This window comes from Bos javanicus, chromosome 25 (assembly GCF_032452875.1).
Source record: "Bos javanicus breed banteng chromosome 25, ARS-OSU_banteng_1.0, whole genome shotgun sequence".
Classification (NCBI taxonomy): Eukaryota; Metazoa; Chordata; class Mammalia; order Artiodactyla; family Bovidae; genus Bos; species Bos javanicus.
In genome coordinates this window covers 16,696,841-16,841,019 of record NC_083892.1, presented here as the reverse complement: position 1 = coordinate 16,841,019, position 144,179 = coordinate 16,696,841, and the positions used below count along the sequence as shown (strand labels likewise).

The window sequence follows — 144,179 nt, the reverse complement described above, 5'->3', positions numbered from 1 at the left end:
AAAGCCCTGTGCCTTCCCACCATTGTGCAAAATCTAACTCTACCACAGCAAGGCCTATGGCCCTGGGACCTTCGGTCCCCAGCCCCACTTGCAGTGGCCATAGGACTTGAGACCCAGGTGCCTCAAGCTGATGTTGGATGTGGAGGAAATCACTGAGAAACAGGAAAGCAAAGTACATAGCCTGGGGTCACACAGCAGAAGCCATCCCCCCTTCCCCCCGCAGCACACCCTGACCTCCCAGCATGCAGTTGGGTCAGACACTGGGGTTCAGTGGCGCCTGATGAGTGACTGCGTTGGAAGCGCTTGTTCAGTGCTGTTTTTGTTTTTTAAATACTTTGTTCTTTTGGAACACAACAGAATTGACTGAATGGTATAGAGATTCCCATGTACCCACTGCCCCCTCATCATCAACATCCCTCACCAGATGGTACATTTGTTACAATTGATGGACTTTGTCAACTTCAAAAATAGTCACAACCTAGAGACTTAGAGTTATGTTTTATTTGGTGGGAATTTTCAGGACTTCAAGCCCCGGAGGCAGCATCTCAAGTGACCCTGAGAGAACCGTTCTGAGGAGGTGTGGGGAGGAGTCAGGTTATGCAGAAGTTGCAGCAAGGGACAGATAGTCTGAACATCAAAAGATTATTGTTAATTAAGGAAAACCAGATATTTTGAAGAATTTAGCACTTTTCTAAGCATGGGAAGATGCAAGCGTCTGGGCTTACTGCATTCATTCCTTTTATATGTATCTCAGCTACTCATTTGAAAAGACCCTAGTGCTGGGAAAGATTGAAGGCATGAGGAGAAGGGGACGACAGAGCATGAGATGGTTGGATGGCTTCACCGACTCGATGGACGTGAGTTTGGATAAACTCCGGGAGTTGGTGATGGACCGGGAGGCCTGGCGTGCTGTGATTCATGGGACCGCAGAGTCAGACATGACTGAGCAACTGAACTGAACAGCTACCTGGGGCCAGCATCTGCGATTTGATGATTCACATCCTTAGTTCCTTGTTCATCAGAGGGAGTGGCTCGGCTTGTGGTGGCAGCTCCATGGCTGCCAGATAGCAGCGATTGTTCTTCCTGGGCTCAGAAATTCACATTTGGAGCACCAGAACCAAGGATGGCTGTGACATCCTTGTTTAACCATATGGCAGGGAATACTCCATTTCATAACTTACACTGACACATCACTATCACCCAAAATCTACATCAGGGTTCACTCTTGGGTTGTACATCCTTTGGATTTGGACAAATGCCTAACGATGTGTACCCACCATTCTATAGCATACAAAGTATGTCCATTGACCTGAAGTTCCTCTGTGGTCCACCTGTTGATCACTCTCCCCTCCCCAACACCTGATCTTTTTACTGTCTCCATATTTTGCCTTTTCCAGAATGTCCTATAGTTGGAATTATACAGTATGTAGCCTTTTCTGATTGACTTTTCCCATGTTATATTAATAATATGCACCTAAGTTTCCTCCCAGATGTTCAAGCTGGTTTTAGAAAAGGCAGAGGAATCAGAGATCAAATTGCCAACATCCGCTGGATCATGGAAAAAGCAAGAGAGTTCCAGAAAAACATCCATTTCTGCTTTATTGACGATGCCAAAGCCTTTGACAGTGTGGATCACAATAAACTGTGGAAAATTCTGAAAGAGATGGGAATACCAGACCACCTGACCTGCCTCTTGAGAAACCTATATGCAGGTCAGGAAGCAACAGTTAGAACTGGACATGGAACAACAGACTGGTTCCAAATAGGAAAAGGAGTACATCAAGGCTGTATATTGTCACCCTGCTTATTGAACTTCTATGCAGAGTACATCATGAGAAACGCTGGGTTGGAAGAAGCACAAGCTGGAATCAAGATTGCTGGGAGAAATATCAATAACCTCAGATATGCAGATGACACCACTCTTATGGCAGAAAGTGAAGAGGAACTAAAAAGCCTCTTGATGAAAGTGAAAGAGGAGAGTGTAAAAGTCGGCTTAAAGCTCAACATTCAGAAAACGAAGATCATGGCATCCAGTCCCATCACTTCATGGGAAATAGATGAGGACACAGTGGAAACAGTGTCAGACTTTATTTTTTTTGGCTCCAAAATCACTGCAGATGGTGATTGCAGCCATGAAATTAAAAGACGCTTACTCCTTGGAAGAAAAGTTATGACCAACGTAGATAGCATATTCAAAAGCAGAGACATTACTTTGCCAACAAAGGTCCATCTAGTCAAGGCTATGGTTTTTCCAGTGGTCATTTATGGATGTGAGAGTTGGACTGTGAAGAAAGCTGAGCACCAAAGAATTGATGCTTTTGAACTGTGGTGTTGGAGAAGACTCTTGAGAGTCCCTTGGACTGCAAGGAGATCAGTCCTGGGTGTTCATTGGGAGGACTGATGCTGAAGCCGAAACTCCAGTACTTTGGCCACCTCATGCGAAGAGTTGACTCATTGGAAAAGACTCTGATGCTGGGAGGGATTGGGGGCAGGAGGAGAAGGGGACGACAGAAGATGAGATGGCTGGATGGTATCATCAACTCGATGGACATGAGTTTGGGTAAACTCTGGGAGTTGGTGATGGACAGGGAGGCCTGGTGTGCTGTGATTCATGGGGCTGCAGAGTTGGACACGGCTGAGCGACTGAACTGAACTGAAGTTTCCTCCAAGTCTTTTCATGACTTGATGGCTCATTTCCTTTTAGTGTGGAAAAATATTTCATCTGGATGTACCACAGCTGATTCACCTACTGCAGGACATCTTTGTTGCCTCAGAATTGATTTTTATTAGTGGTTGTCCAGAGAAGGTAGAATAGAAAAGGTCTTCAAATCTTATAAGTAGACACCAAGGATGTTTTAGAGACACATCAAGTGTAAAGAAGAAACGTCCCACTTTCCGCCTTCATTCAGTCACCCACTACATCCATCTTTAGCCCAAGCCAGACACTACAGTGACCTGGGAAGATTCAAAAATATACCAAGGCCTGGGTCCCACCCACAGAGTCTATAAATCAATTGTTCTGGGGTGGGGTCTGAGCATCAGGATTTTTTAAAGCCCCCCATGCACCAACCAGGTAAGTGCAAAGTAAGCTTGAGAACTACAGGTCCACCTGAGGCAGGAGACAGATGGGCCCCAGGCTGAGCAGCTGGACTTTTTCCCCTGTGGACGGATGCTCCAAAATAGCAGGAGTCAGGGGAAGCTCAGTCCTGCCAAGATAAGAGATAAAAGACTGCATATTCCTTCTTTGAAAAGTCAGGACACCTTCCCGACTAACCAGCTACACATGCACAGAAAGGCTCCTTCAAGGTCAAAAAGGGAGGGGGCACCACCCCAGAGTAAGTGATGTCAACTACCAATAAGCTTCGCTAGAATCCATCTTGGCTAAGAGATGCATGTGCATACAGGGGAGGACCCTGAAGTAAACCAAATACAGACTCAGAACCAAGCAAAGCAAGATGACTGGCCAAAGGAAACCCAGAAGAGATGCCCCATATAAGCGATTCAAACTGCCAGAAGGGCATGACTCTCTCTGAGCCTGTCAATGTGTCTATCCACACATACTCTTTTTCCTTCTAATAAACTTCCCTGTAGCTCAGATGGTAAAGAATCTGCCTGCAATTTGGGAGACCTGGGTTCCATCCTTGGGTTGGGAAAATCCCCTGGAGAAGGGAATGGCAACCCACTTCTGTATTCTTGCCTGGGAATTCCCATGGACAGAGGAGCCTGGCAGGCTGCAGTCCATGGGATTGCAAAGAATTGGACACGACTGAGCGACTAACACTTTCTTCTTTCTTCTCTACTTTCCATCTCTATGTGGAAATTCATTTCTACACAGTTGACAGGCCAGGGCCTTGTCACTGGCCACTGTCCCTGGTGGTCTAGTGGCTAGGATTCAGCCCTCTCACCGAGGCCTAGACTTCAATGTTTGGCTGGAACCAAAACCCCGCTTCAAGCTGCTGCAGGCCAAGACCACCTGAGATCACACCAGACTCTATTGCAGACACACGATGGTTCTGATGGCTCCAGAGTAGAAGCTGAAGGTTGCCTGTTGGAAGATTAAAACAAGTGGGTCTGGTCTGATAGGGCAGCATTGTTTAGTATGTGTAGGGTCTCAGCCAGACACACTCTCTTCATTTGTTTGCTCTTAAACACCATCTCCTACTGCCCATCACAGGCAACTTCACGCATTTAGGTGGCTCGATACCTGGAGATGTTTGGTTTTACCACCAGTGGGACCTGGCTTTGGCCAAAGTAATCAACACATCTCAGTTTGCCCATTGAAAGTTTTAGCTCTGAAAATAACATGTCCCTGGAACACCCTTGGTTCCAGGCAAACAGAACAGTTATTCAACCTACTTTGGTTCTTTTTACAAGAAAGTTAAGACAGGTGAACGGATCCCTCTAAAACACCAGTTCTCAATCTCATTATTAATTGCTCAGTTATGTCCAACTCTGCAACCCCATGGACTGTAGCCTGCTGGCTCTTCTGTCTGTGGGATTCTCCAGGCCAGAATACTGGAGTGGGTAGCCATTCCCTTCTCCAGGGGATCTTCCCAACCCAGGGATCGAACCCAGGTCTCCTGCATTGTAGGCAGATTCTTTACCACCTGAGCTACCAGGGAAGTCATCTTAGCTATATGTTGAAACATCTGAAAGTGAAAGTCGCTCAGTCGTGTCCGACTCTTTGTGACCCCATGGACTATATAGTCTGTGGAATTCTCCAGGCCAGAATACTGGAGTGGGTGGAGTGCTAATAAATATTATTGCCAGGCCTCCAGTATTATACCCTACCATACCCCCAAGTTACTTTTACATCCTTGAAGATTCTGATGTCATTGATACAGAAACAGCTAGGAAACAGGATTTTTAAAAGCTTCCCAGATGATTCAAATGTGAAGCCAGGGGCAAAGAGCCCTCGGCCAGGTAATTGAGAATCAGTCCCTCATAGAGGGACCACTCAGGGAAGTGACGCAGACTGAATTCAGGCTTGACGGAAAGATGTGCCAGGCAGCAGGTGCAATGTGGTTTGATTTCAGTACTTTGGGAACGTCCCTTTGTCTCTCGGAACCTCAGTTTCCTCATCCGTTTGAAGTGAGAACCTGTCTCTCAACCAAGGATGCAAGCAAGGTATTTGGCATGGAACACAGTTAAGACTCATGAATAATAATGAAGGGGGCATTTATTGAGTGATCATTAGGTACTTGGCTCTGTGCCAGATAGTCCTTAGTCTGTGACTCACTCGTCTGAGTCTCGGAAGTAGCTAGTGTTCTCACTTCAGAGCAGTCTGCAGTTGAAGGAAGTAGAAAGCGGCTCCCAGTCTGTTAGATTATTTTCACAGAGAGCCAGGCCAATGAGCAAGTGACCCACATAGGTCGGAAACTGACCCTGGAGATCTAAAAAAGTGCACTGGCGCTGGGTTGTTTTTTTCAAAATGAAAATAGAATTCTTGTTTATTTTTGATCCTAGAAATAATATATGCTCACTGTAAAGAGTTCAAATAACACAGAAGCATGTGAGGAAGATCTTTGAACACTCCCATGAGCCACCAGGAGGGGAGAGAAGGGCTGCCCTCGGGGGCCCTTCCCCCCGCCTTGCCTCTCCCCTTCCACCAAAATAGCAGTTCCCATGACATCATCTCCTGCCTCGAGGTCAAAGTGTCGGAAACAATGGCGGGAAGCGGACTTTCAACTTAGGATTCTGACATCAGCTGAGTTGGAAATGGTTTGGCCTGGAGTTGGGACTTGTCTCTGTTTCCTGAGTGGCTCATCTGGGCTAACTGAACCTCTTTCTTAGGCTTTTGGGAAGTGGGAGGATTGGACGAATTACTAGATGTAAAGCACTTATATTCACGAGTTACTGTCTTCATCACCACCACCAATATGGGAAAGAATTTGACTTTCTGGTGTTGTGAGTGCACTCAGTTGTGCCCGACTCTTTGTGACCTTTTGGGCTGTAGCCCACTGGTCTCCTCTGTCCATGGGGTTTCCCAGGCAAGAATACGGGAGTGGGTTGCCATGCCTTCCTCCAGAAAGTCTTCCAGACCCAAGGATCAATCCTGCGTCTCTTGCGTCTCCTGCACTGGGAAGAGGATTCTTCACCACAGCACTGCCTGGGAAGCCTCTCATTCTTATGGATGATCGCATATCAGGAGAAGAGAAAGCAGGAGAATACCTCAGATTCTAGCAAGAGTGTCTCTGATGTGACTCCTTTTTCACCCAGGGGTATTTTCCCATGTTTACTTATGCTCTTTCTTTAAAAGTGTTAGCAGCTCATTTCAGCTGAAAAGAATGGAGCCGCCTTTGATCTCTTGAGTCAGCTCACAGCTTCTCCCTTCCCAAAGGCAAGAGCCACCTTTGGCTTCCTGCCACCAGGCAGTGGGATCTGCCAGCCCGGGGCCATCTGCCGTCACTCCTGGGTTGGTTGGGGCTGCGGGCAAGGCTGCCAGGCCCCTTGAGGGAGGGCCATTCCAGTTTAGCCCACAGCATGGAGGAGAGAGGGGCTTTTCCTTTCTGTCCTCTTTTCCCCAAGGCTGGCACCTCCAAGGAGGGGACGATAAAAGGGGGGCATTTTGTGGTGCCTTCTGGGGGTAGGGATGGGCTGGCACCCTGCGTAGTGACGCTGCCCTCACCTCCTCACTGCGAAGCCTGCCTCCTGTGAATACCTGCCGCTCTGCCTGAGGACACTTAGCCAGGACCCTTCATCCACACGCAGGACCAGTGGAAGTGCTGGAGAGTTAGAGCGCCTAGCGGCCCTCAGCCACCTGGGATCAGATCCTGGCTTTCTGATTCACAAACGGTGTGATCTTCAGCAAGTTCCTTAACTGTCTGGGGCTCAGTCATCACATGATGTACATTCCCTGTCTGAGTCTCCTTGGACAATGGGCAGGAGTTTCCCTAGAGCACACCCTGAAGTCCAGAGGTGCCGAGTCGTGGAGTGTGGGCAGCTTCAGCGTTAGTGAGGGCGCTCTGAAGTGGTTCACAACTTACACTCCCATCAGTAGTGCGTGTGCTTTCCTGCGCTTCTGGAAATACTTTATACATGGAATTACAATATTCGTAGTCAACTTTTTTCCCCCATTAACCATGTATACTGGAGAGTTTTCCATATCAAACCGTGTAGATGTGCCTCATTTTTTAAAAACCATTTTTATTGAATTATAATAATGAAAAAGTGCACAACATGATGAATTTTCAGAGTTTAAAACACCCGAGTAGTCAGTACGTCAATCCAAAAACAGACTGTTAGCCTCATCCCAGAAGCCCCTTGCCTGCGTCTTCCTTCTCCCAACCCAAATAGGTTTATAATAATATGTTCTCATTTTTTTTTTTTTTTTGGCTCCACCACCCAGCATGCGGGACTTTAGATCTCAGACCAGAGATTAAACTCGTGACCCTGCAATGGAACCATGAAGTCCTAATCACTGAATCACCAGGGAATTCCCCATATGTACTCTTTGTGTGTATGTGTGTTTTTGTTTGTGAGATTTATCCATGCAGTATTTTGGCGATGTCTGAAGATATTTTTGGCTGTCACGGCTTTTGGGGATGGGGGTGATGTTGGCATTTCTGGATGAGGCCCAGGAATGCCCATAAATATCCTAGCACTCACCAGACAGCTCTTCCACCACCACACACATAGAATATTCGGCCGAAAGCGTCAACAGTGCTCATGGTGAGAAAAACCTGTTGTAGGCCAGGCTGAGAACTTTGAATTTTATTCTGATAGTGACTGAAGTTGAGGAAATCCTGAGTTGCTGTGAGTTCATTGTAATTGGACCTTGTCAAACTAGTTCTAAAGTGGCTGTGTCTTCATTCTTTATTAAACACGCATCTTCCTCTTTCATCCCATGGGCAGGTCATTTTACCAGGTCCCACTGATTACCTTTACATTGTTTCCAATCTTTTGGCCAATATACCAATGCCAGAAATGACAACCCTTTGTCACTTTGAGAGAATATCATGTTTGAATGCAAATACCCACTCTTTCTCACACACACATATTTACTTTTTCAGGAGACTCTGTACAATGGGAACACAACTGAACTTTATATTTAAATTAAATTTAAATTTAAATTAGTTTAATTTTAATTTAATTTAAATTAAATTTCCTTCTTCCCATCTAAATATAAATTTCCTTCCTCCCAGCATGTTTGACACTGAACTGACAGAAATGTAAATCATTTTGGCTTCTGCCATGGATTCACATCTTGTGCGTGTGGACCCACGATCTGGAAAGAAAACAGGAAACCCTTGACGGTGTGGGAAACAGGGCAGGCCTCTGCTCCTCCAAGAAGTGGGATCTGAAAAAGCTGAGTGCCAGCCCGGGTGGCCCAGGGGACTCAGAACTGACCCTTCTCTCTGCCTGCAAATAGGATTGACCTACTCTGGGAATCATTTACAAATTGTTTTTCCCATAAATGTTTCATCTGAACTAATTCCACTTCTAAATTAATCTCTAGCTTCTCAGTGCCTTCTATCTTTGTCTAAAATTCAAGTAATAGATAATGCTTTGATTTCAAATGCACTGCCTTAACCTGTAACTTGGAGAAGGCAATGGCACCCCACTCCAGTACTCTTGGACACGACTGAGTGACTTCACTTTCACTTTTCACTTTCATGCATTGGAGAAGGAAATGGCAACCCATTCCAGTGTTCTTGCCTGGAGAATCCCAAGGACAGCGGAACCTGGTGGGCTGCAGTCTATGGGGTCACACAGAGTCGGACACGACTGAAGCGACGTATCAGTATCAGCAACCTGTAACTATATTCAGTTCAGTTCAGTCCCTCAGTCCTGTCCGACTCTTTGCGATCCCATGGACTGCAGCATGCCAAACTTCCATGTCCATCACCAACTCCTGAAGCTTACTCAAACTCATGTCCATCAAGTTGGTGATGCCATCCAATCATCTCATCCTCTGTCACCTCCTTCTCCTCCTGCTCTCAATCTTTCCCAGCATCAGGGTCTTTTCCAATGAGTCAGTTCTTTGAATCAGGTGGCCAAAATATTGGAGTTTCAGCTTCAGCATCAGTCCTTCCAATGAATATTCAGACTGATTTCATTTATAATATGAAATTCATTTTCATAATAACTATATTAAATGTCTTGATTATTTTTACCTACTTTTCAAGCAGCTGGATTAACAATTATTTTGACAGTAAATGTCATAGGACAATAAAGTTAACAGAACAAAAAATTTTTAATGCATATAGCATAAAGGAAGACTAAGCCTAGATTCTGTTCTGTCTGGTTACTGTTAATAGGAATGGAATTTAGCTCTGAATTTTCTGGTAGCCAAAGCAAAAAGGGAAACACACACTTCACACAATTTCTTGTTTTCTTATCAAGGGAATTTTGTAATAAGGAGTTCATGATCTGAGCTATAGTCAGATCTCGGTCTTGTTTTTGCTGACTGTATAGAGCTTCTCCATCTTTGGCTGCAAAGAATATAATCAATCTGATTTTGGTATTGACCATCTGGTGATGTCCATGTGTAGAGTTGTCTCTTGTGTTCTTGGAAGAGGGTGTTTGCTATGACCAGTGAGTTCTCTTGGCAAAACATTGTTAGCCTTTGCCCTGCTTCGTTTTGTACTCCAAGGCTAAACTTGCCTGTTACTCTAGGTATTGACTTCCTACTTGACTTCCTACTTTTGCATTACAGTCCCCTATGATGAAAAGGACATCTTTTTTTTTTTTTTTTGGTGCTAATTCTACAAGGCATTGTAGGCCATCATAGAACTGTTCAACTTCAGCTTCTTTGGCATTAGTGGTTGGGGCATAGACTTGGATTACTGTGATATTGAATGGTTTGCTTTGGAAACAAACAGAGACATTCTGTTGTTTTGAGATTGCACCCAAATACTGCATTTCGACTGTTTTGTTGACTATGAAGTCTACTCCATTTCTTCTAAGGGATTCTTGCCCACAGTAGTAGATATAATGGTCATCTGAGTTAAATTCACCCATTCCAGTCCATTTTAGTTCAGTGATTCCTGAAATGTTGATGTTCACTCTTGCCATCTCCTGTTTACCTTGATTCATGGACCTAACACTCAAAGTTCCTCTGCAGTGTTGTTCTTTACAGCATCGGACTTTACTTCCATCACCAGTCACACCCACAATAGAATGGGAAAGACTAGAGATCTCTTCAGGAGAATTAGAGAAACCAAGGGAGCACTTCATGCAAAGATGGGCACAATGAAGGAAAGAAATGATATAGACCTAACAGAAGCAGAAGATATTAAAAAGAGGTGGCAAGAATACACAGAAGAACTGTACACAAAAGATCTTAATGACCCAGATAACCATGATGGTGTGATCACTCACCTAGAGCCAGACATCCTGGAATGCAAAATCAAGTGGCCCTTAAGCATCACTTCAAACAAAGCTAGTGAAAGTGATGGAATTCCATTTGAGCTATTTCAAATCCTAAAAGATGATGCTGTGAAGGTGCTGCACTCAATATGCCAACAAATTTGGAAAACTGGGCAGTGGTCACAGGACTGGAAAAGGTCAGTTTTCATTCCAATCCCCAAAAAAGGCAATGGCAAAGAATGTTCAAACTACCACACAATTGCACTCATCTTATACGCTAGCAAAGTAATGCTCAAAACCAGCCAGGCTTCCAATGCTCTCCAAGCCAGGCTTCAACAGTACATGAACCAAGAATTTCCAGATGTTCAAGCTGGATTTAGAAAAGGCAGAGGAACCAGAGATCAAATTGCCAACATCCATTGGATCATTGAAAAAGCAAGAGAGTTCTAGAAAAGCATCTACTTCTGTTTTATTGACTATGCCAAAGCCTTGACTGTGTGGATCACAACAAACTGTGGAAAATTCTTCAAGAGATGGGAATAACAGATCACTTGACCTGCATTCTGAGAAATCTGTATGCAGGTCAAGAAGCAACAATTAGAACCAGACATGGAACAACAGACTGGTTCCAATTTGGGAAAGGAGTATGTCAAGGCTGTATACTGTCACCCTGCTTATTTAACTTCTACGCAGAGTACATCATGAAAAATGCCAGGCTGGATGAAGCACAAGCTGCAATCAAGATTGCTGGGAGAAATATCAACCACCTCAAATACACAGATGACATCACCCTTATGGCGAAAAGCAAGAGGAACTAAAGAGCCTCTTGATGAAAGTGAAAGAGGAGAGTGAAAAAACTGGTTTTAAACTCAACATTCAAAAAACTAAGATCACGGCATAGGGTCCCATCACTTCATGGTAAATAGATGGGGAAACAATGGAAAGAGTGACAGACCTTATTTTCTTGGGCTCCAAAATCACTGAAGATGGTGACTGCAGCCATGAAATTAAAAGACACTTGCTCCTTGGGAGAAAAGCGATGACCAACCTAGATAGCACAATAAAAAGCAGAGACATTACTTTGCCGACAAAGGTCCGTCTAGTCAGTTATGGTTTTTCCAGTAGTCATGTATGGATGTGAGAGTTGGACTATAAAGAAAGCTGAGCTCCGAAGAGATGATGCTTTTGAACTGTGGTGTTGGAGAAGACTCTTGAGAGTCCCTTGGACTGCAAGGAGATTAAACAATTCAATCCTAAAGGAATTCAGTCCTGAATACTCATTGTAAGGACTGATGCTGAAGCTGAAACTACAATACTTTGGCTACCTGATGCCAAGAACTGAGTCATTTGAAAAGACTCTGATGCTGGGAAAAGTTGAAGGCAGGAGGAGAAGGGGATGACAGAGGATGAGATGGTTGAATGGCATCACCAACTAGATGCAGGTGAGTTTGAGTAAACTCTGGGATTTGGTGACAGACAGGGAAGCCTGGCATGCTGCAGTCCATGGGGTTGCAAAGAGTCGGTCACGACTGAGCGATTGAACTGAACTGAATCAAAGGAAAATTACACACCTTTAGCTGAGATAATTATTTTTTGATCCTAAGTTCTAAACAGGCTGGATGTGAAAAATTTAAATTTATTCTTTCTGTTTGTGTTTCTATCTTTGCTCTTCTTCCTTCTCCCAATTTGGTGTAGAGGCACCATTTTGCTATCACAAAATGATTGCTGCCAGGTACTGGGCTAGGTGCTTTTCACTGGGAATATGAGCTGTTATTGCCCCTATTTTACAGGTAAAGGAACTGAGTCTACAAGAAACTAAGGAACAACCCTCAACTCGCATTTGGCCAGCCCTGGAGGTAACAGGTCGGCAGGGTGTCCTCTGGAAGGTAAATTACTTGTCCAAAGTCACACAGCTGGGAAGTGTCAGAGCTGGAATTCAAGCAGAATTGAGATGCCTTAAGTATCTTTAGCACATTTTGTGTAATCGTAATGGGACGTAGGTGGAAGTTGATTTGGGTTCAGTTCTGCCTCTTAACAGCATCGTAAGGGACTTCCCTGGTGGTCCAGTTGTTGGGAGTCCATCTCCTGGTTGGGGGACATGGGTTTGATCTCTGGTCGGGCATCTAAGATTCCACATGTTGCAGGGCAGCTGGGCCCTTGCGTGGCAACTGAAATCCGTTGCAACCAAAAATACATAAATTTTAAAAAATAGCCATATGATCTGGGCAATTATTTAACTCCATTGAGCCTCAGTTTCTTCATCTAAAAAATAGGTAAATAATAGCCCCAGCATCAGGAGGTATTGTCCAGATTCCATGAATTTATGCCTGGAGAGGATTTAGTGCTAAATGCGGCAAGGAGGGAGAAGGCAATGGCAACCCACTCCAGTACTCTTGCCTGGAAAATCCCATGGGCGGAGGAGCCTGGTAGGCTGCAGTCCATGGGGTCGTGGAGTCGGACGAGACTGAGCAACTTCAATTTCACTTTCACTTTTCACTTTCATGCATTGGAGAAGGAAATGGCAACCCACTCCAGTGTTCTTGCCTGGACAATCCCAGGGACGGGGGAGCCTGGAGGGCTGCCGTCTATGGGGTCCAATAGAGTTCAGACATGACTGAAGCGACTTAGCAGCAGTAGCGGTAAGGAGGGTGCTCATCATTATCAACTTTTGATACCAAGAGTCTTTGATGATAAAGAAAATGTGGTATAAACATATGATGGACTACTATTTAGCCTTATAAAAAAGAAGGAAAGGTTATCATATATAGCAACATGGATGAAACTTAAGGATATTATGCTGAGTGAAATAAGCCAGACCACAGAAAGTCAAATACAGCATGATCTCATTCATAAGCGGACTTAGACATAGTCAAATTCATTGAAGCAGAGAGTAGAATGGTGGTTGCCAGGGCCTGGGAGGTGGTGGGCCAAGGGCTTCAGTTATGCAAAATAAAGTTCTGGAGATCTGCTGTACAACATAGGGCTGATGACTAACAGTGTTGTATAATATACTTCAAAATCCATTGAGAGGATAGATCTTATGTTAAGCGCTCTTAACCATAAAAGAGAAAAAAACAAAGGGGCAGGAGGAGCTTTTGGAGGTGATGAATACACTTATGGCATTGACAGTGATGATGGTTTCACAGGTATATACTTGTCTCCAAACACACCTCGTTGTATACATTGAACACCTACAACTTTATATATGTGTATAAAGAATCCTTGGTGAGGCAGAAATGGCCAGTTCTGGGCCTGAGATGGGGTCAACCTCTCTTTTCAATTTTATAAGCCTTTCCTTTCCCTGGCCTGCACTCCTCCAGCTATGTAATTGCCCTGGGGACCGAAGTGGAAGCAACCAGGACAAGGACTACGGTTTAATAAACTCCCCTTGAAATGACCAGGAGGCCCCAGCTCTGAGCTGTCTTCAGTGGTTTTCACTGCAAGCCTCGCAGTAATACCTCTGCTTTTATTTGTATTACATTTCCCTGTTGACTAAGCGTTATTGCTACACGCCCTCATCTGCCCTCAACTGCCTCACTTCACTTCTCTGGCAGTTCTGTGAAGGGGCCAGGTTCTCATCCCCATTGCATAGATGAAGTGAAAGAGAGGGTTAAGTGGCTTTTTCAAGGTCACTCAATAGAGTGGATACAGAACCCAGTTATTCTGGTTCCAAGGTCGGGGTTTTCCTCTACCACTTCCTGCTGCAGGCCAGCAGTTAATAAAAACCACTTCTGGAAATAGTTGGGAGCCAGAGCCAGAAAAAAGCACATTTTGAATTGGCCAAGAGGGATTTGAAAAACAACACATGTCAAATCCTTGGCTCTCCTCCTAATGTGGATGCTTGCTCCATATCCCCCGTTTCTGCAGTCTTCATGTGTCTTCATTCTCCTACCCAGAAGCAAGGCGGTAGACTGGTTCATTGGTTCATCCATTCATTCACTCAGTGTTATGACTGAACTGAGTTGAAGTTCCTAACGCCCAGTACATCAGAATGTGTCTGCCATTTGGAGAGAGGACCTTTAAAGAGAGAATGAAGGTGAAGTGAGATCAGATGCGGGGCGGGGGCACCTAATACAATAGGACTGGTGTCCTTACAGGGAAAGAAGATGAGGACACAGACAACACACGGATGGAGAGGGGACCACGCAAGGGCACAGCGGGAAGGTGGCCATCTGCAAGCTAAAGAGAGAGGCCTTAGGAGGAACCTGGTGACACTATGGTCTTGGACTTCCAGAACTTTCAGAACAAAACGTTAGTTGCTTAAGACCCCCAGTCTCTGGGATTTTGTTGTAGAGGCCCCAGCAGAGTAATGCGTTCACATATTCCCTCATCATACTTTCCTACACACCTTGCCCCCTGCAGGTCTCTGCTTAGCTGTCATTCAGCGAGGTTTCCTGACTACCCTCTTTAAAACTGCAGCTCCGCATTCCTTTGCTTCACACTCATCAGTTCCCTTTTCTGCTTCATTGTTCTCTGTGGCACTTACCACTATCTGGAATCCCATGTATTTCCTCATTTCTATTGCCACCACCCACCCCCTACACACTTAGATATAAACATAATGAAGGCAGGGATTCTTTTTATCTGTTTGGTTCACTGCTGCTTTCACAGTGCCTTATTCACAGAGGATGTTCTATAAGCTGCACCCCTTATCCTCCTGGCTTGCCATCCATGGCTTGCAGTACTTTGAGCTGCTCTTCTAGAATTGTATGCACTTGTCTTTAATTTTACCCATTTAGATATTTTTACAAAGGTGGAAGTTCAGCATGGATGAGAAAAGCAGCACATAAAAGCACTTTCTAGGGTGATAGAGATGTTCTGTATCTCAATAGGGGTTGGGGTTACACAGCTGTGTGCCTTTGTCAAAACCCATTAAGGGGTGTACTTAAGATCTGTGCAAACTACCATTTGGAATTTTACCTATACACAAATACTGGATTCTGGGGAATGATAATCTTGCTGAAAAGTCTTTAGGAAGAAGTGAACTGATATCTGCAACTTCCTCTGAAATGTATCGACAGCACTCATGATGGATTAAGAGATGGAAAGTGAGATGGACAGATTCAAGATGAAGCACATGGAATAAAATACTAAAGGCTGAGTTTATGTGATCACTGTAAGATTCTTTAGGCTTCTTGGTATGTTCAGAAATTTTTATTTTAAATTTTGGAGAATAAAAATCATAAGCAAGGCACTCTCTCCTTTTCTGAGGAGAAGGGTACACAGGTTCCTTGAAGTACCATTTTCAGAAAAGTTTTCACCAAGCTCCTGATTTATTTTCCTTTCGTATTTTTAATTATTTCTCTTTTTTCGATTGTGCTGGGTCTTGGTTGCTGCATGGGGCCTTCTCTAGTTTCAGTGTGCAGTCTTCTCATTGCAGTGGCCTCTCTTTTTGCAAAGCATGGACTCCAGGGTGCACGGGCTTAGTTGTTCTGTGACCTGTGGAATTTTCCTGGACCAGGAATCGAGCCTTTGTCCCCTGCACTGGCAGGTGGATTCTAAACCACTGGATCACCAGGGAAGCCCTTCTTTTTCCTTCTTGAGGAAACTGTTGGATCTTTGGTGCCATTGTAAATAGAACTGTGACTCCCAATTCATCCCAATCTCTCCCAATTTATAAAGTGGGTTGCAGGTATTAAATATTTTATTTATTTATTTTTTAAATTAATTTTATTTTATTTTTAAACTTTACATAATTGTATTAGTTTTGCCAAATATCAAAATGAATCCACCACAGGTATACATGTGTTCCCCACATGTATATTAATATTAAATATTAAATATATTAAATATTTTAGAAAGCTTATCATATTTTTAACATCTATAAACTTTTTTCTTTTGGAATTTGGGGACACATACTACCCATTCAATCCACTCACTCACTCATTTACTTATTTATTCACCTATTCTTGTCTCTTTCTTGCCTCTTTCCTTTCTTCCTCCTTCCAGTCTTTCTTTCACTAACTCCTTTAATCACCAGAATACCTCACTGTTATAATTAATATCAGACAATGAAACAAGGAAGAATACTTTTTCATATTAATAATCATGTGTTAGAATCTACAGTTTATGTGCTATCATTTTAAATAATTGGAGAAGGAAATGACAACCCACTCCAGTGTCTTGCCTGGAGAAGCCCATGGACAGAGGAGCCTGGCAGGCTATAGTCCATGGATGGAGTTGCAAAGAGTTGGACACAACTGAACACGCACACACATTTTAATAATAAGGTTTATTTCTACATCTTCATCAATGTTACATCTGGATATCGTTGCTAGATTTAGCAAATAAAAATTCAGGCGAATTTGAATTTCAGATGAACAATGAATACTTTAAAAAATGTATTTATTGCCCCATGCAATATTTGGGGAGTATTTATGCTAAAAATCAGTGTTTTTCTGAAATTAAAGTTTAACTGAGCTTCCTGCATTTTTTTTCTGGCTACCCTACACACAGACTCACCTCGCTTTTATCACCTGTAAAATACAAACCTGGGGAAACATCACTTGTTTTAAAAAATCTTTTGTAATAATTTTATATTTATGGAAAGCTGCAAAGACAGCATAGAAAGTTCCAGTATACCCTTCACCTAGCTCCCCAGTATTAAATTTTCCAAAATCATAGTGCATTTGTCAAAACTGAAAAATTCACATTGGCACAGTGGTTTTCACTAACCTCCAGACTTTATTCAGATTGTACCAAGTTTTCCACGGATGTTCCTTTTCTGTTCCAGGATCCAATCGAGTGCAACACACCATATTTAATAACTCTGGTTTTCTTTTAAAGTTGTATGTTTTTGGAAGTGAGGTTGAGTGTGTTTATCTGCCTTTTCTTATATAAGGGCAACTTTCTATGATTTAAAAAAAATGATTAAGTTTTCACAGGCTGACGAAATGTGTATAGGAGAAGCTCAGCAAAGAGAAGGGTAGGGGACTTCCCTCGTGGTCCCGTGGTTAAGACTCCCCACCCCCAGTGTGTGGGGTCCAGGTTTGATCCCCGGTCAGGAAACTAGATCCAACATGTTACAATTAAAGATCCTGCCTGCCGCAGCTAGGACCTGGCTCAGCCAAACAAATAAATATCGTTTTCTTTAAAGGAAGAACATAATCTAAGGCACAGATTACTTTCTCATACATCTTCATTTGGTTACAATCTGGGCATGCTGGTGGGAGTACATTTCATGAGTGAATCTCTTTACATCTGAGCTTCAATTATATTAACAGTAATAATATTATTTATTGAGCAATTACTATGTGCTCCTTGGAAGAAAAGCTATGACAAACCTAGACAGCATATTGAAAAGCAGAAACATGACTTTACCAACAAAGGTCCGTCTAGTTCAAGCTATGGTTTTTCCAGTAGTCATGTATGGATGTGAGAGTTGGACCATTAAGAAGGCTGAGTGCTGAAGAGTTGATACATTTCAACTGTTGTGTTGGAGAAGACTCTTGAGAGTCCCTTGGACAGCAAGGAGATCAAACCAGTCAACCCTAAAGGAAATCAATCCGAATATTCATTGGAAGGACTGATGCTGAAGCTCAAGCTTCAATACTTTGGCCCCCTGATGCAAAGAACTGACTCCTTGGAAAAGACCTGGATGCTGGGAAAAATGGAAGGCAGGAGGAGAAGGGGACAACGGAGGATGAGATGGTTAGATGCCATCACTGACTCAATGGACATGAGTTTGAGCAAGCTCCAGGAGTTGGTGATGGACAGGGAGGCCTGGCGTGCTGCAGTCCATGGGGTCGCAAAGAGTTGGACGTGACTGAGCAATTGAACTGTGAAGTTATGATTATGATCAAATCATGAGCCCCATGAGGACAGAGACAATCCTTTACCTGTTTTTGGAACCATGACATAGTATGTGGCATATAGTCTGTGCTCTGTACACATTTAGCAAATAAAGGAGGTATATCATTGTTCTCCCCAAGTCCCTCACCACCAGTTTAACTGGTTTAAAAGTTTAGATTTTAAATTAGTCAAGTGAGGCTAAGTTATGTAGGGGTAATAAGTGAATCCCTGAGTCTCAGTAGCTTAAGAAAACGAATGTTTCTTTCTCATTCCTGCTTCGTGTATGAATTTGGGTGGAGGAAGCAGGGGTGTAGCTCTGCTCCATTCTGTCACTCATGGAGGCTCAGGCTGACCGACGTTCAGGCCTCCATCTCTGCATTCTTGGTCCCCAGGCCAGAGAACCAGAGAATGGAAGGTTGCACCCTGCTTCTGGTTGCACCAGAAATGACACTGGTCATTTCTGTTATGTGTTTTGGCTAGAAAGAATTACATTGCCTCTCTTAGCTGCAGAGAGGCTGTGAAATGTTAACTTCCTTTATCTGTCCAAAAAGAGGGAACAAAAAGACAACTTGGTGGATCCGTGGCGTTATGCGCCACGTGTTTAAATTAGTTTCCTTTAAGCGGAGTACTTGTCATATGTGGCTAAACAGTGCCGAGGTGGAGACAAATTATTCCCTTTTATCCACTTGCCTGACTCCCAGCAGAGATTGGCACAATGAAAGGTACATTGTCAGGGCTTGTGGATTGAATAAATACATGAATAAATCAAACGAATGATCATCTAACTTTTCACCTGGCTTTGGAAAGCACACACTCTGAGTCATACTTAATTCCCTCACACCCAGGCTGAACCCTTTAAAAAGATCCTAGCTAGATTTTCAGAAGAAACAATACCCTTTAGACAAACAAATCACAGGAGGTTGCCTGTGGAGCTAAACTCCAGGCTGAGAAAATGTAATAAGAGGGCCTGTCCCTTCAGGGACTAGACAGAAATGAGGGGGAAAGGTCATGTCAATTCATAGTGGGCACCATTCCTTCAGGAATCAGCATCCTACTCCCTGCTGTTCTGACAAGGAAGAGGCATCACTTTTGTGTGACTGTAGGGACTTACTTTGTTTCTGATAAATTAAACTCCAGAGAGTTCCGGGTTGTTGATGAGCGTGTTTTACAACCAACAGGACTGTATTATGGGCAATATGGGGAAATCAGAAACATCTCTGCATTACCATTTGTCAAAGTACCAGGAAGGCCTCCCGGGAAAGCATAAGACCCCTTCGTGTATTGGCCTATTTTTTATTCTCCCGTGTGACTGCACATGGTTTATCACAGTATCATAAGGTCTCAGAAGGGGCCTCAGGATCATTCTAGAATGACCAGCTTAATAGATGAGGAAATTGGAGCCCAGATTGAATTAAGCAACATTTAATATCTGTGGCCAGGCAGGCTGTGCACTGCACAACTCAGTGTTAATGACGCAGGCCCCATGAGTAGCACCTCCTGGAGGTGTATGGTTCCATTGTCCTACATCCTTCCATCGTGAGGAAAAAATGGTCTCCTGTTGCTTTGAATGAAAAATGTGTGTAAATTTCAGGTATCTTTGAACTGACTTGATTTAAAGATGATTAGAATCTCAAATTTTTTAAGAGTCTCATTATTTTTGCTTTCTTTCTGAAAGTCAGGATCCCATTGCAACTAAGAGCTCAGACTCGGGAATCAAGGGAGAAATGTAATTTGATCATTAATTTGTTGTGACCTTGGGCAAATCAGTTTATGAATACTTCTCTAATATTAGGCTATTCATTTGTAATATGGACAAGGTTACCTACAAGTTATCCATCCTTCTACTTTTTTGCCTACTCTGAATTTGTTCCAGGTAGGAGTGGGCTCATCTTGAACTATGGATCAGTAAATCAATCAGGAAATGCTACTTCCTGCTGTCCCAGATTCTTTTGCACCCAAGGGTATCTGGATGATCCTGTTTTGGCCGAGGAGAGGGCAGCGTTCATTTCCAGGGGATTTGATGACACCTGAGCCCCTTTCATTCTTTCATAGACTTGATAGGTCTCGGAGGCTGTGGCCAGCTGGGAGAATCCATCTGCCAAGCTCTGAATCAGAAATCAGAAACGCAAGTTCTCACTCCAGCTGTGCCAGGGGTCCTGTTGTGTGACCCTGGGCTAGCCACTTTTCCTTTGGGGATCTCGGTTTTCTCATGCAAAGTGAAGGGGTTTGGTGCCTAAGAGGTTATTGATTTATTTAAGTCTTCAGAGAACAGGCTTCCCTTGTGGCTCAGCTGGTAAAGAATCCGCCTGCAGTGAAGGAGACCTGGGTTCGATCCCTGGGTTGGAAAGATCCCCTGGAGAAGGGAAAGGCTACCCACTCCAGTATTCTGGCCTGGAGCATTCCATGGACTGTATAGTCCATGGGATCATAAAGAGTCGGACATGACTGAGCAGCTTTCAGTTCACTTCATTTCAGAAAGCAGTCTTCAGACTCCTTGCCTGGCCCTACTACCCATTACCATTTTAGCCCCTCTATGAGGGGAAGATGCTAGCCAGCTCCCCAAGAATCCAAGACTCCCTGGGCCATGTGTCACTAGTGGAAGAGGTCACTGTGGGGCAATGGCTGCAGTTCTGCTCTATCCCCGCTCCCTGAGGCTGAGCCAGTTCCAAGATTTATATTCATGAATGGGGATAGGGGATTAAGAAGCCCATTTATTCTAGAGCTTAAACTGAGTGCTCTAATCTAAATTTTAGAGGAAATTTTTTATTCCTTTTTTAAAAATTGAAGTATATAGTTAATTTACAATGTTATGCTAATTTCTGCTGTACAGCAAAGTGTTATACACATATATACTTTCTTTTAAATTTTCTTTTGCATTATGGTTTATCCCAAGTGATTGGATATAATTCCCTATGCTGCACAGTAGGACCTCGTTGCTTATCCATTCGAAATGTGATAGTTTGCATCTACCAACCCCAGACTCTCAGTCCATCCCTCTCCCTCTCCACTCTCCCCTACCTTGGCCATCACGTGTCTATTCTTCTATGTCTGTGAGTCTGTTTCTCTTTTGTAGGTAGGTTTATTTGTGCCATATTTAAAGGAAATTTTACATTGATGATTATTAGGTCTACGTTCAACTATTAATAAAGAAGTGCTTGTGACTCTCTATAGTAAAGAAGTGCTGGGTTTCCCTGGGGGCTCAAACACTAAAGAATCTGCCTGCAATGTAGGAGACCCAGGTTCAGTCCCTGGATTGGGAAGATCCCCTGGAGAAGGGAATGGCTACCCACTCCAGTATTCTTGCCTGGAGAATTCCACGGACAGAGGGGCCTGTCGGGCTACAGTCCATGGGGTCGCAGTGTCGAACATGACTGAGCGACTAACGCTTTCACAGCAGCTTCCTAAGTAACTTTGAGAGGGACGGGGAGGAGAGGAGGGGTGGTAAAAGGAGATTGACAGGGGGAAGATTTAGGCTTTCCTGGATCCCTGGGCTCTATAGCATATACAAGATGAGCAAAATCTCAACTTACTGTGACCAAGTAGGACCCTATGAGGCCTTCCCAGAATATACCCCCACCCATGTCCACTGCCTGTGTTTTGTCTGTAGGAAAACTTGAGTCAAAGAAAAACTTCAATCAGAGAAGCGAGAAAATGCAGAAAGGAAGGAAAACTGTCAAGCAAGACAAAAAATAATAATACTTTAGCCATTAAACCAAGTCAAGGACCTTTAGGTCTCCCTCAAGAGCTATAGATAATATTCTGAGCCATGTCCTTTGAGCTGTTTCCTAGGTACTGAACCCCCACCAGGTGCAGTAAGTTAACTGTGTTGCCCACAAGCACGTAGACTCCAGACTGGTTGGAACTAGAAGGTTGACAGTGCTGACTCCTGATGACCTCACCACTAACCAATCAGAAGAATGTCCACGAACTGATCACACCCTGCCCCTGGAACACTGTAACACACTCTTCACTACTCCCTCCAGGAGGGGACACACAGTTTTGAGGGCATTAGCCCACTGTGGCCCGCTTTGCCTGGCAAAGCGATAAAGCTGTTCTTTTCTACTTCATCCAAAACTCTGTCTCTGCGTTACTATTCAGCATTGGTAAACAGAGGCCAAGTTTCACAAACACTGCTGAACTTTTAAGAAATATTTCTGAAACACTTATCTTTTGCCATGACCCAGTCAGCTCTGATAATGTGAAGATCCTAAAATCCTTCTAGATTGATTTGAGATCAACCCTGAATCCCAAATAGCTATCTTTCCAATGGTTTGTGGTTTCCATTCCTAAGACCCAAATACCATTGGTGGTTCCCAGGGGACAGCATTATATGCGTGTGTGTGTGTACTGGAGGGAGTTTCGTTTTCCCCATCCTTCAGTTTCCATCCGTCCACCACTCTTTAATATGGGCAGCTGACGTTTTCTTAATCCACTGTGCCATTCAACATCCTTATCGTCAAACCTGCTTTCCACCAGCGTCCTAACTCCTCTCCTTCCATAAAAATCCCGGGGCTACCTCTGCTGAGGAGTCTCCAAAGATTTTCACTTCCAAAAGGAGCGGAATGGGTTCCATTCTGAAAAACTACGTTCCTCAAAAGCAGACATCCAAGTGATATAGCTGAGTCTTGCCTTCCAACACCTTTAGCGGGGGTGGGGTTAGTTCTGCAACCAGGGACCCCAGGGCATTGTCATGCTTTTTAAAGCGGAACAGGCTACTGTTGAGGACACACGTAGATGTTGTAAATCGGCCCTGTGATTCAGATTCTTGTTCTTTTTCCCTGGGCAGGATTTGAAGAAAAAAAAAAAAAAGGAAGTAGCCACCCCAGGTGGCTTAAGAATCCACTTGTAAGACAGGAGATGTGGGTTCAGTCCTTGGGTGGGAAAGATCCCCTGAAGAAGGAAATGGCAACTCACTCCCAGTATTCTTCCCTGAAAAATTCCATGGACAGAGGAGCCTGGCAAGGGGTCACAAAGAGTTGGACATGCCTGAGCATGCACAATCTACTTAATAGAAAGTAGGTGGTCCCAGGATTTAACTGTGCCAAGTTCTGTAACAGGTGTTCAGGAAACAGAAGTGGAAGAGGTGCGGTTTTGTCCTTGCAGGGCTGGTGACCTAGAGATGAAACAGACATAAAAACAAGTAGCTAAAATACTGACTAGCTTTGGCCAGCACCTCTCATAATTTAACATTCACATGAAATACCTGGGTTCTTCCGAAAATGCAGACTCTGAGAAGTAGATTTGGGAAAGAGCCTGAGATCTGCATTTCTCACATGCTCCCAGGTGATGCTACTGCTGCTGCCAATCTAAAGACCACACTTTGATTAGCAAGGGGCCAGGCACTTGAAGTATCATGTCTGGAGCCTAACTCAAATGGATTCAAATCCTGACTCCTCTGCTTACCAGCTGAGTGAGTTTGGGGAAGTTCCTTTAGCTCCCTAAACCTCAGTTTCCTCTTCTGTGTGAAGATGATAATTCCTACTCAGGGTGTCGTGTCAGCATCAAATCATATAATTCAGGTTAAGAGCTCAGCCCAGTACCTGGTGCACAATAAGCACAGAAGGCAAAGAGGAACTAAAGAGCCTCTCGATGAAGGTGAAAGAGGAGAGTGAAAAAGCTGGCTTAAAACTCAGCACTCAAAAACTGGTCATAGCATCCAATTGGTCATGGCATCCAATCCCATCACTTCATGGCAAATAGATGGGGAAAAGTAGAAACAGTGACAGATTTTATTTTCTTGGGCTCCAAAATCACTGCAGACAGTGACTGCAGCCACGAAATTAAAAGACACTTGCTCCTTGGAAGAAAAGCTATGACAAACCTAGACAGCATATGACAAAGCAGAGACATTACTTGGCCAACAAAGGTCCGTTTAGTCAAAGCTATGGTTTTTCCAGCAGTGTATATGGATGTGAGAGTTGGGCCATAAAGAAAGCCGAGCACTGAAGAATTGATATTTTTGTACTGTGGTGCTGGAGAAGACTCTTGAGAGTCCCTTGGACAGCAGGGAGATCAAACTAGTCCGTCCTAAAGGAAATCAGTCCTGAATATTCATTGGAAGGACTGATGCTGGAACTCCAATATTTTGGCCACCTGATGCAAAGAGCTGACTCACTGGAAAACACCCTGATGCTGGGGATGATTGAGGGCTGGAGAAGGGAATGACAGAGGATGAGATGGTTGAATGGCATCATTGACTCAATGGACATGAGTTTGGGCAAACTCTGGGTGATAGTGAAGGACAGGGAAGCCTGGCGTGCTGCAGTCCATGGGGTCGCAAAGAGTCAGACATGACTGAGCGACTGAACAGCAACAATAAAGTGCTCGCTATATCGTAGCTGTTATTGGGAAAGGTGATCAGGAACTCTTTAATTAATTTTCTGTGCATTTTGTAGAATTCTTAATTTTTAAACCATTTTATTGAAATATAGTTGATTTATTATGTTGCATTAATTTCTGCTGTAGCACAAAGTGACTCAGTTATACATATATAATCTTTTTCATTATGGCTTATCACAGAATAGTGAGTGTAGTTCCCTGTGTTATCCAGTAGGACCTTGTCGTTTATCCATTCTATATATAACAGTCTGCATCTGCTAATCCCACACTCCCAATCCACCCCTCTACTACCACTCTTTCCCTTGGCAACCACAAGTCTTGTTTTCTATGTCTGTGGGTCTGTTTCTGTTTCATAGATAAGTTAATCTGTGTCATATTTTGGATTCCACATGTAACATTGTATGGCATTTGTCTTTGTCTGGCTGACTTCACTTAGTACGATAATGTCTAGGTCCATCCATGTTGCTGGAAATAGCACTAGTTCATTCTTTTTGATGGCTGAGTAGTATTCCATCGGATATTTGTACCACGTCTTCTTTATCTGTTCATCTGTTGATGGACATTTAGGTCGTTTCCAGGTCTTGGCTATTGTGAATAGTGCTACTATGAACATAGGGGTGCATGTATCTTTTTAAATTATAGTTTTGACTGGATATATGCCCAGGAATGGGATTGCTAGATCATATGGCAACTCTATTTTCAGTTTTTTGAGGAACCTCCACACTGTTCTCCATAGTGGCTGCACCAGTTTGCATTCCCACCAACAGTATAGGAGGGCTCTGCTCCAGCTCCAGACTTTTTAATGATAACCATTCTGACCAGTGTGAGGTTGTACCTCATTGTAGTTTTGATTTGCATTTCTCTAATCATTAACAATGTTGAGTGTAATTTTCATGTGCCTATTGGCCATTTGTATGTCTTTAAGAACTGTTTTAGAATTCTGAAGTTAGAGCTACTGGCATTCAAGGAAGGCTTCACGGAGACGGGGACATGTGAGCTGTTGGGCAGAATGGGAAGAAGTGTAGGGCAGGGGGATAGCATGAGCAGATGTCTTATACCTGGCAATGTGCTGGGCTCAATTGTTCTTTGGTCAAGATTCAGAGTGACGTGGGATTGGTGGAGGCTCTGCTCTTTCTACTTCCTCTGCTTCTTACTCATTCCTGCTGGGACTGTTGCTCTGGAAGGGACATGAGTAGGGGTCAGCATGGAGCTGCTCTGTCCAAAACACTAGCTGTATGTGGCTGGTCAACATTTGCAATGTGCCTAGTGCCAGATGTTGAAATGACAACATTTTGGATACACTGGGTTAAAGGAACTATATAAGAAAATATGTAACAAGATACATTATTAAAATTAATTCCACTGTTTCCTTTTACCATTTTAGAAAATGTGGCTAGGGACTTCTCTGGTGGTCCAGAGGGAAGAATCTGCCTTCCAGTGCAAGGGACATAGGTTCAGTCTCTGGTTGGGAAACTGAGATCCCACTTGCAACTAAGTCCGAGTGCCACAATGAAAAAGCCTGTGCGCCACGAAGAAGAGCCCACATGCCACAACAAAGACCCAGCACAGCCGAAAAAAGAAAACTAAAAGTAGGAAAGTGGCTAGTAGCAAATATAAAATTAAATGTGTCTTATTTTATATTTTTATTGTTTTGGAGCCTCCATCTGGTCCTGATTGATTGCCTTGTTGAGACTGGGGGAGGGTGAGTGGGGAGGTCCAACTTGGGGTCTAGGATAAGGTATCATCCCAGCTGTGGAAAATTCTGAAAGAGATGGGAATACCAGACCACCTGATCTGCCTCTTGAGAAATTTGTATGCAGGTCAGGAAGCAACAATTAGAACTGGACATGGAACAACAGACTGGTTCCAAATAGGAAAAGGAGTTCGTCAAGGCTGTATATTGTCACCCTGTTTATTTAACGTATGTGCAGAATACATCATGAGAAACGCTGGACTGGAAGAAACACAAGCTGGAATCAAGATTGCTGGGAGAAATATCAATAACCTCAGCTATGCAGATGACACCACCCTTATGGCAAAAAGTGAAGAGGAATTAAAAAGCCTCTTGATGAAAGTGAAAGTGGAGAGTGAAAAAGTTGGCTTAAAGCTCAACATTCAGAAAACGAAGATCATGGCATCCGGTCCCACCACTTCATGGGAAATAGATGGGGAAACAGTGGAAACAGTGTCAGACTTTATTTTTCTGGGCTCCAAAATCACTGCAGATGGTGATTGCAGCCATGAAATTAAAAGACGCTTACTCCTTGGAAGGAAAGTTATGACCAACCTAGATAGCATATTCAAAAGCAGAGACATTACTTTGCCAACAAAGATTCGTCTAGTCAAGGCTACGGTTTTTCCAGTGGTCATGTATGGATGTGAGAGTTGGACTGTGAAGAAGGCTGTGTGCTGAAGGATTGATGCTTTTGAACTGTGGTGTTGGAGAAGACTCTTGAGAGTCCCTTGGACTGCAAGGAGATCCAACCAGTCCATTCTGAAGGAGATCAGCCCTGAGATTTCTTTGGAAGGAATGATGCTAAAGCTGAAACTCCAGTACTTTGGCCACCTCATGTGAAGAGCTGACTCATTGGAAAAGACTCTGATGCTGGGAGGGATTGGGGGCAAGAGGAGAAGGGGACGACAGAGGATGAGATGGTTGGATGGCATCACTGACTTGATGGACGTGAGTCTTAGTGAACTCCAGGAGTTGGTGATGGACAGGGAGGCCTGGCGTGCTGTGATTCATGGGGTTGCAAAGAGTCGGACACGACTGAGCGACTGATCTGATCTGATCATCCCAGCGACTGGGGCAGCTAGGAAAATAGATATGGAACAGAAATGAGGGCTGGATTAGGGGAAGTAAGGAGATCAATTGCCTTTCCACTAGAAGTTCACAATGTTCTGTGTGTCAGTTAGCTACTGCTGCGTAACAAACTACTCCCAAACCTAGTTGCCTAAACAAGACCCATTATTAATGCTGAAACCTGTTATTATTGTTTGTGGGTCAGTTGGGCAGTTCTGTTGATTTACACCTGGCTGGGCTGACTTTGATCTGGTCTTTTTATGGGCCTGGGATTTAGTTGGCCTGCAGATGGGGCTTAGAGGTCCTAATGCAACCAGAATGGAGAACTATTGATTTAGACCCTAAAGTAGTAGTTCTCAGACTTGAACATGCAGCAGAATTCCCTGGAGCGCTTATTAAAATATAGATTGCTGGGTCCCACTCTCAGAGTTTATGATTTAGAAGGTTTGGATTGGGTCCTAATCACTTGCGTGTTTTTTTTTTTTTTTCCTTTTGTTTTTTACAAGTTCTCAGATGCTGCTGCTGCTGGTCTGGGACCACAGGAAGAAAAGAACTATGAGGTAATGATGAAAGAAGATTCCTACCAGACAGAATGGGGAAGTAGAATACCCTGGGAGGAGGAAGGGACAGAGAGAAAGGAAGTGAGGTAAGAGAACAAAGAGTCCTCACTCCTCACTTCCTGGAAGAAGTGGCAAAGGCCAGTGAGTTGTTGAGGTCTCCAGAAAGGCTGTGGGAGATCTGAGAGAAACCAGCTCTACATGACACAGCCTAGGGAGATCATAAGTCTCCAAAGAGAAACCTGCTTTGGTACAGGGAATCGAACTCAAGGTGGCTCTGGAACGGTAGATTGACAAAGATTGAGGAGGACCCGGGGTGAAGGTGAACTTGAGGGTGGCCTCCCAGGGTCTGGACCACTGCAGAAACTCCCTCCATTCCAAAGGTTTACAACATCCTCCCCCACCTCCCAGCCTTGGGGGTACAGAGGTCACTGTGGTTGACAAAGCTTGGAATTGTAAAGATGCAACCACAGGAACAGGATGATGGAAACAGAAGCAGAGCTCTCAGTCATTGGTTCCAGCACAAAATCTAGGAAACAGCACAGTCCAGGCGAGTGTAGATGGGCTACCCCTCAGAGGACAGCAGCAAGAAGAGAGGCTGCTGAGCAAAGCAGGGCTAAGACTAGAGTCAAGCAAGGGAGGCACTTTAGTACCCAAAGTTCAAGGGTAGTTCAAGTGCAGGGTCAGCGCTCACTGTAACACCAGGCCCCACACAAACACAAGGGGGGAGGTGAGACCCCTGCTAAACTGAGGTCCCACAGCTGCAGCATTGCAAGTCAATTATGCGTGGGTGCCTGCTTAGTTAATTTAGTCATGTCCAACTCTTTGGGATGGTATGGACTGTAGCCCGCCAGCCTCCTCTGTCCATGGGTTCTCCAGGCAAGAATACTGGAGTGGGTTGCCATGCCCTCTTCCAGGGGATCTTCCCAACCCAGGGATTGAACCCAAGTCTCTTACCTTCTCCTGCATTGGCAGGCGAGTTCTTTACCACTAGCGCCAGCTGAGAAGCCCACGTCAACGATACTTCAATTTAAAAAATGTTTTGTAATTGCGAAAACACGTTTTGACAAATGAAAATTTGTCTGAGGCAAGAAAGAGTTTGATCCTCAGAAGACTTGGGTAAGGGGTTTGCTGGGAGGCTCAGACATGCCTGAGCAAGGTGGGGCGATAGGGGGGTGCACGCGCCTCTCTGAGAAACTGGCTGAACACCCAGTGTGAGAGCAGGTCTGGATTAAGCAGACCAGCCCTCTCAGGAACTACTTCATTACTCACTCAGTCAGCAGCATTTTCTTTGGAGAGGGAGGGCCCTGCAGTGGCAGGGACGATCTCTGAGTCTTGCTGGATCCAGGGAAAAGCCTAAATTACGGACTGAACATTACTGTTTTTGCCCAGCCTCAAGACTGAAGAAAGTGTCCAGAGTCAGTGACAGAGACCTCAGTGGTTTAATGGATGGGGGATCATACAGGTCTGAAGCAAGGGCCTGGAGTGACACCCCGCTATGCGTGGTGCACAGTGGTTCAGGACGTAGCAGCAGCCTTTGCTATGGGGGCAGCGGAGGGGAGGGAAGTGGTTACCATTATAGAGGGAATTGGAATCAGCTTGGCTCATCAGTTGCCAGGCAAACCAGCAGAGGGGCACACCTCTTTGACTATCATAGTGGAGACAGCTCTCATCTGAAGATCAGAATGATTACAGGCTGGGGTCAGAGCAAGGATGCTGGCATCTTCTAATTAGGCTCCATGGGTAAGAGGGAAAGTCAGTCCTATGAGCGGGGTGTAGGTGAAGCAGGGACTGATGGAGCAGGGGGTGTACGGAGAACAGGAGAGTGGCCATCTTGGGTGGCCTGATCATATACCCCCAGTCAATGGGCATGTAGGCTTATGTGTCAGATATCATCCACTCCGGGACTGTGACGGGGCCTCTGGTCTCTTCAGGGAGGTCTGTGGCTCTGGTGGTCAGGAATGCAAAAGGTGGTCCCCCAGACAGTGAACAGTTGTGGCGCATGGGCTTAATTGCTCTGCTACATGTGGGATCTTCCTGGATCAGGGATCGAACCCGGGCCTCTTGCATTGGCAAGCGGATTCTTTACCACTGAGCCACCAGGGAAGCCTGGAAGTAGTTATTAAACATCACCAAGTGGTGACGGCCCTGCTGATTGGGATTCCATTCAGGTAGCTACTCATTTTCAACCTGAGGCCCACGAAAAATGCTAGGGCCGTTTCCGGGCAAGGATGAAGAAAAACACTGCAAGACACACACTTAGAGGTACTCAACATGCAAAACTCTTTCTCTTGGCAGAACTCTCTAGCCTCAGAGATACTTGGATTTAAACTCACTGGGGAGGTGGGTGTTTGGTTTTGTTTTTATTGTTTTTTTAATATGTTTTCAATACTAGATAACAGTGAGGCTGGGGTAAAGGAGGAGGGGGGTCACAAGTGACTAGGATGAGTGGGACTTGTGGGGTGGGGCAGTACTGGAGTCTTCTAAGCAGGACAAGGAAGAAGACATTTATGTCATAAGGACAGAGTTAGCTTTAATGGCAGTGGCACAGATCCCATGCTCAGAAAGACCCTGTGCTTGCGTTCATGTTCTGCTGGTCATTGTCTTAAAGTTGTTAATATTTTTGGTCAAGGGGCTCCTCATTTTCATTTCGCACTGAGCCCTGAAAAGTATATACATAGCCAGTCCTGCATAACTGTAAAGGTGGAAGGGACTCAGTAGACACTGAGCTGTCTGCTGTGGACCTTGAAAATCTTTGAGATTAAATTATTAAAACAGCAAGTTATTTTGCCAGCAAAGCGACTTTATCTGGGAACAGCAAAGAATTGTGATTGGGGACATGCAATCTTTGATAAAACATAAGCATGTCCAAAGAACAAAATAAGGGGAAAGGGGAACAGGGGGAGTTGGAAGAGGCTGTTCTAAGTAAAATTCACTGGAGGAAAGGTAGGAGTTCTGGCAACCCACTCTAGTATTCTTGCCTGGAGTATCCCATGGACAGAGGAGCCCCATGAGGTTGCAAAGAGTTGGACACGACTAACACTTTCACTTTCAGGAGTTCAGGGCGGTGATGGCTTTTCATTAGCTGAGCCGCAACACTTCTCTGGCTGGGCGGTTGCTGAGCAAGGAGAAATTCTTCCTTGACGTCTCCTGTTGCACAGAGCAAGGTGCCTTCTTTCTGTGGGGCAGGCAATTGACACGGACCAGCAGTGCATGAGAGCGCCCCCTTCTGGTCTCTCGATTTTATTTTATTTGTTTTTTAAATTTTTAATCCGACGATAACAGCTTTACAATGTTTTGCTGGTTTCTGCCCTACGGTATCATGAATCAGTCATAACTAGGGCCGGGCTCCCCGCGTTCTATAGCAGCCTCCCACTGGCTGTCTATTTTGTAGTGTATATACATCAGTGCTACTTTCTCAGTTCGTCCCACCCTATTCTGTTTTTTCATATAAATGCTTTGATGTGGGCTTCTGTTTTCACACTGTCCGTGTGGATCATCCAGAGACCATCTCCTCTGGACCACGGGCTATCCCAGAATCCTCAACACTTGTAAGTCCCTTGAATGGAGAGAGAGGATCTGGACACATATGGGGCTGGCTCTCAGAAAGGAAAATCTAGCTGCCCCGGATCGAGGTGGATCTGAATATAACCAGGAGGGCATTTCCCTGTGAGCAGCAGTTAGATCTGTGCTCTCTGAAGTCCGCACTGGCTTCCCCTGCTCAGAGGACATCTTGTTCTATTACAGTTTTTCAGCACATAGGAGGAATACCACGGCTATCTGGTGTTTCTACCTTCCTACCATCTTTATTTCCTTTGTGGGAACGTCCCTTCACTTTTCCTTGTGTTTCCAGTGGGCTGCCATTCATGGTGAGCTCTCCCCAGGGCAGGCATGGGCACTGGACCCAGGCTGGGCCAGACCTAGGGCTACATCCCCATTGTATCTGCACTTGCTGCCAAAGTCGAAGGTACCTCTGTCCTCTGATTGCATTGAGATGGAAATTGCAGGTCACCGAGACAGACTAATCAGAGTATTTCACTCTTTCTCATCAGTCTCCTGTAATCACAATGGAAGACTTTACTGTGCTGTTCCTGTTCCTATGTGAATCTGGATTCTTCAGTTGCTCGATGGGCACAGATCCCCAGAGCTGGCACAGTTCACCCAGTGACAGGGTCAGTGGACAAAGGTCTGCACACATGGTCAGAAAACCACTTCAAAGGGTCTGAATGTTATGACCTTTTTATTGCCTCAGGGCAGAAACAAGGCCTGATTATTTATTATTTTCATTTATATGACTTAGGACACCAGTGCGGGGATTTTCACTGACTTTTCATAGAAACAGTCATCTAAAAAGTGAGGGAAGTGTAATTCTCAAAGAGAATTTGAGAGGAGTTTCTTTAGAGATTGAACCAAAAAAAAAAAAAATGATTTCAAGGGCTTTTCATTTTATTTTCTTTTTAAAAAGAGCTTTGCCAGGACTTCCCTGGTGGTCCAATGGTTGAGAATCCATCTTTCAATACAGGGCACATGAGTTCCATCCCCACTCGGGGATCGAAGATCCCACATGCCAAGGAGCAGCTAAGACCAAGTGCCATAGCGAAGATGCAGTTCAGCCAAAAAAAAAGCTTTGTGGATGGACATGCCATAAAATCCATTTATTTTTAAGGATAAATTCAGTGATTTCTAGGAATTCACTGAGTCATATAACTACCACCACAATATGCTTTGAGAACATTTCCATCACTGCTGCCCTCGCTCTCCCCCTGTATCTGCATTCATTTTCCATCCCCACCGCCTGCCCCAGGCAGCCTCTAATCACCCTCCTGTCTCTGCAGGCGTGGCCTGTCTGGACATCTCATATAAATGGAGTCAGGCAGTACATGGTCATTTTTGTCTGGCTTCTTTCCCTTAGTAAAATGCTTTTGAGGTGATCCATGTTGTCGTTTGCTCTTTCTTTTTATTGCCATAAGGTTAGCCACTGAATGGCTAACCCTCACTTTACTTCCCCACTCAGCCACTAAGTGGTATTCGGAGTGTTCCCACTTTGGGGCAATTATGAAGAGCGCCGCTCTGAATGTCCACCTAGAAGTCTTCGTGCAGGACAAGGGCTCTGTAGACCATGAGAGCTCTCCTTCCTCACCTCAGAGATGCAAGCTCTTTTTTAGAAGAGAACATACCCAGGCCTCTGGGTGAGCCTTGCTCGACAATGATGGGCAGAGTGTTATGATCCCCTGCTTCTGAGAAGGCAGACTGATGCACGGTGCCTCAGATGTCAGAAGGTCTTAGGCACCGTACAGGAGATTTTGCCATGTTTCCCTCAACAAGGCGGGACCAAAGCCGGGTGGGTCCAATTAGTCCTTTCCTGGATCAACACCCAGTCGTCCCGTCTTGTCAGCAGGGTGGGGTACATTCCCCTGAAACCACAGATAGCACCAAACCCTTTGTATACTGTTTTTCCTATGTATACATATGATAAGTAATTTATGAATTAGGCACAGTAAGAGATTAATAACAGTCATAATGAAACAAAAAAGTTTAACAATACAGTATAATGAGTCATGTGAATGTGGCTACTCTCTCTCAAAATATCTTATTGTACAAATATAATGCCTTTCACACCTTAGTTAAGCATTTATTATACATTGTGGCATAACTTTTTTAGTTTGGGGTACGACAGCAAAACTAGCAGATTTCTGTTTCCTTCTTTACAATTTCATGGAGAGAAGATTCATTCTTACTGTGGATCTTAGCAATCTAGCCATACGATTTTTTTTTTCTTCTCTTGTTAAGTCAAGGACTTTCGCCTTTCCTCTTAAACGAAGCACTTACAGCTGCTCTTTGGTATATCCCAGTCACCAACATCATGAATTGTTTTTTGAGGATTTGTGGTTGTTGTCCACTTGCTAAGTCATGTCCAACTCTTTTCGACTCTGTGGATGGCAGCACTCCAGGCTCCCCTGTCCTTCAAATCTCCTAGAGTTTGCACAAATTCGTTTTGTTTGAATCAATGATGCTATCTAACCATCTCATCTTCTGCCTTCTCTTTTTGCCATCGATCTTTCCCAGCAGCAGGGTCTTTTCTGATGAGTTGGCACTTTGAATCAGATGGCCAAAGTGTTGGAGCTTCACCTTCAGCAACAGTCCTTGCAATGAATAATCAGGGTTGATTTTCTTTAGGATTGACTGATTTGATCTCTCAAAATCAAGGGACTCTCAAGAGTCTTCTCCAGCACCACAGTTTAAAAGCACGAATTCTTCAGCGCTCAGCCTTCTTTATGGTCCGACTCTAACATCCATACATGACTACTGGAAAAACATAGCTCTGACTATACAGATCTTTGTGAGCAATGTGATGTCTCTGCTTTTTAATATGCTGTCTAGGTTTCTCATATCTTTCCTTCCAAGGAGCAAGTGTCCTTGAATTTCATGCCTGCAGTCACTGTCCGCAGTGATTCGGGAGCCCAACCAAAGAAAATCTGTCAATGCTTCCACTTCTATTTGCCATGATGGGACCTGATCAGTTCAGTTCAGTTGCTCAGTAGTGTCTGACTCTTTGCAACACCATGGACTGCACGCCAGGCTTCCCTGTCCATTATCAACTCCTGAAGCTTGCTCAAACTCATGTCCTTAGAGTCAGTGATGCCATCCAACCATCTCATCCTCTGTCATCCTGTTCTCCTCCTGCCTTCAATCTTTCCCAGCTTCAGGGTCTTTTGCAATGAATCAGCTCTTCTCATTAGGTGGCCAAAGAATTGGAGTTTCAGCTTCAGCAACAGTTCTTCCAACATTCAGGGTTGATTTACCTTAGGAGTGACTGATTTGATCTCCTTGATCCAAGGGACTCTCAAAAGTCTCCAGCACCACAATTCAAAAACAACAATTCCTCAGTGTTCAGTTTTCTTTAATGTCCAACTGTCACACCCATATATGACTACTAGAAAAACTATACCTTTGACTAGACAGACTTTTGTCAGGAAAGTAATGTCTTTACTTTGTAATATGCTGTCAAGGTTGGTCATAGGTTTTCTTCCAAGGAGAAAGCATCTTTTAATTTCATGGCTGCAGTCACCATCTGTAGTGATTTTGGAGCCCCCCAAAATAAAGTCTCTCACTGTTTCCATTGTTTCCCCATCTATTTGCCATGAAGTGATGGGACTGGATGCCATGATTTTAGTTTTCTGAATGGTGAATTTAAAGCCAACTTTTTCACTCTCCTTTTTCACTTTCATCAAGAGGCTCTTTAATTCTTCTTTGCGTTCTGCCATCAGGGTGGTGTCATCTGCATATCTGAGGTTATTGATATTTCTCCCAGCAATCTTGATTCCAGCTTGTGCTTCTTCCAGCCCAGCATTTCACATGACGTACTCTGCATAGAAGTTAAATAAGCAGGGTGACAATATACAGCCTTGATCTACTCTTTTCCTGATTTGGAACCAGTCTGTTGTTCCATGTTTGATTCTAACTGTTGCTTCTTGATCTGCATACAGATTTCTCAAGAGGCAGGTTAGGTGGTCTGGTATTCCCATCTCTTTAAGAATTTTCCACAGTTTGTTGTGATCCACACAGTCAATAAAGCAGAAGAAGATACTTTTCTGGAACTCTTGGTTTTTTGATAATCCAATGGATGTTGGCAATTTGATCTCTGGTTCCTCTGCCTTTTTTAAATTCAGCTTGAACATCTGGAAATTCACGGTTCATGTACTGTTGAAGCCTTGCTTGGAGAATTTTGAGCATTACTTTGCTAGCATATGCTGCTGCTGCTGCTGCTAAGTCACTTCAGTCATGTCCAACTCTGTGAGACCCCATAGATGGCAGCCCACCAGGCTCCCCCGTCCCTGGGATTCTCCAGGTAAGAATACTGGAGTGGGTTGCCATTGCCTTCTCCTTGCTAGCATATGAGATGAGTGCAATTGTGTGATAGTTTGAACATTCTTTGGCATTGCCTTTCTTTGGGACTGGAATGAAAACTGACCTTTTCCACTCCTGTGGCCACTGCTGAGTTTTCCAAATTTGCTGGCATATTGAGTGCAGCACTTTCACAGCATCATCTTTCAGGATTTGAAATAGCTCAGCTGGAATTCCATCACCTCCACTAGCTTTGTTCATAGTGATGCTTCCTAAGGCCCACTTCACCCTCCAGGATGTCTGGCTCTAGGTCAGTGATCACACCATCCTGGTAACCTGAGTCATGAAGATCTTTTTTGTATAGTTCTGTGTATTCTTGCCACCTCTTCTTAATCTCTTCTGCCTCTGTTAGGTCATACCATTTCTGTCCTTTATTGTGCCCATCTTTGCATGAAATGTTCCCTTGGTATCTCTAATTTTCTTGAAGAGATCTCTAGTCTTCCCCATTCTGTTGTTTTTCTCTATTTCTTTGCCCTGATCACTGAGAAAGGCTTTCTTATCTCTCCTTGCTATTCTTTGGAATTCTGCATTCAGATGGGTATGTCTTTCCTTTTCTCCTTTGCCTTTAGCTTCTCTTCTTTTCTTAACTATGTGTAAGGCCTCATCAGATAACCATTTGGCCTTTTTTGTATTTCTTTTCCTTGGGGATGGTCTTGATCACTGCCTCCTGTACAATGTCATGAACCTCCATCCATAGTTCTTCAGGCACTCTATCTATCAGATCTAATCCCTTGAATCTATTTCTCACTTCCACTGTATAATTGTAAGGGATTTGATTTAGGTCTAGTGGTTTTCCCTACTTTCTCCAGTTTAAGTCTGAATTTTGCAATAAGGAGCTCATGATCTGAGCCACTGTCAGCTCCCAGTCTTGTTTTTGCTGACTGTATACAGCTTCTCCATCTTCAGCTGCAAAAAATATAATCAATCTGATTTCAGTATTGACCATCTGGTGATGTCCATGTGTAGAGTCATCTCTTGTGTTTTTGGAAGAGGGTGTTTGCTGTGACCAGTGCATTCTCTTGGCAAAATTATTTTAACCTTTGCCCTGCTTCATTCTGTACTCCAAGGCCAAATTTGCCTGTTACTCCAGGTATCTCTTGACTTCCTACTTTTGCATTCCAGTCCCCTATAATGAAAAGAACATTAAAAAAAAATTATATCTACTACTGTGAGCACGAATCCCTTAGAAGAAATGGAGTGGCCCTTATAGTCAACAGAAAGTCCAAAATGCAGTACTTGAATGAAGTCTCAATAACGGCAGAATGATATCTGTTTCTAAGACAAACCATTCAATATCACAGTAATCCAAGTCTATGCCTCAACCAGTAATGCTGAAAAAGCTGAAGCTGAATGGTTCTATGAAGACCTACAGGACCTTCTAGAACTAACTTCCAAAAAACATGGGACTGGATGCCATAATCTTAATTTTTTTAAATATCGAGATTTAAGTCAGCTTTTTCACTCTCCTCTTTCAGTCTCATTAAGAGGCTCTTTAATTCCTTTTCACTTTCTGCCATTAGAGTGATATCATCTGCTATTTGAGATTATTGGTATTTCTCCTAGTAATCTTGATTCCAGCTTGTGATTCATCCAGCCCAGCATTTTGCACGAGGTACTCTGCATATAAGTTAAATAAGTGGGTGACAAAATACAGCCTTGATGTACTTCTTTTCCAATTTGGAGCCAGTCTGTTTTTCCATATCCAGTTCTAACTGTTGCTTCTTGACCTGTATACAGGTTTTTCAGGAGACAGATAATGTGGTCTGGTATTCCCATCTCTTTAAGAATTTTCCAGTTTGTTGTGATCCACACAGTCAAAGGCTTTAGTGCAGTCAATGAAGCAGCAATAGATATTTTTCTGAAATTCTCTTGCTTTTTCTATGATTCAACAGATGTTGGCAATTTGATTTCTGGTTCTGCTCCCTTTTTGAAACCAGTTTGTACATCTAAAAGTTCTTGGTTCACAAACTGCTACAGCCTAGCTTGAAGAATTTTGAGCATGACCTTGGTAGCATGTGAAATGAATGCAATTTTACAGTAGATTGAATATTCTTTGGCATTGCCCTTCTTTGGGATTGGAATGAAAACTGACCTTTTCCAGTCCTACGGCCACTGCTGAGTTTTCCTGATTTGCAGCACTTTCACAGCATTATTTTTTAGGATTTGAAATTGCTCAGCTGGAATTCCATTGCCTCCACTAGCTTTGTTCGTAGTAATGCTTCCTAAGGTCCACTTGGCTTCACACTCCAGGATGTCTGGCTCTAGGTGAGTGATCACACCATCATGGTTATTCAGGTCATTAAGACCTTTTTTGTACAATTCTTCTATATAGTCTTGCCACTTCTTCTTAATATTTTCTGCTTCTGTTAGGTCCTTGCTGTTTCTGTCCTTTATTATGCCCATCTTTGCATGAAATGTTTCCTTGATATCTCCAATTTTCTTGAAGAGCTCTCTAGTCATTCCCATTCTATCATTTTCCTGTATTTATTTGCACTATTCTTTTTAAGACCTTCTCTTCACTCCTTGCTATTCTCTGGAACTGTGCATTCATTTGGGTATCAGTTCAGTTCAGTCAGTCAGTAGTGTCCAACTCTTTGCAACCCCATGGACTGCAGCACGCCAGGTTTCCCTGTCCATCACTAACTCCCAGAGCTTGCTCAAACTAACGCCCATCGAGTCAGTGATGCCATCCAACCATCTCATGACAACCGCTTTGCATTCTTGTATTTCTTTAACTTTGGGATGGTTTTGGTCACTGCCTCCTGTACAATGTTATAAAACCCTATCCATAGTTCTTCAGGCACTCTGTCTACCAGATCTAACCCCTTGAATCTATTCTTCCCCTCCACTATATAATCATAAGAGATTTGACTTAGGTCATACCTGAATGACCTTGTGGTTTTCCCTACTTTCTTCAATTTAAGCCAATATTTTGCAATAAGGAGGTCATGGTCTGAGCTATAGTCAGCTCCAGGTCTTGCATTTTACTGACTATACAGAACTTCTCCATCTTCAGCTGCAAAGACATAATCTGATTTCGGTATTTACCGTGTGGTGATGTCCATGTGTAGAGTCGTCCTGTGTGTTGTTTGAAAATGGTGTTTACTATGACCAGCATGTTCTCTTGACAAAACTCTGTTAGCCTTTGCCCTGCTTCATTTTGTACTCCAAGGCCAACTTCAGCTTCTTTGACATCAGTGGCTGGGGCATAGACTTGGATTACTGGGATGTTGAATGGTTTGCCTTGGGAAGGAACTGAAATGATTCTGTTGTTTTCGAGATTGTACCCAAGTACTACATTTCACATTTCAGATTTTTTTGTGGACAATGAGGGCTACTCCATTTCTTCTAAGGGATTCTTGCCCACAGTAGTAGATATAATGATCATCTGAATTAAATTCGCTCATTCCTATCCATTTTAGTTCACTGATTCCTAAAATGTTGATACTCAACCTTGCCATCTCCTGCTTGACTATATCATGGACCTAAAATTGATTCATGGACCTAAAATTCAAGGTGCCTATGCAATATTGTTCTCTATAGCAACAGGCTTTACTTTCACCACCAGACACATCCATAGCTGAGCTTTTTTTCTACTTTGGCTCAGCTACTTCATTCTTTCTGGAGTTATTAGTAATTGCCTTCCGTTCTTCCCCAGTAGCATACTGGACACCTTCCAACCTGGGGGGCTCATCTTCTGGCGTCATAACTTTTCCTACTGTTCTTGGGGCTCTCCAGGCAAGAATACTGGAGTGGGTGGCCACTTCCTCCTCCAGCGGACCACATTTTGTCAGAACTGTTCACTATGATCTATTTTGGCTGACCCTGCATAGCATGGCTCATAGCTTCACTGAGTTATGCAAGCCTATTCACCACAACAGGGCTTTGGGGACTTGAAGGGTGCTTTGGGGATTATTATTAAGTAAAAGGAGAGTTACTGGAACACAAGCACTGATATACAGCAACAGTCCACCTGATAACTGAGCTGCCTCTAAGTGACCAGTGGGTAGGAGATGCTGGACAAAGGGATGGTTCTTGGCCCAGGAGGACGGAGTGTGACGGCACAAGATTTCATCACGCTTCTCGGAAGAGCGTGCAATTGGAAACAGATGGATTGTTTATTTCTGGAATTTTTCATTTAATATTTTTGAAACACAGTTGACCCCTGTAACTGAAACTGCAGATAAGGGAGGACTACTGTGTACAGATGTCTGGAAAAACCTCCTTCTTCACCGGGTTGCTATAGAGAAAAACTGTAAGGCTTCCCCCACTGTGTGGAGGAAGACAGTCAGCTGAATTCATTCATTCATTCAGCAATATTACTGAGTGCTTTCTACATGCTCGGCACTGCTCTAGGTACTAGGGATATAGGGATACGGGTATGGGAGAAAAAGACAGAAAACAAACAAAAAAACAAACCCTGAGATCAGAAAGCTTACTTCCAGTGGGAGAGACAGGCCATAAAAATATGAAAAATATAAGCTCTATCACATGGTGATATGTATTATGGGGGAATATTAAGTGGTGACGGAGAAGGCAATGGCACCCCGCTCCAGTACTCTTGCCTGGAAAATCCCATGGATGGAGGAGCCTGGTGGGCTGCTGTCCATGGGCTGGATAAGAGTCAGACACGACTGAGCGACTTCACTTTCACTTTTCACTTTCATGCATTGGAGAAGGAAATGGCAACCCACTCCAGTGTTCTTGCCTGGAGAATCCCAGGGATGGGGGAGCCTGGTGGGCTGCCGTCTATGGGGTTGCACAGGGTTGGACACGACTGAAATGACTTAGCAGCAGCATTAAGTGGTGAAAAGAAATAGGGTGTTCTTGGCAGAAGGTGGAGGTTGCTATTATAAAGAGGAAAGTCAGGAAGATTCAACTGAAATGGAGACATCTGAGCCAAACCTGAAGGTATCTAATGCTAACAAATTACCACAGCCTTAAGCTGCTTTCAAACAACATTTATTTTGAATCTCACAGTTTCTATGTGTCAGGGGGCTGAGCATGGCTTAACTGGACCCTCCGCTTCAGGGTCTCTTACAAGTCTTTAATCAAAATGTCTAATGGGGTTGGGGGTCTCACTCAAAAGCTCAGCTGGGGAAGGATCTGCTTCAAAGTTCACATGGTTATTGTCAGAATTTCAGTTCCTCTTGGGAATTGGACTGAGGGTCTTAATTCCTTCCTAATCACCCTTATTTCCTTGTCACGTGGGTCTCTCTGACATAGGTTGTTGTCGTTGTTCAGTTGGTCAATTTTGTTTGACACTTTGTGACCCCATGGACTGCAGCACACCAGGCTTCCCTGTCCTTCACTATCTTCTGAAGTTTGCTCAAATTCATGTCCATTGAGTCAATGAAGCCACACCCAACCATCTCATGCTCTGTTGCCCCCTTCTCCTGCCCTCAGTCTTTGCCAGCATCAGGGTCTTTTCCAATGAGTCAGCTCTTCGTATCAGATGGGCAAATTATTGGAGCTTCAGCGTCAGTCCTCACATGGGAACTTTTGTCATCAAAGCCAGCCAGGAAAAGTGTCCGCTACCAAGGTAGAAATTACTGCTTTATGTAACCTAATCACAGAATTGACATCTCCAGGCCTATGATAGATCCCACTCACACTCAGTGGTTAGGAGATGAGGAGAAGGTGTCAATAGCAGGAGGCAGAGTAACAGTGGACCATCCGAGAAGCTCCCAGTCATAGAGGTGAAAGAGTGAGCCACAGTGGAGCCCAGGTGGAGGAGTGTTACAGGCAGAAGGAATAAATACAAAAGTCCTGGGTGGGAGCTTGCTGGGGTGTTCAAGGAACAGCAAGGAGGCCAGTGTGGCTGAAGTATAGTGAGAAAAGGGTAGGGGAACAGAGATGAGCACAGCGGGTAGATAATGGGGGCCAGGTTACACGGGACCTCTTGACTTTTACTTTAAATGAGAAGGGAGTCACTGGAGGATTTGAAGCAGGGCAATGACATGAGCTGGCATTGTTCTGGATCCTCAATACTCAAAACTTTGGTCCAGGGACTAGTAGCATCGGCATCACTTAAAGCTCATTGCATTGCTGTTGTTCAGTCATTCAGTCGTGTCCAACTCGCACAACCCCGTGGACTGTAGCCCACCAGGCTCCTCTGTCCATGGGATTTCCCAGGCAGGAATACTGGATCAGGTTGCCATTTCCTTCTCCAGGGGATCTTCCCAACCCAGGGATTGAACCTGGGTCTCCCGCATTGGCAGGCGGGGTCCTTAGCACTGAGCCACCAGGGAAGCCCACTAAAGCTCACTAGCGATGCAGAATCTCAGCCCCACCCCAGGCCAACTGCATCAGAAACTGTATTTAACAAGAGCCCCAGGTGAGTGGAATGCATAGTAGTGGTGTCAGAATCACCTGGAGCGGTTGTTGAACTGCAGCTTGCTGGTCCCCCTAACTCCCCGAGTTTCTGATTTAGTAGATGGGGGTGGGATCTGCAATTCTGCACTTGTAGCAAGAGCCCAGATGATGCTGATGCTGCCAGGCCAGGGGTCCTTCTTTAGAACCGCTGGTCTACATGTGCCCAGTGCCAGGGCCCAGGGACAAGTAAGATAAAATCCCTGTCTTGACGTGGCTCACAGCCCCAGGTCTTTCTCCAGCCTCTGGGAGGGAGATGATACATCAGATCCAAAGCTCCTTCCCTGCCATAAATTCCAGGAAGGTAGATTTTATATGCTGCCCCTTGAAATCACATCAGTGATGTAGGCTCATGCTTACCCTGGCGTCCTATTTCATTTCTGTAGTTAAATCCCATCTCTGTGTGTCCTAGTCACAGCAGAGAGAGGGAACAGGTGGTCACTAGCTCCCTGCTAACAACCCTTCATATGTTTGCAGCCCATTATTAAATCGCCCTCAGATTTTCCTTCTTGAAGGCTAAATAATTACCCTTCTCTGAATCATGGGGCGGAGAGGGTTGGGCTGACTATAGCTACCAGCTTCAGTTCGGAGCGTATGTGGTAGAAATTCCTGAACCCATGTGGGGGCTGGAGGTGATACAGGGTGGGGGCTTCAGCGGGGTTTCAAAGGCTAGACCTTCAGACTCCTTCATCTGAGCAAGAGCCTGAGAAGTGATGCCAGCAGGCAGCAGGCAAGATAAGGAGATGTTCAGTGGGATGCAGGGATCAGCTGGAGGTCAAGCATCACTGGTGAGTCAAACATCTTCAGGGCTTATGGGCACCATCAGGCCTCCATGCAACCTCCCACACTGATCCTTTGAAGCCAATGTAACAACGCTCCCGGGGTAGCCTGGCTGATGGTGAACATCTTCAGTGGAAGTGTGTGACCTTCATAAAGATACTGTTCTAGTGTGCAGAGGTCAAGGTCAATCTTTGGACCGCCTGCATCAGCGTACCCTAAGAGGCTTGTGAGGAAATGCACATTCCCCAGACTCCACTGCACCAGAATTTCGGGTGAGGAGTCTAAGAATGGGGAAATTAACAAGAAAGCCACTCCCCTACTCTTCCGTGCAGTCAGGTTTGAGAACAAATGTCCTAGCGTGTGATCCGGCTCCCTCTCTTCCCTTTCTTGGCCATGAACAGAAAAGGACAACGATGGTTCAGGGTAGACGAAACATCTAGTACAGCGACTAGTAATAATAGAGTGACTTGTTTGTGTGGTGTGTATATATTTTGAAAGTAAAAAGTAGCAACAGCATTTCTTGAGACCTTCCTTGGTGGCAGGCACTGTACTAAGGAATGAATAGAAGGTGGCCTGTAGAATCCTCGTCTCCAGGAAACAGTGACTCTTAGCATCCCATTCACAGAGGAGGGAGTGGAGGTGCTCAGAAGGTGTGAAATCACACAGCTGCTAAGTGGCAAGTGGTATGACTTAGACCCAGGTCCACCTGCCCCCAGAAGTGAGGACTTTAACCTCCAAGTTATCCCTTCCTCCTCCCTAACACACTCTTCCCTTCCAACTGTAAAACAGGAAGAGGCACCATGGTTGCAGATGCAAGGAGATCCAACCAGTCCATTCTGAAGGAGATCAGCCCTGGGATTTCTTTGGAAGGAATGATGCTAAAGCTGAAACTCCAGTACTTTGGCCACCTCATGCGAAGAGTTGACTCATTGGAAAAGACTCTGATGCTGGGAGAGATTGGGGGCAGGAGGAGAAGGGGACGACAGAGGATGAGATGGCTGGATGGCATCACTGACTCGATGGACGTGAGTCTCAGTGAACTCCGGGAGTTGGTGATGGACAGGGAGGCCTGGCGTGCTGCGATTCATGGGGTCGCAAAGAGTCGGACACGACTGAGCGACCGATCTGATGTGATCTGATGGGGGAAAGAAGCCACTAGTTTTGAATTATGTGCTAGTGTTTCGTATGCATTTTTCTCATTGGCCTCATCTCATATCTTCCCTGGGAGAGAAGCATTACACCCATTCTGCAGGAGAGGAAAACTAAGGTTCCCCAGGGATTAAATGGCTTGCCTGAGGCCACACAGTTATTTTGTGGGTGAGGTTAGACTCAAAGCTTTCAGACTATACTGTCCCTGATGAGGATAGGGATGAAAGAGGTCTGACTCCTACACAGGGTTCCTCAGAGGGTTACTCCGGGATGTCAGCCCTGGGGCCGCCCTTCCTATTTCCAGACCAGCTGTTTAATTAGCCCAGAGACTTCTTATTTCCACGGTGTTCAGAAACACTGCCCAGGGTTGGCGCTAAATGGCATGTTCTGGAAGCTGTATAATTAAAACTGACTTGGGAGATGATGCTGTCAGCCCGTAGGGCAGAAATAGAAAGTCACCTAACCAGGATGTGTGTTGCCCATATGGATGCCACTGACTGCTTTTGTTCTGGTGCTTTTGATTATAATAGGTATCCTGAGGTCTGTGGTTTGCAGTGCCACCTCTCACTACCTTCTTAGGGATCATAAAGAAAAAATCATTATTATGTGCCTGCCTCTGCCATCCAGAGCTGGGTCTCTGAGGGAAGAAGGTGAGCGGCCAGGTTCCTTTTAGACCCTGTAGTTAGAGATGAGCCCAGGAGTGCCACCAGGAGGTGACTGAAGCCTCGTCTCCTGATCTTCGACTCTGTCCTTCTGTGTTAGGAGGGGCTGAACATGAACCATTGGCATCTCGTGCCCATTGGCATCTCCATCTGATATTCCACTGCATATCATTATGGGTGTTTTTTGTTGTTGTTTTGTCTCCCAGAATCTTTCTTAGAGAACTGCTTCTCCTCCTCTCTGGGTCCTTGTGAGGTCATGCTGGCTCATGATACCCACACATATCCGGTCACCTGGTCCAGGCTGACTCAGACACAGTGCTGGATCCTCCAGACACGGTGCTTGGTCCGGAGGTAAGCACGTGACCTAAGCAGGACCAATTAGAGTTTTTCCCTAAGATTGCGTACAAAGTCTCTCTTCCCTTTGGAGCATAAACTGTCAAAATATAAGCTCAAAGCATGAGTAGCCATTTTTCTGCCATGTGAATCAAACCTACTTCAGGGGGCAAAAAATCCAGAGTTCCGAGAGAAGCTGTGAAGAGGTGAGATATGGAGAGAAAGTGATTTCATTGCAGCCCTAAATCCAGCCGTGACTGGGATTTGCCCTTGGCCTTCCAAGTTAATGAGCCCGTAAGTTCTTTTTAGCTCAAGTTGAATTGAACTGGGTTTCTTTCAGGAACCCTAGACAATACATATCTGAGGTTCAACATATTCAGACACAAAACCTGAATTCCTCTCCTGGCAAACCTGCCCTCCTCCAGCCTCTCCTGCCTTCCACACCCTTATCATTGTCTATTCACTTTCAGGCATTGATACATTGCCATGACCTTGGTTTAGACTCACACTGCTTCTTACCTGGTTTGCTGCATCAGTCTCTCTGCCTTCAGGCACACACACACACACACACTCATGCCAAAATCTTTCTCAACCTCACCATACTGATCTTCTACTGGGTAACTGACAAGGCTACCAGACATCTGGCCCCTCCTACTTGTTAAATCTCATCTGGCACCTCCCTCCCCTCACTTTAGCTAAAAAGCTCCTTGGAGTTGCCCTCTGACCTCTAAGCAACCTCCAGGGCTTCTTAATCCTTTCTCTGCCATGGACATCCTGCCAGTCTTTTGAAGTCTATAGACGCCACCTTGGAATAATGTCTTTTCAACATAGAGGAGGGTATATAGGATTACAGTGAAATTATACTGATATATATTTATCAAAATATTAAAACCAAATTTAAATTTAAATATGGTAATATATGTGCTTCTTCAGGCTTCCCTGGTAGCTCAGCTGGTAAAGAAGCCACCTGCAATGCAGGAGACCCTGGTTCGATCACCTGGAAAAGGGACAGGCTACAGTATTCTTGGGCTTCCCTGGTGGCTCAGATGGTAAAGAGTCTGCGGAGTGTAGGAGACCTGGGTTCGATCCCTGGGTTAGGAAGATCCCCTGGAGAAGGAAATGGCAACCCACTTGAGTATTCTTGCCTGGAAAATCCCATGGAGGGAGGAATCTCGCAGGCTACAGTCCATGGGGTTGCAAAGAATCAGACATGACTGAGCAACTTCACTTCACTTCACCCACTCCAGTATTCTTGGGCTTTCCTGGTGGCTCTGATGGTAAAGAATCTGCCTGCATTGCAGGAGACCTGGGTTCGATCCCGGGTTGGGAAGATTCCCTGGAGGAGGGCATGGCAAACCACTCCAGTTTTCTTGCCTGGAGAATCCCCATGGACAGAGGTGCCTGGTGGGCTACAGTCCATGGGGTCCCAGAGTCAGACACAACTGAGCAATGAAGCACAGCACATGTGCTTCTTCATTAATGCATTAAACAGAAAGATCTAGCGTGGAGGCCCAATAATGGGTGTAATTTTCAAACAGTAAAGAGTGTCAATGAAATGTCAAGTTATTTGCAACAACTGTAATGTGACAGGAATATACATGATTTCTGTTGGTGATAAAGTCCCAGGCAGGGTTTCCCTGGTAGCTTAGCTGGTAAAGAATCCACCTGCAATTCAGGAAACCCCAGTTTGATTCCTGGGTTGTAAAGATCCACTGGAGAAGGGATAGGCTACCCACTCCAGTATTCTTGGGCTTCCCTTATGCTCAGCTGGTAAAGAATCCACCTGCAATGTGGGAGACCTGGGTTTGATCCCTGGGTTGGGAAGATCCCCTGGAGAAGGGAAAGGCTACCCACTCCAGTATTCTGGCCTGGAGAATTCCATGGACAGAGGAGCCTGGCGGGCTACAGTTCATGGGGTCGCAAAGACTCGGACATGATTGAGCGACTAACACTTCACACTTAAGGTCACACCTCAAGAAGCATTCTCTGACTCTCACCACACTAGTTGGGGCCACAAATACTCAGTACCCTGATAGCCCCCTGGACCTCCCTTCATCACACCACAGGTCACATGCAATTCCACACATTTGTCCTGGTCTGGGGCTTCTTTACTGAGATCCGTGAAGGTGCCAGCTGCCTTGTCCAAACAGGCTCAGCCTTGGTCTGAGTCCAGGCTACACCTCAAAGCTGGACTGTGGGTCCTCTCTAGGGCAGGGAGAGGCTAGCAGAGCTGGGGACCCTGAAGTGACTTCTGACAGTCCCCTGCTGAACGACGCAGGACCCATTTCTTTGTTCCTTCTTTCACTGGAAGCAGGATGGTGCAGCCCTAAAGAGTTGGGCCTTTCCAGTCAACCAGATCTGCACTTTTCTCCTGTCTCTGTCACTTTCTCCCTGTTTACTTTGGATGACTCCCTTCTCCTCCAGGAACTTCAACTTCTTCACTTGTAAAATGGGTGATGACAGTGCCCACTTTGCAGGGCTCTGGTGAGGATTATACAAGAACATATGTGAAGGCACATATGTCGGAGGCACCCACATTAGCTAATAATACCATCGATGTATTTATTCAACAAGCATTTATTACGTATCCATTGCCTGCCAGGTGCTTGACATACATCAAAGTGTTTTATTGATGTAATTCCAGGGGTATGTTCTCTTATCCCCATTTCAAGTAATCTTCTTCATTGGCAGAGGGGTGTTTGATATTCTGAGACAGCTTTAAATTTTTACAGATTAAAGTACGAAACTAACCCTAAGGATTTCACCCCCCTCTCCCCAATATCCGGCAAAGGCTAGGTTTAGGGAGTCTAGGCTTGAATTCCAGCTCCTTGATTTGAATTCTAGCTCCTTGATGCTGTATGTACAGCTCCTGGGCAACTTCACTGCTTTGTGACTCCTTTTTTTTTTTTCTTCTCATCTAAAAGAGTGGAACAGTAACAGTACCCACCTCAAGCCTATCAGAGAATTAAAAGATTGAATTTATTGTGAAAGGTTTTAAAAGGTTAAAAGGTTTGAGACTGGCACAGTCTCAAAACGCTTAGCCATTCCTCACAGGAACACCTGGGGAACTCCTCCACTTCCCTTAAGTACCCCGGGGGAGCACCCATGCCAGGAGGAACCCCTCCTCTGTGAAGCCCTCTCCCCACCAAGCATCACTTCCCATCACTGCAAAAGAAACATCGTGGATATGCACCAAGTTTTAGGAGTGCAGACCACGTGGGTTCAAATGCCAGTGCCGTCAGCTGCCACCTGTCCTGCTTTGGTAGTGACTTTCCCTCTGTGCTTCTCAATTTCCCCATCTGTAAACTGGGGAGAGCTGCAGTGCCCCCCTCAGAAAGGTAAGAGGAGTCAAGCACCCTGCTGGGCTTCCTAGGTGGGTTCAGTGGTAAAGAATCCACCTGCCAGTGCAGGAGACACAAGAGACCTGGTTCAACCCCTGGGTCAGGAAGATCCCTTGGAGGAGGGAATGGCAGCCCACTCCAGTATTCTTGCCTGGAAAATCCCATGGACAGAGGACTTGACTGAGCATCCACACACATCAGCACTCTGCCAGACATACAGGAATGAGCAAGGCAGGGGAGGACAAGACGAAATGCTTGAGCGAGATGCCTGCGAAATTATAAGCACTCGACATATGTTACATGCCATGTGCTACAAATGAAATATTATCATACTTAGAAATGTATATGTATGCTAGATATTTACACGAAATATTTACACATATGTTATTACACCTTTTGTTCATAACTTCCGCGTTCATTTCCTCATTTACTCCCACAAAAACAGTCCTGGAAGATAGGCAGGGCGGAAATTTTATGCTGTTTTTATTGATGAAAAGATAGAGTCGCTGGAAGGTTAAATGGTTGGTAAACTGGCAACTGAAGATGTCTGGACATTTTAAAAAGAGAACTTGCAGAGGGCAGTGTTCCACCTCAGATACCGCAGTGGAGAGTCAGCCCCAGCTCTGTGGCTTTGGGGTGGGAGGACCGGTTTGGGGGAAGCCTCCAGGCCCAGGGCGCCCCAGCCACGTGGGCAGGCAGGCTGGCGGGTGGACACGCCCGGGGGCGCACGCTCGCTGGCGCGGAGCTTCCAGCGGGCAGAGACGCGCAGGACGCTGGGCGCGACGCTGGGTGGCGCTGCTGGGCCGCCCGGCGCCAGACCTGTTGCGCCCAGGGCGCAAGTCGAGCAGGTTTAGGGTAAAGGGACGCTCGGGTCTCTCCGCGCGCACCTGCCGCCCTCGCCAGTGCATCTCCCTCGGGGCGCCCAAGGCCCCATCTTAACTTGAGGCTTCCATTCGCTTAGCCTCTGCATTCCTCACCGCAACAGTTCTAGGCGCGTCGGGTGGGGCGGGAATAAAGTTTTTCCAACCCGGTCTAGGAAAGGGCTGGATGGGGAGGACCCTCCCGGCTCCAGACTCTGCGGCGGGCTGGACCGTGCCCTTTCAGCTTCACGGCCGCCCCGGGGGCCCTGCTCTCGGTAGGTGCCAAGCCCCGGTGCCGACCGGATGGGCTGACCCGCGCACCGCCCCCTCCCACCTCCTTGCCCGTCCCGGTCCCCTCCCCCGCCTCTGGCGCGCCCGGGCCCCAGCGTCTCCGGCCCCGCCTGCGCTGGGGTCGCTGCAGTCCCCGCGGCTGCCCCGGGCTCCCTCCCCAGGCGCCCCGGCCTTAATCCCGCCTGGGGAGCGCCTCGGGGGGAGCGCGGGACGGCGAGGGAGGCCGAGGCGGGGGCCCTGGGCGCCGAAGCTCTCCCAACCTGGGAGGCGGCCCCGACTCCCGGAGCCGGAACGCAGGGGAAGGCAAGGACGGGGCGGCCGGCGGAGGGGCGGGCGCCGCTCATCAGCCACGCCAGTCACGTCTGGGGCCACCCGGCTGCCTTTTTCTTCCTTTCCCCCTTTGCTTTCTCCCCTCTCTCCGGTTGGCGAGGGCAAAGTGGCCGTGGCGGCGCCATGCCCGGGCCGGAGTGAGTGCGCGCGGGCGAAAATGGCGTACATCCAGGTAGGGCTGAGGCCGGGGGGCCAGGTCCGCGGTGTGGGGTGGGGGGGTGCCGCGCCCCCTCTGACTGTGAGCGCGCGGAAGGGAGGGCACACGGCTGGGCTGCCACAAACTTGCCTCGAGAAAAGGGGTGCCTGAGCGCAAGGCAACCTGTGCAGCAGCGGGGGTGCGCCCCAGGAGAAGAGGCTGGGGACCCCCCACATCCCGGGATGAAGGGCCCCAAGTGGACTCTGCACGCGCGCCCTCACCTCCTGGGGAAGGATTGGGGGTGGGGCGGACTTTTCTTCCCCCCCTTCCCCCACCCCGTCCCTCGGGCACCCCACCCCAGGGGAGGGGCCGCGGGGAGGGCGGCCCGGGGCGCGCCAGCCGCCCGGCCCGCCAGCTGTCGTTGCCTTGGTGACGGCTCTGGCTAATTGGTCGGCGGAGCGAGCCGGAGGCAGCTGTTCCGGCCGGGAGGGACAAGGACATCGTCTCTCCCGGGCACTGGGTGCTGAGGGGTGGGGGACACCCCGGAGGCGCACTGGTGGTGTTGGGGGGCAGCCGATTACTTTGGGCCATTGCCTTGGGAGTTGTGGACCCCCCTTCCCTTCATCTTGGGGACACCCCGCAAGAATCCTTAGGCTGAAATAATTTCCAGGCTCCTTTTCTTGAGGAGGGCATGCTTGACTAAGAGACCTGTCTCCTCAGTACGAGGGGGGAAGCGGCGACGGGTCAGCGCCAAGGTCATGCGGTCAGACCCGCTGAGCTGCTTGTTCTGGCACTGGGTCCTTTGCCCCTGGCAGTGATACCGACGGGCTCCTACATTCTGCCTGCCCAGAGGCAGACGGGTGCCTCTGGGCTCGCTTCTGCCCTCGCCCACCACTGGAGGGGCTCCTGATACCTCCTCCCACTTTGGCTCACACACGCACCTCCTCCTGTCCTTAGTCTTTTCCACCTGCCGGGGAACTCTGCCCTGCCATCCGCTCATAGCCGCCCCATCCCTCTCCTGCCTTAGATTCGCTCCATTGACTTCCCTTTCATGGAATCCTTAGGTCATCTTTTCAAGTTCAATGAAGGTCACATTTACTGTTCACCTACTGTGGGGATGTTGTTGGGGGGAGTGGCCACTGAACACGTTCAGCAAACACTTGGGTGACATGTAATATGTGTGGGCACCGGGAACACAGCTGAGGAAGCGGCGTGGTCCCTGCCCATCAAGGACCACGCACTGAGACCTGAACCACGTTAGAACGGGCTTCTACGGCTCTTAATGACTGTCTTCTGCACCGAGTAATGAAGTGACTTGCCCAAGGCCACTCAGGGGCTTAGCGGTTGTGGTGAGGCCTAGGAAGTGGGTGGGATGGGGATTGGTGAGGGATTTGTTAAGCATCTGGTATGAGGATGGCCCGGTGATGTTGACTTTTCTTATAGAACAAGGTGTTTAACTTTTTCTGTAAAGGCCTACATAGTAAATATTTGTTTTTCTTCGAGGGCTGAGCGGTCTGTGTCACAACACTTCACCTCTTTATTATGGCACTACACAGAGACACTAGTAAATGAATGAGCATGGCTATGTTTAAATAAAACTTTATTTGTGGACACTGAAACTGAATTTCATATACTTTGTACGAGTCAAGAAGTATTCATCTTTAAAGCTTTTTCAACCAATTAAAAATATACAAACCCTTCTTAGCTGGAGGGTCATAGAAAAACAGGCCGCAGGCTGAATTTGGTCTTTGAGTCATAGCTTGCACCCCCTGTTCTAGAATATCCGGACGTTCCTTCCTCCTTTTTTTTTCTGGCTCGAATCAGTTCTCCTCCATTGGGTCAAACACCTGAGCCTGAGGCCCAAAGACTCAGCACGCTTGGGAGCCTCAGTGCATCTCCCTTTCCTCTTCCTCTTCCTTGGTTTCTCTGCCCCCTAACACTCACCTTGCACCTAGGCAGGACCCCTGAGGTAGCTTTGCCTTTGCTCATCATGCTTTTAGAAATGGTTCTCTTTTGATCACTGTATACCCAGGAAATGCCTTCCTGTGAGCCTGGATCGTTGTGAAAAAGCATCCCTTTAACCCTGCACTTTACCGTGAGCATGTTAAAGTACTTTCTCATGTAAGCCCCATGAGGGCATAGCTGCTTGCTGCTTTCTTCGCCTCACCATTCTGTCGGCCAGGACAGTCCCCAGTGCCTGGCAGGATCCAATTGGACTTGACAAACTGTCTGGTTCTCATAAGCCACAGAAAGCATGCAGGTACTAGGCAGCACAGAGCCTTTTCATAGTGTCCTAGCTTAGCCCTTCCATTAAAGGAAAGAGGTAGCTGAGGCTCAGACTCCCAACTTGCCTGAGTCACATGACTGACCACTGATGAGGCCAGGACGAGTGCCTCTTTTCCCAGTTTTGTATCTCCCCCTGCCCCTTGTGATTGGTGTCCAAGACTTCTTCCCCCCAAACTGTAGTAAATCCCTTGTCACTTCAAGGATTTTGAGTTTTTCACGAGCTATGTACCACCTGTGATGTTATTTACTTAATTTCTTTTCTATAAATGGACTTGTGCTTTATTTTAACTTTAATATGAAAAGGAAACGTCATGTCACTACCATAATAGAAAACCAGGGTCACCTGATAGAAACTGAAGGCAATAGGAAAAATACAATGAGAATAATGCCACATTCTTGAATTCTAACTAGCTAGTCTGTCTGCAAGGCTCTGAGCTGGGGTCTGCTGTCTGTTTAAAAAGGAAGGCAGGGGTGGGATTTGCAACTGTTAGAAAGATGTTACATATAGTGGTACCAAATTAAGACCTTCTTCACCTCACAAAAGAATTGAGAACGATGATTAGCTTTTTCCTTGACTCAAAGTTCTGAGTTCCATGGGAGACTCCTCATAACCTATCTGGTTTACTTGGCTTTTTGGAAAACTGTGAAGACCCTTCCCAGACAGGGGGTGGGGTGAGCCTGTGCTTTGGGAACCGATGAGAAGAGGCTGGGGTGGGGGTGGGACTGAAGATGGAAGGGAGCCCCTCCCTTCTTCCCCGGGGACCAGACTATGGCTTTCTTTTCCGCTCCCTCTATTTGTGGGTGGTCATATGAAGCTCCCCACCATTGGAGCAGAATTGGAAGGTAGGGCCTCTGGGAGGGTGGGGGAGCCAAGTGACATCCATGCTGTGCCTGCCTGCAAGTTAGCTAATCATGTCCTTCTGGGTTGGCTTCATGGCTATTTCTGTATAGGAAGGTTTGCTCCTCTCCTGAAGTGTGGCTGCATTGGATAGCATGACTATCTATCCACCCGCTCTGATTCATAACAGCATACGGTGCAAATCAAATCGAAATGCTAAAGTTTCCCATTTATTCGGTGTTGGTTAGCCAGGAGGCTACCAGCAGCCCTGAAGGTAGCAGCACTTTGTTAGGAGGTCAGCTCCCTTCCCAGGATGGTAAGTGGAAAGAAGCAGGGTTTTTTGTTTTGTTTTGTTTTTTTCTTTTTTTGAGTTGCAGGAATATTGCTAAACTGGTCTTGTCTCTCTCTCTGTGTCATCCCTCGCCCCCTGTGCCCCTTGGCTTCACGTGGATCTCTAAAAGGGCAGTTGGAACCTTTAAACGAGGTGAGTGAATTCAGTGATTTGTTTCGTCTGGCTTGTAATCAAGAAATGCTTGCTTTTCATTTTGGAGCCTTTTGTGGGGCTGTGGGGATGCTGAATATTAAACAACAACCGGATGTTGATAACAGCTCGGTTTCCATGCCATTCTAGGGAAGGGAGATCCCGGTGAAAAGATACTAGTTAATGAGACTAGGTTTCCCTTCCCACCCTCTACTTATTCCATTTGATTATCTCTGTTTACTTTAATGTCATGAAATTACTTAAAAAAAAAACTTGTGCTTTGCTTTCAAGAAGACAAAGTAATAATCGTTGTGTTTTGCGAACATATTGCATAGCCCTCACGATGTTGAATAAACCACCCACATGTCAAGAAAGACGTTCATATACAAAGGAAAATACCTGCAAACGTTTTGCTTGCTATTAATGGCTCGAGCTGGTTGGTGTTTGCCATCTTCGTACCTGCAGTTGGTAAATAGAAATGGAAAACAGTTTGTTCTAAGAGATCAGCCGTGGAGACAGACCTCCTGAATGTCGTTATTTCTCATCAGGGATCGGCTGCTTGTAATTGTAGGTGTTTTTCCTCTTCTTCCTCCTCTTCCCATCTCTCCTCTGCCCACCTCCTGCCATGGGCTCAGGGTTTCCTTTCTAGAATCTCCGACCTGCTGCTCTGCAGATGGACTTGCCGCCACTGCTGTCAGAAGTGCTATGAGTCCAGCTGCTGCCAGTCGAGTGAGGATGAAGTTGAGATTCTGGGACCTTTCCCTGCCCAGACTCCTCCCTGGCTGTAAGTAAAACTGCTCCAAACTTCCTGGAAAGCCACCTTAAGACCTTTCTTTTCTCTGTTTCTGCGAGGGGTCTGGGACAACTAGGGGTATGGAGGGGGGAAAGGCTGCGTTTCCATTGACCTCTTAGTCGCTGATGGTTGTGCTGTGTGCCTCATTGCGTTTGGCAAGCTGGTGAGACCAGCTCGGGGTGGGGCTTTGGTTCAGCTGGTTTTCACAACCGGTCTTCTGAGATACGAACCGTGTAATGCTAAGCATGTGGGCGCTTTTAATCATGTTGAGTGTCGTTCCAAGTGGAAAAAGAGATCTGTGAGCGTCTCTGTTCTTCAAGGGATGTCCAGATCCTAAAGGTTTTTCCATCCAAGTCAGTTTGATGAACCATCCTAGCACCCGGCTAATGCTAAACACTCAGTGTTTGGTGTGGATGACATGAACAAACAGGTGCCTCTTTGCTGATCTGAGCAAGAACTTCAGAAACAGGGAAGCAGAACACACCTCCAGGCTCCATCGTGTCCTCCAACGCTGTTTATGCTCTCTCTGGCATCTTTCGTTTTATTTCCAATTCGTTCTCCTCCCGCGCCTGCATACAACATCTCCATCTGCCAGTCGCTCAGATATTTTGGGAATGCAGTTTTGAAGCTTTTCAGCCACGTGTCTGGGCCACCTCTCTGTGGCTGGGAGAGGAGCGTGGCCAGAGTCTGGGTTGAATCTAGAGGGCCAGGGCTTGGGAATCGTCCAGTGCAGCTTCCCATGATGTAGAGAAGGACGCCCAGGGAGGCAGGAAGATGGTATGAGGGCCCACAGCTGGAGCCTCAGTGGGAATGCTGTGCTGTCTCAGGTAAATCCTTGGGCTAAGATTCCAGAAGCCTCTGGCACCCCATCTTTTCCTTGGGGGTCGTGCCTCAATCCTCTGATTTTTTTTTTTTTTTGAGAAGCAAGTATCAAATATTTTCATAGCAGAATGGCTCTGGGTTACAATCTGTGAGTTCAAATCCTACTTCTCCTAATTTTTTCCAGTTCTGTGACCTCAGGCAAGTTGCTTGATCTCTCTGTGCCTTGATTTCCCATCTGTCAAATGGGGATGATAAAAAAAGTAGTATTTATCTTATAGAGTTGTTGTGATGATTGCATAAATTTGTTTATGGAAAAATACCTTGTTGGCAATCATAAACATAAGTGATTCTTTTTACCCTATTTTGGTCTGGGTTTCCTCATCTGTAAAGTAGGGGAAGTAATAGAACTTATTTTATAGGGTTGCTATTAATAATAGTGACATATGCATGTAACATGCTTAGCACAGTAGTAAGTATTCATCTCTATCATTATTAAGTTATTGAGAGATTCTTTAAATTGATGTAACGACTATGTGAAAGAACCTTCCCTGACTCACAGGTTGTAGACTGAATCCTGCAGTTGTGCACAGAGTTGAGATGTTTGGTGAAACCAGCTCATTAATCAAGGGATTGTTCCCATTTTCTAGTGATGGAGGTTGGCTCAGCCCATCTGGTGTCTTTAAAGCCATGCTCAAAAGAATTCCAGCTCTGTGACGGCACGGCAATTATCTGTCTTTTTTTCATTCCAAAAAATAGTTATTGACCAGCTGATTAACCTGAAGGCAGAAACTGAGTCCTGAAAGTGTCAATTATGCTGTTGAAAAGTTAAGCTCAGTTTTTTTGGTAGTTAGTTCTTGAGGTTGTCCTATGTACCAGGCACCACGGGAGGCACAAGACTAGATGGAGTCCTGTTCCCATGCTCAGGGGATTTAATATCTGGTATAGAAGATAAGGGCTTCCCTGGTAGTTCAGCTGGTAAAGAATCCACCTGCAATGGAGGAGACCCCAGTTTGATTCCTGGGTCGGGAAGATCCGCTGGAGAAGGGATAGGTTACCCACTCCAGTATTCTTCAACTTCCCTTGTGGCTCAGCTGGTAAAGAATACACCTGCAATTTGGAAGACCTGGGTTCGATCCCTGGGTTGGGAAGATCCCCTGGAGAAGGGAACAGCTACCCACTCCAGTATGCTGGCCTGGGGAATTCCACGGACTGTACAGTCCATGGGATTGCAAAGAGTCGGACACAACAGAGTGACTTTCACTTTCTTTCACTTTACTATAGGAGATAAAGCAGGTAAATAAATTAGTTGTGTATTCACATCCTGCACACACATATGACAGTTCTGCATAGAATTTTGTTATGGAAAAGTTCTGGGAAAATGGCTTCAGGCATAACTGGATCCAGGGGCTCAGATGATGTCATGGATGTGCGTGTATGTGCTCTCTCTGTCTTTCTTTCTGTTTCTTCTGTATTGCCCTCATTCTTAAGCCTTCTTTTTTCTTTGCATTATGTTTGACATATGCATGTCATGTTTGACATATGTTTGACATATGCAGCAAAATATCAGGAAAGGCTCTCATTGCTCTGGTTTGGGTCACATGCCAATCACTTGATCCAGTCACTTTTGCTTGGAGGAAAAAGCTCTGGGATAATGTCTGGGTTTCCTGACCTGAAACCAAGGAGAGGGTTATTCTACCTGAAACACATGAACTAAGCTAGTCGAACAGGAGTTGGCAGACTTTTCCTATAAAGGGCCAGAGGGTAAATATTTTAGCCTCATGGACTAGTTTTTATTGCAGCCACTCACTTCCATCCTTGTAGTGCGAAAGCAACCACAGGCAATTCACTAGTGAATGGGCGTGGCTATGCTCCAATAACACTTCTACAAAATCAGGCAGGGGGCCCCAAGTTTGCTGGCCTGGGTAATAAACAATTTGGATGCTGTGACTAGATCCAGCGTACATAAACACCATAGGTGGGACACTGCATCTCGGAACAGTTGGGGGAATCAGACAAAAGGAGCCTGCAAGTTCAGGTTCTGTGGGGTCTCAAATGCCAGATTAAGGAATTTGGATTTTCTTCTGAACCAGAGGAGACCCCTGATAGACACTGAAAATCAGTCTGTTTGCCTCAGATGGTGAGTGTTACAGATGTGTGGCTACTAAGCTGGAGGACGTTGTGTTTTGCTCAGGTCGCTGACCCTTTGTGCAAGCAGGGGGTTCTATCTGGGATAGCACCCTCAGGGAAGACACTTGTTTTGGTTATGCTACAAGCAGAGAAGCGAGCTGGAAACTTCCAGCAGCCAACTCACCACATAGTTTCAGGGGGCGCCCTTCACATGGTGGTCATGATGAGTGAGACCACCTAGACTTGTGCAGTGCACGTCTGAACAGCTGTATATGACCTGTGTGCTTCCCAAGGTGACCCAGGTCTTCCTTCAATCCTGGATAGCACCGAGGACATTTTTGATAATCAACATCATACCAAATGTTAAGAAAAATCTGTAAGGAGGAGGCAGGTTGAATCCTCCAGAAAGAGAATTTACAGCTTGTGCTTTCCCCAGATTTATTTACCAAGCGGGCAGTTGCATGTTATCAAACAGGCAGGGAGCAGAAATGTCAAAGAGTACAGGCTTTGCAGTACATTCCTACTGTGCCATTTGAGCAGGGAACCACAGAATGTGCCTCTCTGTAGGGTGGCATGTGGCAGGTGAGCTGGGTCTTTGCCTGTGTGATCAGAGGGGACACACCATTAATTGTCACGTACGCTTTTGTCGTGTGGGACCTGCAGCTTTCCTGGGCTGGACTGGGCTGATGAGAGTCAGGAAAACCAACTCACCATATGGTACCATCCGACTGGCTCCTTCTATGGCAGTGCCAGAAAGACCCCCACTGAAGAGTGAATTAGGTTATTTCTTTGTCCAAGAAGCATGTGTTGAATACCTACTATGTGCAGGGTTCTTCCAGGCCTCCTAGGGGATGCCCAGCTCGGTAGTGTGGGGCATGTAGTCCAGAGTCTGGTGCTGCTGGATTCCACTGGGGTTCTGCCATTCAGTGGTGCAGATCCATTCTCCTTCCCTCCCGCCACCTGACCAGGGCTCCGTTTCCCTGTCTGTAAAAGGGGTAGGGGTGGTTCATAACAACTAACTCCTGGATTGTTTCAAGCCTGAAATGACGGTTCAGATAGAGCATTTAGCACAGTGCCTGGCACATAGTAGGTGCTCAGTAGCTGCTGCTACCTTTGATCCTAATAAAGCAGATGCCAACATTAAGATTTGTAGCCTGTTATGGGAGGGGCGACAAGTCATGCACTCAGGTGACTGTGACACAAGATAAGTCAGATAAAAGCCACCAGAAATGTGTATTCATTCATTCACTGAAAAAATAAATCAGAGCACCCCACACGTGCCAGGTGCCGTGCTAGGAGGGCAGTGGTGAACGAAAAAGACACTGCCTCTGCCCGCATGGGCCTCTGGCTTAGTGTCAGATGCAAAGGAGAAGCAGGCAGGCCACACTGAAAAAGAGGTATGTGCTGGAGGGGACAAAAAAAAAGGTGCAGGGGTAAGGGGAGACGGGCTGGGAGGAGGCGACTGGACTGGTGGGTCCTCTCTGAGGAGGTGCTGTTGCAGCTGAGAGCTGAATGATAAGGAGGAACGAGACAGGTGATGGGGCAGGACGAGCATTCCAGGTAGAAGGGACAGAGGGCGTGGAGGTTTGGTGGTGGCAGAGCAGGCAGGGGTGGCCCAGTATACCCTGGTACTATGTCTGAGAGGAGGCAGCCAAGGCTTCAGGAAGCAATGGCATTTAAACTGTCCCTTGAAGACTGATGGGAATTCGCAGCTGGAGGCAGTGGCCACCATGAGGTGTAACAGCCGGGAAACAGGCCATGCAGGTGGAGGGCCCCAGGGGCCATCACATGTTTTTGCTGCCTTCCTGGGGAGATGCAGCTGCTTTCCTTTACGGGAGAGAAAGACTGATCTAGTGTGACCCTGTCTCCCTTCCATGCCCCCACCGGCCCCACGTTTCATATGCTATGTTCTCCTATTCTTGACCAGGAGTGGGAGGCACTGGGCATTGCCCCCGTAACATGCCTGCTTGTCCCAGCTGTGACCCTAGTTTTGGAAGAACATCAGATCCATTTCATGTCATGCACAGGATGCCTCTGACCTCCCAGAACTTGAAATTTGCATTTTTCGAGATTGGTTTCTCCGCAGGTTTAAATGTCAACTTGGGGGATGCAGTCTTGGAAGGTACTGGTCTGTGGCTGTGATGGCTGAGGGGCTTGTTATCAACAGCATCAATCTCACGGCCACTTTGCCAGCTCTCTCCCCTCCTCTTACCCCCACTCCCAGCATCCTCACTAGCTATGTGAGTATTGGGGGATCTTAAAGCCACCTCTGCTATAATATTGCTAACATCAGCTAAAATGTATTGAGCACCTACCTGCTGCTGCTGCTGCTGCTAAGTCTCTTCAGTCGTGTCCGACTCTGTGCAACCCCATGGACTGCAGCCTACCAGGCTTCTGTGTCCATGGGATTCTCCAGGCAAGAACACTGGAGTGGGTTGCCATTTCCTTCTCCAATGCATGAAAGTGGAAAGTGAAAGCGAAGTCACTCAGTCAAGCACCTACCTAGAACATACCAAACACTGTTCTAATCATTTTATATATGTTAGCTCGATCTTCAAAGTAACCATGTAAGGCAGGTACTAATATTAGTCCCATTTTACAGACAGGGAGATGGAGGGAGAGAGAGGGACTTGCCTTGAGCCAGCCCTTAAGTACTACTTTGTACCCCAACCCACAAAGAGTGTACTTTCTATTTTTCCAGCATTTCTAATCTTTATTAGGAGAACATTGAGTTGTGGTTGCTGCTATTTACTGGTGTTTCTACGCACCGAACTGTTGTTCTTAAATCATTGATTCTCAGGGCCGTTTTGTAGCACAAAGTCTTAGCTGCTGGATCACCACCAAAGTCCCAAGAACCTTTGAGTGACATTGTTACAGGATGTTTTTTCAAGATGTTATAGACATAGTGACTGTTGAAACTACAAGATAATTCTTACCAAAAATTACTTGCAGAAGTTCTAATGCATTTAAACAGCCACGTGGTTCCTTCCAGACTGAAGACTGAGAGGTCCCATCTTGATGGCATCACCAACTCAATGGACATGAGTTTGAGTGAACTCTGGGAGTTGGTGATGAACAGGGATGCCTGGTGTGCTGCAGTCCATGGAGTCGCAAAGAGTCAGACTTGACTGAGCGACTGAACTGAACTGATCTTGGTTTAGTCAGGTGGTGCCCGTGTGGCAATATCCTGAATAAGTTTACATATCCCTTCCCCCACCCCAGCCTCAGCTTTGAAATTATGCAAATTCTTGGCAGATCGTTCTAATTGAGAAATATTAATTTATTTCACATCACATTTTGTGCAAAAAGCAAGACATTATTAAGAATTAAGGGCTATTGAGAATTTATTTCAAATTTGCATTATTCCAAGTTGCGTAGACTGGGCCTGAGAGCAATTTCATCCTTGGTCTGTCCCCCATGGGACAGAGGTGCCAGTCCCTGGGGATTCTCTGACAGTCACTGAGACCTCTTCCCTCCTACAGGTTGGCCAGCCGGAGCAGTGACAAGGACGGGGACTCTGTGCACACAGCCAGTGACGTCCCGCTGACCCCACGGACCAACTCCCCAGATAGAAGATGCTCATCCTCAGACACATCTAAGTCTACATACAGCCTGACCCGGAGGATTTCAAGTAAGCCTCTCTGCTCTGACTGTTGCGGGTCCTGGTTCAAGTCAGCTGCCCCTTGGGGTCCATGAAGTACAACCCCATTATCTGGGTCCCCAGGATAAAGGGAAAGAGCTGGGATTCCCAGATGCTCAACAGCACCCCCAGGGAGAGACATGAAAGACAGGGTTGCCTCTGGCGAGGGAGTGGAGTGTGGTGTGACAGCCAGGAGACAGGATGACAGAGAGGTAACGACAGTGTGACAAAGGAGGGCATCATACCTGATTTCTGCCAAGTTCAGGCAGAAGCAATCATTTTGACTGATTTTTGTTTACACTGATCACAAGTTTCACTGAATTGGCTCAGTTGATGACATTGTCAGCATATATCATTTTAGACCCCGAAAGCCAAGTGTTAGTTACCATGTTACACAGCAGGGCCTGCAGATTCAAGTGACCTGAGGGGCCAGGTGGATTGTGTCAGTGGCTAAGTGCCAAGGGCTGGAGGGAGATAAATATCACCCTAGTGAGTGACAAATGGCAGTCGACTCTTGGCCTGGCACTAGGGCAGGGTGGGGACTGGGGCCAGTTGGGAAGCCAGTGTCTCATTGAAGGGGAGCAGCTGCTACTCAGCTGTAGCCATGTGGGATTGTATTACCTGACCTTTCTAAAGAGAAACTGGCAGTCTGGGTTTTTATATGAAACTTCCTTACTTTTCAACCCAAACAGAATGTATCTCTGGGTTGAATTTGGCCCTTGGCCCACTCTAGAGTGGCCACTCAGCACACACACACACACACTGTAGCCTGGGTGTAGACCAGAGGGTGTGATTTGGGTGGGGAGGAGAAAGGGGGATAAAGCCTAGAGTCTCCCAGCCTCTTGTCACTAGCCAAGTGTGTCTCCTCTGTCTCATGCAGCTGATGTCTGAAATTCACTTAACAGAGGGAAAAGGCTTAAATTCATGAAACTAATCCACTCAGCTGGAAATGATTGAGATCTCTGATCTTTTCTGAGAGTGGATGGGGAAGAAGAAAAAAGTAAATTTCAAGAGCTTGAAATAGTGAAACAGAACGGGTGTCTGGCTTCTGTAGCCTCCGTCTTTTCATCTGTAGAATAAGAGGGCCTGTCTGCCCTGTGCAGACTGCTGTCCAATACAGTGGCCACCACAGGCATGTAGCTGAATTGAGATGCACTGTATGTGTTACATACCCACTGGATTTTGAAGCCAGTATGAAAAAAGAATTTAGAATGTCTAAAATGTTTTTATATTGGTTACATGTTGAAATGATTATATTTTGGATATATTGGTTTAAATAAAATATAAAAATTAACTTCACCTGCTTCTTTGTACTTTTACATAATTGTGGCTACAAGAAAATTTTAAGTTGCCTTTGTGGGCTTCGATGGACATGAGTTTGAGCACACTTCGAGAGTTGGTGATAGACAGGGAAGCCTGGCGTGCTGCAGGCCATGGGGTCACAAAGAGTCGGACATGACTGAGTGACTGAACTGAAGTGTGGCCTTGTATGTCTGTATCTGGTTCACGTTTTATTTTCTCTTGGATAGCGCTGGTCTAGATGATTCCTAAATCTTGCTTCCAGCTCTATACAGAGATTACTGCATTTAGCACACAGTTATCAGGGTGCAACCATGCACTGGCAAGGGCTCATGGTTTTAGCCAACAGGCAGGTATTTGGGCAATCAACAAGATGCCATGAAAGAACAAATACTATGCCATTTTCCCAACAACATGAGGAATCTCATAGTCAGACTCCTAAGCATCTGCAGAGTAGGACATGGTTACCCGGGGAGCTTGAACCAGGCAGGTGTTGGTTTCACTTATGCCAGATGAGTAAATTCTAGAAATCCACTCCAGCAGAGTGTGTAAAATTAACAGTACTATGTGGAGTACCTAAACATTTGCTAAGAGAGTAGATCTTATGTTCTTAACAAACACACAAAAGTAAGTAAATAAAGAAGGCAGGAGGAAGCTTTTGAAAGTGATGGATAGTTTATGGCATAAACTGTGGTGATGGAGTCACGGGTGCATACTTATCATCAAGGCCATCAAGTTGTGTAGATTGAATATGGACAACTTCTTGTGTGTCAGTCATACCTCAATTAAGTGCTTTAAAAGAGAAAAGAGTGCCGTGAGGTTATTGCTAGAATAGAGAGATGAGCAAAGATAGCAACAATGAACCTGGGAGCGGCGAACTCTTCTGCTTAACGGGGAGGGGAGAGGCACCCCGAAAGTGATGAGCTGTGAATGTGATCCTTGGAGATGTATAATAGTTACCATTCAGTGCCTCGCACCACGTGCACGTTCTGTGCTGAGCCCTCTCCAAGCATTGCTCAGTGAGTTTTCACCACTGTCTTTGATGTGGTTGCTATGATTGGCTCCATGTTACAGACGGGAAAACCGAGTGTGTAAAATGTGCCTGGAGTCACTTGGCTCGTTACTAGGGAGTCACGTGGTTCACGAGGAAGTAGCTGGGTTGGAATTTGACCCAGACACAGGCCCCAGAGCCCACTCTGTGAAAGTGGAGGCAGTATGGGGGAAAGGTTAGAGTCGGACCCTGGGGCCAGAGAGTGGGGCTCGGACCCTGGCTCCTCCTTCTCCTAGTCGTGTGCTAAGTAACTCCTCCTTTGGTAACTCCTCCTTTGGTGAGTTACTTAGAGTTTCTGTTTCCTCATCTGTAAAGTGAAGGTAATAGTCACTGGCTAATATCTTGTGAAGGCTGTGAGTGTGAAAGTGTTAGTCGCTCAGTCATGTCCGACTCTTTGCAAGCCCATGGACTGTAGCCCGCCAGGCTTCTCTGTCCATGGAATTCTCCAGGCAAGAATACTGGAGTGGGTAACCATTCCCTTCTCCATGTATGCAGGGCATTTAGAGCAGTGCCTGGCAATTAGCTGCCGTGGAGATGGGGATGTTTGTGCCGCTGCCCTTCCTCTCATAGAGTAAATAAGAGGATTTCCAGGAGTGGAGAGCACATGGAAAGAGCATTATGAAGCAGAGCAAACAATGTGAGAATCTACGATCTCACATATCGGCCCAGATCCAGTCCAGTACTTGGTGGTGTTAATTGTTATTTCTGCTGGGTGTGTAGGTCTCGAGTCCAGACGGCCCAGTTCCCCACTGATTGATATTAAGCCCATCGAGTTCGGCGTTCTCAGCGCCAAGAAAGAGCCCATCCAGCCCTCGGTGCTCAGACGGACCTATACGCCGGATGATTACTTCAGAAAGTTCGAGCCCCGCCTGTACTCCCTCGATTCCAACAGTGACGACGTGGACTTCCTGACGGACGCGGAGATCCTGTCCAAGTACCAGCTGGGCATGCTGCACTTCAGCACGCAGTACGACCTGCTGCACAACCGCCTGACCGTGCGTGTGATCGAGGCCCGGGACCTGCCGCCCCCCATCTCCCACGACGGCGCGCGCCAGGACATGGCGCACTCCAACCCCTACGTCAAGATCTGCCTGCTGCCGGACCAGAAGAACTCCAAGCAGACCGGAGTCAAACGCAAGACCCAGAAGCCGGTGTTCGAGGAGCGCTACACTTTCGAGATCCCCTTCCTGGAGGCTCAGAGGAGGACCCTGCTCCTGACCGTGCTGGACTTCGATAAGTTCTCACGCCACTGCGTCATCGGCAAGGTGGCTGTGCCTTTGTGCGAGGTCGACCTGGTGAAGGGCGGACACTGGTGGAAGGCGCTGATTCCCAGTTCTCAGGTAAGGGGTGGGTTGGCAGTGTCTCCTGCTGGTAGCTTTGTAAAAAACGATTATTATTATTATTTTTTTAATCTCAGTATTTAAGTTTTGTTTGTTTGGGGAGGTTTGTTTTTTGTTTTTTTGCATTTTTAAAACTTTTGATTTTAAAATAATTTTTTGATTTCCAAGAAGTTGCAAGAACAGTACAGGGAGTCCTGTGTGTTCTTCATCCAGCTTCCTGGATGGTAAATCTCATACGATCTGTGTACACTAGGATACCAAGAAACTGCTGTTGGTAGCTAAACTAGACCTTACGCAATTTTCACCAGTTTTTTTTTTTTTTAATGTTTATTTATTTGTTTGGCTGCATTGGGTGTTAGTTGCGGCACACAAGATCGTGAATCTTTGTTGCATCATGTAGGATCTTTAGTTGTGGCATGTGGAATCTAGTTCCCTGGCCAGGGTCAAACCCAGGTCCCCTGCACTGGGAGTGCAGACTCCTAGCCACTGGACCACCAGGGAAGTCCCTTCACCAGCATCTCCTGTGTGCGTGTGCATGCAAGTGTGTGTGTGTGTAGTTCTATGAAATTATATCATATGTATGGATTCAGGTAACCAGCACTACCCCTGGGAGCTTTTTGTCATTGATGCTGGGTTATTTACTAAGGAGAATTATTGTCCAGAGTACGAAGCTATCTGTCATTTTGACTTTCAGAAATTGATCTGGGAAAAATAAGATGAGGGCTGAAGACCGGGATGATGGATGATTGTTTTTCAGGTGAATTGTCAGATTAGCTTCCTTCCCTCTCCCAGCCCAGTGACACGCAGTGGGCTGCCTGGGGAGCTACCCGTGGACCAAGCCCTCTCCCCAGTGGGCTTTAGGGTCCCTTCCTGGGGCATTCTGTGGGCTGGAGGACAGCAGTGCATTTACTGTGGGTGGAAAGATGTGGGGGGAGTCCAGGGGAAAAAGACCCAGTTGGAGGCTGGTCAAGACCATCCATGACAGACAGTGATCCTTGTAACGCAAATGGGATTACTTTGCATCGAATACACCAAGGTGCTTCTAAAGCTGAGCTCTGCTGGCCAGGGAGTTGATGATCCGGCATCACGTTTGGGATGCACGGGTTAAACATGAAGACTGGAGGGGCTGCTACATTGTATGTGTGTGTATACACATCTTCAAAGCTATCACTCTCTTAGTTTGGATTCCCCAAGAAAAAGAAGACTCTCAGGCAAGGGAGTCATTTAATAGGGAGGTGACACTGGAGGAAATACGAAGAGCAGGTAGGAACGTCATTTAAAAGATGCAGGTATCAGGCCAGCCACCACTGTGGTGCCTGGAGCAGAAACCTGCTAGGGGAGCCAGGAGCCAGTGTTGGACATAGGCCTAAGAGCCTTTCCTCCCAAGAGGCGAGGGAGCTGGGGTGTTAATACACCACCTCCTGTCAGTCACTGAACGAGGGCTGGGGGATGGGGAGGTTCATTTCCTGGTATTTCTGGCTTGTGACATTGGCGGGTACAGAGACCCTTGACATCCACAGATGCAAAATATGTACAAGAGCTGGCAGATCCATGTAGGCAGGAATGATCGTGGCCGGGAGAAGGTAGTTAGTGTCTGCTGTAATCCTAAGTTTGCCTTCCCATCACACAATCAGGATATATGGGATCATGTCATGTATCCTCCTCGATATTTGAGATCGAGGTTTTCAGCTGTCAAGAAAATTATGTGGACAGAGGGAGACCCACCAAACATGATGAATTCCAGATTCCACTCTTTGTGTCAGGGCAGAGCCCTGGAGGGGGAGGGTCTGGACATGCCCACAGGTTGGTTCCTCTAGGTCTTGGCTGAGTGTTATCTTGGCTGAAATGGAAAGTTCTGGGTGCACCTCCCCTGGTGCAGTTCCTGAAAGCTGGGGCCAGGGGCTGGAGGTGGGTGCAGGTCGTTAATTTAGGAGGTGATCCCAGGAAGCAAGAGTATATGCTTTTTGAGTGGGCACGTCAGCTGTCTGTTGGGGTGTCTAGAAGCAGAGCTTGAGATAGAATTTCGAGGTGGCTTAGTTTCCTTAGGGTTGTTGTGACAAAGCACCACAAATTGGGTGGCTTAAAACTGTAGTTTATTGTTTTACAATTTGGAGGTTTTGAGTCCAAGATCAAGGTGCTGGCGGGGCCGTGCTTCCTCTGAAGCCTGGAGGGGATCCTTCCTTGCCTCTTTCCAGCTTCTAGAGGTTGTTGGCAATCTTGGATTATAGCTGCATCACTCTGATCTCTGCCTCCCTCCTCCCATGGCCTTCTCTCTGTGTGTTTCTGTGTCTTTTCTTATAAGGACATCAGTCATGTTGGATTAGGGGCCACCCTGTTCCAGGATGACCTCATCTAATCACATCTGGAAAGAAGGTCACATTCTGAGGTCCTGGGGGTCGGGATGTCAGGTCACTTTTAGGGGACACAATTCAACTCACAAGGGGATGCAGGAGAAAACCCTGCAAGGCAGGTTTTGAAGTGGCCTAGGTGAGGGTGACCGCCACGCGAGGCTGAGCCTCTGCCTGGTGTGTGGTTGGGAGGGGAAGTCTGGATCCTGGACTCACTGCGGCATTTCTTCCTTTAGACAAGGGAGCCATCCAGCCCTGATCACAGGTTTCTGGTGGGGACTGGACTGGGAAATCTGATTTTTAACCGGGCAGCCCTGGGCCTCCCTGAAGCGTCTGATTCTTTAAAACAGTGGTTCTAAACAGGGGTAGTTTTGGTCCCAGGACATTTGGCAGTGCTGGGAGAAATTTGGGGTTTGATGGATGGGATAGTTCTGGTGGGTGGAGATTAGGAATGCTGCTAAATGCCTGCAATGCGCAAGACAGACCCCACAACACAGAAGGTCTAGCCCCAGATGGTCCATAGTGCCGAGGGCCAGAAAGCCTGCTGTGGGGTGAAGGGGAGGGTGCAGGGTGGAGGACAGAACAGGGTCTGCCATGAAAAGGTGAGATGGGGGCTGGACTGTTCCCTGTTGGGAAGGAGGGTTTTCCAGGGAGAGACAGTGGTCAGGGTCAGGCCACAGGGCAGAGCTCCAGGGAGCTGCTTTGCTTTTCATTCCAAATGTGGGAAAGGAGATACTGGTTTTGAACAAAAATCCACATCAGGCAAAATAGGCCTGCCTTGGAGACAGAAAATCAAATCCACACACTGTGCGCCCAGGCAGTCACATGGCATCACCGCTGGAGGTGGTGTCTGTCTGCTGGCGTCCACTGGAGGCGGCGTCTGTCTTCAGCAAAGCACTCCGAGGATGCAGCTGCGTGTGGGGTGGAAGCAGTTTCTCGTTTTCAGCCTGACTTCACAGTTTGTGGGTCAGAGTGCCTCCTAGGATCTGTTAGTCCTACAGTTTCCACCGTGGGGACCCCATGCGGACATGGGTTGCTGGTTGTAGGACCAGCTTGTAGGCATCCTCTGGCTCATGGCAGAATGTCTCAGCTGTTTTGTGCCTTTGAACACAAGACACGAGTGTGTCTTTGATCTTGGCATTCAGTAAATCAGCAGCTACTGGAACTACTGCAGACTGGGCCTCATTGAGAAGGTTGGCTCGAAAGATAGTGGAAATGAAGACATAGGGATATGAAGTGTGTGGGATGATTGATGTGGTATGAAGTTATACTGGACGCTGAGAGAAATTCTCTCATCCGAGTGGATTGAAGTGAATTGATGCTTTGGCCATTTAGAGGTGAAATCCATGTAGTCTCAACTCTTTTTAAAAAAATTATTAATAATTGTGACAAAACACACATAAAATTAACCATCTTATCCATTTTTAAGTGTACAGTTCAGTGATATTGAGTACATACACATACATCGTCATCCCCATTCATATCCAAACTCTCTTCATTTCACAAAATAAAGCTGTCTTCATTAAACAGCAGCTCCCCACATTCTGCTGGCCCCAGCCCCTGGCAGCCACCACTCAACTTTCTGTTTGACTACTTTTGGGTACTTCTTATAAGTGGAATGACACAGTATTTCCTATTTGAGGCTGATTTATTTCATGTAGCATAATGTTTGCAAGGTTCATCCATGTTGTCGCCTGTGGCAGGATTTCCTTTTGAAGGCTGGGTAGTATTCCATTGTGTGGGTAGATCACATATTGTTTGTTCATGCATCCATCGATGGAAGCTTGGTTGTTTCTACCTTTTGGTTATTGTGATTAATGCTCCTGTGAACATGGATGTACAGTTATTTCTTTCAGGTTTTTTTAAGTCAGAAAAAAAAATTCAGGATGAAGGATATTCATTTCTCTAGAGATTATGTTGTTTGGGGAAGGAAGGAGGAGGGAGCTGGAGAGAACAGAGGCCCCGTGGACATGCTGGAAACTCACAGAGCATTAGGAGGAGCCAGAGTTGTTCTTCCAGCCCTTTCACGAGTTCCATTAGGACTGGCGTCATGTAACCTCATGGATCTTGGTTTGCTCGTGTCAAGTGGAGACATGGTACCTACTCCCCACTCCGTTGCAGTGCATCTCTCGGGATGTAAACTCTTCTCAAGAGAAATTAACTTCTGACTGTGAAAGCCCCTCAAATTAAGGAAAATTATAAATAGACTGTACATTATAAATATGCAGTAAAAGTATTGTACATACATAAACCATCCATATATTTAGTCAATGAGTATTTGTTGGGTGCTTGTCATTTTCTAGGGGCTGGGGCTACTAATTTCACTCTACACTCATGAGTGTCTGCTATGAGCTAGGCAATGTTCTACACACGATCGGTTGTTTATCTCACAAGCGTTCATTTTACAAAAGGGGGAAATGGGCTGTGAGTCTCCCAGACCTCAGTAAGTTCTCTCAGCCCCTTAAGACAGAGAAAAGTTAAATGATTTGTCCATGCTCAGTAGTAGAACTGAGGCCCTTTGGCTTAAAAAGTGATGTGTCATAACCAAGACATTAGACTGGTTCTCTGTAGAAAGCAAAACAAAGCTGCTGACCTCAGGGAGCTTATGGTCTAGTGGACAGAGGTGGGCAGTGAGCGAATGAGTTAACACATCATTATGCCTCTTGGCATTGTCTCTGCCAAGAGGAAAAATAAAGCAGGATTAGGGTCTGGAGAGGAGTGGCCGGGTGAGAGTGGGGAAGCTGTTCCAGGTGGGTGAGGAGATGGCATTTAAGTAGAGAGCCAGGAGGATTGAGGGAGTGAGCCTGGGGGATGTTCAGGGATGAGCATTTAAACAGTGAGTACAGAAAGTGCAAAGGCCCTGAGGCAGGATGTGAGGCTGGAGAGTAAGTGAGGGGAGAGCATCAGGAGGTGAGGTTGAACTGGGAAAAAAGGCCACATCACATCGACCTTGTAGGCTGGGTTAAAGACTTGGATTTTATTCCTGTGGGTGTGAGAAGCCCTGGAGTGTTTTGAGAAGGAGGGGTGACCCAGCCAGGCTGCCTGGAGAGACCTGTCACTGGGGGAGACACCATACTTAATTTCCAAAATATATAAAGTACTCCAATGACTCATAAATAAAAGACAAAGTTCAGTTTTTAAATGGGCAATAGTTTTGAACAGATATTTCACAGAAGACACATGCACATGATCTAAAAGCACATGGAAAAATGCTCAGCTTCATTATCCATTAGAGAAATGCAGGTTAAAACCTTAGTGAGACCACACCTATCAGAATGACTAAAATCACAGAGACTGACAACACCCAATGTTGGTGAGCATGTGGAGCCACCGGAACTCTCAAGACTGTGTTGTGGGCACATCGTGTGATATAACCCCTTAGGAAGAGATTCTAGTAGTTGCTTGTAAAACTAAACAAATCTACCCCATGAACCAGCAGTGCCACTCCGAAGAGAAGTGAAAATGTTATGTCTACACAAAAACTTGTACATGCACATTCAAAAAAACTCTATATGTGATAGATAGCCCCAAACTAGAAATCGCCCAGGTGCTCATCCACAGAGTAAGGGATAACAAATTTATTGTTTATTCATATAATGAAACATTATTCAGCAATAAAGGAAAAAGGAGACACACAGGTATTGATACACACAGCATGGATGAATGTCACAAACTTTATGCTAAGTAGAACGTCCTGCTGACAACCATTATGCAAAACAGAAGCCAGACCCAAGAGAGCATGACTTGCATATATATAAAGTTTAAGAACTGCATATGTATAAAGTTGCATATATATAAAGTTCAAGACAGTATACAGCCTTGACGTACTCCTTTTCCTATTTGGAACCAGTCTGTTGTTCCATGTCCAGTTCTAACTGTTGCTTCCTGACCTGCATATAGGTTTCTCAAGAGACAGGTCAGGTGGTCTGGTATTCCCATCTCTTTCAGAATTTTCCAGTTTATTGTGACTCACACAGTCAAAGGCTTTGGTATAGTCAATAAAGCAGAAATAGATGTTTTTCTGGAACTCTTTTGCTTTTTCAATGATCCAGCGGATGTTGGCAATTTGATCTCTGGTTCCTCTGCCTTTTCTAAAACCAGCTTGAACATCTGGAAGTTCACGGTTCACGTATTACTGAAGCCTGGCTTGGAGAATTTTGAGCATTACTTTTCTAGCATGTGAGATGAGTGCAATTGTGCGGTAGTTTGAGCATTCTTTGGCATTGCCTTTCTTTGGGATTGGAATGAAAACTGACCTTTTCCAGTCCTGTGGCCACTGCTGAGTATGTCAAGGCTGTATACTGTCACCCTGCTTATTTAACTTATATGCAGAGTACATCATGAGAAACGCTGGGCTGGTTGAAGCACAAGCTGGAATCAAGATTGCCTAGAGAAATATCAATAACCTCAGCTATGCAGATGACACCACCCTTATGGCAGAAAGTGAAGAGGAACTAAAAAGTCTCTTGATGAAAGTGAAAGAGGAGAGTGAAAAAGCTGGCTTAAAGCTCAACATTCAGAAAACGAAGATCATGGCATCTGGTCCCATCACTTCATGGGAAATAGATGGGGAAACAGTAGAAACAGTGTCAGACTGTATTTTGGGGGCTCCAAAATCACTACAGATGGTGATTGCAGCCATGAAATTAAAAGACACTTACTCCTTGGAAGGAAAGTTATGACCAACCTAGATAGCATATTGAAAAGCAGAGACATTACTTTGCCAACAAAGGTCCGTCTAGTCAAGGCTATGGTTTTTCCTGTGGTCATGTATGGATGTGAGAGTTGGACCGTGAAGAAAGCTGAGCGCCGAAGAATTGATGCTTTTGAACTGTGGTGTTGGAGAAGACTCTTGAGAGTCCCTTGGACTGCAAGGAGATCCAACCAGTCCATTCTAAAGGAGATCAGCCCTGGGTATTCTTTGGAAGGACTGATGCTAAAGCTGAAACTCCAGTACTTTGGCCACCTCATGCGAAGAGTTGACTCATTGGAAAAGACTCTGATGCTGGGAGGGATTGGGGGCAGGAGGAAAAGGGGATGACAGAGGATGAGATGGCTGGATGGCATTACTGACTTGATGGACATGAGTTTGAGTGAACTCCGGGAGTTGGTGATGGACAGGGAGGCCTGGCGTGCTGCAGTTCATGGGGTCACAAAGAGTAGGACACAACTGAGCGACTGAACTGAACTGAACTGAAAGTTCAAGAATCACAAAATTAATCTATGGTGAAAAATTGAAATGGTAGTTGTGACTGGAGAAGGGGACTGACTGGAAAGGAGCCAAAGGGAAATTTTTGAATTCATAGTGACCGGGCATTGGGTACATAGGTGTATTCACTTTCGAACTCATCACTTAAGGTTTACATACTTCATTGCATATAAATGCTATCTGGGAAATGAAAGAGCCATAAATACACTTTGGTTAATGATATGCCTGCTGAAGTGTTCAGGGCCCTAGTGCCTGCAACTTTAAAATGCACTCAAAAAAGATCAATAGATATGCCGTAAAGCAATTACAGCATGCTTTTAAAATCTTAGTTGCAGAATTAACATTAATAACTGTTCATTTTAGGGTCTTGGTGATGTATTTAAACAGGTCCATAGTATAGTTATTTCAGCTTCTCTGTATTTGATAAAGTTCATAAGAAAATGTTGGGGAACACCAGTTAGGAGTAATATGCTGCGGGCTTCCAGGTGGGAGGTGGTGCTGGCTGGACCCGGGTAGAGCGAGGAGCAGACAAGTGGCCAGCTTGGGAGACGATTTGAGGGCAACATCTTTGATGCCCAAAACCAGCCTTTAGACTTTACACTCCAGCTTCAGGGGTGCTGTTACGGAGGGCTTTCAAGCAGAGGGGGGATTTTCAAACATGGGGTGCCACTGTTGTCTTCACCAGCAATCAGAATCAGTCAGGAGCTGTGGCTGTGGGGCTCCCAGATGTCAGCCTCCCAGATTCCAGTTTCCTAAGACTTGAGTGAACCTGCTCTTGAGTGAACGTGCTGAGAGATTCTGATGCAGGTGAACTGTGGACCTCATTCTGGGAAGCGCTTGCGTGGCCATTGGAAGGCAGAAAGGGCTTGGCTGTTAGAGCTGGACAGACACATCTGAGGTGTGATCTCGCTGGTCAGCTGCTATGATGGTTTAATGAGCCAGTTTGGTTGCTGTTACCATTGTATTTTATGGAGCCATTCGAGCAGGCTCAGGGTGGTGTGCTCTTAGACATTCTTGGGAGATAATTCTGACTCGTGTGGGGTGTGGTATCTTTTATTAGAAAGCCAGATTGCCTGCTGAGGAAGAATGTTTGCTTTGAGCCTAAAAGAAAATGTGCTTAGTGAAAAGTGATATTTGCACACCTGGCTGCTGGATATTTATGTTTTGAAAACTACTTTAATGTGAGACTTGTTTTATCCAAAGGAACCCCTCTTAGATCTTCGATGCCTGTAACTCAGAGCCCCGTGGCCTTGAAAGTGAAGCCTGTGTGTGTTTCCTTTGCTGCAGAAAAGTCAGTCCAGTTCAGTTCAGTTCAGTCACTCAGTCGTGTCTGACTCTTTGCGACCCCATGAACTGCAGCATGCCAGGCTTCCCTGTCCATCACCAACTCCCGGAGCTTGCTCAAATTTGTGTCCATCGAGTCAGTGATACCATCCAACCATCTCATCCTCTGTCGTCCCTTTCTCCTCCTTCCTTCAATCTTTCCCAGCATCAGGATCTTTTCTAATAAATCAGTTTCATTAGGTGGCCAAAGTACTGGAGCTTAGAAAAGTCAGAGGTGGTAGCAATAATTGTGTTCTGGTTCTCACCATGTGCCGGACCCTGGGCTCAGTGTGACTCTTATGATACCCCTCCAGATAGATGCCATTGGCACCTGCATGTTATAGGTGGGGACCCTGAGCCTCAGGAGGGCTTCCCTTATTTCTCAGCTGGTAAAGAATCCGCCTGCAATCATTCCCTGGGTTGGGAAGATCCCCTGGAGAAGGGAAAAGCTACCCACTCCAGCATTCTGGGCTGGTGAATTCCATGGGCTGTATAGTCCATGGGGTCACAAAGAGTTGGACATGGCTGAGTGACTAACTTTCACTTTCCTGAGCCTCAGGGAAGCTTACCCCAAATTGCACAGCTGTGGTAGGGACTTGAACCAGAGACTGACTCCAAGCCCACATGCATGACCACTACAAATTAATCTAATTAAGGGTAAAATCCTGGCTGAGGACTTTCAAAACTGACTTAACTTGATAAGTGTAACTTGAATGTGATAAGACTGTATTCCTCATAAGTATACCCAGATTTTTATCTCAGTATGTATCTTGCTTCTTTCTTAAAAAAATCCTGTTTGCTTGGAACCTCTTAAGTGCCTTCTGAGTCTAAGGAGTGAGCTGGTGGCCGTCCTTAGGGGCATCAAACTGATTGGATCTTTGGAAATGGCCAAAGGACAGTCTGATTTGTTAACCAAGAGAAATATCAGTGTGGGAACTTCTGTTTCAGTTGAGCAATAGAAGCAAAATTGCATGACTCTGAAGTAAATAAATTTACTTTCTTAAATGGCTCCAAATCTTGGTTACAACTGACAGAACCCTGTCTCAAACTTCCTTCCACCAAAGACGAAAGTCTGGCTGTGTGAGCTCCAGCTACCACCGAGTCTGAGGGGTCTGGTTGTCCTAGGAGCCCTCAGCTGGAATGTTCTTCAGCCTGCCGCCCTTTGTTGTCTTTCTTCTCAGGAAGACACTTCCCCTGGGGAAGCAAAAGCGGCCGCGAGTTGCCCCGGGCTTACCTCCTTCCAGTTGGGCAGTACTTGTGTAAAGTTCCAGAAGTCCCAGGGAGGATTCTCAGGGGCCTGGCTCCCCTCACCTCACCCTCTTCGTGCACAGTAGAGGCTGGCTCATCACAGCCCTCGGAGGCCTGGAAGTGAGAAGGACTGTGGTTTCAGAGAAGGAGCATGACTGTCTCCTTACTTTGCAACCGTGGCCACAGTTTTCTCTTTGTTCTTGTTGCCTCTTCTCTGGCTGATGTCCCCACTGAAGGACCTTGGCAGGCTGGGGTTCAAGAGCTGGCCCTGGTGGCAGGCACTTGTCAGCTGTTTGGAAGGTCCTGGCAGTAGGTGGACTCCTAGCCCTGGGAGTATCTCCCATGGCCTCTTACTGTTGGGGTCCATTCTCTAGAAGGGCAGCTCTGGAGGGTGGGCGCTGGTCAGATGGTCCAATCCCAGCTACCTTCTCTGGGGCTCATTACTCTCTACGAGAGTCATCTCTTGGCTAGGTTGGGTTCCCTAGAAGTAGACCCTGAGACCAAGATTCTAAGTGCAAGTATTTTATTTGAGGGGTCTTGTTGGGAAAAACCAGTGTTATCAGGCAAGTTACCACTGTGGGCATCTGGATCATGATCCTCCTGGGCTCTTGGTATAGGTTGGTAAGGGTGGTAGAGCATATGTTTACCAGCGCCCAACAGACACAGGTTGAAGGATGCTTCCAGGAACCCATATACCCAAGGAGAGTGTGTTATTGAACCAAACTAGGGTCCACTTGCCCTCAAGCAGTAAAGCCAGTCTACTAACATCAGGTTGTGGTAAAGGAAAGTACAGCCTTTATTTCAGGACACCAAACAAGGAGAATGGGCAGCTCATGCTCAATAGACCCAAACTTCCCAATGACTTCCAGGGAAGGAGTTTTAAAGGCATTGTGAAGGAGAGGGCTTCCGGGTATATAATCAGTTTGTGCACGATTCTCAGATAGGTTGACATCAAGGTGAAGTTTCAAGCATCATCAGGCTTTCTGGTTTCAACCAGTCTAAGATCTATGTTCTTGCAGTCAGCTTTTTCCATCTACTCGGGGGAGAGGTCTACTTCCTGTAAAAACAACTTAGGAATGTGTGTCAAGTCTTTATCTGTTACATATCTTTCAGGGAATTGAGAGTTTTTTGATCTGTGGATTTATAGTCTAAATTGTTACCAGTTTCCAAGTCCAGTAGCTCTTCTTGGTTTCTACATCTTCAGTTTTCTAATCATCAACTTCTGAGCCAGTCTTTAGAGACTCAGGGGAGGCCTGGTAGACTAAAGCAAGAGACTTTGACTTCAAAGGACAAGGACCTGGGTCTACTATGTGGTTTCAGTCCCCCCTTTTCTTTGATGCTCCACAGTCTTGAGGGGAGCAGGTTCAGGAAAAGAAGTAAAGTTTTGGATAGAGAGGCTAATCATAAACTCAGCAGAGGAACTCAGTTTTAGGGGGGACTCAGTCTCAAGAGGACCCTGGCATCCAGAGACTCCATGGGCAGAGAGTCTGAGGGCTGGCCAGGGCTGGGAGCCGTGGTGCACCCACAGTATCACCACACTTGGCCTTGTCATGTTGAGGGCTCCGAGTGTAGGGTCTTCCATGTTCCCCCTTCCCTCTCCATTCTCCTTTGCCCTGGGCAGGAAGGTGTGAAGCAGGTGAGCAAGACCGCTGGCTAAGCAGATGCCCATGGAGAAAAAGGCTCTGGTCTCCCCCTCCTTGAGGAGGCACCTGGCCTTTGCAAGTGACCCTCCAGGTAACCATCTCTCTCCATTTTGAGTGGGTGGGCAGGGACAGTCACCAGCCCTTCCCACTTGGCCAGTGTCTCCCCTCTGCTCATAGAGGTGGTGAAGGGGGATGGTTTTGAAAACTGCTGGACCCAGTCTGTGCCTCTTACAAATCCCAAAGGGAGGCACTTGGTCCCCAGCTTTGGGCCCAGGCAGCCAGCTCTGCAGTCAATAGGCAAAGTCCACCCACCCCCCACTGCATCCTGTCCATGTACAGCTAAAGGCTTGGCCAGACCCTCCGTAACATCAGCTTTTGTGATTTATTCTTTGTATCTTTTTAGAAGGAACTTGATAGGAAGGAACTTAAAGGAACTTGATGGGTGTTTTTTTAATTGAATGAATATCATGCGTAAAGAGTATTAGCTTTTGAGTTAGACTGACCTGGTTACGGTCCTGGCTTCACTACCAGCTGCATAAACTTGGGTCCTACTCCTCACCAGTAAATTAGGGATGATAATTCTACTGCGAGGGGAGTTGAGGGAGTATTGTGATGATAAGAGTAATTTGAGTTGACTTACAGAGCACTCACCATGTGCTAGGCACAGTGCTAAAGCTTCTGTTGTCGTCACTATTATCATCATCCCATTTTATGGATGTGGAAACTGAGGCATGTATTGAGTAACATGCCCAAGGCCACAGAAATGGGATTTGAACCCATGCTGGTTCACTTCAGAGGCTGTGCTCTTAGCTACTTTACTACATTGCCTCTTAATAAACCAAGATCTGGCTGACAAAGCATCTGGCATATGTTATTGTACTGAATAGTAGTGACCAGGAACTCAGGCACCAGAAGGTTGGGAGAGGGAACTGAGGAGGGAGGAGGCCAAAAAAGAGGCAGAAGAGGTTGGGAAGCAATTGAGATTGAGCTCTGAGGAACTGGCTGTAGAATCCAATTGGTGTTTCAGTATATAATTTACTTTGGTCTTAACCATGCTCCAGCCAATTTAGGACATCTTTTTTTTTTTATTTTTTTATTTTTTATGTTTTATTTTTTATTTTTTTTATTCTTTTTAATTTCAGGTATACACGTGCTCCCCATCCTGAACCCTCCTCCCTCCCCCTCCCCATACCATCCCCCTGGGCCGTCCCAGCGCACCAGCCCCAAGCATCCAGCATCGTGCACTGAACCTGGACTGGCATCTCGTTTCATACATGACATTTCACATGTTTCAATGCCATTCTCCCAAATTTTCCTACCCTCTCCCTCTCCCACAGAGTCCATAAGACTGTTCTATACATCAGTGTCTCTTTTGCTGTCTCGTATACAGGGTTATCGTTACCATCTTTCTAAATTCCATATATATGCGTTAGTATACTGTATTTATGTTTTTCCTTCTGGCTTACTTCACTCTGTATAATAGGCTCCAGTTTCATCCACCTCATTAGAACTGATTCAAATGTATTCTTTTTAATGGCTGAGTAATACTCCATTGTGTATATGTACCACAGCTTTCTTAGCCATTCATCTGCTGATGGACATCTAGGTTGCTTCCATGTCCTGGCTATTATAAACAGTGCTGCGATGAACATTGGGGTACACGTGTCTCTTTCTCTTCTGGTTTCCTCAGTGTGTATGCCCAGCAGTGGGGTTGCTGGATCATAAGGCAGTTCTATTTCCAGTTTTTTAAGGAATCTCCACACTGTTCTCCATAGTGGCTGTACTAGTTTGCATTCCCACCAACAGTGTAAGAGGGTTCCCTTTTCTCCACACCCTCTCCAGCATTTATTATTTGTAGACTTTTGGATTGCAGCCATTCTGACTGGTGTGAAATGGTACCTCATAGTGGTTTTGATTTGCATTTCTCTGATAATGAGTGATGTTGAGCATCTTTTCATGTGTTTGTTAGCCATCTGTATGTCTTCTTTGGAGAAATGTCTATTTAGATCTTTGGCCCATTTTTTGATTGGGTCATTTATTTTTCTGGAGTTGAGCTGTAGGAGTTGCTTGTATATTTTTGAGATTAGTTGTTTGTCGGTTGCTTCATTTGCTGTTATTTTCTCCCATTCTGAAGGCTGTCTTTTCACCTTGCTAATAGTTTCCTTTGATGTGCAGAAGCTTTTAATAGCAAAAATGGTGATGATTTGAAGCACCCAGAGTCATGTGTTAATTGGGCCTAGTAACTGGAATCTGCTTGGGGGCCATGCATGCCCCAGCTTCCCTTGGTTGCATACTGTATTTGGTGATCACTCACCCCCTGATGGGGCTTCCCAGATGGTGCTAGTGGTAAAGAACCCTGCCTGCCAATGTGGGAGACATAAAAGATGAGAGTTTGATCCCTGGGTTGGAAAGATCCCCTGGAAGAGGGCATGGCAACCCACTCCAGTATTCTTGCCTAGGAATCCCATGGACTACAGTCCATGGGTCGCAAAGAGTCAGACATGACTGAGCATACACCCACACACACCGCCTGATACCATAACAGGCAGGGCCCTCAACAAAGCAGATGTCAGGTTTTTAATGAGAATCCGTCTTTAACTTGTCCAGAGCTGTTGTCAGTCTTGATTCTCTTGGCATAATCCTGGCCTCTGTGTGTTTGTTAAAAGGGTTTCCTGCCCAGGTTTGGTGAAGAGCTGTTTTTTGGCAACGCTGTGTAGCCAGGGCTGGACTCAGTCCAGAGCCTTACAAGGTAGCATTAGCTAGAAGTTTCTATCTATGTGGTCCTTCTTGTTTCTTCCTCCTAAAAGAGAAATGTAGGTTACGTTTCAGGCCTTAACACAAGCTTTTGATTCCTAGTTATAATGTGAACTAGAAGGGGAGCCAGAGATGGTTTGAACCAATCCTAGTTTATAGATGAGAAAACTGCAGCACAGAGAGGTTAAGTGACTTGTCCAAGGTCACACAGCCCTCAGTGACAGAAAGGAGACTAGAGTTAGGTCACCTGATCACCAGGCAGGAGGTCTTACCACCAGTACATACTGCTTCACCCCACAAGAGAAGGGATGGTGGCTAAGAGCACAGGCCATAAAGTCTTACAGACCTGGCTTCAAGTCCTAGCTTTGCCACCTTCCACAGATAGGCGCCTGGGAAAGTTAACTTATCATGTCTAAGTCTCCGTTTCTTTGTCTATAAAATGGGGATTGTGTGGTGTGCTGGAACTAGTCTGCACTGGCTTGTAGAGGAATTTTCAGGAATTCCACAAACCAGCTGACTTCATGTTGGTAGATTGAAAATCAGCTATTGTGTATGATATTGACAAATACTCTAGTATTTTAGTCAGAACCTCCCCCCTCGCACTCCCCTCCCCAAAGAATTAAACATTTACCAGCATACCACTGATCATAGTAATACTTCTATGTTTTAATGGGCAGCCATAAAGCTAGTTCACGTGACATTCAAACCACAGAGCCCGACACATGTATACAGTGGTGCCATGTTGTGGTCAAGAGCACGACCCTGCAGTCCCCAAAAATCTTCAGGCTGGAGTCAGTCCCTTCACTTCCAGTGGGGTTACTTTGGGCAGTTACTCAGGGTCACTGGTAATGAAATCATTGACTCTTCCTGAGTGCTTCCCACAGACCAGATACCATTCTAGGGCTTTCCATGTAAGTTTGAAAACCACCACCAGAGACTATCAGTATTCCCATTTAACAGTTAAAGAAAGTAAGACAGAAAATTTGAGTAACTTGCCCAAGGCCATGTGCAGTTAGTGAGGAAAAGAGGCTCCATTCTGATGCCAGCATCTGCTCTTGGCCGCCACCCTGTCTCATTGAGGTTCACCTTCCTTTTTTGGAAAATGGCAGGCACAGCAACCCCGAGCTCAGAGATTGTGGCGTGTGATAACGCCTGTGCTGTCTACACAGGCCCACACACGGCAGGGCCTCGGTTAATTGGCACTTACTGCTGGTTAACACTGAGTGAATGTCGCTGTCCATTGTTACCGTGAAGATTGTGCTAAAACCTTCCCAGCCAAAGGACTGCAACTCAGATTGACCAAGGAAATTAAAGTAACTGTTGCCAACCAAGCAATCCATCCTCTCCAGCTGGCGTTGAGAAGATGAGGCTCTCGCTCTGAGTGGCCAGCAGGGTGGGTGGTCCAGGCATCTGGCGGTGAGCTCCAGAAAGAATTAGCAAGGATGCTGGGGCTCTGTTCAAAGAGGGAGAGGCTGAAAATTTCCATGACTGTCCCAGTTGGTTGAACACATCCAGATGCAGGTTCTAGGGCTACCAATGTGAGTGAGACCTGGTCCCTGCCTTTAAGACTCCATCATCAAACAGGCAACTCTGCATATACACAAATTCCAAATCCAGATCCATTTGGTTGAATCTGTGGATGAGAAGCCATGGATACAGAAGGCAGCTGTACTGCACCATTGGATATAAGGGGCTGTCAGCCGCCCCCAGAAGGCATGGTCCTGTTTGATCTGGAAAGTTATTCCTGCTTTGGCCTCAAGATGTGTGTCATCCAGTGCTGGGGGGAAGGAGAGAAGGAGAGATGGGACACACGATTCACTTCCTGAAGTCTTTCTGCCTATGCTGGTAACTCCAGCTCTTTTGGCTCTGTACTGGCCTAGGAGTTAAACCAGGCAGACGGGTCTGTTTGTGGAGGCTGAAGGTCAGGTCAGCTTGCAAACACATCTGGAAGAAAGGCTGCACATCCCAGTGGGGGGAACCCACTGGAGAATAGCTCTGATTCTCACCATCCAGGGCTCTCTCGTTGGCCCCTCCCATGTTCTCAAGGCCCATGGCAGAGGTCCCCTTCAGCAGCAGGCCCACTGTGGCCCTGACCACCCCTGGATGGTCCAGGTGATCATGCAACCTGCACTTCAAGCTTGCGTGATACGGGAAATTGGTTTCTGGTTGGCAACACAGTGCTAACGGAGGCTGCTTATCTGTAGCACAGAGAGACCTGCCACCCCTCATCTTCTGGCAGGAATGGGGGCTGGGACTTGCCTGCTGTGACATTAGTGAGGTGTGTTGAGACCCTTTGGACCGCCAGGAACACAATCCCAATTCAGGTGTCCTTTGTAGGAGATGAGAGGAGAGGTTCTGGCTCAGGGAACTAAGAACCCCAGGAGTTTCCTGAGCTTCAGGCACAACTGGATCCAAGGACTCACGCCTTGTCATCCAGGGCCGCTTTTTCACTTTCTGCATCACTCAGATAGACTCTTAACTATTGTTAGACAACCACTCACCAGCTCATAGCCTGGTACCCAGTGTTCGTTTTCTGTTACTCCATTGTTGTTGTTCAGCCGCTAAGTCCTGTCCAGCTCTTTGTGACCCTGTGGACTGCAGCATGCCAGGCTTCCTTGTCCTTCACTGTCTCCTGGAGTTTGTTCAAACTCATGTCCCTTGAGTCAGTGATGCCATCCAACCATCTCATCCTCTGTTGCTCCCTTCTCCTCCCGCCTTCAATCTTTCCCAGCATCAGGGTCTTTTCAAATGAGTCAGTTCTTCGCATCAGATGGCCAAAGTATTGGCGCTTCAGCTTCAGCATCAGTCCTTCCAATGAATACTCAGGTTTGATTTCCTTTAGGATTGACTGGTTTAATCTTGCTGTCCAAGGGACTCTCCAGAGTCTTTTCCAGCACCACGATTCAAAAACATGAATTCTTCAGTGTTCAGCCTACTTTAATGTCCAACTGTCACATCCATATATAACTACTGGAAAAACCCTAGCTTAGACTATACAGATCTTTGTTGGCAAAGTAATGCCTCTGCTTTTTAATATTCTGTCTAGGTTTGTCATAGCTTTTCTTCCAAGGAGCAAGCGTCTTTTAATTTCATGGCTGCAGGCACCATCTGCATTGATTCTGAAGAACAAGAGAAGAAAATCTGTCACTGCTTCCAGTTTTCCTCATCTATTTGCCATGAAATAATGGGACTGGATGCCATGATCTTAGTTTCTTGAATGCTGAGTTTTAAGCCAGCTTTTTCACTCTCCTCTTTTATCCATATCAGGAGGCTCTTTAGTTCCTCTTCACTTTCTGCCTTTAAGGTGGTATCATCTGCATATCTGAGGTTGTTGATATTTTCCTGGATTGATTCCAGCCTGTGATTCATCCAGCCCGGCATTTTTCATGATGTACTCTGCATATAAGTTAAATAAACAGGGTGACAATTTACAACCTTGACATATTCCTTTCCCAATTTTGAACCAATCTGCTGTTCCATGTCCGGTTCTAACTGTTGCTTCTTGACCTGCATACACGTTTCTCAGGAGACAGATAAGGTGGTCTGGTATTCCCATCTCTTGAAGAATTTTCCACAGTTTGTTGTGATCCACACAGTCAGAGGCTTTAGCGTAGTCAGTGAAGCAGAAGTAGATGTTTTTCTGGAATTCCCTTGCTTTCTCTATGATGCAGCAAGTGTTAGCAATTTGATTTCTGGTTCTTCTGCCTTTTCTAAACCCAGCTTGTACATCTAGAAGTTCTCAGTTCACATACTACTAAAGCCTATCTTGAAGAATTTTGAGCATAACCTTAGTAACATGTGAAATAAGTGCAATTGTATAGTAGATTGAACATTCTTTGGCATTGCCCTTCTTTGGTATTGGAATGAAAACTGACCTTTTCCAGTTCTGTGACTACTGCTGAGTTTTCCAAATTTGCTGACATATTAAGCTCAGCACTTTAACAGAATCATCTTTTAGGATTTGAAATAGCTCAGCTGGAATTCTATCACCTCCACTAGATTTGTACATAGTAATACCTCCTAAGGCCCACTTGACTTCACACTCCAGGAATTCTGACTCTAGGTGAGTGACCATGCCTTCGTGGTTATCCTGGTCATTAGGCCCTTTTTTTGTAAAGTTCTTCTGTTTATTCTTGCTACCTCTTTTGAATCTCTTCTGCTTCTGTTAGGTCCTTAATGTTTCTGTCCTTTACTATGCCCATCCTTGCATGTAATATTCCCCTGATACTCCAGTTTTCTTGAAGAGATCTCTAGTCTTTCCCTTTCTATAATTTTCTTCTATTTCTTTGCATTGTTATTTTAAAAGCCTTCTTATCTCTCCTTGCTATTCTCTGAAACTCTGCTTTCAGTTGGGTATATCTTCTCCTTTCTCCCTTGCTTTTTGCTTCTCTTCTTTCCTCAGCTATTTGTAAAGCCTCAGTAGACAACCGCTTTGCCTTCTTGCATTTCTTTTCCTTTGGGATGGTTTTGGTCACCGCCTCCTGTACAACGTTATGAACCTCTGTCCATATTTCTTCAGTTACTCTGTCTACCAGATCTAATCCTTTGAATCGATTTGTCGCCTCCACTGTATAATCATAAGAGATTTGATTTAGCTCTGATCCCATCACTAGAAACACCCATGTTATCAGCTTTTCTTGGGCACTTGTTTAAAATATGAATTCCCAGTCTCCTCTTCTGAAGAATCTGGTCAAGTAGGTTTGAGGAGGCCCTACAAACCTGTGTTTTCCGCTTCTGAGGAGGGTGGCTATGGAAACATGGAACTTTATAAGCCTAGGCCTGTCCCCTGCCTGGATGGTGGCTGGTGCCTCACTCAGAACATATTCAAGATTGAACTAAATTGCTCTGCCTGCATGTTCTCCATATCCATCAGTGGTATCACCATTTACTGTCAAACCTAGAAGTCTTATCTTATGCTGCTGCTGCTGCTGCTAAGTCACTTCAGTCATGTCCGACTCTGTGCGACCCCATAGACGGCAGCCCACCAGGCTCCCCCATCCCTGGGATTCTCCAGGCAAGAACACTGGAGTGGGTTGCCATTTCCTTCTCCAATGCATGAAAGTGAAAAGTGAAAGTGAAGTCGCTCAGTCGTGTCCGACTCTTAGCGACCCCATAGACTGCAGCCTACCAGGCTCCTCTGTCCATGGGATTTTCCAGGCAAGAGTACTGGAGTGGGGTGCCATTGCCTTCTCCGTCTAATCTTATACCCATCAGCAAACCATGCCAGCCGTACCCACCGCTCCAGTCCCCTCCACTCTGACCACCTCCAACCCACCATCGCCTCTCACCCGGGTTATCATAACTCTCCTTATGGGTTTGTCTGCTTCATCCCTTTGCTTCCCTCAATATATTCTCAACAGAGCAGCTAGGGGAAGCTAGTAAAATGAGTATCAGCTTAGGTCTTTCTCTTGCTTCTAACTTTCCAGTGGTTTCCCATCTCATTGAAGATAAAAATGGAAACAAGACCCAATCCCTCCTCCCTCCAACCTTTTTACCCCGTTGGTGGCCTCCTTCACTCTGCTCCAGCCATACCAACTTTGTTGGGTTTCTCAAGCACACCAAGCATGATCCTGCCTCAGGGCCTTTGCACTTGCTGTCTCTGCTTGGAATGCTGTCCCTCCAGATACCTGCATGGCTCTCTCCTTTCTTCATTCAGTTCTGGCCTCAGTGTCACCATCTCAGAGAGGCCGTCCTTGACTTCCCTCTTAGGGGCAACCCTGTCACTTTCTATCCCCTTAGGCAGCTTTATTTTTATTCACAGTGCCTACCACTAGCAGACATTACAAGTTGGTTTCTTTACTGTCTCTTTCTTCTTCTACAATGTGAAGATCAAGAGGATGGGGATTTTTTTTTTTTTTTTCTGTCTTGTTCACTGCTGGTTCTCCAGTGCCTGCTACATAATAAATGTTTAATAAAAGCATTTATGGAAGAGAATCAAGTAAGGGACAAAGAAAAGGAGAAGGAGGGAAGAAAACATATAAGGCTTAGGCAGGACTAGAGCTCAAAAGAAATCAGCATGTTTGGGACACATGGAAAGTATGATAGTTGAAACCCTAGGCATCAACAGTATTCTTATATAAGAAACACTGTATATATAATGTGAGAAGAAAAGGGGACCACAAGTTGAATTCTTGGAAAAACTGCCTTTGCAGGCAAGGGAAAAGGATTAGGAATGATGAAGACCAGGAAACAGAAGCTAGACTGGGAGGGAAGGTAGGCGAGAACCCTGTCATGCATAGCAGCAGAAGTGTAAGAAGAGCTGGTCTCTATACTCCAATAGAAACTTTGAAAAATAAAAATAAAAGATGTGAGTCATCAAGGTTAAAAATATAAGGACAATTTGTAAAAACTTAAACAGCCAAAACAAGCTAGATTGAAATTTAATGATCACAAGCTTATGTCAGTTCCTCAAAATACATTTCAAATGAGAATTTATTGGAGTGACTGGTTAACTCCATCAGGTTGATTTCTCTAAAAAAAGAACGTTTATAAGAAAAGGAAAAAAAAGAAGAGCTGGTCTCCCATAGAACTTTGTGGTTTGGCCCCCATTTTCCCCAGGAGGAAAGGAAGTGAGGCTCAGAGGGGTTCAGCAGCATGTCCAAGGTCACACAGTAGGTCCATGATGGAGCTGGCATTGGGATGTAGGACTGTGACTCAGTCCTGATTAGCATATCATGGCATCAGTTTCCTGTGGTGGCTGTGATAAATGACAACCAATCATGTGGCTTAAAACAAGAGGAATGTGTTCCCTCCCGGTTCTGGAGGCTAGAAGTCCAAAGTCAAGGTGTCGGCAGAGTCATATTGCTTCTGGAGGCCTTGAGGGAGATTTGGTTCCGTGATCTTTTTGAGGGATACAGTTCAACGTGTAACAACCCTCCTACCTCCAAATACTTGGAGTAGGAAAGAGAAGTAAGTGAGAACATGGAAGGTGTGGTCTTGCGTTGGAGAAATGATAGCAGATGAAAAGTACAATAGGCTCATAAGAGAGTTTGTGACCAAGATGCAGAGAAGTAACTAATAACAACATGAGTGGAAAGGGGAGTCAGAAGGAGAGACAGCTTCTGTTGGAAGAGGAAGGAAGTGCAGCCAGAGAGAACTTGTATTTTATTTTATTTTTTGATCGCACCATGGGGCATGTGAACCCACTCCCTGCAGTGAAAGTATGGAGTCTTAACCTCTGGGATCACCAGTGGAGTGCCCTAGAGAGATCTCTTTGACACGCACGTCTAATTTGGTGACTGTCTAAAGCCTTCAGTGGCTCCCTATTTGTCAGGATAAATCCAGACTCATTACTTGGCTGCAAGGCATGAGCTGACCTGTTTTTGCCCCAGCCCCAGCCCTCCCCTGGACGCCCTTTACTTGCCCATGCTGGTCTTCTCCACTGTTCAGTGGGCCTGCCCCCTTGGCCCTCTATCTGCTTCTGCTGGAGAGTTTTAGGAAGGTTGGTTCCACAGCACCTTGTAATTCTTCATGGCACACACCACACTGCTAATTAAATCATCTTATAATGAATTAGTTCTACATAATAATTCATTGACGAATGTTTACTCTCAGGAATTACATTATAGTGACCTTGATGTCTTGCTTACTGCTGTGTCCTCTGTGTCTAGCACGACTGCCCAATCAACAGATCATTACTGAGCACCTACTGTATGCTCGCCCTGTGCCCGACATGTGGTAGACACTTTAAATATCTGTGGACTGGATGGTTGGGTAAGGGGTAGTCTAATCAGGTGACTAAGATGCAGAGAAGCCAAAGGGGAGCTTTCTATGCAGAAGTGGGATGAGCTCATGGAAGAAAGGTCTAGGGGCTGGACCCTGCTGACTCGGAGGCCCTCCCCTAGCTGGCAGAGCCACTTCCTTGTAAGTGTCCTGGCCTATCATGGCTGCTGCTGCTGCTTCTATTAGAGGCGGTTCTCCCTAACTGTCCACTGTTGGTCCTTCATTATAGACTCTGGTAGCCTCATGCCTGCCATTCAGGTTTGGGTTGATAGTGTTACATATTCTGGAACCATCTTTGCTAGAACAGCTGTCCCTGCTGCAAGATGCTCACTGGGGGCCCAATTTGGAAGAGAGTCAGTATCTCATTCTTTCAAGATGCTTGAATGGATCTGAAGTAGGTTACTAATTTGGATGGCCATTGAGCCTTAAGTTCTTCAGACATCAAAAGATTAAGCCTCTCTCCCATCTTCCTTGAAAGGATTAGCTTCACACACAGGATATAAACAGATGTTTCTCAGAATGTTTTCTCATTCACCCAGGGTCTGTTCTGTACCTGGGGAGATGGCCGGAGGTAACATAAAATCACTACCTTCAAGGAACTTACCTGATAGGAAGAGAGATAGGAGAAAAGAAGGGCACTCCCTCAGAAATGAAAACAGAGCCTTACCTCACACCACACACCAAAGCCAAGTCCAGGTGGTCCAAGCACTTACTTTTGAAAAGCCAAGCTTCAAGTTTTAGAAGAAAAAAAAGGAGAGTATCTTTATGACCAAAGTAGAGCAAAGCATATCTGAAAAGGTCCTAGAGTGTAAACCACAGAGGAAAAGGGTGACTGCATTCTGCCACTTTAAAGCTATGAACTTCTACTCATCAGAAAACGTGGTAGAAAAAAATTTAAAAACAAACCACAAACTGGGAGAACTATACACAGGCATTAGTTGGCTAAGGCTGTTTTAACACAGTACCACACACTGGCTTAAACAAAAGAAATTTACCATAGCACATTTTTCAAGATCCAGAGGTCAACAGGGTCACTCCCTCTGAAGATTTCTAGGAAGGATCTACCCTAGATCTCTCTCCTGGCTCATGGTAGTTCCTTGAGAATCATGGCATTCTCCCTGTGTGCATATCAGCGTCCAGACTTTCCCCTCCTTGTAAGAACACCAGTCATATTGGGTTAAAGGCCCACCCTACTGCTGTACGACCTCATCTTAACCAATGACTTCTGCAGTGACCGTGTTCTCCTCTTGTGACTCAGATGGTGAAGAATCTGCCTACAGTGCAAGAGACCTGGGTTTGATTTTTGGGTTGGGAGGATCCTCTGGAGAAGGGAATGGCTACCCACTCCAGTATTCTTGCCTGGAGAGTTCCATGGACGGAAGAGCATGGCAGGGTACAGTTCATAGTGTTACAAAGAGTTGGACATGGCTGAGAGACTAACACTTTCACACTTTATTCTCAAATAATGTCACATTCTCAGGCTCTCAGAAGTGGAACTTAAGTATATGAATTTGGGAAGAGACACAGTTCAACCCATAACTGGTGAATAATTTTATAGTCATAATATTTGAGGTTCAGTTCAGTCACTCAGTCGTGTCTGCCTCTTTGCGTCCGCATGGACTGCAGCATGCCAGGCTTCCCTGTCCATCACCAACTCCAGGAGCTTGTTCAAACTCATGTCCATTGAGTCGGTGATGCCATCCAACCATCTCATCCTCTATCGTCCCCTTTTCAATCTTTCCCAGGATCAGGGTCTTTTCCAATGAGTCAGTTCTTCTCATCAGGTGGACAAAGTATTGAAGCTTCAGTTTCAGCATCAGTCCTTCCAATGAATGTTCAGGACTGATTTCCTTTAGGATTGACTGGTTTGATCTCCTTGCAGTCCAAGAGACTTTTAAGAGTCTTCTCCAACACCACAGTTCAAAAGCATCAGTTCTTTGGCGCTCAGCTTTTTTATCGTTAAACTCTCATATCCATACATGACTACAGGAAAAACCGTAGCTTTGACTAGACTGACCTTTATCGACAAAGTGATGTCTCTGCTTTTTAATATGCTGTCTAGATTGGTCATAGCTTTTCTTCCAAGGAATAAGCATCTTTTAATTTCATGGCTGCAGTCACCATCTGCAGTGATTTTGGAGCCCAAGAAAATATAGTCTGTCACTGTTTACATTGTTTCTCCATCTATTTCCCATGAAGTGATGGGACCAGATGCCATGATCTTAGTTTTCTGAATGCTGAGCTTTAAGCCAGCTTTTTCACTCTACTCTTTTACCTTCATCAAGAAGCTCTTTAGTTCCTCTTGCTTTCTACCATAAGGGTGGTGTCATCTGCATATCTGAGGTTATTGATATTTCTCCCGGCAATCTTGATTCCAGCTTGTGCTTCATCCAGCCCAGTGTTTCTCATGATGTACTCTGCACAGAAGTTAAATAAGCAGGTTGACAATATACAGCCTTGACGTACTCCTTTCCCAATTTGGAACCAGTCTGTTGTTTCATGTCCAGTTCTAACTGTTGCTTCTTGACCTGCATACAGATTTCTCAGGAGGCAGGTCAGGTGGTCTGTATTCCCATCTCTTTAAGAATATTCCACAGTTTGTTGTGATCCACACAGTCAAAGGCTTTGGCGTAGTCGATAAAGCAGAAGTAGATGTTTTTCTGGAACTCTTGCTTTTTCTATGATCCAGTGGATGTTGGCAATTTGATCTCTGGTTCCTCTGCCTTTTCTAAATTCAGCTTGAACATCTGGAAGCTCATGGTCCACATACTGTTGAAGTCTGACTTGGAGAATTTTGAGCATTACTTTGCAAGCATGTGAGATGAGTGTAATTGTGCGGTAGTTTGAGCATTCTTTGGCATTGCCTTTCTTTGGGATTGGAATGAAAGCTGACCTTTTCCAGTCCTGTGGCCACTGCTGAGTTTTCCAAATATTTGAAGGCCTTCTTATAAATCAGTAGGTGGCCAATAGAAAAATGGGCCAAAAGAAATGAACAGAGTCTTCATAGAAGAGGAAAAAAGATGAATAGCTGATGAACATGAAAAGATGCTCAGTCCTTTTAGCAGGCAGAGAAATACAAACCGAATCCATCATAAGATATCCCGTGGACAGGAATAATTAGGAAGCCTGACAGTAACAGATACAATCCAGTGTAAAATGTATGTTGTCAGCCATGCCATGAGCATAGCAAGGAGGAGCACTGAAGTCACATAGAAAGAAAGTCAGTGTTTCCACACAGAGGAGGAGATGTAATTCAGTATGTGGCCAGATAGTCAATCAAAGAAACGCAAGCAAAAATTGTTTTGGCGGCCACACTGATCCCACACCCTACCGTCACATGTTAATACTCGGTGCTGGTGATGCTGTGGAGACACTTCTGCCCTCTCCCTTTCCTAGTGGCTGTGAAGTTAGTTCAGCCCTTTTGACAAACGGTCTGGTGGTTCATACTGAACAGCAGACAAATATCTGGACGTTTTTCCTGATTTAATATATTCTTTGACCCAGTGATATCACCCTTGGGTTTTATTAGAGGGATGTAATCTAAAAGAGGAAAAAGTGCCACAGTGCCCTATTTTAGGTCGTTAAAAATAACCCAAGTACCTAGCAATAGAAAGTGGTTAAAGTAAATTAGTGTTTCAGCCTAATGGGATATTCTAAGTAGACATTACAAAAGATATTTGTGATGTCTGGATAGTAACTCGGAAAACGTGTGTGTCTATTTAAGTTGTAAAAATCAGGGGTGATATTTCAGAATTCACCTGTGTTGTCAATGCTGCTATGCAAATATTGTTTTGATTATTGATAGGGACTGGAAGAAGAATCTGAAAGGGTGGCGGTAGAGAAAAGAAAGCTTTGGATGAAATGTGTAATGTGCTGGGATTGTGGCTGAATTTTGCTTTTAAAAAAAAAATCCATTCCTAATTTAATATTGTTCGTGCAGTAAATTAAGAGACAAAAGGTTTCTCCTGACTCATGGGAACAAAGGCATGAGCACACAGCAGCTGTGTTTGGGCATCATTAAAAGTGTGTGCACACATCTGATACCCTCTGCTAGGTGAGTGAGAGCAAGGGTGCCCTCAAAGCACTTCAAAGGAAGTCTGTCAGGAGGAGAGCCCGCGGTTTTTTCCCAGAAAGTGTCTTTTGTTCCAAATGGTTTTCTTTGATTTCCCTTTTATTGATGAAGACTTAGCTGTGTTCAGAGGTTGCAGGCAGGCAGAGTTTTTCTCTGGGTGGAAAGCAGGGCTTCTGGGGCGCTAGCAGGGTGGCTTCTGGATTCATTTGAGTAATTTACAGATGAACTATTTCCGTTTTCCTAAGCCCACCCTACGTGGTTCCACCAAATGAAGCTCATCGGGCCCTTTAAAAAGGAAATGAGACCTATTTGTGACGTTGCCTTGAATTGGGAGAAGGCAGGTGTGGTACCAGTCACCCAGTTCCTTCTCCCACCTCCGTTTCAGTTTTCTTGGGTAGGGCCAGTGACAGACGTTGTGACGATGACCCCTCTTGTCCGGGATGTGGTGCAGGGGGCCTCCCTGTTGGGGCCACACAGCTTGGTCTCATGGCCTCTGGCCTCAAATTCTTCCTGGTGCTCTGCAGATAGTGGTGGAGAGAAGGACATGGATGAGCGCCATGAAGGAAAGAGAACAAGGTGATGCGGTAGAAATTTATGGGGGTGGGGGGCTCTTGTCCACTGGGTGGTCATGGAAAGCCTAGAGCAGGAGGTGACATTTGAGTTGAGATTCCCAGGCTGAGGGAACAGCAAGCCTTGGGGTAGGATTGGCCTTGTGTTTTCAAGGAGTAGAGCAGAGGCAGTTGTGGCAACTGGATGAGGTCTGAGATAGAAGCAGCGGTTGGATTATTTAGATCCTGGTAGATAAGTGGTTCTCAACTGGGTGATTTTGCCCCGAGGGAACCTTTAGCAGCGTCTAGAAAGGAAAAGGCAATGGCACCCCACTCCAGTACTCTTGCCTGGAAAATCCCATGGATGGAGGAGCCTGGTGGGCTGCAGTCCATGGGGTCACTAAGAGTCGGACATGACTGAGCGACTTCACTTTCACTTTTCACTTTCATGCATTGGAGAAGGAAATGGCAACCCACTCCAGTGTTCTTGCCTGGAGAATCCCAGGGACGGGGGAGCCTGGTGGGCTGCTGTCTATGGGGTCACACAGAGTCGGACACGACTGAAGCGACTTAGCAGCAGCAGCAGCAGCAGGACATTCCGGGTTATCACAGTTAGGGGTGGTGTGCTGCTGGCATCTAGTGGGTGGGGACCAGGGATGCTGATAAACATCCTACGGTGGCCAGGACAGCCCCACAACACAGAATGCTGCTGTTGTTGAAACGCTAAGTTGTGTGCAACTCTTTGTGACTCCATGGATGCGGCATGCCAGACTTCCCTGTCCTTCACCATCTCCTGGAGTTTGCTCACACTCATGTCCATTGAGTCGATGATGCCATCCAACCATCTCATCCTCTGTTGCCTTCTTCTCCTCCTGCTCTCAATGTTTCTCAGCATCAGGGTCTTTTCCAGGGAGATGGCTTTTTGCATATGGTGGCCAACGTATTGGAGATCATTCCAACACAGAATGATCCTTCCCCAAATGGCAGTAGTGCCAAGGTTGACAAATCATGTTGAAGATTAGGCTAAGGATTTTGAATTTCATTCTAAGAGTGATGGAGGGTATTAAGCAGGGAAGTGAGAGAAAGGCCTGGCTCTGTTTTCTTTTACAAACCTAGAGTACTGAAATCCAGTTCTTCCAGCTCTGACATGCCAACCTTATCAGATGAAATTTGAGTTGGAAAAAGAAGACTTCATAGCATTGGAGATCCCCTCAAAGTAAGCAATCCATTCTCCTTGGGCTGGTTGAACACATCTCCCAGAAGGAGTCTGTATCTGGTGCTTGGGTTTCTGCTTGCAGTGAAGAAAAGGATGGGAGTTGTAGCTTGATCTTTGACTTATAGCTGGTGCTGTGGCGTCTTCCAGTCTGGAGAGACTACCCAAGACAAGTTCAGCAGAGACAGTGAATAGACTTTCCTCCTAGTCGTTGGAGGAAAATTCAAAGTCTTTAGTTGCTGTTAACATATTGAAAAGCAGAGACGTTACTTTGCCAACAAAGGTTCGTCTAGTCAAGGCTATGGTTTTTCCTGTGGTCATGTGTGGATGTGAGAGTTGGACTGTGAAGAAGGCTGAGCGCCGAAGAATTGATGGTTTTGAACTGTGGTGTTGGAGAAGACTCTTGAGAGTCCCTTGGACTGCAAGGAGATCCAACCAGTCCATTCTGAAGGAGATCAGCCCTGGGATTTCTTTGGAAGGACTGATGCTAAAGCTGAAACTCCAGTACTTTGGCCACCTCATGTGAAGAGTTGACTCATTGGAAAAGACTCTGATGCTGGGAGGGATTGGGGGCAGGAGGAGAAGGGGACGACAGAGGATGAGATGGCTGGATGGCATCACTGACTCGATGGACGTGAGTCTGAGTGAACTCCGGGAGTTGGTGATGGACAGGGAGGCCTGGCGTGCTGCGATTCATGGGGTCGCAAAGAGTCGGACATGACTGAGCAACTGTCTGAACTGAACTGAACTGAACTGAACGTTTGTTCAGGCTAGAATCACGTGTAAGAGAAGAATCCGAACCAGGACAAGGTTCGTAGGTTTTATTACGATTTCTCAGCCTCAGCACTATTGATATTTTGGGCCAGGTCATTCTCTGTTGTGTGTGTGTTTGCTGGGATGGGGGCAAAGGGGAGGTGTCCTGTGTTTTTGTAGGATATTTAGCTGCATCGCTGGCCTCCACCCACTAGGTGTCAGTAGCAACCCCTTCCCCAATTGTGATAACCAAAAATGTCTCCAGACACTGTCGGTGTCTTGGGAGGTTGTGGGGACGGCAGAATTAGGTTGCAGGAAAGGCATAATTGCCCAAGATTGATGAAAGTTTAATGAGTCAGTATGTCATGGGTGTCCACAAATATCGCTATAAATTCCATGACCCTTCGGGGCGGGGGTCAGGTTGGGGAGCTACTGAAGGAGGTGGTCCTGCTTTTTCTGTGGGCATGTTCTGAGCTCCTTACCAGCTGTGCTGGTCAGCTTTTAAATTTAGCACCAAGTTCTTCTAGGGAAGAGGGACTAAGGGGACGCTAGCCCCAGGAACCCTCCAAGAACATTCCGCCCTTGGGCTTGATGTCCAGTACGTGTTCTCCATATGTGGGCACATTCACAGGCAGAGGCCCCCAGGGTAGCAAAGACACTCCACTTTCAGAGCTGGGTTAAGGCTTGACCTTGAGATAATGATAGAGCCTCTCATCATTTGTTGTTCAAGATGGTTATTCTCAACTGTTTATCCCAGCAGTGGTCTAAATTCCCCACAAGGGGCACTTCAGGATAGCTTCTGAAATATCAAATTCTTGCCAAAAAATATATTTCTATCTTTTTTACTTGGAGTGGAGATGGGGGGCATCCCCCATTTGTAGGGGTTCAGAGCGCACCTCTTCAGCCCAGCATTGTCTTTCCCACTTAAAAAACAGACAAACAAAAACCAAGAATGCAAATGAATGAAGATAATATTACCTGTAGTGAGCACTAATGAATGCTCATTTGCTTTAGTCGTGTCTGACTCTTTGTGACCCCATAGGCTGTAGCCTGCCAGGCTCCTCAGTCCATGAGGTTTCCTAGACAAGAATACTGGAGTGGGTTGCTATTTCCTTCTCCAGAGATCTTCCCAAACAGGGATCAAACCCTCATCTGTGTCTCCTGCATTGCAGGTGGATTCTTTACCCACTGAGCCACCTGGGAAGCCCCCATTTGTAAAGAGAATCCTCACTAATTTATTTGAGAAATATAAATTATTAATCCTCTTTGGCTACTTTGTTATTAATAGCAAGTTACTTGGAAATCCAAGGACAGAGGAGCCTGGTGGGCTACAGTCCATGGGGTCACAAAAGACTTGGACATGACTTAACAACTGAACAACAGCAACAACTCGGGAGTTTATGTTAGTTACATCAAGATTGTTCAGGACCAGAGCAGCAAAGGGTGCCAGGGCTGCAGTGAAGGATTCCTTCATTCTGTTTTATCTGCAAGGGGTGCCCCTTCCTGCATCATTTGATGGACAAAATCCTACTTCCCTTTCTTTTTTCTAACTTTATTGAGATATAATTGACATATAACACTGTAAGTTTAAGGTATACAATGTGATGACATATATAGAATTTTGCATGTATTTTGAAGTGACTGCCATGATCAGCTGAGTCAACACATCCTACCTGTCTGTTAGGGATTAACTCAAATGCACCTTGAGTGAAGGAGCCTTCCCTGATCACGCCCCTTCCCAGAGTGGATTGTGCTTCAGTCTTGTACTCGGTCTGGTTCATATGGCTTATTAGCACCTCAGTTCAGTTCAGTTCAGTCGCTCAGTCATGTCCGACTCTTTTCGACCCTATGAATCGCAGCACGCCAGGCCTCCCTGTCCATCACCAACTCCCGGAGTTCACTCAGACTCACGTCCATCGAGTCAGTGATGCCATCAGCCATCTCATCCTCTGTCGTCCCCTTCTCCTCCTGCCCCCAATCCCTCCCAGCATCAGAGTCTTTTCCAATGAGTCAACTCTTCGCATGAGGTGGCCAAAGTACTGGAGTTTCAGCTTTAGCATCATTCTTTCCAAAGAAATTAATTAATTAATTAATTAACACCTAGGACATATTATATTATATTTTTTAATTGAGGTGAAATTCACATAACATCAGTTTAACCATCCGAAAGTATACATTTCAGTGGCACTTAGTACATTCTCGATGTTGTAAGAACATCGCCTTTCATTCCAAAACATTTCTATCTCCAGGGGAGACCCTATACCCACTAAGCAGTCACTCCCATCTTCCCCTCCTCCCAGATCCTGGCAACCACTAATCTGATTTTTGTTTCTATGGATTTACTGATTCTGGGTATCTCATAAATGGAACCACACAATATGTGATTTTGTGTCTGGCTTCTTTCACCTAGCATCATGTTTTTGAGGCTCTACTACACAATACCGAAGCACATATCACTACTTCATTCATTTTCATGACTGAATAACACCTCTGTATGAATCATAGTTTGTTAATCTATTCATCCATTGATGGACATTTGGGCTGTTTCCCCCTTTGGCTACTATGAATGGTGCAACTGTGAAATTCATGTGCACATTTTTCTGTTCTCTTGGGCATATACCTAGGAGTGAAATTGCTGGGTCATACCATATCTGTATGTTTCATGGAATGGCTAAACTGTTTCGTAGAAGAGTGGCTATGGCATTTTACATGCCCAGCAGCAGTGTACAGGGTCCCAGTTTCTCCACATCTGTGCCAACACTTATTCTTTTTTTTTTTTTTTCATATTTTCCCTAGTCTTCCCCAGCCGACTAACTTGTTGATGGCTGGGATCATGCTTTAATTAGCATCAACACAAAGTAAGCCTTAATACAGGGACTGAGCTTGCTTCCTGTCCTTCCTCACTGGTGTCCCTGAGCTAGAATCTCTTCATCTGTAAAATGGTAATCTCTAGGCTATTAGGGGAAGAAATGAGATTGAGCCTTAGCTTGCCAAGATCAATGCCTGGTCCAGGGTGCTTTCTTTGTAAAGGTTTGCTGTAATTACCATGTTCATGACTTCCCAGGCCCAGGCCTCAGTAACTGTTGAATAAATGTTGAATAAATAAGTCAAGCCTTCGATATTGCTCAGTTAGTCTCCTTTTTTATTTCTACCAACTGTTCCCTGAGTTCCAGACAACTGTCTTGCAAGTTGATCACTCCTGAGACAGAGAGAAAGAATGGCTAGATCAATGGACCTGCTTTCCTGGAAAAACAGCATGAAAACCTTGATGTGCTTGTGTAGGGTGGGGGTGGGGGGCACAGGAGAGGGCTGCCAGCTTGTATCCTACTAATGGAGTGAAGGCTGAAAGAGCTTGACTTTTTTTTTCCTTTAGATGAAAAACAACCTTCTCAGAAAGGTGATGACATCAGCAAGCTGCCTTGTTGAGGGTTCAGTCAATGGCCCCAGGGAGGAGGCGAGCAGCCCTCTCTAGGAAGCACTCTACTTAGAGAGGGCTTGAGGGCCTCTTAGGAGCCGAGGGCTGGGAACTGGCCTTGGGTCCTTCTCTGTTAATCCATCTCTTTGCACTGGCAGTTGGGCCATGAGCAGGCTCCCACTGGGTCAGCCACGGGGCAGCTTTCTCTGGCTCCGTGGACCCTTCCAGAATCCACCTCCTCTCACCCTCAAACCCACTGGCTTTGTTCCTCCCTCTTTTCACTTGTTCTTCTCTGCCTGGCGTGTCCCCCTCCACACTTAACATGCCTCCAATCTCCCCTCAGTTGAAAGAGGGGCTGACTTTATTTTCTTGGGCTCCAAAATCACTGCAGATGGTGATTGCAGCCATGAAATTAAAAGATGCTTACTGCTTGAAAGGAAAGTTATGACCAACCTAGACAGCATATTAAAAAGCAGAGACATTACTTTGTAAACAAAGGTCCGTCTAGTCAAGGCTATGGTTTTTCCAGTAGTCATGTATGAATGTGAGAGTTGGACTAGAAAGAAAGCTGAGTGCAGAAGAATCGATGCTTTTGAACTGTGGTGTTGGAGAAGACTCTTGAGAGTCCCTTGGACTGCAAGGAGATCCAACCAGTCCATCCTAAAGGAGATCAGTACTGGGTATTCATTGGAAGGACTGATGTTGAAGCTGAAACTCCAATACTTTAGCCACCTGATGCGAAGAGTTGACTCATTTAAAAAGACCCTGATGCTGGGAAAGATTGAGGGCTGGAGGAGAAGGGGACAACAGAGGATGAGATGGTTGGATGGCATCACCGACTCGATGGACATGAGTTTAGGTAAACTCTGGGAGTTGGTGATGGACAGGGAGGCATGGAGTGCTGTGGTTCATGGGGTCACAAAGAGTTGGACACGACTGAGCGACTGAACTGAACAATCTCCCTTCACAGAGAGGCCTTGCCCGCCAACCACCTTGGCTGACGTGGCAGCCCCCCTGTGTGCCCCATCAGTCACCATCTCTGCCTGATTTTCTTGCTTTCTTTTTTACTGTTTATTTTTATTTGTGTTTTTAAATGAAATATTTCTAACAGAAAACAATACAATAATACCCACTTAAACATCTCCCAGACTTGACAAGGGCTAATATTCTGCTCTGCGTGCTTGCTTTAGATTTCCGCCCCCTACTTTACTGAGGTATAATTTATATACAATAAATGAAAAGTGGAAGTGTTAGTCACTCAGTTGTGTCCAGTTCTTTGTGGCACCATGGACTGTAGCCCACCAGGCTCCTCTGTCCATGCAATTCTCCAGGCTAGAATACTAGAATGGGTTGCCATTTCCTTCTCCAGGGAATCTTTCTAACCCAGGGACTGAACCCCAGCCTCCTGCGTTGCAGGCAGATTCTTTACCGTCTGAGCCACCAGGGAAGCCCATATGCTGTAAACACATACATCTGAAGTATATAGTGTATTGATCTGGTGGCAAGTGCGCCTGTGAAACAACTACCACAATCAAGATATAGAATATTTCTATCTTCCCCAGAAAGGGCCTGCATCTCCCTTGCCCTGCTGGAGTTTTCTTCCTAGTACTCAGCATTATCTGAAATCACCTCATTCATGACTTTTTTTTTAGTTTACTGTCTCCACTTCTAGAATGTATATTCCATGATGCAGGCATCATATCTCATTCCAGCCCAGGCACATAGTAGGCCCACAGGCAATCAGTGGAAGCCGTGGTAAGTACTCACTACCCTTGTGTGCTCACATCCTGACACATTTTGTGTGACGATGTCTGTAGGGTAGGTTGCTGGAGATGGAACTGTTGGGTGAAAGAATATTTATTCTCTTTTTGTTAATGCAAAGGAGACTGCTGTCTCCCTTTCCCTCATGTACCCAGCGTTTCTCAACCTCGACACTGTTGCCATTTGAGGTTGGGTCATTCTTTGTTTGGGGCGGTAGCTGTCCACTAGATATGGGTATTCTACAAAGGGAGGGGTACCAGGAGCATCCCCCACCATAGCTGTGACAACCCAAGATGTCTTCAGACATTGGCAAATGTGGCCTGGGGACAAAATTGTGCCCATCTCTAAACTACCTTCGATGACTAGATTGGTTAAATCTGGTTGAACCTGTTTATGCAGCTCAGCTGACTGAATTACAAATCTTGATCCCTGTGTATACAGTTGCATTATGAGATGAGATGCTGGTTCATTTAAGAAGCAGGGAAGGCATCAATCTGACTTACAAACCTGGGAGAAACCAAGCCCACAGGGCTTTCGAATGGCGTATCCCTGGCCTGGGCACCAGCATAATGCACAGCACTCCTTGCCTGGGGACAAACATGTATTCCAGGCCTTCGAGAACAAGAAGGAAACCCTTAGCTAATGTGTAAAGGGCTCTGAACGTCTCTGATTACTCAAGACCCTGAGTTGGCCATTTCTTTCTTGAAAAATCTGCAAGCTTGTGTGCCCAGAGCTGGACAGCAAGAATGTCAAGAGTGAAGGAAGACACATGGGAACCTCGTGACATGAAGAGACAGATCCCATCTGGGGGGCACTGCATTGTGCCCAGATGTTACCAGGTGGGGATGTGGGCTCAGCCTTGGCAGACCTTCCTGTTTTTCAAGAAAGGCAAGAAATCTAGGCTTTTTTGTGTGTGAAAGGCATCACACAAAAATTTTATAAATGTTTCTTGAATTTTATAAATGTTAGCAAGTAATTATTTGTTTGCTGCTGCTGCTAAGTCGCCTCAGTCGTGTCTGACTCTGTGCGACCCCATAGACATCAGCCCACCAGGCTCCCCTGTCCCTGGGATTCTCCAGGCAAGAACACTGGAGTGGGTTGCCATTTCCTTCTCCAATGCATGAAAGCAAAAAGTGAAAGTGAAGTTGCTCAGTCGTGTCCGACTCTTCGCGACCCCAAGGACCACAGCCTACCAGGCTCCTCTGTCCATGGGATTTTCCAGGCAAGAGTACTGGAGTGGGTTGCCATTGCCTTCTCCAAATTATCTGTTTAAACGTGATGTGAACCAAACAAAACGTATCTACAGGCTGCCAGTCAGCATGCTCTGAGTTGATTTCCAAGGTTGTTTCATGTTTGGTGACTAACTCAGTGGGTTCAGAAATATTTTGGTTTGACTCTTCATCCAGTCAACAAATGTTTATTGAGTATCTGCATGTACCAAGCATTGTTCTAGAGCTGCCACTTGGTATTGACTTGTTCAAATGACCGACACCAAAAGAGATAGAGATTAGGGGTGGGCGAGTGTGTGGGTGGACAAAGGATGGATGGATGGATAGACAGATAGATCAATCTCATCATTGAGAGATACATGCTAGAATATTACAGATAAAATAATATGATGTTTGGGAATTACTTCAGAATAAGATGAGGAGTTGGATGAGGGTTTAGGTGAATCAAGATTGGCCATGTGATGGAATTGTTGACGTTGAGTGATGGTGCTATCCGGAAGCCCCTTATACGCTTCTGTTTTCTTTTAAATGTGATTGGAGATTTCCCATACTAAAAATACTTGGGTTTTTATTTATTTATTTCTGGCTGTGCTGGGTCCCCGTTGCTGCTCGTGGGCTTTCCCTAGTTTAGACAAACGGGGGCTACTCTTCATTGCGGTGCACGGGCTTTTCATTGTGATATCTTTTGTTGCAGAGCCCAGGCTCTAGGGTGCAGGCTGCAGTAGTTGTGGTGCTCGGGCTTAGTTGCTCTGCGGCATGTGGACTCCTGGACTAGGGATCAAACCCGTGTCCTCCGCATGAGCAGGCAGATTCTCAACCACTGAACCACGATGGAAGTCCAAAATATTTGTTTTAATGTACTTATCAGAAAAGCACTCTAAAAGATACACAGGTAAAATAGCATCATGTCTGGGACTTGGTTTAAAATATGCAGCTAAAGTTTTTTACAAGTCAGGGTATAGATATGCTATGGTCTGAATGTCTGTGGTCCACTCCCCCCACCCCCTGGGAAGTTCACATGTTGGAATCCTAACATGAAATGTAACGGTGTTAGAATGCTTAGCCTTTGGGAAGTGATTAGGTCATGAAGGTGGAGCCCCCCATGAATAGGATTAGTGCCCTTATTAAAACTCCAGAGAGCTTCCCAGCCCTCTGCTAAGGAGTCTGCCTGAAGAGGGCCCTCAGCCAACCATGCAGGCACCCTGATCTACCAGTGTCCAGAACTGTGAGAGAGAAATTGCTGTTGTTTATAAGCTCCCCAGTCTGTGGTATTTTGTTATTATAGCAGCCTGTACGGACTAAGACAAGATGAAACATGTTGCAGCGTGTAGATAATTGGTATAATTGGGTGATGGGTATATGGAGATTAATTAAACTGGACTATTTAACTTGTATTTGAAATTTTCTACAATTAAAAAAATGTTTACAGGGATAAAGAAGTGGGGGCCTCTTGTTTCTTGGTACTGTTGGAAGGATGGAGTCACACAGTGGGTGCGTATGTGAACTTCCCACAGCTTCCCACAATTTGGTTGTATTAACAGCAAAGGAACAGATAATCTTCAGCAAGTGACGTCACAGTCTGAGCTTGCTGTGGTGAGGTTGGAAGCACAGGCTTTTTGTGGGCTCAGCCTGCAGGTTGAGAACAGATTTCTCAACCTGCTAAAATATTACAGATAAATAATATAATGTCTGGGAATTACTTCAAAACAGTATGAGAACCTGCAGGATGGTTTCCCTGCAGGGTGGTCTGCCTCCCTGGTATCCTGCTGGGAGGCAGAATAGCACAATGCTCAGAGAGTCTGGAATCCACCTCCCTAGGTCCAAGTGTTAGCACTACCACTTTCTAGCTCTGTGGCCTGGGACATGTTTCTGAGCCTCTGTCTCCTCCAAGCCTCAGTTCCCTCTTCTGTTAAATATGAAGATTAAACTAATAATTTCATGTAAAGTACTCAGCACAATACTTGGCATGTGGCATTTATTTATTATCATTATTGATGCTTTTGTTCTTACTATGTTGTTGCTGCTCTTAAATATTCTAAAAGCAGAACAAACTTTCTGAGATGGATGGAAGAAAATAATTGGGGAAAGAGGCTAAAATAACTCAGAAAAAGAGGTACCTTCTGTCAGCTGATCCACCCATAGAAGTCCATTTGTGAGCTGCTGGAATCAATTTCCTGCATGAGAGGTGCAAAAGAAATACAAGAAAAATGCAACTTCCTGATTATATCCTTTCTCCACAGAATGAGGTAGAACTCGGGGAGCTGCTTCTGTCACTGAATTATCTCCCGAGTGCTGGGAGGCTGAATGTTGACGTCATTCGAGCCAAGCAACTTCTTCAGACAGATGTGAGCCAAGGTTCAGGTACAGTGTGGCCCCTCCTTCTGCCATTGCTTTAACAAGGCGTCTATGTTTGTTTGACACGAGGGACTTGATTTCCTTTTTCTGCATCCTGGATGCTGTTAATTAATAGGACTTTCTGAGGATAAAATAGTATCCAGATCTAGTCTGTTAGTTCAAGAGATAAAATAAATGATCAGATGTCTCTTGGGATGAGACAGGTAAATGATACCATTCCATTTGAAGTGGGGGTTTGATCGAGACCAGGTGTGATAACTGTTGAACTCTAAATCCTCCTTGTACACATGCAGCCTGGAGGAAGTTACTTGCCTGTCCAGATGCTATGCTTCCCTGGTAGCTCAGCTGATAAAGAATCTGCCTGCAATGCAGCAGACCCTGGTTCGATTCCTGGGTCAGGAAGATTCCCTGGAGAAGGGAATGGCTACCCACTCCAGGATTCTGGCCTGGAGAATTCATTCCATGGACTGCATAGTCCACGGGGTTGCAAAGAGTGGTTCATGAGTGAGCCACGTTCACTTTCTGGATGCTATGCCTGCAGTGGAGACACCATGTTCCAGGTGGCGGTAGTGAGCACTGACGATGCTTTCTAGTCCGTGAGACCAGTGGACACCCTCTGAGGTTCTTTTTCTAGCTCATTTCAAATGTAGCATACATCTTTATAAATGCCAGCTCCGAAAACACTGCTGTATTTCAAATGTCTATAACACACCAATTTGAACGTGTCTTTTAATGAAATAGAACAGATTACATTCCCTCCTTATGTAGCTTTCCCATGACAGCAAAGGATATTATCTTGAAAGCAGTCATGGTTGCTGGGATCTCTTCAGCTCAGTGGTGGAAATATAGTCTTTTCTAAGTGCAATAGCTAAAATAAATTACTTTTGCTATAAAGTGACAGCTGAATTTAGAAGACAACTTGTATTCTCAAAAACCACATATTAAAAACAGATTTTGAAGGGGCCAGTGGAGGGAATGGTATTAAAGCTGGAGAGTTTCAGATTCACCACAGTGGGAGAGTCAGTATGGTAGGATGATTAAGAGCTCCTGAGTAAAACTGCCTGGAACCAAATCCTAGTTCTACTTCTTATAAATGATGTGGCCTTGGGGAAGTTACTTAACCTCTATAAACCTCAATTCTCCATCTGAAAAATTGAGATAACAGCATTTATCTCATTGGGTTGTTTATACAAACATAAAATTAGATAATGTACATGAATTTCTTTGTAAGCTGTAAAGTGATCTAAGAATAATAGTTATAATTCTGCCATCTCCATTTTCCCCTGTATGGGCTTTGGGCTCACTGACATGATGATGGGTTTCTAAGGCCAGAAAAACTAGGACAGGCTCTGGGTCTAGCTATTCTTTCACTAGCCTTATCTTAATGCAAATCATTTCCTATTTGAGTTCTCAGTTTCTTCATCTGTAAAATGAACACAATGCCTGACACATGCGGGGAGCTCAGTAAATCTTGCATGTCTAGAGAAAGAGAGAAAAGCGTGAGCAGAGAAGAAGCTGGATGGGAAAAAGAAAAAAATATGTGGATAGATGGGGAAATGGATGAATGAAAGAAGGAGTGGAAACCTGGAATGGATGGACTGATGGAAGATGAAAGAATGGGTAGGTCACTGGGTCGAATGGTTGGAAAGTTAGGTGAATGGATGGATTGGGTTTCATGATCTCCAACACTCTATTCTCAGACCCATTTGTGAAAATTCAGCTGGTACATGGACTCAAGCTTGTGAAAACAAAGAAGACATCCTTCTTAAGAGGCACAATCGATCCCTTTTACAATGAATCCTTCAGCTTCAAAGTTCCCCAAGAAGAACTGGAAAATGCCAGCCTAGTGTTTACAGGTAGGTGGTGTTCCAGACATTGAGAACTACAGGTGAGACATATTCAACGTATTGTCCTAGGGATAGAAGGTGATCTCGAGAGGGTGATATTTAAGAACTTCATGTCTGGTATTTAGCTGCCTGGGTTTGAACTCACCATTTGTGAATTTGGAAAAGATTTATAGAACCACAAAGTATAATCATTGCAAATGCGAATTTTGAAGCCAGATTTCCTGGCACTTCCACATAATTACTAAAGTCTTAGGCAAGTTACTTAGCCTCTCTGAGCTTCAGTTTCTGTCATCTACAAAATGTGGGCAATAATAGTACTTGTTTCATAGGTTTGTTTGAAGATGAAGTGACTTATGACTTTGAGATAATCCTAAGTACTAGGAGAGCTTTGATGATATGATGATTCAAGTAGCTTATGGTCTAATAGGGAAACATAAGAAAATATGATCACCTAACTCAGAGAGGAGGATTTTGAAAGGCTTCCCAGAGGACATGGCATTTAAGTAAAGACTTCAGGTGCCACACTCTGGCTGAATCTATTGTTTCCAAAGTATAATTTAATCTACTGTTTCCAGGATGTATTGGTTATCTATTGCTGCAAAATCACCCCAAACTTTAGTGGTTCAAAACAATCAATATTTATTATCTCATATTTGCTGTGGGTCAAGAATCCAGGCATAGCTTTGCTTGGTGCTTCTGGCTGAGGTTCTCTGACAGGGCTGCAGTTAATGTATTGGCTTGGGCTTCAGTCTCATCTGAAGGCTCACCTGAAGATCGGGTGGGGATCTGTTTTCAATCTTCTTCACATAGTTGTTGGCAGGATTCAGTTCCTTGCAGGATGTTGGCTTGGGGCCTCAGGTCCTTCCTGGATTTTGGCCAGTGACTTTGCCCAGTTACTTACCACATGGTCTGCTTCATAGCACAACTTACAATGTGGCAACTGGCTTAAAGTGGGCAAATGAGGGGGTGAGAGAGGATGAGCAAGAGGGAAGCTATAGTCCTTTTGTAACCTAGTCTTGGAAGTGACAACCTATCACTTTTGCCGTATTCCACTCATTAGAAGCAACTCACTAGGTCCAGCTCACATTCAAGAGGCAGGGATTGTACAAGGGTGTGGATACTGGGAGGTAAGGATCACTGAAGCCATTTAGAAGCTGCCCTCATCCACCACCACAACATAGATTTAATAGAGTAATGGTCACTAATCCTGTGTCCTTTTCATAGACTTCACCTGTATTATTGCTAATATTCATCATAGTCCACCCTGTCAAGTCAACATCATCCTCATCAATTTACAGGGCAAGCAGCTGAGGCTTAAAACACGAGCAATCAACCCAGGGGCTCCAGCTGGTAGACAGGATTCAAGCTCTGGTCTTGCTGGCTCCTAAGATCAAGGGATCTGCATTTCTTCAAGCAGCAAGGTCATGATGGCATTAGGGATCTGACCTCATATTTTGAGAAGTCTTGATCCAGAGTAATTGGAAACCATCATCTGTTTAGATCCAGTCTAGAATCCTTGGCTTACAGGTCTCCTGAGAAAGCAGGCTGTAACTGAAAAATCCTTGCATGCAGTCCTTCCACTGAACAACCTTATTGCCTCTCATCCACAAGACTGCAGATATTCCATGCTCCAAGACCCCTCCAGGCAGGCTGGTCTGGGGTTTGTCAAGACCTGTCACCCCGAGAGTCTGCATCCAATCAGGGCCGCCTGCCCTAGCAGAGGTCATGATTTCTGATAGAACCTGTGATGGCTTCTGTCCAGATTGAGTTACCAACAGACAGGGACCCCACTTTCCACAGTGTTGCAGGTCAAGACAGAAGACAGGGATTCCATCGACTCCTTAAAGGTGGCGAGCAGGCAGTGGGAGCCATATTGAACCAAGACTGGATCCAAGCATGGAATACGATTCCTCCCTCCCTCCTGAGAATAAAGGACCTATTGCATGTTTAGATCAGGAAGGGATTGGGGGAGTGGGGCATTGAGAGCCCATGTGGAAAGTCCTGACACTTTTATATTTTACTTAAAATTTTATGACCAAAGTATCACATGCTTGTGAGTGATACAACTGAAGGAAGTGTATGAATGGAGAATCAGAAGAACAGAGGGGTGCACTGCATAGCTTGGGTCCTTTGTGGCCTTGGGCAAGATCTGTGTGGTTCAGTTCTCTAATCTGTAAAACAGGGAAACCATACAAGGAGACCTCAAAGGACTATTACCTAGATTAAAAGAGATCCATTCATAATCACTGCTAAGCACTGTGTCAAGCGCAGAGCAAGCCCTCAGCCCTCAGGAAATCATACTCTCATCCTCACTTCCTTCCAGGCCCTTCTCCCTGAAGTCACCACCTTTAACGCCCTGGTGTATCCCACTCCACACTTTTCTCCTTGTTCACACAAATGTCATCCACATACGGAAGAGTCAGTTCTTTTAAACAGTTATTCATTAATTCCAAAACTGTGTATTTAGCAATCCCTGCTCTCTTGTGAAAGTTTCTGGACCATTCTGTGGACATCATTCTGAAACTTGCTCCTGTTTCAGGAACAGTGAATGTGTTCAGTCCCTCCAGGTCAATGCAGATATGGATGGATCTAAGTCCTTATTTTTAATAACTACATCGTATACCATCATGTGGCAGACTATGATAAAAAGCCAAGGAGCAGGGATGGAAGTGTGTGACAGAGCATCAGAGCTCGTGATAGGAACTCTGCAGGACCCTCCCCAGAGGACAGAAAATAATTGCATACAGTTCTGAGTTTATTTATTTATTTTTTCTTCTGTTTATTTGTTTATTTTACTTTACAATATTGTATTGGTTTTGCCATACATTGACTTGAGTTTATTTGTTTTTTGAGCTACTTTAGATCCCATATGTGAAGCCCATACGGCTGAAGTCTCAAACTGTAGCGGCACTCCCATCCCCCACCCCAGCTCACACCCTGCATCCCTGTTTTGACACCCCCCACCCCCAGCTCCGGGGGGCTGTTGTCGTCTGTGGCCATCAGACAAGGCCTGTACTCTCCATTCGTGGAAGACCTGCATCTCTCCTTTAAAGGCCTTAGCTCAGGTTTTTCAGGTTAAAAGCCCATTGAAAATTTTCTTTGTAGAGTAGGAAGGATTGCAGACTTCTGTGTCCCCCTAAGCGAGGGAGCCAGTACTTTTGCCTAGAAAATCCCATGGACGGAGGAGCCTGGTAGGTTGCAGTCCATGGGGTCGCTAGAGTCCGACTCGACTGAGCGACTTCACTTTCACTTTTCACTTTCTTGCACTGGAGAAGGAAATGGCAACCCACTCCAGTGTTCTTGCCTGGAGAATCCCAGGGACGGGGAAGCCTGGTGGGCTGCCGTCTATGGGGTCGCACAGAGTCGGACACGACTGAAGTGACTTAGCAGCAGTAATCGAGGGAGTCAAGCCTGGCTGCGCTTTGGAATCAGCTGGGAGTTTTCACCTGCTGCCAGTGGCCAGATCCCACCACAGAGACTCTGGTTCAGCTAGGTTAGCTGGGGTCCTGGGCTCTTTAGAAATATGTGTATTTTAAGGCACCCCAGACATTTCTAATGCTCAGTCAGGGTTCCGAACCACAGCTTTGAGTGAAAATCCCCGCTGGGGTGGCATTTGCAGAAAGACCACTGGCTGGAATAATAGAGAAATGTGGATTGAGCTGGGAGCTATCTCAGGAAAACTGTGACTCTCTGGAATTCGAATCCATGAGGTTCTAACTTGCTTTATTTATCAGCTGGGGAAAGAGCTGTCACCTCCAGGCTAAGGATCTGAAACCCAGCCCATTAGCATGTTTCCAAACACTTCCTAACAAAGGGAAGCTTGATCTGCAATTTAAGCGTTTGCCGAGAATCCTGGTAAAAGCCTGTAATTAGCCGGTGGGCTGGGCTTTCTGAGCAGTTCGTTCCTGTGTGGGATGAGGTTCTTCAGCAGTTTTCAATCAGGTAATTTTTGCAGCTGAAGTTTAAAAGAAAAGAGAGGGGAAATGGCTTTTTGATTCCTGAGACAGCAGCGTGTGGTCCAGAGACCTTCTAGAAAGTAAAGTGGAGTTGGCCACTGAGGTTATTGGGCTGTTATTGGAAGTAGGAGCTAAAAAGAAAGGAAAGAAAAACAGAAATGTAGCTTGATAACAGCTCTTTGAAAAATTAAAAATAGAATTGCCATATGATCCAGCATTTCTGCTTCTGGGTATATGCCCAAAAGAATTGAAAGCAGAATTCAAGACATTTGCACACTCGTGTTCATAGCAGCCTTATTCACAACAGCTAAAAAGAGCAGAGGAGGAGGGGTGGGGGTTGAGGAATGGCCAACCTAAGTGTCCACTCATGGGTGCATAAATGGATAAACAGAATGTGGTGTATACATACAGTGGCATGTTGCTCAGCCTTAAAACAAGGGAAACTGATACATGATCCAACATGAGTGAGCCTAGAGGTCATTATGCTAAGTAATAATGAAAGTGAAAGTGAAGTCGCTCAGTCGTGTCCGACTCTTAGAGACCCCATGGACTGCAGCCTACCAGGCTCCTCCGTCCATGGGATTTTCCAGGCAAGAGTACTGGAGTGGGTGCCATTGCTAAGTAATAAGCCAGATACAAAAGGACAAATACTGTATCATTCTCCTTATATGAGGTACTTAGAGTAATCAAACTGATAAGAGACAGAAAGCAGCATAGGTTATTAGGGGTGGAGGGGAGGGGAGAATGGAAAGTTAGTGTTTAATGGGTAGAGAATTTTAGTTTGGGAGCATGTAAAGATTCTGGAGATGGATGGTGGTGATGGCTGCACCATGTGGATTGTCTTAATGCCACTGTATACCTTGGGGCTTCCTGGATGGCTCAGCAGTGAAAAGTCCACCAGCAGTGCAGAAGATGTAGGAGACGCGAGTTCAGTCCCTGGGTCAGGAAGAGCCCCTGGAGGAGGGAATGGCAACCCACTCCAGTATTCTTGCCTGCAGAATCCCATGGACGGAGGAGGCTGCTGGGCTGCAATCCATAGGGTTGCAAAGAGTCAGACTTGACTGAAACAACTGTGCGTGCACGAATACCTTAAAATGGTTACAATGGTAAATTTTATGTTACATGCATTTTACCACGATTTTAAAAAGCAAGAAGATAAGAAATGCAGCTTAAGCTCCATAGAACCCCAGGGTTTCCTGGTAGTTCCTGGAGGCTGAGGCCGGAGCTTCGCAGACTGTCCTCTCTAAGGGGTTTAGAACAGTGGTTAGGGGCCAGATCCTTGAGCAAGATTCCCAGGGTTCACTCTGTGATCTTGGCACTTTTCTCAGCTTCTCTTTGCCTCAGCTTCCTCATCTGTAAAATGGGGACAGTGGTCCTGACTTCAGTAGATTGTGGTCAAGCCCAAAATGAATTAATACATATGAAGGCTTAGAATGGTGCTTGGCTCAGAGAAAGTGCTCCTTAAGTACTGGCTACTATTATTACTACTAGACAGACACCAAATTTATGCAGCTAGATGCCATCTTAAAGCTTCTGAAAGAAGATGGGTTATTATATATAAATAAATACTTTGTTCTAGCCACTTTATCAGTTTGGACTCTGAGATTCTGTGCAAAGCTCAAAAAGGGAAGGAAGCACTTATTTTGTAGACTTACCTGGGTTGGGTATTTTCTCTTCCAATCACTCTCCTTCCTGGTGTCAGAAGAAGGCCGTCTGTCTGCTTGGAGGTGAAGTTTTGGGGTGCTTGCTAGATTAAAAGTAGCTGAAGTTCATGTCCTGATCCTCTGGCCTGGCCTTCTGAAAAGCATTCAAAGCTCGACCTCATCTGGTGACTGTAGTCAAGAGACAGTTAGCTTAGAAAAGGTTCCCAGCACCTGGGGGCAGCAGGAGTAGGGTGAGTGACCATCTTTCTGTCTGTGTTAGAAAGAATCAAACTCTCCAGCAGTGATCCTAACCTCTGCACATCATTAGATTTTCTAACCCCATCTGTACGTTAGTATTACATGGGGTCTTAAAAATATCCTGATGCCCAGGCCCGGAACAACTATATCAGCTGGAGCACCTGTATCTTGGATGGGGTGGGTGTATCTTTCAAAGCTCCCCACGTGGATCTCTTGTGCAGTCTGGACTGGCAAGCATTTGCCTTCCTGTTCTGCCTCCCTCCCCATCTCGCTGTCTGCTTGGAGGCCTCCCAGACCCCTCTCTGAGAGTGAGTTCCAAGGCACCTGGTCTGTTTTCCATAATTGCTTGGCTTTCTGCAGCTGTAGCATCAAATTGGTTAATTGAATCTGCTGGTGAGATGAGACGGGTAGAGAGGCGTGGAGGAGAGTGAGAAGGGAGGTCTGGGGCACAGTGTGCCACCCTCTTGCCTGGAAAGACCTCAGAGTTGAATGGGCACCAGAGGACATGCTGGAAAAGTGTCAGGGTTTGGGACGTGGGGCAGTGGTTTTCCAGTGGAGGAGAGGAGGGCAAGCCAGCCTGAGAGGGGCATAGCCATTCTGTGAGAGCCAGAAACTCCCTTGAGATCGAGATGCCATGGATTTGTTCCAGGGTACAGATGTTCCCCAACATCTGGCCTTGGCCCACGTATGCTCTGCCTCCTCTCTGCAGCCTCCTGCATGCTCTGACTTCTCCCCTCCTGGACCTACTCACTGGGCAGCAGGCCCATCTCTGCCTCCTAGAGAGATGGTTGCTCAGAGTATGGATTAAAGTGTGCAATTTGGTTCAGATATCACCTTTACCACTCGGCAAGTGCGTGTGACCTTGGGCAATTGAGATCTCTCTTCTGAGCCTCAGGTTCCTCCTCTGTTTCTTCCAGTCTCAACAGTTCAGGTAAAAAGCTTTGGGCAGTGCCTTGTACTTGGGTGTTGCTCAATAAATACCGGATTGATTATGATGATGATGGTGAGATGGATGGATCTGCCATAGAGGAGGGGACCCTGGAATGACCCAGACTTGGGTTTGAACCTTGGCCCCACTGTGAACCAGCTGTGTGACTTCAAGAAAATTACCCCACCTCTTTGAATCCCAGCTTTCTCTTGTGTAAAATCCAGCATGTCATTCCTATTATGGGAATTAAACACAGGTCAGCTTGTGGACCTGTCCATCCAGAAATGACCACTTGGAAATTCATACCTGCTGTTCTAATCATTGCAAAGTGCATGAGAATCAAAACGCTGACACTTTTGAGGTTAGCCGCTCAGCCCAGCACCTGACTCCTCACCTACACACCAGCATCCCACATCTGCCAGAAGCTACAGTGTCCGGGAACCAGGGCTGGACACTAAAGCTGTGTGGACTCAGTGCCAGAACCAGGCCAGCTTGTGCTGCCTGCAGTGCCCTGGGGGTGGAAGCATGTGAGGAGCTGGCAGTGGGCACTTGGCTCCATCCAGACCCGGTCATGGGCAGTGAGCAGCAGAGTGGGGAAACTAGAGCCTCGGCTTTCTAGCCAGAGGGCCTTGAAAGTGGATCCCTGAGGGCCAGAGTGGGAAAGATGCAGAGAGGACGCAGCACCAAAAGGGATCCAGTGAGCTTGTGTGTGAACTGCTAAACTCATCCTCAGGCTGTGCAGGAGTGGAAATGACCCCACACAGTGTATCAGAGACTGAGACCAGAACTGCAGGGTAGACCACCAGGCCCTGAGCTGGCCCCTGGGGGACGCACGTGATGGGCAGAGAGTAATAACACTGCAGAGGCTTTGAAAACTGACCAGTCACTGGAGTAACGGCACATGAAGGCAGGTTAGAACTTGTGCTCTGAGCCTAACCTGTGATCAGCTGCCTGCTACAAGTAAAAAAGATCAACATATTCAGTAGAATTGGGACAACACCTATACTGTCATAAGATTTGAAATACCCAGGTTGCAATCCCAAATTACCTGATGTATGAAGACTGAGCAAAATTTGACACATTCCTAGAGTTAATATAATCAACAAACATTAACCACAAGATGACCCAGATATTGAAATTATCAAAGACATTAAAACAGCTATTATAACCATGCTTCAGAAAGTAAGGGTGAACCATCTTGAAAAGAACGATAAGATAGAGAAGATCAACAGACCCGCAGATACAGGAATAGAAGGTATAAAAAAGAACCAAATGGAAAATTTAGAGCTGAAAAGTACAATAACTGAAATAAAATATTCATTGGATGGACTCAATAGCAGAATGGAAATAACAGAGGGAAGAGTTTGTGAACTTGAAGCGAGATCAGGAGAAATTAGGCAATCTGAACAACAGAGAATAAAAAATTCTCTGAGTGGTGGCAGGGGAGAGGGAAAGAATAGAAAAAAGACCTATGGAGAAATATTAAAAAGTCTAATGTTCATGTCACATGGATCTCAGGAGAGAAGAGAAACAGTGGGGAGCATTGGGATGGGGGTGAGTGACTCCAGCTCAACAGAACCAGTACTGTCCTTCCCTTCCCAGAAAGCATCAACATGTCATGAGTAGACAGTATTACATGTGGACAAGGTCAGCTCGATCCAGCTTCACACTCTGTGTGACTGCAGGGAAGTTGCTTTACCTCTTCGAGCCTCAGTTTTCTTGTCTGAACAATGGGAACAGTAATATTTGAGGTTATCGTGAGCCTCCTATGTACTCGTTATCTCACTTATCTTTCAGCACCGTATAAGGTCTGATCTCTTTGATGGCTATTTTTCAGTTGGGGAAACTGAAGCTCAGAGAAGGGAAATGCGATGAGTTTAATCAACTGCAAAGACTGAGAGAGCATCCCCACAAGTTCTGTCTTCAATTCAGACACCCAGCTCAGGGATCCCCAGAAACACCTTCACTTCAGGCCGGTCGGCTACAAATTCACAAGCCCTGTGACCACACTCAGGTTTAATAATTTACCAGAATGACACACAGGACTCAGGAAAGCACTATTTATGACCACAGTTTTATGATAGTGAAAGGATGCAAATTAGAATCCGTCCACCAACTCGGTGGACATGGATTTGGGTAGACTCCGGGAGTTGGTGATGGACAGGGAGGCCTGGTGTGCTGCGGTTCGTGGGGTCGCAAAGAGTCAGACGCGACTGAGCAACTGAACTGAACCGAGGAAAGAGACGCTCAGGGCAGAGTCCAGAGGGTCCTGTCATCCTCTTCCTGTGGAGTCATGGGTGGCAGTACCTCCTCCTGGACACAAGGGGGTGACAGTGTGCATACAGTATTGCCAACGAAGGAGCCTTTGATTAGAGTTTTAACTGGGGCTTGATCACACTCTGTCCAGTGGCCGACCTTCCATCTCCAGCACCACCTGGAGGTCCAACTTGTGCCTCAGTCATGACGGGTCTGAACTGAACTGAGTGACTGAAAGCTCCCATCATAAATCACATTGTTAGTCCCACGGCCAGAGCCCCCAGGCACACAAAGGCATGCCTGCCAGACACCCCAGGGTCTTGGAGATCACCTCCCGGGAGCCAAGGGCATAGACCAGACCTCGCTTTGGGTAAGTGAATTCTTCATTGCACAGCAAGTCACTAGTCACTTGTGCCAAGTCACCCAGCTGGTGAGTGGCTGAGCCAAGCTTCCCACTCAGTCTGTTTGGTTCCAACTGACTCTTCAGCATACACTTATGTGTGTATGAGTCACCTGGGGGAATCTTGTTAAAATGCAGATTCCCAACCAGTCTGAGATAGGACTTGAGCATCTATATTTCTAATACGTTGCATGGCACCAGTGCTGTTATGAGGACCACAGTTTGAATAGCAAGAAGACCCTCCTCTGTTCTCCCACGTTACTCCAATATATGGAGAAGCAGGAGGGGGCAGATCAAATAGAACCTGTAGGGCCAGAAGCTTGCAGCTTTTTCCAGGTGCTTTGCGATACTTTGGGGGGGTTTTGACTGGGAAGTGATAGGATTTGGATAATGTTCTAAAGTTTCATTCCAGCTATTGAGTCGAGAATGGGCTGTCAGGGAGCTGGTAGGGGAGTGAGAAGTCCATGTGTGAGGCTGTATGCTGATGATCCAGGGGAGAGGTAAAGGTGGCTTGGGCCAGGGAGGTGGCAGAGGGAATTCAGAGAAATGACATGATAGGATGTAATTACGTTGGCAGAGACAACAAAACATACCAGTGGATTAGATGTAAAGGACAGTTCCCTATCTTGGCAAGGTACTTGACTCTGAACTAGGATTTCCTTGTTTGTAGATCTCAGCTGCCACCTCACAGGGTGATGCAGGGACAAAAGGAAATTGTGTTTGCCGCAGGCTTGGCACAGTGCTTGGTGGGGGTTCTGTGGATTGTGGCTTTGACCTTGCACGTGGGTAGAGGCCAAGTCATCAGGAGGTGGAGGCGGAGACCTGCCGTAGTGGGGCTCCCCTGGCAGAACATGGGGCCCCCAGCAGCACCCCCACCTCACCTCTCCTCCAGAGAGCTCCTTGAGGCTACCAGAGTCCACTCAGGGGGTAAAACTTGGCTGGATCTTAAACATTCATTTTGGGTTGCAGTGGCAGCCTTTGAAGACCAGGCCAGCTGCCCGAGTTCCTGGGGACCTTTATTCCACTTGCGTGGCTGTTTAATGATTTTGGTGCCTTTGGATGAAGCCTCATTCCAGACAAGTCCCCATGAGGGCCACCATCAGGGGGCTGGGGATTTATCCAGTCGTCCGTGTCCCTCAGGGCCTGAGAAAGGGGAGCCAGTGGAGGCCAGGTTCGGCCTTGCCTGTACCTCAGTGCTAGCTGCAAGCAGTCAGGCTCGGCAGCTGAGGCCAGCAAATGGGAGAGGGGGCTGGCTTGTGTGTGGAATAAAGGCAGAAATCGAGAGTATCCTTTCAGACATCCCTTCTGTCCGTTGCCTCATCCTGGCCCTGCCAACCCAGAGCTGCCAGTCAGCTGGAGAAGGCTTAACCTTTAAAATGTCAGGGCCTGCAGGGCACAAGCTGTAGTGTTACCTGTCTCTCTATATTTCAAGGATAGCCTTTGCTGTAGTGGTATTTCCAGAGCTATTTGCTGTGTCTTCAAAATCAGAAAACCAGATTCCAGAGTTTGGTTGCTGTATCACTTTTAAGTGATTTTGAGCTGCCATTCTTCATTTTCCAGATGCATATAGAAACTATCTTTGAGGTGTTCATTTCCCCCCCGGTTTCTTATTTTAAATTTATTTTTTCCCCAGTTTTATTGGGAAGTAATTGACGTCCATCAGTGCGCATGTTTAAGACGTACAGCAGGATGGTTTGATTTACATATAAATTGTGAAACGATCACCACAATAGGCTTCTAACATCTATCATCTCCTACAGATACAATTTTATAAAAGAAAAAAATTTCCCCCTGTGATGAGAACTCTTAACTTTCCTGTGTATCATACTGTGTTAACTATAGTCATCATGTTGTACGTTACATGCCCAGTACTTATTTATCTTACAACTGGAAGTTTGTACCTTTTGACTGCCTTCTTCCTCACCCCTCTCCTCCCCACCCAGTTCATTCAGTTTTTAACAAGGATAATGACACATATCGCATCTCCTATATGCCAGGAGCTACTCCAACTGTTTTCACTTGAATTAACTTATTTAATCCTCAAGCAAACACTATGATGTGGGTGTCGTCATCAGGTTAGTGAGGAGACTGAGTGATAGATGAGCACCAGGTTCAAGACCCTGGAGCCAGCATTCAGACTCGGGTTGTCTCGATCCAGAGTCTGGGCTCGCCACTGCCCAGTTCAGTTCAGTTCAGTCGCTCAGTTGTGTCCGACTCTTTGCGACCCCATGAATTGCAGCATGCCAGGCCTCCCTGTCCATCACCAACTCCCGGAGTTCACTCAAACTCATGTCCATCGAGTTGGTGATGCCATCCAGCCATCTCATCCTCTGTTGTCCCCTTCTCCTCCTGTCCCCAATCCCTCCCAGCATCAGGGTCTTTTCCAATGAGTCAACTCTTTGCATGATGTGGCCAAAGTACTGGAGTTTCAGCTTTAGCATCAGTCCTTCCAAAGAACACCCAGGACTGATTTCCTTTAGGATGGACTGGTTGGATCTCCTTGCAGTCCAAGGGACTCTCAAGAGTCTTCTCCAACACCACAGTTCAAAAGCATCAATTCTTTGGCACTCAGCTTTCTTCACAGTCCAATTCTCACATCCATACATGACCACTGGAACAACCATAGCTTTGACTAGACGGACCTTTGTTGGCAAAGTAATGTCTATGCTTTTGAATATGCTATCTATGTTGGTCATAACTTTCCTTCCAAGGAGTAAGCGTCTTTTAATTTCATGGGTACAATCACCATCTGCAGTGATTTGGGATAGCCTCAAATATTTATCAAGCCCCTACTGTGCTGCAATGCTGTGCTTAGTTGCTAGAGAAATAACAGAAAGATAGAAATAATCCATCCTTTCATGGCTGGCATTCTAGTTGGGGTGAGATAAACAAAAAACAAACACACACCTAAAGAAGAGTAAAGGAAGGCAACAGAGGGGACCTGGAGCGTTACTTTATTATTATTTTTTTAATATTTATTTAGTTAGCTGAGCTGGATCTTAGTTGCAGCGCACAGGATCTTTAGTTGTGACATGTGGGATCTAGTTCCGTGACCAGGAATTGAACCCAGACCCCCTGTTTTGGGAGCTACAGAGTCTTAGCCACCAGACCACCAGGGAAGCTGAGAGAGGACCAGCCCTGCAGAGATGGGAGAGAGGGACATGCTAGGCAGAAGAAATGGCATATGCAAAGGCCCTGAGGTAACAATGACCTTATTCAAAGAAAAGAAGGAAGGTAAAGTGACCAGAGCACATTAATGAGGGGAGTAACTCATGCAGTGAGGTCAGTGATAAGTAGGGGCCGTGGGAGGGGGCTTAGGGGATAAGTACTTACTGACCAGCTCCCGCATGCCCAAGATGGTGTAGCACTGGAGACACAGAGGTGAGCAAGGCAGATACGGCTCCTGCCTTCACGAAGGATGGGTGAGCTGACGTGAGTGGAGGACACTTAGCACACAGCAGATGCACAGTGGGTGTAATTTTCTTTCCCTGCTTGTAAGTTGACATGAAAACTGCCTCCCTGGGTGTCTGCCTGACCCCCACCCCCTGCATTAAATCAGGACAGAATGTAGTTGACTTATAATGGCAATTATGTCTAGAGATGGCCTTAGGCAAGGACATCATTTACCAGGGGAAAAAAAGCACACAAGTTGGTGAAGAATAGGCAGAGTGGGTGGAAAGGCTCAGCCTTCCCTCTGTCTCCAGTAGCTGGTGTCTACACTGGCTGGAGAAGGGGAGGAGCAGGGTGCGGAGGGGTGTCTTTGGGGCTTAACTCTCAGCCACTCCCTTTAGGATCCCAAGTTACAGAGATCCAGGAAGGGTGTCCATTGGCTTGGTGCCAAAGATCCCATTATGTGTCTGCTTTCAGATTTTATTCTGCCTCATTTTGTTGGGGCTGGAGAAGCAGAGGAGAGACATCCTGTGGATGATTCATGGGTGGGGTTCTCTTCCATCCTTGTTCAGGGTCACGTTGACTTCTCAGTGGCCCCTTTGGTACAGAGGGGCCAAGATGCTTAAGAAATGCGTGGACAACCACGTGATAAAATGAGGGTCCCTAGCCTCATTACAAGAAAAGTGAAACTGAAAGTCACTCAGTCATGTCCAACTCTTTGTGACCCCATGGACTATAGAGTCCATGGAATTCTCCAGGCCAGGATACAGGAGTGGGTAGCCTTTCCCTTCTCCCAGGGATCTTCCCAACCCAGGGATTGAACCCAGGTCTCCTGCATTACAGGCGGATTCTTTATCAGCTGAGCCACAAGGGAAGCCCAAGAATTGTCCCTAAAAGGCCAAAGTGTCCCTAAGGCGTTTGAAGATGGGGCAGGTCATTCTCCAGTGATCTGGAGTGTGACTGAGTGTGACTTGGAAAAGAATTCATGGAAGGGATAATGCAAGGGGCCAGAGTTCAGTTGTGGCTCTTCTCCGCACTAATCATTAGGCTTGGGCTTCCCAGGTGGCTCAGTGGTGAAGAATTCACCTGCCAATGCAGGAGCCACAGGAGACATGGGTTTGATCCCTGGATTGGGAATATCCCCTGGAGCAGGGCATGGCAACCCACTGTGGTATTCTTGCCTGGGAAATCCCCATGAACAGAGGAGCCTGGCGGGCTACAGGCCATGGGATTGCAAAGAATCGGACGTGACTGAGCATGCACACATCAAGGCTTACTGTGCTCCAGGCACTGTCCCAAGTGCTCTCTCAGTTGGTCTTCACAACAACCAAATGAGGAAGGTACTGGTATTATCCACATTTTACAGAGGAGGAAACTGAAGCTTGGAGAGCTCAAGTAACCCGCTCAAAAGGCGCCGTTATTACTTAAGGGTAACAACTGCAGTAGATCAGCCGCCAAGATTTTGTGGTCCTTATTTCTTGCTTGCAAGTCCTTTGTGGGTCTTTTCCCCTGTGGCCTTCCATGCAATGATTCAGCAACCCAGACTCCTTCCATCTTGTGGCTCTGCCATCTTCTCAGGCCTTAGAGAGTTTCATCTCCAGCTGGTGATTGGGAGAGAGAGAGTTGAGGATTGAGCTTTGTGTGGGAAGTTTTTATGAGGCGGACCTTGAAGTTACGACTATCACTTCTGCTTCCACCCAGACTCTTTTGGCTACAGCTCCCTGCAGAGGAGGCTGGAAAATGTAGTCCAGTTGCGTGTCCAGGAAGAAAAGGCTTTGGAGACCACACGGCTATCTCTGCCACAGGCAACCAAGAGGCAAACAACAGAGCAAGCCAGACCCTGAACCAGCTTGCTCCTCTGCCTCCCTAAGCCACGTGTTACTTCTGGGTTCATGGTCAGTGTCAGCAGGAGATCCCATACCACCAAGTTCCAGGTTTGGGGAATTCAGCCTAACAAGAGCAGTTCTTGCACTGAATTCACCAAATACATTTTGTCTGGCTAGCCCTGGGCACCTACTGACTTAGAAAAGCAGTTAGACTGCTGGTTCTCAGCTGAGCTAATTTTTGTCACTGAGGGGACATCTGGCGCTGTCCAGAGGCAGTTTTGGTGGTCACAACTTGGGGGAAGCTATTGGCATCTAGGAGGCAGAGGCCATGGATTCTGCTCAACATCCTACAGTGCACAGAACAGAGGAGGAGATCAGGGGTGCTGAGGTTGGGACACGCTGAGCAGAGGTCAGTGACTCTGCTGGTCTCCTTGGGGTTTGTGGGTGGGGCTGTGGCCTCCAGGAACTGTGAAGGGCAGGTTGGCATGGACTCGGAGCTGGTCCGCTCCTGTAATGCACCTATTTGGGGTGTTTCTTCTCCTTATGGCATTGTGGCCTCTCATCATTCTTCGAGGTTTTGCTTTAGCCATCTGAGTGTGAAGAGTTCCTCGGCAGAGCATGTTGGCTGAATTTGTGCTCATCTGTGTAATTGCAAACGGCTTTCCTGTTTCTGCCCATCAACATTGGGTCAGACAGAAATATCTCACTCTGCCAACAAGCCCCATGTCACAGGTGGTGTGGCCTGACTCAGTGGGAGGCGGGGCCGGGTGGCCCTTCTGGGACGATGAGTGCAGTACTTTTCACTCTGGTCTCTACTCCACCCCACCTTGTGGTTTATGGGTCCCTGTCACCCTCATGTGGTGATGGGACAGGGTCACACAGGATATGGAATGTTGTTGGTTGTTGTTCAGTCACTAAGTACAACTCATTGCGACCCCATGGACTGCAGTATGCCAGGCTCCTTTATATCCTGGAGTTTGCTCAAAGTCATGTCTGTTGAGTCAGTGATGCTATCTAACTGTCTCATCTTCTGCTGCCCGCTTCTCCTTTTGTCTTCAGTCTTTCCCAACATCAGGGTCTTTTCCAGTGAATTAGCTCTTCGTATCAGGTGGCCAAAGTATTAGAGCTTCAGCTTCAGCATTAATCCTTCCAATGAACATTCAGAGTTGATTTCCTTTAGGATTGACTGATTTGATCTCTGTGCAGTCCAAGGAACTCTCCAGAGGCTTCTCCAGCATCACAATTCAAAAGCATCAATTCTTCAGCACTCAGCCTTCTTTATGGTCCAACTCTTACACCCATACATGACTACTGGAAAAACCATAGCTTTGACTACACAGACCTTTGTCGGTAAGGTGATGTCTCTGCTTTTTAATACACTGTCTAGGTTTTTCATAGCTTTCCTTCCAAGTACCAAGCCTCTTTTAATTTCATGGCTACAGCCACCATCTGCAGGGGTTTTGGAGCCCAAGAAAAGAAACTCTGTCACTGCTTCCGCTTTTCCCCCTTCTATTTGCCATGAAGTGATGGGACCAGAGGTCATGATCTTAGTTTTTTGGATGTTGAGTTTCAAACCAGCTTTTTCACTCTTTTCTTTCACCCTCATCAAGAAGCTGTTTAGTTCCTCTTCACTTTCTGCCATTAGAGTGCTTTTATTTGCATATCTGAGGTTGTTGATACAGCTCCAGGAAATCTTGATTCCAGCTTGTAATTCATCCAACCTAGCATTTCTTATGATGTACTCTGCATATAAGTTGAATAAGCAGGGTAACAATATACAGTGTCTTAACTCCTTTCCCAACTCTGAACCAGTCACTTGTTCCGTATCTGGTTCTAACTGTTGCTTCTTGTCCTACATACAGGTTTCTCAGGAGGCAGGTAAGGTGTCTGGTATTCCCATCTCTTTAAGAATTTTCCACAGTTTGTTATGATCCACACAGTCAAAGGCTTTAGTATGGTCAATGAAGCAGAAGTAGCTATTTCTGGAAATCCCTGCTTTCTCCATGATCCAATGAATGTTGGCAATTTGATCTCTGGTTCCCCTGCCTTTTCTAAACCCAGCTTGTACATCTGGAAGTTCTCTATTCATATACTGTTTTAGCCCAGCTTGAAGGATTTTGAGCAAACCTTGCTAGCATGTGAAATGAGCACAGTTGTATGGTAGTCTGGACTTTCTTTGGGATTGGAATGAAAACTGATCTTTTCCAGTACTTTGGCATTGCTGAGTTTTCTAAATTTGCTGACATATTAACTAGAGCACTTTAACAGCATCATCTTTTAGGATTTGAAATAGTTCAGCTGGAATTCTGTCACCTCCAATAGCTTTGTTCGTCATAATGCTTCCTAAGGCCCACTTGACTTCACACTCCAGGATGTCTGGCTCTAGGTGAGTGACCACACCATTGTGATTATCTGGGGACTGGAAGAAACACAAGCTGGAATCAAGATTGCCGGGAGAAATAGCAATAACCTCAGATATGCAGATGACATCACCCTCATGGCAGAAAGTGAAGAGGAACTAAAAAGCCTCTTGATGAAGGTGAAAGTGGAGAGTGAAAAAGTTGGCTTAAAGCTCAACATTCAGAAAACGAAGATCATGGCATCCGGTCCCATCACTTCATGGGAAATAGATGGGGAAACAGTGGAAACAGTATCAGACTTTATTTTTGGGGGCTCCAAAATCACTGCAGATGGTGACTGCAGCCATGAAATTAAAAGACGCTTACTCCTTGGAAGGAAAGTTATGACCAACATAGATAGCATATTCAAAAGCAGAGACATTACTTTGCCAACAAAGGTTCATCTAGTCAAGGCTATGGTTTTTCCAGTGGTCATGTATGGATGTGAGAGTTGGACTGTGAAGAAGGCTGAGTGCCGAAGAATTGATGCTTTTGAACTGTGGTGTTGGAGAAGACTCTTGAGAGTCCCTTGGACTGTAAGGAGATTCAACCAGTCCATTCTGAAGGAGATCAGCCCTGGGATTTCTTTGGAAGGAATGATGCTAAAGCTGAAACTCCAGTACTTTGGCCACCTCATGCAAAGAGTTGACTCATTGGAAAAGACCCTGATGCTGGGAGAGACTGGGGGCAGGAGGAGAAGGGGACCACAGAGGATGAGATGGCTGGATGGCATCACTGACTCGATGGACATGAGTCTGAGTGAACTCCGGGAGTTGGTGATGGACAGGGAGGCCTGGCGTGCTGCAATTCATGGGGTCGCAAAGAGTCGGACACGACTGAGCGACTGAACTGAACTGAACTGAAGACCTTTATTGCATAGTTCTTCTGTGTATTCCTGCCACCTCTTCTTAATCTCTTCTGCTTCTGCTAGGTCCTTATCATTTCTGTCCTTTATCATGCCCATCCTTACATGAAATACTCCCTTGAAAGCTCCAATTTTCTTGAAAAGATCTCTAGTCTTTCCCATTCTATTGTTTTCCTGTATTTCTTTGCATCATTCATTTAAGAAGGCCTTCTTATCCCTTCTTTCTTGTCTCTGAAACTCTAAATTCATTTGGGTATATCTTTCCCTTTCTCCCTTGCCAATACAGGGTTTTTTTATGTTGTTATTATATGTATGTATAAATGTATATACATATATGTATGTATAATACATATGTGTATATAATACAAACATACAGGAGACAGTAGAATAAAAATCTCTCAGTCCCCCCACTTAAAGGTCACAACTCTTAACAATTTACTGTAGCCTTCTTTCCAGGAATGTGTGCACCTATGTGTGTGTGTGTGTGTGTGTGTGTGTGTGTGATATGTGTGCACATATGTGTGTATACATCTCCATCCTCTGTTGTTAACATCCAGAATATATAAACATATTTTTCTGCAACTTGCTCTTTGCACATAATATATCTTGGACATTTTCCATATTAATGTATATATTCATTCAGCAAATATTCATGGAGTCGCTCTTGTGAGCCAGGTGCTGTACTTGCAGCAATGAACAAACTGGACAAAAATCCAAGTTTCACCAGGTGAATGCTCCAATGTTGTAAACCAAACAGGCAGTAAACAAAATGGCTGAATTATGCCAAGTAGGAATGATGTTAAGCGCTAGGGAGAAAACTTGATATACTTAAAATGGATGGGTTTTATTCTATGTAGGTAATTTTTTTGAATGAAACAAGTGGCTGTGATTTTAATTTGCAGTTCCCCAGTGACTCGTGGTGTGGATCAGCTTTTCATGTGGAAGGAGGAAGACACTGAAGGCAGGGGTGTGCTCTGTGGTCAGTGGTCCAAAGTCGACCTGAATTTTGTTTGGTGGTGTGAGTGGACAGATCCCCAGGGGGTTCGACCCCTCAGTTCAGGCGCAGGACAGTGTTTCTGGCAGAGTGTGGTCTGGTTACTGTGGTCTTTGGGACAAGCTGGCAGGACCCACTGCGGGCGCGTCACCGCCTCCCCAGGGAGTCTTGTCCTGCTCCCATCTGTCCCTAGTGAGTTACCACACTGCCTTCCTGCTGCAGGATCCAGAGGCCCTGTGACCAGCCACTAACCACATGGTCATACAGACCTGGAAGTTGATATTTCTGTGCTATAAAGAAGCAAGTAAAGGCTATGAAATATAAAAGTAGGACAGTTGAGCTGTTTACGTGTTTGGGGTTTTTTTTTTTTTTCAATTCTTTCATTAATTTTTGAATTTATTTGGCTGTACCAGGTCTTAGTTAGTTCCCTGACCAGGGATCAAACCTAGGGTCCCTGCATCGGGAGCACGGAGTCTTAGCCCCTGGACCACCAGGAAAGTCCCTGGGTTTTTTTTTTTTTTAATCTCAACATTTTATTAAGAAACTTTAAAATTTTTGAAAGAATGTTTCAGTCAACATCCATATTCCCACCACCTAGATTTCTGTTTGCTTTATCATCACATATCTCCATCTCTCTCTCTTAATTCATTTTCTTTCATGCGTTTCAAGGTCACTTGTAGATGTTAGTCCCATTTCTTGTTTTTTAAAATTGACTTTTTGTTGCAGTGTAATATACATATAGAAAAAGTGCATCAGTCTTAAGCATACATTTCATGAATTTTTATAAAATCAACACACCCCATGTGACTGGCACTCAGATCAAGAAAGAGAATGTTCCCAGAAATTTTCCTGGGCCCCTTTCAGTTACTGCTTTCTCCCCTAGGGGAACCACTGTGATGACTTCTCTTATCATACATTCATTTTGCTGCTTTTTGACCTTTATGGAAATGGAATCACCACTTCTTTCACTTGACATTATCCTTATGAAATTTATTCATATAATTATGTGTACTTATAGTTTTTCATCACATTTTTAATATAGTATTTCTGTGTATGCTGCTGCTACTGCTGCTAAGTCGCTTCAGTCGTGTCCGACTCTGTGCGACCCCATAGACGGAAGCCCACCAGGCTCCCCCGTCCCTGGGATTCTCCAGGCAAGAACACTGGAGTGGGTTGCCATTTCCTTCTCCAATGCATGAAAGTGAAAAGTGAAAGGGAAGTCGCTCAGTCGTGTCTGACTCTTAGCAACCCGATGGACTGCAGCCCACTAGGCTCCTCCGTCCATGGGATTTTCCAGGCAAGAGTACTGGAGTAGGGTGCCATTGCCTTCTCCAATTTGTGTATAACTATACAACAATTTATGTATCTATTCTAAAAGTAGAGTGATATTTAAACGTACTAGAATGTGCCCTTAAGACTTCCCTGGTGGTTCAGTGGTTAAGACTGTGCTTCCAATGTAGGGGGAGTGTGTTCGATCCCTGGTCAGAAAACTTAAGATCCCACGTGCCAGGGTGTGGCAAAAAAAAAGGAATGTGCCCATTCAAATTAGTGTCATGGCTTTCAAAGCATAATTTGGGATGTTGTAAGTGCCAAGAGAAGTTGAGTAGAGACCCAGGAGGTCATCAGGACCTGAGTTCATCCCCAGCTCTACCACTGTCATGCTGGCTGGATCCAACCTGGGCCTCTACCTGTCACTAGGATTTGATACCTTGTCTTGCTCTAGGATTCAAGACACAAGCTGCGTTGACCCACATTGCAGGTTAAGGAAGAGTGCCTGGTGGGAAATAAGAAAAATTATATAGGACAAGGGACTGATTCAGTAGATCCATGATGGGGCCTGGGAACTTGCATTTTTAACAGGCTCCAGGTGATGATGAAGCTGCTGGTCTGGGGACCATACTTTGAGCATCACTGTCTCATATAGATCAGGGATGGGCAAATCACAGCCCCTGGGTCAAATCTGGCCTACTTTCTGTTTTTATTAATAAAGTTTTATTGGAACACAGTGAAAACAAAAATCTGTCTTTCCCTACTCACAACATTCCTGACACCAAACATGGGATTTTTTTTTCCCAGTTCAGCTCCCAATCCAATGGATATTTTGATCTGCTTCTACTGCAGAGTGTCTAACCTGACCACACATGAGAATCCTCTGGGGAGCAGTTCTAGAACACTGGCATCCAGTCTCCCACCCCTGAACCAGTCAACAAAATTTCTTGGGGTGAGGCCCAGGCACTGGTCTCTTTAAAAGTCTTCCAAGTGATTATCATGTTCATGGTATTTCTCCTTTATTTCCTCAATTATTTTAGAAGACAAGGGGCATCTTCTAAAGCTTTAACAGGTGTCTCGTAACTAGCTCAGAAGACAGTTTGCTGTGAACATTTTCTCCCAAAGCAGGGCCAGCATCTCTGAGACAGATGTACAAAGATGATCCTCATTCAGATGTGTAAGTTTTGGTTGTTCATGTTAAAAACAAGCACATTACATTATAGTCACACTTTTAAATGCTTCCTCCTAGACGGTGTGATTCACACACAGATCGGAATGTGATTCTCCAACCCATATGTTGTCCCTGTAAATGCAGGCTCCACGTGGCTCAGTTTCCACATAGGCATGAAGAAGTGGTCCGGCCGTGGTCTGAAGGAATTGTCAAACAAATCTCAACCTTGACTTCTTTCTCTTGGGAAAGGAGGACGATCTGATTCATAAGCCACGGCGACATTCTCAGCAGCACCTTCCCCCTTCACCCCAATTTCCTCTTTCCCTGAATGTACTCTGAAATTTCTTCTCTGCTGAGCTCCCAAACCCTCCTGAGCTCAATGAGGTGGCTTCTCTCCCTCCATCTCCCCTCCCACCTCTCTTTCCCTGCAGATCTTTGTAGCTTCTTGGGTCTCAGTGACTTTCCTTTGATGTCGATGGATTCAGTCTTAAAGAAAGGAAACCCCAAACACATGCTTTTCCCTTAAGGCAGAGTTTCTTAACCCCTGCACTTGATGTTTTGGGCCAGCTTCTGGCCACAGTTCTTTGCTGGGGGGTTGTCCTTTGCATTGTATGATGGTTAGGAGCACCCCTGCCTTCTGCCCTCTAGATGCCAGTGGCTACCCCTCACCCCTACTTGTGACAACCAGTTGTCTCTTGACAGTGCCAAATTTGGGGGACAGAATTGGCCTCAGCTGAGAACCGCTGCATTAAAGGAATCCAACACTTTAAGCCAGCGTCGCCTGCACACCTGGGCAAGAGGAGCCTCTCTCCTAGGCCTTGTACTTTAAATGGGGTGACAGGTCTGAAGGCAAGGAGTCTAGGGAGTCCAGGAGGTGTCCCCACCTGCTGTCCACATCTCCCTTTCTAGATCACTTCAGAGGACTGGTATCCCAGAATTTTCCACCCACATGACCCAAGCCTGCTTAAGGCTTTCTCCAGGTCCATCTTCTGGGAGGCAGGCCATGATGCCAGTGTGTGACCTCTAGACCCGAGCAGATAATAATAGTCCTCTCCTTATAACTAGAGTTGTGTGGACAAAGTAATTTAGTGTATCGATAGTCTGTAGAACAGGGTTAGCCCATGATAAGCTCTATATAAGCGTTAACTGCTATTATTATACTTTTCAATAGTCCCTAAACATGAGACAACTTCCTTGGCTGCTGTGCTGCTGAAGAAGCAGCCATCCATTCAGATGTTGGAGATGAACCTGGCCCTGCTGGGCCTCAGAGAGGTGGTGTGAAGGTCTCCAACCAGGCACCATCATGAGGAGATTTAGGGCCATTCTGACTCTCAGCTCCTCTGGCCTTGACATGCTGGCTGGAGGGCCTGTCGTGAATGTTTTCACTCCTCATCTTGTGTTTGTCTTGTGTCAGGGTCCGTGGAAGGGAGGAATGGGTGAGACGTCTCTTCTTTCTGAGATGGGAGGAGACGAAATGAGCTTTGAGTTTCACTTCCCTCTGTGCCCATGCTGCCTGCGTGACCTTGGACACTCAACCTCCTAAGCCCTGTGAGCCTCTAATTCCCCATCTGTAAGACGGGGGTATAAATAGCATCTTCCCTAACAGGATGGTGGTGTTAAGTCAGAAATGTCGATAAGGTATTGATATTTATTCAGTGCCTAGTAAAAAGAAGTCAGGATTCAGCATTGCTGATTTTAAATTATGTAATACTGTTATCTAAATTGTCACGATGACTGTTAGAAGGGAAAACATGGAGAAAAAGTTCTGTCCGAGCAGCTGCTGTGAATCACAGAATGAGCCAGGAAAGGGTAAAAAACATCATCCTTAAGTTATGGATGAAACGTCTTCGAACCAAAGACATCTCAAAGCTGAAAGGGACCTTAAATCCCCACTTATTGTGTAAATGGAGAAACCAAGGCTCCAGAAAAGAATGATCTACCTGGTTTTAAAGAAAAACCTGAAACAGCTTCTAGGTCTCAGGGAGAAGAAAAAAGAGGTATTTGCAGGCTGTTGGTTCCAGGCTCACTTCCAATCCCAAACTCTGTGGTTGCTCAGGCCCCTTATACCAAATGGTGGGTACGCTCAGCCTCCACGTCCACAAACGCAGGAGACCAACTAAAGTTTGAGGAGGTTTTGCAGAAGTTGAATGCGTACCACATTTGTGGGGTGTCAGTGCTGACCCGTGGGGAGGGGGAAGGAGAGGAAGCAGGGACATGTAGACTGCTTTGGGTTCCCCCAAGAGCTAAGTCATATCAGCCTGATGAAGCGTGAGGATCCCTCCCCAGTGAAGAGTTTGGGAGGACTGTGGAACAGCGAGGATGGGTTTTGGTCACTTAGTGCAGTTTTTTCGAAAACAGGGGAGCAGCTCCACTCAGCACCCAAGAGGTAGCTTTCAGGTAACAGTGACAAGGTGGGGTTCCATGAGTGGGACCCTCCCTGCTTATGGGGGCATCACCTTGTGAACCAAGCATGCAAAGTGGGGAGCAGCCAAGTCTGCTCCTGCTGGTAAAAGATCAAGATTTTTTTTTTCCCATTTGCAGTGTTTATCACACCCACACTCTTAAGTCATCTAGCTTCCCTTCCAGAACCGTCTGCCTTGGCAAACTAAATTAGCAGCCAAGAGTTTAGCTCTTTCAGGAAAGAACAAAATCGTTTTTACAGCAAATATCAACATGTGCAAGCCTCATCTTGCCCCTGACTCACTCGGGGCACCTAGATGTTGACTGGAGCAGGAATCTCTCTGCACCTCTGGGCCTCGGTCTCCCCAACTGTAAAATGGACCGATGGCAGCAGCTGCCTTAGAGCAGTGGTTCTCAGTGGAGGGGGAGGGGGTGGATTATGTTTGGCCGGGTCTGGAGTTGCTTTGGGTTGTCACAGCTGGGAGAGGACTGTTAGTGGCATCCAGTGGGCAGAGGCTGGGGCGCTACAGGGCATCCTGCAGTGCTCAGAACAGCGCCCCCATTACAGAGAGTGATCTGGCCCCAAATGTCAGCAGTGCAAAGGGTGGGCAATGCCACTCTGGAGGGTTGGTGTGAAGATTAAGTGAGTCAATCCATGTGATGTGCTTAGTCCTGGGCCATGTACACAGTAGGTGCTTAGTAGAGAAGTGGTACTCTCCACACTCCTTCAAAGCCTTGAGCCTCTCATCCTGCTTTGGTTTTGCCAGTTAGGACTTCCTCAGCTGCATGGCCGTGGTGACTGGCACCACAGAGGCACATATGTTGATGATTCTGTAGAGAGAAATTCCAGAAAGTGTAATGTGCAGGTTGTGTCCGCTCTGCATCTGAGGATGGAGAGAGATGGACTTCGGTGACTCACTGGTCCACACAGAGGGTGATGCTCGGAGACTGTGGCTGTCAGGGTGTTTGAGGTCTGTCGAGGTTGGAGGGAGAGCAGTGTGACAGCTCAGAGCGTGTTCCTGGCATAGCTGGCGCTCTCCCGTAATCAGGCAGGGAGGAGAAGTAAAGGGGTTTGAGTAAATTTTCTACTTCCCAAATGCTTTCCACTTATACTTTTAAAAAGACTTTAAAGTTTTAACTGTTTGAAAGAAAACTGTTTGTACTTCATTTGACCCATTAACCTGGACACTGAGCCTTCCTACAGATTCAGAATCTTAAATTATAAAAACAAATGATCACATGATGCTTAACATCATTAAAACAAATAACCCACTCAGAAAGTGGGCAGAAGACCTGAACAGATATTTCTCCAAAGAAGACATACAGATGACCAACAGGCACATGAAAAAAATGTTAACATCACTAATTCATTAGAGAAATGCAAATCAGAACTACAATGAGATATCACCCCACACAAGCGAGAGTAGCTAACAGAAAAAAAAGCCACAAATTATAAATGCTGGAGAGCGTGTGGAGAGAAGGGAACCCTCCTACACTGTTGGTGGGGGTGTAAATTGGTACAGCCACTATGGAGAACAGTATGAAGGTTTCTTAAAAAACTAAAGACAGAGCTACCATACTCCTGGGCATATGTTGGAGAAAAACATAATCTGAAAGGATACATGCATCCCAGTGTTCACTGCAGCTCTTTTTACAATAGCCAAGACATGGAAGCAGCCTAAATGTCCATCAACAGAGGAGTGGGTAAAGAAGATGTAGCACATATATACAGTGGAATATTTGTTGTTGTTCAGTCTCTCAGTCGTGTCCAACTCTTTGCGACACCATGGACTGCAGCATGCCAGGCCTCCCTGTCCATCACCAGCTCCCGAAGCTTGCTCAAACTCATGTCCATTGAGTCGGTGATGCCATCCAACCATCTCGTCCTCTGTCATCCCCTTCTCCTCTTGCCTTCCATCTTTCCCAGCATCATGGTCTTTTCTAACGAGTCAGCTCTTCACATCAGGTGGCCAACGTGTTGGAGCTTCAGATTCAGCATCAGTCCTTCCAATGAATATTTGGGATTGATTTTCTTTAGGATTGACTTGTTTGATCTCCTTGTAGTCCAAGGGACTCTCAAGACTCTTCTCCAACACCACAGTTCAAAAGCATCAATTCTTCGGCGCTCAGCCTTCTTTATGGTCCATACACGACTACTGGAAAAACCATAGCTTGGACTATATGGACCTTTATCAGCAAAGTAATATCTCTGCCTTTTAATGTGCTGTCTAGGATTGTCATACTTTTCTTCCAAGGAACAAGTGTCTTTTAATTTCATGGCTGCAATCACCATCTGCAGTGATTTTGGAGCCCAAAAAAATAAAGTCTATCACTGTTTCCATTGTTTCCCCATCTATTTGCCATGAAGTGATGGGACCAGATGCCATGATTTTAGTTTTCTGAATGCTGAGTTTTAAGCCAGCTTTTTCACTCTCCTCTTTCACCTTCATCACGAGGCTCTTTAGTTCCTCTTGCTTTCTGCCATAGGGTGGTGTCATCTGCATATCTGAGGTTATTGATATTTCTCCTGGCAATCTTGATTCCAGCGTGTGCTTCATCCAGCCCAGCATTTTGCAACATGTGCTATGCATATAAGTTAAATAAACAGGATGACAATATACAGCCTTGACATACTTCTTTCCCAGTTTTGAACTAGTCTGCTGTTCCATGTTCAGTTCTAACTGTTGCTTCTTAACCTGCATGCAGGTTTCTCAGGAGACAGATAAAGTGGTCTAGTACTCCCATCTCTTGGAGAATTTTCCACAGTTTGTTGTGATTCACACCATTAAGGGCTTTAGCACAGTCAATGAAGCAGATGTTTTTCTGGAATCTCTTGCTTTTTCTGTGATCCAACAGATGTTGGCAGTTTGATCTCTGGTCCTTTGCCTTTGCTAAATCCAGCTTGTACCTCTCGAATTTCTCCTTTCACATACGTAGAAGCCTGGCTTGGAGGATTTTGAGCATGACCTGGCTAGCATGTGAAATGAGTGCAGTTGTGCGGTAGTTTGAACATTCTTTGGCATTGCCTTTCTCTGGGATTGGATTGAAAACTGACCTTTTCCAGTCCTGTGGCTACTGCTGAGTTTTCCAAATTTGCTGATATATTAACTACAGCACTTTAACAGAATCATCTTTTAGGATTCTGGAATAGCTCAGCTGGAATTCTATCACCTCCATTAGCTTTGTTCATAGTGATGCTTCCTAAGGCCTAATGGGACTTCACACTCCAGGATGTCTGGCTCTAGGTGAGTGATCACACTATCGTGGTTATCTGGGTCATTAAGATCTTTTTTGTATAGTTCTTCTGGGTATTCTTGCCACCTCTTCTTAATATCTTTTGTTTCTGTTAGATCCATACCATTTTTGTCCTTTATTGTGCGCATCTTTGTGTGAAGTGTTCCCTTGGTATCTCTAATTTTCTTGAAGAGATCTCTAGTCTTTCCCATTCTGTTGTTTTCCTCTACTTCTTTCCATTGTTCTCTTAGGAAGGCTTTCAATGGAATATTACTTAGCCATTGAAAGGAATGAAATAATGCCATTTGCAGCAACATGGACGGACCAAGGGGCTCAGAGCAGCCCCCATAACAGTGAACCATCAGAGTCATACCGAGTGAATGAAGTCAAACAGAGAAGGAGAAATACCACAGGACATCTCTTGTCTGTGGGATCTAAAAAGTGATACAAATGAACTTATTTACAAAACCGAAATAGACTCACAAACTTAGAAAATGAACTTACAGTTTCTAGGTGGAAGGGATCTTTGGAAGGGATGGTGACAGGCACACACAGCTGTATTTAAAATGGATAACCAAAAAGGACATATTATATTAATATAGCACATGGAACTCTGCTCAGTGTTATGTGACAGCCTGGATGGGAGGCGGGTTTGGGGGAGAATGGATACATGTATATATATGACAGAGTCTATTTGCTATTCACCTGAAACTTACAGCATTGTTAATCGGCTATACCCGAATACAAAATAAAAAGTTCAAATAAATAAATAAATGATCACACGGTGACCATCCCCGAGCTCTGTGAAGGAGGAAAGGATTGTTTGCCCCTTCACCAAATGGCCCTGTACTACTCTAAGTTCTGGTATCTGTCTGGTAGTCACGGTCCACTAAATTGATTAAAATTACTCCAGATGGGGAAAGCAGATGACCAAGTATATTTGAATTATGTCTAAATTCATGAAGAATAAATAAGATCTAAGAGAAAATGTGAGGCCCCCTCTGCATAGGTTTTGTGCTTGGACTTTGTGACATCTATGCATTTTTAAAAATTGAATATGGTTAATTTGCAATGTTGTGTTAAGTCAAGTGTACAGCAAAATGATTCAGTTATACACATACACACACATTCTTTTCGATTATTTTCCATTATAGTGGAAACTATAGATATTGAGTATAGTTCCCTGTGCTATACAATAGGTCCTTGTTGACATCTGCGCCTTTCTGTCACTCTCTGGATTATTCAGGTTGTTCAGAAAATCCCTCCAGACGATGAGGATAAATTAGAGCATATACATTGTGAAGATATATACTAATGATGGTAGTAAAATGAGTCCCCATGACAGTCAGTGGGGATATTTGGGGTGCCTCACAATAAAATTTCTAGATATTATTGTTTTTGAAAAGGAGAAATATAGGGATCTAGTTATGAGGAATTTACTTCATATACAGGGTTTTTTTTTTTTTTTTGCTGCAAATACTGCATGTTGCCACCAGCTCGCTCAGTGACTTGGCTTCCTTGTGTACAGGGTGGAGTGGGCCAGGGATATCTAGCCTCCTGTCTCTGAGCCGCTCTCTGGATTCAGTCAATATCCAGTGTAATTCCCTATGCTCTCCACCAACACAATCCCTGGAATTGACCGAGATGGCCAACTTGATGTTCTCCCAGACAACGTTTATGATAGAAGTCATTAGTTTTATTCAGGGTATTACAATTTGCATTTTAAATGTTTGGCTTTTAAAAGACTGCTAAGATTGCCATAACTTTTCCAAGTGATTTGCAAGTCCCGAAGCCTGCCAATTAGCTCAGATGGCCGTAGCAACGACTGCTTCCCGTCAGAACGGCTGAATCACTGAAGAGCGACCACCCTTCAAGAGCTGAATGATTCACCAAGCCAAGTTACTTTGCACATTGGGATAAGAAGCGTAGGCTATCAGATTTCCGTTCATACTTCTGCCCCTTCTGCTGATTTCGATGTAGATTCTCTAATAGAGGCTTATTTTTTCCTTTGTTTTTTTTCCCCCAAAATTATATATTCTTGTTAGAAGCTCAAACTGTACATACTTATATAATAAGTACAGAAAGTAGAAAGTTCTGTTTCCCTTCCCTAGAGAGAGCTGCTCTGAACAATTTTGTGAATAGTCTTCCAGATATTGTTTTCTAGTCTATATATTGGGTTGACCAAAACATTCATTTGGGTTTTTCCATACGATCTTATGGAAAAATCTGAACGAATGTTTTGGCCAACCCAATATCATTTTTTTTTCTTTTTTTTTTTAAGCAAAAAGAGATTGTGTTTACATATACTGTTTTTGCAACTAGATTTTGTCTCCTAGCAATATGTCTTGGAGACGTTTCCATCTTGTATATATAGGTCTGTCTCATTTTTAACCATGGTGCTGGTTTCCATGGTATTGTCACATCAGAAATTATTAGTCCTCTCCAGTGTTTGTCTGGGTGCTCCCAAAGCTGATCCTAAGACAAGACTTGGGTGCAAGCAGGCTACTAGGAAGGTGATCCCAGGAAATACTGATAAGAGATTGGGCAAGTGAGACCAGAAAGGGAGGCAGGCGAGTGAAGGATGATCCATGAGTGGGTAACTGGAGCTTGGGAGGCGGGACCACTGGCAGGTTCATTGATCCTCCAGGACTCACAGAACTTGGAAAAGCTGTTATACTCATGGTTATAGTTCACTGCAGTGAAAAGATACAGACTCAAACCAGCAAAAGGCAGAGTCCAGGAGAGACCAGGCATGAGTTACAAATGTCACATGGACAGCATTTCATTCTCCCAATAATGACGTGTGGCAACATGCTCGGAGGATCACCAACCAGGGAAGCTCACTGAAGGCTTCGTGTCTAGAATTTGGTTTAGGGGTCAGTTGTGCAAGCATGGCTGACAGTCTGGGTGGCTGACCTAGTCCCCAGCCTTTTCTGAGGTCAAGTTGCTCTTGTGTGGCCCAAGGCCCCTGCAAAAGTCACGTGGTCAGCATACACTGGCATGTCCCAGGCAGAGCGCAGCAGGTGCTCACCGTGGGATGTCAGCAACAAAGGCTAGGGGTAGCCTCCACGGTGGGCAGGATATCAACAGCCTCCCTCACACTTGCTCGTGAAGTGTTTTTGTTGTTTCCATTTTTCATGCTCACAAATGATGTTCTAGAGGAGGGGTTGGCAAACATCTTTGTAAAGGACCAGATAGTAAATATTTTCAGCTTTGAAGGCCACACGGTCCCTCTTGCAGCTACTCAACTCTGCTGCTGTAGCACAAAAGCAGCTGCAGGCATTGTGTGAACAAACAGATTTGACTGGGTTCCAGTAAAACTTTATTTACAAAAAACAGGTACAGACCAGGTTTGGCTTGAGGGCTCCAGTTTGTCAGCCCCTGCTACGGTGGATAATTCTTTTATGTGTATCTTTGTTCCTTCGTGCAGGTAATTCTATGGGACAGATCTCTGGAGGTAGAATTGGTGGGTCTTAAGCAATGACATTCTTATTTTGAGCAGATACTCTGCCCAAAAGATGAAACTGCTTCCTCTTTCACCAACAGTACCTGAGAATATTTGAGATTTCTTTTCTTAAAACCACTTCCCAAAGAAGCAAAACCACTAGGCTGTTTCTCCATTTTCATTCTTGAGTTTTGGAGAGGCAGAGGAAGATAGAACATTTTATCCCCAGGGAAAAAGCCCAAATGGGGCCTGAAATGGTCTCCTGATATCTTGCTTTAGATGTGAGGCCTACAGGAAAAGGGACTCTGGTAACTTGTTTTCATTTGGTGAAAGTTTAACCTTCCATTCCCTACGAGTGTGGTTCAAGAGTCCTGCATGTTGCCTATTCAAAGAAGTTGTGCTTGTTTGTTTTTTCAGATGCATCAGAGAGCTTCTCAGCAGTTTCCTTTATTAAGCAAAGACTAGTCCTAATTTTTCTCTTCTGTAAGGGGTTTCCCTATAAATCAGGTCTACCTACGCATAGTGGCCACTTTACCAGATGTATGAAAAATGAACGCGGTCCAGTTTTTGTTCGTGGAGCTGATAGGTATGGGACACTGTTGATGGAGTGAACTTAGCCCAGTTCACTCTGGTCTTTTGGGGCTTAAAACAATGGATAGGGTTTTTGTTTTTCCACTTTTCTTCTTTTCCCCTTATTTTTATCATTTGGAATTCTTGATGTGAATCCCACAGAGGAGAACAGAGATTTGTTAGCATTCAGTCTCTGTTTTGGGTTGCAAATTTTAGCTGGTTTGTTTGATAATGGGCACCCCTTCTGGGATCTGCTCGCCTGTGCTCTGCTCACGCTGGGTGAATCTTTGATAGTCCCCGTTCTGTAGTCCTTCATTTATAACACAGACAAACACAGCCTGCTTTCCCGTCAGCGAGATGGCATGCCCTGACTCCCCACATGCAGATAAGGAATTAGGCAGAACTCGGCTGGAAAGATAAATCAAGCTATCTCATTAGGCTTGAAAGACACGAATTAAGCTTGCATGGGAATTAACAGCCTTCTGAAGGGACATACCGTGCAACAAAGGGAGAAGAAATTGCCAGAGCCCTTTCTCTCAGGAACCTTGCCTCTGCAGCCTGTCTCTTTCATAAAGGTCAACAGGTAGAAATTGAGGATTGAAAGAGCAGTGTAGTGTTTGTTGAGTACTTATTAAGTGCCAAGGCTGCACTTACTAAGAAGAGGGTGGCAGAGGATGAGATGGTTAGAAAGCATCACCTACTCAATGAACATGAATTTGAGCAAACTCTGGGAGACAGTGAAGGACAGGGAAGTCAGGTGTGCTAAAGTCCATGGGGTTGCAAAGAGTCGGACACAAGTTAGCAACCCAACAACATTAAGTGCCAGAATCTCAGTGCAGGCTCCTAAGGTAGTTAAGATTCCCGTGTAACCGAGGAGGAAACTGAGTGTCAGAGGGGCTCCTTTGCTTATCTCAGGGGTCCCAGAGCTGTCCAATGACAGAGCCAGGATTCACTCTTTGTGACCCCATGGGCTGTATAGTCCATGGAATTCTCCAGGCCAGAATACTGGAGTGGGTAGCCTTTCCAAACTTCTCCAGGGGATCTTCCCAATCCAGGGATCGAACCCAGGCCTCCCACATTGCAGCGGATTCTTTACCAGCTGAGCCACAAGGGAAGCCCAAGAATACTGGAGTAGGTAGCCTATCCCTTCTCCAAAGGCTCTTCCCGACCCAGGAATCGAACCAGGGTCTCCTGCATTGCAGGCAGACTCTTTACCAACTGAGCTATGAAGGAAGCCCTAGGATTCATCTAGGATGTCTGTTCTCATGACCTACAGCTTAACCAGGTGGTTCTTATCTGGGGTGAATTGACGCCCTGGAGATACTGGGCCCTGTGTGGAGATTTGGGGATTGTGGGTGAAAATGGCAGCTGGTGGTAGAGGCCTGAAGTGCTGCTGGACAGCCTACAGCGCGCAGGCTGCCCCCACAGAGAATTTCCAGCCCCTGCGTCAGCAGTGCGGCCTTCAGAACCTGGTTCGAGCACTCAGCGGGACTCCAGTGGTGGCTGGGCGGGTCCACCGGGACTACCCGGCTGTCATGCCCTGAGGGCAGCGTGGTGAGGCTGCAGGGTCAGAGGTCAAAAGCTGCAGCCAAGGGACTTACGGGAGGATGAGGAGGGAATCGGGGAATTTTCCGGGGTTAAAAGAAACAGTGTTCTGAAAACAAGGACTCGCGCCTGCCGTCGAGGCGTATGGAGACTAACGCCTCTGTCCTGCCTCCCCTGCCCCTCTGGTTAGTGTTCGGCCACAACATGAAGAGCAGCAACGACTTCATCGGGAGGATCGTCATCGGCCAGTACTCCTCCGGCCCCTCGGAATCAAACCACTGGCGGCGGATGCTCAGCGCCCACCGCACGGCCGTGGAGCAGTGGCACAGCCTGCGGTCCCGGGCCGAGTGCGACCGCGTGTCCCCTGCCTCGCTGGAGGTGACCTGAGGGCCACGGGGACGGCAGCTGTCATCTGTGGAAACAAGGAAGAAAACTTAGGACAAAAAAAATGCCATATGTGTATACTGTTCCATCCGCACACACACACCCATACACACCCAACTCCTCTCAGAACCAAGAGGACACTGACTATTGATCACACACTGGCCGCCCTTGAGGAGTGGGGCCTGAGAACTTTCCAGAAGCCCCATCCATCCATTAGCCGCAAGCTGAGCGGGCTCTGCCATGAGACTTATGGGCAGTGCTTAATCTCCTGGATCCTTCTGCCCTAAAATGCTCTTTCAACCCTCAAGCCAGAGAAAAGACCTCCCCGAGGGTGCCAACCTCCACTGAGATGAAGTTTTCCAAGAGTCTGGCCAGTGTCTCAGAGTTGGACATGACTGAGTGACTGACACTTTCACTTCACTTTCACTTTGGCCAGTGTTGGGAGGCCTAACCGCCACCCCCCCAAACCCAAAATGCGCACCCACTGGGTGACTCCCGAACAGCCTGCTGTTCCCAGAGGTTCCTCAAACCTGCTACCTTGGCCCCAACGTGTAAGTACTTTGTCTTCTCTTTAGTGGGTGTTATACATAGATTAGACTATCTGAAGAAACCAAACGGCAACAAAACATAGTCCAGTGTCAGAAGCCTCTCCTGGCTTCCCTGAAGCCGTCCTTGTGTTAGCTTCTCCCTGGGGACTCCCCGTGGGTATGTGTGTGGATGTTCTGGCGTGTGTGCCCTCAGGTGAGCGTGTGTATGTGTGTGTGTGCCTGTGTGTCCCCCTTGGTGCGCGAGGCACTGGCCGGGACCTCAGGCCTGAGCACTCCTCCTGTCTGCCTTGCCTGTCAGTGAAGTTTCACTCACCACCCTCCTGTGTGTCAAGACCCCACCTCAGTAACAGTAGCGTGTGTGAATAGCAAGTTAATAGAATATGATAGAGCAGAAGTAACATTTTTTGACCGAACCATGGTGATTGAGACTCCCAAAAGACCTGCAGAGGACAGTTACATGGAATAAAAAGGCCACCACGCCCACCACGCCCCCACCCAAGAGTCTCCCTCTTGTCACACTCTGAGGGTCTCGCTGTGTTTTGTGTGTGAACCAAAGTCACTTCTCTTGTGCTAAGAAATTAGTGTAGTTAGAATAGATCTCTCTCTCTCTCTGTTGGATGCTTCTGTATCTCTTCCCACAGCGTGTTGTCTGGTATAATGGGGAGCTGTTTATTGAAATTAAAGATTGTTTATTTGTGCCATGCATTTGAGTTATCTTTTTCTTCATGAACACGGGCATGGAGGGTAGGAGGGTATTTCAGTTACTGTCTCTGTGTAAAAACTCAAAGCACTGGTGTTTATTGTGCTCATAGATCTCATGGGTCCAGAATTCAGACCAGGCACAGGGATGGCTTGTCCCTGCCCCATGATACCTAGGATCTCAGTTGGGACACTCGAGGGCCACAGTGGGTGTAACCAGACAGCCAGTCATGCTGGACATTGATGGTTAGACTTGTGTGTGGTCTAGGCAGAAAGGACAGTTAAAACATTAAGGTATATTTACCTGACAACTGACAGGAGAACTTGTGTAAAAGAAGATAAGGATTTATGTCAGGTCCCTCCTGTTCCAAGCAACGGGAACTTAACACCAAATTGTTTAAGCCACAAAGGAAGTCCTGGCTTTAGGCATAGCTGGATCCAGAGGCTCTCCTGGACAGGCTCTCCCCATTCAGGGAGCATCATGGTTACCAGCAGCTTAATAATTTCAACTCGTACTCATCGTTAAGACCCAGGTTCAATTGCCAAGACAGAAATGACAGCTCCTTCCTGTCCTGCCCACAAGAAGCTTTTCTGTTTAACTTTTTTAACAACAACTACCTCTAACTAAGGCCTTACTGCGTACTAAGCCCAATGCCAGCACAGCCTTATTTAATTCTCACAACAACCTCTTGACAAGGGAGCTATTATTATCCCCATTTTCCAGGTGAGGAAAGGAAGAGTTTTTTCCTATAAAACTGTTCATTTGTTCAGGACAAGAGCCATGGCTACTTAGCTTTCTATTGTGTCCAGTAAAAGGGGCTTGACCTAGGTAAACCTCGTGGGCTGAGATGGGTCCACTCCTGGCCCCATTGGGCTTTCCAGGATCCCCTCGCGGGTCCTCTGGTGCCTCCCACTCTGGAGTGGAGGTGGCATGAAGGTCGAGGGGGAAAGACAGGGAGATTGCCTTAGGTTATGTTTCTAAGGAGAGAAAAGGAGAAGCTTTTCCTTCTTTATAAAACGCCTTCCTGCCCATGGTTGCACAGAAGAGGAGAGAAATATGAGAGAATAAACAGAATGAGGGAAAACAGGACTAGAGATGTTACACGGTGATTGGCTTTGGAGCCAGAGAAGCCACGGTTCAGACCTCAGGCCCAGCACTCCCTGCCTGCACCCTCATCAAGTCTCAGAGCTGCTCTGGGACCCAGGTTCCTCATTATCTCAGGTGGGACACTTTTGAAACTGATGTTGAGGCAAGGACTTGGGTTCAGTTCAGCGCAGTTCAGTCACTCAGTCGTGTCCGACTCTTTGCGACCTCATGGACTGCAGCACGCCAGGCTTCCCTGTCCATCACCAATTCCTGGAGCTTACTCAGACTCATATCCATCAAGTTGGTGATGCCATCCAATCATCTCATCCTCTGTCATGCCCTCCTCCCGCCTTCAATCTTCCCCAGCACCAGGGTCTTTTCAAACGAGGTAGCTCTTCCCATCAGGTGACCAAAGTATTGGAGTTTCAGCTTCAGCATCAGTCCTTCCAATGAATATTCAGGACTAATTTCCTTTAGAATTGACTTGGGTGCAAGGACTTGGGTGTGATGGCTTATTTGGGAGGTGACCCCAGGAATCATAAATGGAAGGATAAGTCAGAGGAAGGAGGAACACCATCAAAGCCTGCTTTAATTGGCATTGTGAGTAGCTAGGGCTCAGTCATGCTGGGGACCCACATATTAATAGAATACACTTGAGAGTGACCACTACAGGGAAACTGGACTTTTTAACTACTGCATCTTATTGCTCAGGGCCTGAGGGGTACCCCCGTTGGCATTCAGCGTTGGATACTTTAGCACTGTCCTGTTGGGCTGAGCCAACTTGGGTAGCATAGAGAACTCCCCGGGCAGAGAACGAGGGTGTGCTCGAGCAGATGAGCTGTCCCCATGGGTGGTCCAGCCCACGGCAGCCTCGTGGGCACTTGGGTAATGAGGGTTGCAAGTGGGGCATCCCCAGCACCTGCTACCCTCGTTCCCAATAACCAGAGGGCTGACCAAGCACTGTGCCAAGTGCTAAGTGTCTCATTTCATCCTCCTGCAGCAACCCACATGGGAGATGTTGTTAGTTCCCTCTTATAAATGAGGAAGCTGAGGCTTCATGAGATTAAGTGGTGAGTAAGCAGTGGAGCTAGAATGCCAGCCCAGGCATTCTAGCTGGCTGACTCTAGAGCCTGGTATGAGCTAAATTGCAGCTCCCCCAAGCTCGTGTACTGAAACCTTAACCCCCACGACCTCAGCATGTGACTGTGTTGAGAGATGGGACTCCTTAAAGGTGATTCAGGTTAAATGAAGTCATCAGGGTGGGCCCTGATCCAATACAACTGGTGTCCTTACATTAAGGGGAGGTGAGGACACAGAGACAGACACACACTGAGGGAAGGTGATGTGCGGAGACATGGGGAGAAGGCGGCATCTACAAGTCAAGGAGAGAGGCCTGGAGACCCAGGCCGAGGACCGTGCCTTTCCGGGAACGGCTTCTGCCAACACCTGGACTTGGGACTTCTGGCCTCCAGAACTGTGAGGCAGTGAAGCTGTGCTATTTGAAGCACCCCATCTCTGGAACTTTGTTGTAGCAGCCCTAACACACTTAAATCAGAGCCAGTGTGGCTGACCACTGTGCTGGACTGACTCATCTGAAAATAGGATGGCAGTTTCTACCCCGCAAGGCTGCAGGTGGTATGAGGACGAGCCAGGATAATGCCAGCAAGGTCTTAACACACCGCACTTGCTGGCTGTTCCTAATGGACACGCATCGGGCAGTGCTTGCTGATTATAGACAGAACAGCGAAGCACACGTGTCACAGCCGTCCATGCCTCCTGATTCTTTTCCTTTCTGGGTGGCCTGTCTTCCATGGCGAATGGGATCGCTGTCCTTTTTTCAGGGTCAAAAATACCATTTAAAATAATTAGGAATGAGCACCACTAAGCAAAAATTTTAAACTTATGCCTAGAAAAAAGACTGGAAGACATTGCCCTGAAGGTCACAGGGGTTATCTTTTGGGAAGTCATTTTGCTACAATTTTATACCTTCCAATTCAGTGTTTTTGAGGGTCCTATAGTGATCTCATGGTAGTTTAATGTATATTGAGCGCTTAAGTGTCAGGCATTGTTCTAAGCACTTGTATGAGGGAAGGTATTGATTTATTTCCATTTTTCAGATGAGGAAACCAAAGTTAAGAGGGATTAAATAATCAGTGTGTGGTCACACAGAAGCAGGTCTGAAATTTAAACACAGATACAGATATGCCTGAATTGGAAAGTATGAAATAAACCAGCCTCTACTGTCCCTTTTATAATGGTGGTGGGGGGCAGGGAACTTTATTTTACTTACTGGTAAATAAATGACAATTTTTAAAAGGTAAGAAACTAAAGGAGATGATAGATAGATAATAGGAAGAAAGAAATAGATCTTTGCTGAACCCGCAGGCACCATGAGCACAGTGGGTGTATGTGTGCATGTATAGGGTTGAGTAATGCCTTTAAGAGACCAGAAAATATATATTGTGTTACGAAGAGACCTCTACAACCTCCAAATGGCAGCAAAGATCCTATATGTTAAGTGAATAAATTGTCTATGTTCTAGACAGTAAACTTGAAGTCTGGAGCAGGGGGTGCAAACTATGGCCTACAGGCCAAATCCAGCCCACTACTCTTTTTTGTAAATAAAGTTTTACTGGAACCCAGTCAGGCTCATTCCTAAGATTCAGAGTTGTGGCCTGCAAAGCCACTACTGTCTGGCTCTTTACAGAAAAAAATTAAGTTGCAGTTATGTAGGATGAATAAGTCTAGGGGTCAAAGGTACAGCGTGATGGTTATAATTAACAGCACAGTCCTGAATGCTGGAAATTTGCAAAGAGTAGATTTCAGGTGCACTCAGCACACACAAAAGGAGATGATATGTTAATTATTTCGCTGTATCATTTCACTATATATATATATATAGTGAAATGTTGTACATCATCATGTTGTACACCTTAAATATTCTTCTTAAAAGAATTCTTGCTGCTGCTGCTGCTGCTAAGTCGCTTCAGTCATGTCCGACTCTGTGCAACCCCATAGACGGCAGCCCACCAGGCTTCCCCGTCCCTGGGATTCTCCAGGCAAGAACACTGGAGTGGGTTGCCATTTCCTTCTCTAAAAAGAATTCTTAATTCTTCTTAAAAAAACAGAATTTTTAAGAAAGTTTGCTTGCCCCTGTCTAGAGTAAGGTAACATGGATGTACATATGACTCCCCGGGGATCTAGTCAAAATGCAGGTTCCAATTCAGCAGGTCAGGGCTGGGGCATTATGCATTTAATGCGCTCCCAGGAGATGCCACTGCTGCTCTCCATGAACCACATGCTGGGCTGAGCATGTCACAAATACTTGTGGTGTTTCCTTCAGAGCAGGGTCATGATCCCATTTACCAAAATCTCCAGCCACCACATATTATCAACACGGATCATTTAGGAGGTTTATTTGCCAAATCAAAGGACCCTCCACTTTTCAAAAGCATTTCCGGTGCCCTGTGTCTGCTGACCCTCCTTGTCCACCTGGTCCATTCACACAGAGGGTGTTTGACATGACAGCAGGGGCCCCTGAAGGACAGTCAGCACACCAGATGATGGAGAGTGGGGAGAAAGCATCCCAACTGTCTTCCGTGTTTATGTTTTTATATCAACTTTTAAAATAAGTCAATTTCGGGGAGGGCTGTCTTATAACAGGGTATATTAGTACAGTAAGTTGTATGTGCATATCACATATAATAAACATGTCATTTCTAAATGAATAAATGTGCATGCTCCAGGGCACACCCCCACAAAGCTTGGAGGCAAGGGGTAGACAAGAGTTCTGCTATGCTGAAAACGGGCCTGGGCTGTGCTCCTAGCATGAGTCAGGCCTTGGCAGGCTTTCAGCCCTGCGTGGGCTGGCAAAGCACACTATGTGGGCACGAGTTAAGTTATTCCTCGCAGGCACAACTGGGTGGTGCAAAGAGAAAGTGAGTGATTGGGACACGTTTGTGCCCGTGAATGCCAGCCACACAAAGTGTCAGGGCACCTGGCTGAGCATTTCAGGAGAGAAAGGGGGTAGTGTTCAGAGAAGGCCAGGTAAAGACTTGCACAGAATCAATGACAATCACAGCAAAATTTGCTATCATGCATTCAACACCTGCTATTTGCCAGCTTCTATGCTGAGTATTACAGACAAATGATTACATTTAAACTTGGTGAGGTAGGCACTGTTAGTGGGGGTTTCCCTGGTGGCTCAGATGGTCAAGATTATCTGCCTGCAGTGCAGGAGACCTGGGTTCAATCACTGGGTCAGGAAGATCCCCTGGAGAAGAAAATGGCAACCTACTCCAGTATGTTTGCCTGGAGAATCCCATGGACAGAGGAGCCTGGGGGCTACAGTCCATAGTGTGGCAAAGAGTTGGACACGACTGAGCAACAAACACTTTAAGGTAGTTATTATCCCCTATTTTATAAAGGAGGAAAGAGAGGCTCAGAGAGGCAGAGTGACTTGCCTGTGGATACAGGAAGACTCTGATTTTTAGAGGTATCAATTTTTAAATGCAACAAGATTCCAATAAAACACCATCATTTAAGTTTGAACACACTAGAACCGTACACTAACAATAACATTTGCTTCTCTTTGTTGAACACTTCCTCTACATCAAGAACCTTCTACCAGTGCCTTCTTTAACCTCTGAAAGACCGGGGAGGAGTTGCCACACCTGGCCTTCCTCCTCGCTGCAGGGAATCCAGGGCTCAGCAGCAGATGAGGTGGGGACCGGCTGAGCCCAAGTGCTGAGGCCCTGCCTGAAGGGGGCGCCCTCTCTCAGTTCAGTTCAGTTCAGTCTCTCAGTCGTGTCCCACTGTTTGTGACCCCATGGACT

At 45.8% G+C, this 144,179-nt stretch overlaps 1 protein-coding gene across 3 annotated transcripts; it reads left to right on the top strand.

Moving 5' to 3' along the window:
• Positions 1-49,568: 49,568 nt before the first annotated feature.
• On the top strand, positions 49,569-138,261 carry SYT17 (synaptotagmin 17). Of its 3 annotated transcripts, none has more exons than XM_061401262.1 (8): positions 49,569-49,996; positions 53,551-53,568; positions 54,201-54,349; positions 60,790-60,938; positions 64,018-64,637; positions 102,116-102,236; positions 103,931-104,086; positions 136,817-138,261. In XM_061401262.1, exons 1-8 carry the CDS (start codon positions 49,982-49,984, stop codon positions 137,011-137,013), a joined length of 1,425 nt encoding a protein of 474 aa, XP_061257246.1. In that variant the 5' UTR covers positions 49,569-49,981; the 3' UTR covers positions 137,014-138,261. The 3 variants fall into 3 exon arrangements, with proteins under 3 accessions (XP_061257246.1, XP_061257247.1, XP_061257249.1); XM_061401263.1 differs by lacking the exon at positions 49,569-49,996 and adding an exon at positions 50,432-53,400 and having other exon boundaries at positions 53,546-53,568; XM_061401265.1 differs by lacking the exon at positions 49,569-49,996 and adding an exon at positions 50,435-53,400.
• Positions 138,262-144,179: the final 5,918 nt, after the last annotated feature.

What these genes read in the sequence shown, in the direction of transcription:
- SYT17 (XM_061401263.1), top strand. Translation starts at nt 53,298, where the DNA reads ATGCTAAAGTTTCCCATTTATTCGGTGTTGGTTAGCCAGGAGGCTACC. An exon ending in AGTTGGAACCTTTAAACGAG is followed by an intron (nt 53,569 to 54,200) that starts GTGAGTGAATTC and finishes CCATGGGCTCAG; the next exon opens with GGTTTCCTTTCTAGAATCTC. An exon ending in TGCCAGCCTAGTGTTTACAG is followed by an intron (nt 104,087 to 136,816) that starts GTAGGTGGTGTT and finishes CCCTCTGGTTAG; the next exon opens with TGTTCGGCCACAACATGAAG.